The 116,871-nt window shown below is 34.3% G+C and overlaps 9 protein-coding genes and 1 pseudogene across 12 annotated transcripts in view; 6 read left to right on the forward strand and 4 right to left on the reverse strand.

Moving 5' to 3' along the window:
- Window positions 1-626, forward strand: part of LOC147405592 (polygalacturonase At1g48100-like) — a 5,075-nt gene extending 4,449 nt beyond the window's left edge. The window contains exon 7 of the mRNA XM_086433385.1: window positions 1-626. This exon is cut by the window's left edge and continues 113 nt beyond it. Coding sequence (XP_086289511.1) covers window positions 1-280 — 280 coding nt within the window. The 3' untranslated portion in view covers window positions 281-626.
- A 2,319-nt stretch (window positions 627-2,945) lies between these two features.
- PDF1B (peptide deformylase 1B) lies at window positions 2,946-12,273 on the reverse strand. The gene is made up of 7 exons (XM_086433386.1): window positions 11,973-12,273; window positions 11,211-11,349; window positions 9,996-10,188; window positions 7,103-7,213; window positions 6,103-6,165; window positions 3,375-3,504; window positions 2,946-3,274 (listed from the first exon to the last, which is right to left on the reverse strand). Exons 1-6 carry the CDS (start codon window positions 12,187-12,189, stop codon window positions 3,406-3,408), a joined length of 822 nt encoding a protein of 273 aa, XP_086289512.1. The 5' UTR covers window positions 12,190-12,273; the 3' UTR covers window positions 2,946-3,274; window positions 3,375-3,405.
- Window positions 12,274-16,157: 3,884 nt separating this feature from the next.
- Window positions 16,158-22,968, forward strand: LOC147405594 (ADP-ribosylation factor 2-like). The gene is made up of 7 exons (XM_086433387.1): window positions 16,158-16,313; window positions 18,019-18,178; window positions 19,259-19,329; window positions 19,615-19,734; window positions 21,650-21,768; window positions 21,910-21,991; window positions 22,699-22,968. Exons 2-7 carry the CDS (start codon window positions 18,031-18,033, stop codon window positions 22,702-22,704), a joined length of 546 nt encoding a protein of 181 aa, XP_086289513.1. The 5' UTR covers window positions 16,158-16,313; window positions 18,019-18,030; the 3' UTR covers window positions 22,705-22,968.
- A 9,796-nt stretch (window positions 22,969-32,764) lies between these two features.
- Window positions 32,765-36,747, forward strand: LOC147405595 (galactinol synthase 1-like). The gene is made up of 4 exons (XM_086433388.1): window positions 32,765-33,201; window positions 35,158-35,478; window positions 36,195-36,329; window positions 36,458-36,747. Exons 1-4 carry the CDS (start codon window positions 32,866-32,868, stop codon window positions 36,677-36,679), a joined length of 1,014 nt encoding a protein of 337 aa, XP_086289514.1. The 5' UTR covers window positions 32,765-32,865; the 3' UTR covers window positions 36,680-36,747.
- A 141-nt stretch (window positions 36,748-36,888) lies between these two features.
- On the forward strand, window positions 36,889-41,183 carry LOC147405596 (galactinol synthase 1-like; annotated as a pseudogene).
- Window positions 41,184-46,390: 5,207 nt separating this feature from the next.
- Window positions 46,391-50,403, forward strand: LOC147405597 (PWWP domain-containing protein 6-like). The gene is made up of 2 exons (XM_086433390.1): window positions 46,391-46,538; window positions 46,688-50,403. Exon 2 carries the CDS (start codon window positions 47,197-47,199, stop codon window positions 49,543-49,545), a length of 2,349 nt encoding a protein of 782 aa, XP_086289516.1. The 5' UTR covers window positions 46,391-46,538; window positions 46,688-47,196; the 3' UTR covers window positions 49,546-50,403.
- Window positions 50,404-52,749: 2,346 nt separating this feature from the next.
- Window positions 52,750-54,626, reverse strand: LOC147405598 (uncharacterized). Its single transcript, XM_086433391.1, has 2 exons — window positions 54,390-54,626; window positions 52,750-53,399 (listed from the first exon to the last, which is right to left on the reverse strand). The coding sequence occupies exon 2, from the start codon at window positions 53,375-53,377 to the stop codon at window positions 52,847-52,849; it is 531 nt and encodes a 176-aa protein (XP_086289517.1). The 5' UTR covers window positions 53,378-53,399; window positions 54,390-54,626; the 3' UTR covers window positions 52,750-52,846.
- Window positions 54,627-66,444: 11,818 nt separating this feature from the next.
- On the reverse strand, window positions 66,445-72,640 carry LOC147405599 (NAD(P)-binding Rossmann-fold superfamily protein). Of its 2 annotated transcripts, none has more exons than XM_086433393.1 (5): window positions 72,286-72,640; window positions 71,928-72,145; window positions 68,384-68,578; window positions 68,146-68,299; window positions 66,445-66,872 (listed from the first exon to the last, which is right to left on the reverse strand). In XM_086433393.1, exons 1-5 carry the CDS (start codon window positions 72,542-72,544, stop codon window positions 66,568-66,570), a joined length of 1,131 nt encoding a protein of 376 aa, XP_086289519.1. In that variant the 5' UTR covers window positions 72,545-72,640; the 3' UTR covers window positions 66,445-66,567. The 2 variants fall into 2 exon arrangements, with proteins under 2 accessions (XP_086289519.1, XP_086289518.1); XM_086433392.1 differs by having other exon boundaries at window positions 71,928-72,148; window positions 72,286-72,634.
- A 10,029-nt stretch (window positions 72,641-82,669) lies between these two features.
- On the reverse strand, window positions 82,670-91,510 carry LOC147405600 (proline-rich receptor-like protein kinase PERK12). The gene is made up of 8 exons (XM_086433394.1): window positions 89,712-91,510; window positions 88,831-89,307; window positions 88,666-88,752; window positions 87,528-87,598; window positions 87,327-87,403; window positions 86,873-87,020; window positions 84,358-84,519; window positions 82,670-83,268 (listed from the first exon to the last, which is right to left on the reverse strand). The coding sequence occupies exons 1-8, from the start codon at window positions 90,607-90,609 to the stop codon at window positions 83,023-83,025; spliced, it is 2,166 nt and encodes a 721-aa protein (XP_086289520.1). The 5' UTR covers window positions 90,610-91,510; the 3' UTR covers window positions 82,670-83,022.
- Window positions 91,511-95,031: 3,521 nt separating this feature from the next.
- On the forward strand, window positions 95,032-108,639 carry LOC147405601 (putative phospholipid-transporting ATPase 8). Of its 3 annotated transcripts, XM_086433397.1 has the most exons (13): window positions 95,032-95,206; window positions 96,187-96,792; window positions 101,038-101,547; window positions 101,797-102,398; window positions 102,479-102,589; window positions 102,692-102,968; window positions 103,114-103,202; window positions 103,668-103,776; window positions 104,376-104,585; window positions 104,712-104,837; window positions 106,246-106,344; window positions 106,650-106,841; window positions 107,864-108,639. In XM_086433397.1, the coding sequence occupies exons 2-13, from the start codon at window positions 96,400-96,402 to the stop codon at window positions 108,461-108,463; spliced, it is 3,318 nt and encodes a 1,105-aa protein (XP_086289523.1). In that variant the 5' UTR covers window positions 95,032-95,206; window positions 96,187-96,399; the 3' UTR covers window positions 108,464-108,639. The 3 variants fall into 3 exon arrangements, with proteins under 3 accessions (XP_086289523.1, XP_086289522.1, XP_086289521.1); XM_086433396.1 differs by having other exon boundaries at window positions 95,033-95,236; window positions 101,038-102,398; XM_086433395.1 differs by having other exon boundaries at window positions 95,033-95,206; window positions 101,038-102,398.
- The last annotated feature ends 8,232 nt before the right edge of the window (window positions 108,640-116,871 follow it).

The raw sequence follows: 116,871 nt of genomic DNA on the forward strand, positions 1-116,871 counted from the left end.
GACATCGGCAGTGTCTCTATCAGGGATCACCTATGAGAAAATAAAAGGGACGTACACAGTAAAACCAGTACACCTAGCGTGTAGTGACAGCTTACCATGTCTTGATGTCACTCTGACAAACATAGAACTAAAACCTCTGCAAGAACGCTACCACTTGTATGATCCCTTCTGTTGGCAGACCTTTGGAGAGTTGATCACTCCCACCGTCCCTCCTATTGAATGTTTGCAGATTGGCAAACCATTAAGGAACCGGATTCAATCTGATCATGATTCTTGTTGAACCTAGTCTAGTAAGTTCTGGTGTGTGTGTATATATATATATATACATATATGTGTGGTTGTGTTTTCCGACCCCTTCACACCATTGACTATTAGCTGTGAGTATATATGTGCTATGTAGGTGGTAGTACTGGTATAAAGGACCTAGTTTACTAGGATTACATCGATTCTCATTTTGAGAGTATATTGTCATTGTTATTTCTTGTTATTCCATACTATAGTTTGATCTAGTTTGCTAGAGTGGATTTTCCCACTTATCAGGGAATTCAAGTGTTCTTGTTTGCTAGACGTGTAATAGTTCATGGATCCCTATACATATATTGTTTGCATCTCCAGAGTTTTCACAAGCTTCCTTGTCTATAATGGGTGTAAATATATGTCACAATTGTTTCTCTCTGATAAGCAAATGGGCCAAAAAACAAATGCAGACAAATTTCATAAAACAAGTACCAGCTGAATGATCTCTTGACCATCTGCTAAAGATCTAAAACTGGAAATTTCAGAGAAGAAAGGTCAGCAATCAGGAAAAAAATTCCATAAAAAAAATGTCAGAACATTGGACTGTTAGAATGTAGACTACTATGAAGTCTGGGTAAGGCCATCTAAGAGGTAGCACACAAATTGAACAATCTGGATAAATTGGTTAGTGAAAGGGCATGTAAAGCAGGGCTCCTTTGTGACCAAATGCTCAGGGAACATTTTCCCCTCTATATACAATAGCTCAGATTTCCATAAACATGAAATCAAGTAATTCAACAACCAATTGACAGTCCAAGTCATGTAGTCAACATTCCCTCTATATTAATAGATATCTAAAACTGAAATAGAATTATTGATTTAGAAAATAGTATAATTGATTTAGAAACTCCAAAGATAAGAATGAGTAGGATTTACAATAAATCAATCAAAACTCTGAGACTTGCAAAGGTAAAATGCTTCAACAGTGTAACTACTACAGTCATCGCTATTGCCATATGATGCTTGACCAAGCTTTAAGGTTTAGCCATTCTCGCTAACCAACATAGTTTAAAAATTCAGCCAGGGCCGAGTGTAAGGGTCATGTGCGTAAGCTACTTGACCAAGTCATAACAAGCTACACTACTTCATGGCAATGTAACATGGACTAGGATGAGTTTTAATAGCCAGTCAAGTCATATCTATTTAAACTGATTAAGTGCCATCCAGGTTCCACACTTACAGAGTTTTTTAAACCTCACACATCACCTCTCTGGTGGTCTTTAAAAAATGATAAAGTTGGTTGATAGAATTTTAATCTTTAGAGGGAGGATAGAGTTGGAAAGAATCTCTTATAGTAGATGTATCACACTTGACGCTTAGTGAATCTCTCTTGTATTTTGTTTCATTAAAGTGTTCTTTTAAGGGTTCCACAAATAAGATCTTATGTAGTATGTGTTTGCACATGCAACTGTTGTTAGGTGTTAGTGTTTGTCTATGGGTGTGGGCTTAGCAGTTTTGGTGTTTGTAGTGTATGAGGGTATACTTGTAAATTCTCCAAATCTGTAATCTTCTCTCTTTCTTAATATAAAAACTAGTATGGAAATGCCCTAACTAAGCAAGAATTTCAAGTGCAACAACAAGAACTAAAATTATATAAGCTGCAAAAAGGAGCACAACACATGCAAGCTAATGTGGGCAGGGTTTAATACCAGAACAAGTATGAACTCGGGCAGGGTTTATCCTCACCGGCGAGAGCTTGCTGATTTGTTACTCTTCGGCCTGACTCCATAGCTTGAGAATAACTCGAAATTCACAAGTATGAACTCGGAAAATCATATTACTTTTTATTTATAGGTTAAAAAGGGAGGGGTTTTTAAAAAAACTAAAATTCATAAAGTGATTTTTTTAATGAAAATTAGAAAAGGAATTACAAGGACTCCAGAAAGAGTTAGTGAGAGAGATGCTCATCAAAATTGAAGGTAGGTATTATACAAATAAGACAAATACATTAGGGATGCCTGTTAACAAGTTCTTCCCAATTGAGAATGAAGTGCTCAAACAGGATACCTTTGAAGTCACTCAAAATTATTGTTTATGTACCACTAATGAACCAGGAAATTTCGCAGCAGCAATGTATGCTCATATCCAAGAATTTTTTTATTAAAAAAAAGAAGAAAAATGGATATAATAAGATGAAATTGGAAAAAAGAAAAGACGGAAGAATAGTAAAACATAATAACATTAGAAAAAAAAAACAAAACAAATCAAAGGAAAACACATCTACTGCCTTCAAAGTCTACAACAATTAGGACAAAATAAGAAAACAAGTACTTGACAGGAAAAAAAAATTAAAAAGAAAGAAAAGAAAAGGAAGGAATATAAACATTTAAGCTTGTTTTTGCAAAAAAAAAAAAATATAAAAAAAATGATTGAAGTAATTATGATGTTTCACGTTGAAAAACAGAATATTTCTCTCATGTCACATCAATGATTGACTTTCTTTATAAGTCCATACATGCCAAGGTGTATGGAAGGGAAGCAGTTGAATCTTTTTTAAAATAGATGCAAGCTCTTAACTCCAACCCTACAATAGTTATCAGGATAACAAGATCTCAAAAAGTAAGTGAATGACAGAATTTGAGAATCCTTTTAAGGGATGTATTCATGTCCAAGTCTGATAGGAGGAATATAACGCATCTTTCATGATGTCAAAGAGAAAAATCCAATCAACATACCTTTATTTTCATGATCAGTTCCCCATACAAAGGCATATTATAATATATTAATGGACATAATGCAAATATTTCTATCTTCAATGTCAACTTTTGCACCTTTTTCCCTTTTCAGTTAATTGGGATAAGTTACTTTTGCACAAAAAAATATGACGACCATCAATCAAAGCCCTGCTTTGGTAAGAAGACATTATAAACCAACCATCTATGGTTTGAGAAACATTCCATAGTTGCTGCAATGTGCTCTGTGCTTCTCCGGCTCGGCAATTTCCCAAATGTAATTCTTAGGGCATCGGGCTTCATAACTATCGTACAGAATAAAATGGTGTAATTATTAAAAACTAAACCAGAGTTAATCTGAGTGAAAATAAATAATAAAATGAAACATAAATGTTTCTGTATTACATAATGAGGCCGTGAAATCCTGTATCCAGATTCATGGTCTTCCAAAACCAGTAACCAATCTCTTTCTGCGGCTATCAATCTTCTCTGGGCTTGATAATCCAGTCTTATCTTCATACTTTTTTTCTAAGGCCTGTAAACAATATAACCAGCATGATAAGCAAACCTGACATATTTTCCACAGCAGTGCCAAGATAAACCAAAAGAAAATTATACTGAAACAGAAATTTCCAATTTTGAAGGGCTTTATGGCATTAATTAAGGAAATTAATACGCATCATTCCCTGATCATAAACTGAACAGTATTTATGAGGAGAAGACCTTTTGAGTTGCTATAGACTTCGTTTAAAAAGTATGATAAAAACTCTTCTTCTCAATCTCCTTTTTATTTTAATAAAAAACAAAGTTATAAAAAATGATAAAAACTACAAACTTATTTTCCCCAGAACATCGTTGTAAGTTATCATTTTGCAAAATAATCGATTGACAACTTGTTTCCATGGACTAGAGAAAGGAATAGAACATCAGGGACAAACCTAATTCTTTTGTTTCTCCAGAACATCACATCAGGAAATAATCATCAAGAATCGCAGAAATGGCTAGATTAATGTTCTTCTGATAAGAAATCCATATTCCTTGGAATTATTAAATGTCCAAGCAACATTACAGAAAAGTAGTTACCGTGAGAACAGCTATATTTCACAAAGGAAGGGACAAGAAGCTTTAGGGGAGAACGACACGTCTGTTTGATCCATGGTTTCAGATTCTTCCTATGCACGCTTTTGATAGATCCCACTTCCTATGCCTACAAGACCATATGGTTCGATGGTATGGAATCCAACAATTAAGAGATGCTTATTTGAAAGAGAGATTTAAGAGTGCACTGTTCATTCAGTTGCCTTGATGAGGCTTTCATTCTCATAACATCTGAACATTGATCCATAAGATGACTTTTCGATTTCTTATTTAAAAAAAAAAACAGCTGGTTCTTGATTCCTTTTACTTTGAAGGAGCAGTGACCAATCAACAACATTTTGTTCTAAGTTGGAGCATTTTGCATGAATAGTTTTATTCAATAAATTTTAACCTCTTGACCATCTAATCAAAAAAGAAAATCTTCACACCCTAAGCGGTGCATGATGCAAAAGGAGCGCAAAGAGAACATTAGTTCGGGTATTTCCTCAGACCATAGGGGATGTGTTTTCTAGTTGGTCAAGCAGCTCTTTTGGGCCCATATGACAATTCTTATGAAGGATTCCTCCTTATGCTCTTTGTTGTAGCCTTTGGGAAGAGGAAAATAGAAACATATTTGACCAAAGAAGTCCGTCAATAGTAGAGATTGATTGAAAGGTTGATAGATTGAAGAAAATTACAAACTTTGAATTTAGGTCTCCATAAGAATTGTAAAATTACCAAGCTTGATTACCTTGAAAACTAAGAGATAGCAGATGGATCAAGTTCAACTTTGATGGTCTTGCCTACCACATTTTTTGTATTTCCAACTGGCCAGCATTGGGAGGATGTTCAAAGATGATTGAGATGAAGCCATTAAGGGTTTATTTTAATCAGTAAGTCAGGGGAGGTTTTTCAATCCTTGTAAGTAGTTCAAGACTAATGAAGCGGAAAGTATAGAATTACTCCATAGTTTAATTTTTATTTTTCAGTCCTCTCGAAGAGGAGAGCAGCAAACTGATCCTATGTTATTGTGAGCGAGGAGATTTATCCACATTATCAACCTACTTATGGAATCGACTAAAGGATGGGTTGTTATTCTTTTTCATATAGTAAGTGGGGAATACTATTTTATCCTGAGCTAAAAGTATACATAACACCCTCTCTGTATATCGATAATGATCTGTGGCCGCGTTTATTTTCACATGCATATGTCCAACCATAGGGTCTTACAATCTACCCCTTCTAAAAAGTGTTTAGTCTCGTGAATTTTGAATAGAACAGATAAAGGTGAGTCATGAGTGAGGTTGCAAACAATTTTGAAAACACCATTTCGTCTTGAAATGTTTCGGCCATGATGTTTAAGAAGGGAGATCGAGGCACACGAAGTACTGAAACCCAGACAGCTCAACTCTGGCCTCCTGTAGTGCGCAGCGTTACGTTTGTTTCCATTTCTCAAATCATCTATAGGTCATAATATAGGATTTAGATTATATACATCAGAGTTGAGAAGCTATACAACTCCATTGATCAATCAAGACAGCAGTTCAGTAAGAACCATTGTCCCAAGAATGTAGGGCCAATCCTTTGGTGGACCTATGAACCACATGTCATCCTGATTTCTGTTTTTTTATGCACCAAAATCTTTACTCATACAAGTAGAGCGTATTGATAAGCCTTCTAGATCGTTACATTGTGCAGGATTACATGATTAAGATGTTCAAAATTATACTTATTTGTGGACTGAAAAAAGTGTTCTGTTCTAAAGTTGGGTTACTTATTTTGCATGTGGCACACAAATAACAGATAGTACAACAATGACAAAATGTTAGACAAACAGCACCCAGACCAACCTGGTTCAGGGTTTACCACCACTTTTAATGTGGCCAAACGGGGCCTAACTTGTGTATGAATGTATACTTTCCCATACTCAAATGCAATAATCCATTATTGCTTTTAAAAAAAAAAATAATAATTCAATAAGTAGCCATAAAATACAACTGCAGGACATACACGATATCAGTGGAATACTAAGGTATTGTGGCACGCTTCCACTCACCTTTAGCTCTGAACGAATATTGTCAACCACTTCTTCAGTCATTCTATCAAAGAAAAGAGTTCCCTGCGAATTCAGCATTAAATGTTGAGAAAATTTAAATTCTTTGACTGTAAAAAGGCATAAACTTGAACTTTAACCCTACAAACAATGACTTCAAGGAAGCATCTTTTTCAGCCAAGTTCAGTTGATACATTGGAACTTATGCTAAGTCCTACACTTTTCCCCCACAAACCCCATGATCTGACATGTCCAAACAGTTTATTCCATATGTTGAGAATAAAATTAGTTTTCACATGCATTATACAAATAACATAAAGCTGATAAAAGTAAATGCAGGAAACAGAAGTACGGAAAAAATACTAAACAACCCCAAAGGTAGACAATTACATATAACATCCATTGGTGATTGTCATCCGGAGGACCTGGACACTGAAATCTCAGCCCCAGATGATCAAACTTTCTCTTAAACTAACAGACTTTAGAATCAATGGGATTACAACAACAAAAAAGAGAGAAGAGAGAGGCCATGCAACTGGACACAAACCATTTGCATTCCTATTCAAACGAATGAAGTACAAGTCCAAAAATTGCAAACCCATTCAGATTAGCAAGCTGCAATTTCCCAGTCATGAATATAAAGCCAAAGAGACATTCAGCTTACAATGAAGAAGCTCCCCACTAAAATATTTTAAAGAAAGGGAAAATAGCATTTAAAGAGAAAAAAATTAAAGAAGTCATTCTTTATAAAGCTATTAAGAAAAGTAGAAAACCTTGTACTTCAACTACAATGGTTATGTATCCCCCATCATCCAAACTTATGTATATGAGTTAATTATCAGTTACACAGGAAAAAAGTCCTTAGGGAAAATGATGATGAAAAAACAAATTAAGTTTGTGAGCCTGCTATCTTCATAATCCATCCATCGAAGAACAATTGGGATTAGGATTTCATTTTTGATCTGGCAATTATAAAAAAGACTGAGCAGTTGAAGAAGACAACCTGCAAATGATCAAATTCATGCTGAAAAACACGTGCGGGAAGGCCTGACAAGGCAACCGTAAATTTTGCGCCAGTAACATCCCGAGCATCAACCTTTACAGATTCAGGCCTCTACAAAGATGAGAAAAGCGGGCAGTCTAAATCTTCATGAAAAAATATGGATTGCATTACGAACAAAAACATTGTGCTCCATTAAAAATAAACTGCCTGGAGTAGTGCTGCAAAGCTGAACTTTGGTTACAGCATGTTAAGGTTATTTATTTTACAGAACAAAATAAAGAATCTTCCAATACCCTCACTTAACCTGGTATCAAAGTAAAAAAAAATATATAATAGACAAAAGTTGCATGTGCAAGCTTAACAGTTCCACCCACACCGTCTTAGCAACACAATTTGACCATGTAAACAGGGGTATTTTATTCATTTTCAAGTAATACGTGACTTGTTCTCAATATTAACCAGTTGATTGATGTATGCTGGAATTGTAACTAGTGTAAAGCATTCGTTGTTTACCATTATAAGCATCAGAGGTTCTTTGACGAATACCCCACCAATGCCCAGAGACAGAGAAGGCAACTTAGGTTGGATGTGCAGTGTTGGGTTGACAGAAAATCCTCTACAGTTGTAATAAGTAGGGGAAAAGTATGATGAATTGTATAGTATAGGCATGATGTGTCTACAAGACACGAGTGCTATCTACGTCGCCGATCCAAATTTCTATCTATCATACTTCAATTGAATTTAAAACTAAAAGAGAAAAAAGAAAACAATGGCTAGATTAAGTTAAGGAAAAGTACAGTGAATGAGCTATGGAATAGGCATGGTGTGGACTATAGTCACCAAATTCTCCGAATTACTGAAAAAGTCGCAATTTAATCATGAATTTTACATTCAACGATTTAATCAAGACTTTTTCAATAAACACAACTTTTGCAAACTTCAAGATTAAATCACCATCTTTGTGATTAAATTGGGAAAAATGAAAGACGACTTTGATGCGCTAGGAAGAGAATATGACCTTGATGAAGATGATGGTGACCATTTTACTAAAAAAAATCCAATATAATGACGATGCAAATAAGGATAACATTGATTTGATGATTTAGACCGGTATAATACAAACCTTGAATATGTTGTAGAACTGTGGTTATTTGATGTGGATGATATCAATATGGGGTTCAGTGATTTATTATTATAGTTTAATATGGGATTTGATGATATAATATGATAACATCACTTATTAGGATAAGAACGGTAACAAGAAGTATCATTTGGTTAGATGGAAGACGATTTGCATGCCCAAGAAGAACGGGGGTCTGGGCATTAGGGGTCTTAGATTAACCAATAAAGCGCTTCTAGGGAAGTGGCTTTGGAGGTTTGGTGAGGAGAGGGGTAGTTTGTGGAGGAAGGTGATTAAAGCTAAATACGGGGATAGGAGTCTAGGTTGGTAACGGCCTCGTATGGGTGTAGTGTTTGGAAAGGGATTTTGAGAGTTAGCAAGGATTTCGAGCAAGGATTAGATTCAAAGCAGACATGGGGGACAGAATCAGATTTTGGGAAGATAGTTGGTGCGGCTCTTCGTCTCTGGCGACTCAATTCCCATCCTTATACACTTGTTCTATTAAGAAGAACCGTTCAATTCAGCAGTGCGTGGTTCGCAACGAGTCCGGTCTTACTTGGGATTTGGGGTTCAAGAGAAATTTTAATGATTGGGAGCTAACTGAGGTTACATCTTTCCTTGATCTCTTGCATACATGTCACCTCAATGAAAGCGAACATGATAGGTGGGAATGGACTAGAGCGAAGGATTCGAGATTCTCTGTAAGGTCATTCTATAAGTGGCTCACTCATCTTGTAGAGCGAGCCATCCCAGGTTCTATCATTTGGTCAAGGTCAGTGCCCTCAAAAATCTCCTTCTTTGTTTGGTTGGCGTCCCTTGGTAGGACTCTTACGATGGATAACTTAATTGTTCGGGGTTGGATCACTCCCAACTGTTGCCCCCTTTGCTTATTGGAAGGGGAATCGGTTGATCATATTTTAATTCATTGTCCATTTTCTTATCAAATTTGGTCAAATTTCCTTGATTTATTTCGTATTAATTGGGTTCTTCCTCGTAAGTTTTCTTCATTGTTGGATGAATGGACTAGTAATGTCTTCCACACCAGAAAACGTTACCTGTGGACTATGCTTCCTTCGGCTATTGCTTGGGGGATCTAGATTGAAAGAAATAATAGGGTGTTTAACGACAAGAACAGAAGCTCTCATGCAAGTTTTTTAGAGATCTTGGGTTTATTATACCTATGGTCTAAGCAAAACATAGAGTTTGCAGGGATTTCTTTTGATGATTTTATTTTTAGATGGGACTCTTTATGTAATTAGTGTTTTTGTTTGTTTTTTTCCTTGTTGTTCTCTTGAGGCCTTCTCGGCCTCCTTGTGTTCAGTTCTCCTCTTTGCAATATATTATACTTATCAAAAAAAAAAACATCACTTATTAGGAATATTACACAACCCTAACCATAATACGATTTTTTCCCGATTTTACTGAATATTTTGAATTTTACCCTTGCCGACTTATTCCCGAATCCCAACTTGGTGACTAACTGTGGACAACAGGCCATTCACATGGCATATCCAAAGGATCATCTATCAATGGGACAATTAGACTGGTCATGTCAATTGTACACATGGCAAGAAAAACATACAGCTACAGTGAAGAGGTTAGGAGTGGAGTTCTATAATCAATTTCGGAAACTCAAACTAGAACATCTCAAGATTCACATAAAAGATTAAATTCATGGCCAATGCATGAAAAAAAAAATCTCCAAAAATCAGACAATGAAAGAACCGGAGAAAAAAATATATTAAAAACAAAACTAGGTAGCCAATATAATACCTCTACATCTGCATAAATCCCTGGAAAGGATAAGCAACCTTCATTGAAAAGAACCATCCTTTTCGAATACTTGAAAACTCTTGGGTTAATGAGAACAATTTCCTCTCCTACGCCACGTTCACCAGCAGGGTTAAACACCATAAGTCGAACATTGATTCCCACCTGGGGTGCTGAGAGTCCAATGCCATCAGTTCTGTGCAAAAGGAAGCCAATGAGTATAGATCACACTCCTGTAAATATAATAGGAATAACTTTCAAATAAACAAACCTAAAACTTCATTGTTCAAGGGTGTTGGAGTATATTTAATTACAAAAAGGAACTCGCACTCTCTTTAAGTTCATTACAGAAGAGTGATGTAATTCATCACTCAATCTGTTCTACACTCAGATAGGTTCTGAACTGCATATCTAGAAGCAATCTGGTCTTGTCATTCATTTTAAGTTCATTATATACTGCTGGCACAATAAAATTAGGCTTAACCTAGACTGGACATATGGAACATTGATATACATGTCAAAACTGAGAGTACAGAATTCCAACCGATTGTAACATCTAGAAAACTTGAGCCAACTTAAAATAATCATCTATATTTGTATGATGGACACCCAAAGTTCATAAAAAAAAATTATCTGGTCCTGAGTCCCCAAGTCCAAAGACTACTCAATCACGATCCTCTGACCAAGAGCCGTGGGACATCCTAAATAAATTGTGACTCCCAATTAAGGTGTGACACAACTAGAAAAATAAAAACCCATCAGTCGAGGCATGAAGCATGATTTGAGTCGATCAAGACATCCATTACCCTAAGCATGAAATCTCTAATTTAATCACTCATTTACAACACTTAATACCTCATTCCTTATGTTGATTTGATATTCCACCTACTCTCTTGTATTATAAAAAGGGGGAGAGTTCCTAAACAAGGAGGGAGACCGGAGAAATTGAATATGTAATTAGTAACGAAAAATCATTCTCCAATGAATTGGCCCCTTTAAACCAGGGGACGCAGCCGATAATTTGAGCGGTGAACCCATAAAAAAAAATTATAGTGTATTCTGACACATTGCAAAGCAACTTTGAGGTCGTGGATTCAAGTACAGCTTACCCATCAATATATATAGTGTATTCTCTCTCTATTTTGTTCTTGATATTCATCTGATTGTGAGTGACTAAATCGTGATGGACTAATTTGAGTGGTAAGAGTTAGAACTTACTTGTACATTATGTCGAACATCTCATGAACTAATTTCATTAGGTTCTCATCGAAGGTATCGATCCGTTTGTTTGTAGCTCTCAGAATTGGATCTGGGTACTCCACAATCTTGAGCGGTGGCTCAAAAGAAATATCAGCAGCTACAATAATAATAAAATTAACCTAAATTCAAAACTTCAAAAACCCTAAAACAACAGAGATAGAGTTCAGAGGGAGAAAAACACTAATAGATGATCTCAAATGCTTCAATTGGTTGGAAAAAACAACGGTCAGAACTCACAGCATTGATCAAAAGCTGAAGCGGAAAGCTATAACAAAATCAACATAAATTCAAAACTTCGAAAACCTAAAAAAAATAGAGATAGAGTTCTGAAAGAGAAAATCAGTAATAGATGATCTCAAATGCTTCAATTGGTTGGAAAGACAATGATTGGAACTCGCAACATTGATCAAAAGAAATATCAGCGGCTACAACAATAACAAAATTAACCTAAATTCAAAACTTTGAAAACCTAAAACAATAAAGATAAGTGTTCGAAGGGAGAAAATCACTAAAAGATGATCTCAAATGCTTCAATTGGTTGTTTAAAAAATGATTGAAAACTTTGAAAACCTAAAACAATATATATAAGAGTTCAAAGGGAGAAAATCACTAATAGATGATCTCAATTGCTTCAATTGGTTGTTTAAAAAATGATTGAAACACGAAATATTGATCGAAAGCTGAAGCAGAAAGATCAAATAAAATGTAAATCTTACTTACGAGAAGCTACTTGGTCTTCTTTGGAGGAAAAACGCCGCCTCGCATGCACAGAGACCTCCATTAATGGAGGTTTAATCTTGTTTTGGGAGGAGAAGAGTCGGTTGTTGGATAAATGGTGGAATTGGCGCAAATTAGCAGGGAGGCTCGCCTGTCGAGAGAAGAGAGGAAGGAGTGCGTAGGATAAGGAAGATGACTGAAGCCAAGTAGCACGAGCCATCACACAGCTGTGAGAATAACTACCAAGGTCGACTGGTAGAGAGAGAGAGAGAGAGAGAGGGAAGAGAGAGCTCAAACTGGCGGTTTAATTGTGGTCGAGATTAACGAACCGTTGTAACCTAAATGCGTGTTTGGGTTGTTGTCAATGGGCCGGGTTTTGATCCAGCCTGGTTCGGCATGTACCGGGTTTGTTAGTGTAACCACGACCCTTTAATAATTGGGCCTGTTAGGTCCAAATTATATGGGGCTGAGCTCGTGATCTAGGCCTGTTGGATTACCAAACCCCAAATCCTCAACAATTACATTATTTACAAATTAATTTGCAGATTGGCTCTGCCCGTAGAGAAGCCCAAATACATGTGGGATGGACAGGATGGACCAATAAATTTTGTTATTTTGACCTGGTCCAACTCCACCATTATAGTGGTTGGATTCGGACTCTGATTTTGGGGCTCCATTAAGAATTCATTTAAGGCCCAGCCCATATACAAACCCTAAGTAGGGATGACAATGGGCAGGGACAAATTCTCCACGAGTCCTTTTAATTGAACCTCGAAAAATCTTGTTGCAAGTGATAATTTATTAAACGGTCGATTCGTTAAAAAATAGTAAGTACAAGTTGCTTTAACGCTGTATTTAAAATAAATAAAAATGAATTTTTGCTACTTTTATGCCCAAAATAAAAAAAATAGAAAAAGGGAGGAAGCACTTAACTAAACAAAACAAACAATAATATGTTGTCACCTTTTTGTCTCACCTTAAGATTGTAACATGCACTCCAAAATATGAAATTATCCTCATAAAAAATGGTAGAGCTCGAGCTTATTTAAATCAATGTGTAAAAGTAGTAGAGCCTGAGTTTATTTAAATCAATGTGTAAAAGTAATTCATATCTAATTGATATCACGTAGGGACCTAATCTCCAGTTGCTATTTGATCCCTAGTTCTTACATGTCATAAGTCCGAGCTCGTATATGATTTCTATCTCATTTCTGATTTAATCCTTAACTCGTATCTAACTTAATCCCGAACTCATGTCTAATCCCTAACTCGTGTCTAATCCTTGGAAAGTACCTAAATTCATGCATATCTTTTCACATTAAATGAAATGTATACAAGATCTTAATAGATTGATAGGACATCACATGTCAAAAATCTTCATTTTTCTACTTTTGCATTAATGATTTGCAATAATTATATATCATACTCAAGTGTTTGCTTACAAGTAATGGATCTATCTTTCAAAGCACACACGTGCATCTCAATACCCAGCTCATCATACACCTAGACCAGTAATGTAGTGATACTTATCTCTAAGCCTTACCTATAAGTATACACTCTCAAACTAAAGAAAGGGGTTGGCTTGGCTTAGTTGAATTTTGATTGCATATTTGAACATAATTCATCTTTTTCTATTTAAGTACTAACTTAACCATCGGCGCATCCTTGATAAACACCAAATAGGGGCCTCATCCTTCTCTCCTTATCTTCTATCGACCAAAAAGTGAAGAAAAGAGCGGAGATCAACCATCGTCAACAACGGAAAAAGATCATTAGATTAAGTCAACCATCATAAGAGGTCACCCAAGTCAACACCAACAAAAGAGGAAACTTTTTAAATCAAATTTACAATCAGAAAGCAATTCTCATCTCGAGGAGTGGAAGCTTAAAAAAAGCTCTATGTAGTATAAATTCATTTTCATTTTAGAGCTACTTAGAATCAATTGGCAAGATGTTAACGCAAATTGCTCAAACAATTCCATCAGCCTATCTCGCGGTGGGAGAATGTATAATATAAGATTTTTATGTCAACTTTACTTTTTAGATCACCAATGCTTTACTTCTAAACTAGTCATCTTTTTTTAATTCAAATACTTGCCGATAGGGATGTCAATGGATTGAGTCCGAATTAGATCAGGGTCAATTTGACATCGATCCAATAAGGGTCAGATTGGTTGCGAGATTGATTCATTAAGTATTAGATCGAATCCTTATCAGACCAGGTCCCGATATTAAGATCCAGCTCTGATCTACAAAATCTAAATAAATTGTACATATTCAACAAATATATAATATAATTATATGCTTTCTCACGTATTATCGAATTGGGTCCTTGTTGGATCAAGACATGATTGATCAAAATCTGATCTAATAAGATATCGAATTGGATCCGTATCGGAATCCAAAACATTGATCCACGCTCGAAGTTATCAGATTGTATTTCTGGTCTAATATGATCCATTAACAACCCTATTTGCCAAAGTCTCTATGATGTTCAAGTTAGTTTAAAGATAATCAATCTAACATCTGTATTTGTCGTATCCAATTTGATCCTAAGTTTTTGGATCAAAATAATTGTATTTGACATATGATATTGATCCATTGATAACCCTACTTCTTATGGATCCATTGATATTGATCTATTTTTAGCTTGATAATTGCAAATAAGAAAAATTTGCCAACATTATCGTAAAATATTTTCCATTCCAACAAAGTTTACAACGTTGTTAGAAATCCTAATTCTAGGCCTTTTTAGGGGTCTACGACATTGGACATAGAGGGTCCATCGAATGATTTTGATGGAAAGAAATACAAATTCCATGGCATTGCTTTCTTAAGGAAATTCTTATTGATATTCCTAATTTGGATAGTGAAGCTTTGCTCTAATTTGGCAATCCACTAGACGAAAGTGAAGCCATATCCTCAAACCAAACAAGGGTATTTAGTACGACTACAACCTGAGACGGATTGGCCCGAACTCAACTCAGGCTCAACTTGATTGATGGGCGAGCTTGGGTCGAATTATGTAGAAGATGAGTTGAGTCTGGTTTAGAATATCTCAACCTGACTCAATGTGAACCTGGTGCTATATACTTATATATTAATATTTTTATATTAATTATAGTTCTTCTTTTTTATTTAACTTTTTTATTCCATCTTATTATTTTGACTTGTAGACAATTGGACATTATTAATGTGAACTTTGGTTTAGTATGATTTGTCTAAATATTATTTCAATGATGGATTTGAAGATTGTATGAGATTTTATTTACTTGTTGTTTTATTTTTTATATTGTGATTTTTTTTTTAAATATAAAATTTGTTTGTTAGTCAAAATGAAATTAGGGTTATTCAACTAGTCCAACTTGACCAAATTGCCCAAAATTACCTAATTCAGACTAATCCGAACTCAACTCGATTTTATAAGATCAAGCTTGGGTTAGTGAGCTTAGGCCTAATGATTGGTTGAGTTGAGGTCAGGTTGAGGGTTACGCTACTTGGGTTGAGCTTGAGTTCACCGTTCAACCTGCCTAGGTTACATCTCTAGTATTTAGAGCATAAAATGGGTCAGACTTGGTATGAAATACGACTCAATGTCTCGACCTGACTCGAATTTGGGTCGGATAAAGATCCATCCCTAAACACGCATGGATTCAAATATACATAACTTTAAAAATTATATTTTTATTTACATGGATTCTTATAAAAGTAGGGGAAAATAACCCAACAACGTGGAATTACCCCACCCGACTCGTGTATAGTCTTATTTGGATCCAAATCCGAGTAAGTATACAAATTTCCAAAATGAATATGGATATATTTAGATCCGATCCAGATTCGACCCAGTTAGGGATCAGTTTGGGATCGATTTCTTTCGGAATTCCCTAGAGAACATCATCCCATCTCAACCGTTCACTCGATAGAAAGATCCAACTCTCATTTTCTTTTTTTTTGGCGACAGCAGGTGATGTACCGTGTATGGGCCTGCAGGCCCATTTAAAGGGTAGTTTAGTCATTTTAAATAATGGGATACTTTTGTTCCTCGATCTAATTTCTTAGGAAAATACTGAAATGACAAAAAGAATTTACTGCGATTCTCACAAGTCTGACGTGGGATGTGCATATAACCATAGATGTGTTTCTCGCGATACGAGAAAAAACCATCTACGGTTATGTATGCATGTCCACGTCAGAATTGTGAGAATCACAGTAAATGCTGTGTCACCCCAGCACGACTTATTCTCTCTCGGTGTAGTTATATATAGCTGCATTGTGCGCCTGCGTTTCTCTCTCTGTCCACTCCTCTCTATCTCTTCGTTCGATCACTTGCCTTGCTTTCGAAAGGTATAAATTCTCTTACCTTCGGAGCACTAGTTTTTAATTTTAATTTTTTCTTCGATCTTTGATATTCTCTTGATCTTGAGGTAGATCTGTTGATATAACTATGATTCTTTATAATCATTTAACACCTGTTTAAAATTCATAAAAAAAATGATATTTTTTGAATGATTTCTGGTTTGATTTGATGATTTTTATATAGATTTATGATCGTTTCGATGCATTTGGTGATCTGGAGTTTCAGATTTGGTTTTATTTGGTTGATTAGAGGAATTGTTTTATTTTTCCGCTCTTTGATGATCTTTTGGATCTATTTGACGCGTTCGTGTTTATTTGAAATTTCTGATCAAATAAAATTTCTGTTTGAATTGGACTCGTTAATTGATCTTACTGAGGTGATTTTTCGGATTGATTAGTATATCTCAAGTGTGCTAATTTTTAGGGTTTTGTATCTCTCGTGGATCTTGCCTTTTATCTTCAGATCTGTTTGAACAAATAGTTTATTTTTTGTTGTTGAAAATTTCTGTTTTAATTGATCATATTCAAGAGCAGGTCTACTAGTCTATGTTATTCTCAAATGATGTAGTGTTAGACGAGACCATACTCACAAAATTCTTCAATATATATATATATATATATATTATATATATATATATTAAATTGGAAAGGAAGTAGCTGATTAAATCGACAAATCAATGAGTTAATTGATGATTTATCAATTAATTGAGGAACATGGTAACTTTTTTACCCTTTACTCTCAAATTTTTTTCTTCAACATTTAAATATCAAGAACAAGATGGGGTTTTATGGAGTTGGAAGATGATGGGTTTTGACAAGAAACCTAGAAATATCATTTGTACATTCTCTATATTTTTTTGATTTTTTTATGAAACTATTCCAAATTTATTTGAATTGAAGCCCAACCACGAATTCAAACTTTGTTACTATGGACGAGACTCGAGAGGGAGTGAATACAAAATTAGAACTCCGGATTGGAATCTAAGGGATTTAGAATAAGTCGGATCAAATATGATATATTTTTCTCTTTTTTTTTTTTTTTCTTTGATAGGCAAAGATCAATATGTTATTACTAAAAGCGAAGGAAAGAGAGGGCCAAGTGGGCCTCCCAAATAAATAAAAACGACAAACAAAACTACAATACACTCAAGCATCACTTAGAACATCCCATCTAAACATGAAATCCTCAAAGAATTAACCCTTGAATTTCTTAAAATCCTACTCCAAGAGAAAATCAACCCCATTATTGAAAAGGTGATTTCTTGCAAGGGGCTCTTTCCCTTCAAAGATCCTGCAATTCCACCCTGTCCAGATTCCCCAACATATGGAAAATGGGGTTAGGGGAAAAGGATTCTTTTTTGAGAGGGTTTACCTTTAGTTGCCAAGTTTGAAAAAGGGCTAAGATAGAAGACAGAAAACACCAAGACATTTGGAAAAGTGATGGGAAATGAGCCCAAACGTTTGAAAACATTGGCTTGTTCCTTGAGGTGACTTGTGTCCTCGTTATTCAAGGACTTTTCTCTAACTGTTTGGTGTGGATATATATATTAATTTGCTTGTGAAATCATGTGAACTGCAAAAGTTGATCTGGTTTGGTCTCTCATTGTTGTGGTGGGTGTGAAAACTTTTGTGTTTTGGAGATTTCGATTTTTTTATTTAGTTTTTCTACTGCTCATTTTTGGATTTTTCACAGAGAAACAAAGACATGGGGCTGACTTTCACAAAGCTTTTCAGCCGGCTTTTTGCCAAGAAAGAGATGCGTATTCTGATGGTTGGTCTTGATGCCGCTGGTAAGACTACTATCTTGTACAAGCTCAAGCTTGGAGAGATTGTCACGACAATTCCTACCATAGGTAAGTCTTGACTACTACATTACATAACTTTTCTGTTTAATTTAATTTTCTTCTTATATTGCTAGTTGTTACAATGCGATGCTGTTCATAGAGTAGAAATGGTTTTGGTTGTAGTTGGTTATCAAATTGTATCATCTTTAATAATATTGAATTATTCTATGCTAAAGTTTTATTTCCCTTCTATTGGTTTAAGAGCAGATCTTTGACATGAGATATGGATGTAGGTAATTAAGATTTCCTTGGAAACTTCAAATGTGCCGAAATGGTGTAAATCTCTAAAATGGAATATAAAAATCAATGAAAATTAAATGAGGCATAGTATCCTTTTAAGCACTCATTTACTGTTTATAATGCAACATGAATTTGATGAGTTATGCATGAAAGGAATTCTAATACGATGTAAGTAAAACTCTGCATGTGTGCGTGTTTTAGCTTAAAGGATCCACACCCATTGGACTGTTGTTAGTGTTTCTTGTGTTGGAAGATATTTTAAGGCTTCATTTTTGGTATCTGGTTGAGACTCCATGATTTTATGTATTTTTGTCACTATTTGAATTTTAGTTTTTGCTAGTCTGTCATTATTTGAAATGTAGGCATAGAAAAACAACTAACTCAGGGTATATGGGTTACACTGTCACCACATTGTCCTGATGTGTGTCCTAACCACCGAAATGTTTGTATGGGTCATGTCAAACTAATTGCAACCTGAATCTGTAATCCACTGTGATAAGGAAATCCCTATTAAATGCAACTTTGCATCTAAATCATGTCGCATAGAAAATGAGTTAGTTATATATATAAACTTTTATTTTTTTATTTTTAAGTATTTTTTATTGTCTTTGAACGGGTGGAACATTGGCTGCATGTGGATACATTGAAATACTTGGAGGCAATTCTAGGTATTCTTTGTTCTTGATGGTAGGTGGAATTAAATATAGTTCCAGCATTTTAATTGGGGGACCATAATTCCCCTCATAAACACATTTTATGTTTTTTTTTCTCAACGATTCCATTTCATGATCTTTTGTAACTCCGTTTAACCAAATGCCATTTTGGATCTCCTTAATCATGCACTTGCAGGATTTAATGTGGAGACTGTGGAATACAAGAACATCAGCTTTACCGTTTGGGATGTTGGGGGTCAAGACAAGGTATAGTTTTTCTCATTTCTTTTAGTTTTATAGACCATATGCAACCAATGACCATATATCTGATATCATGATCATCTTTACATTACAAGTTCCAACATTTTCTTGTGTTTTCCTTTCCTTTTCTTTTATACTTTTGCTTTTTCACTTCTTTTCTTATTAGGTTCTATCAACTTGTATTCAGTCAAAATCATTCTTTAACTTTAACAAGCATCTTTTATCCTCTACATGGTCATTTAATTGTTAAAGTTTTATATCCATGTGATAGCTATTTTGTTAATTTTACAGATCCGTCCATTATGGAGGCACTACTTCCAAAACACACAAGGTCTGATCTTTGTGGTGGATAGCAATGACAGAGATCGAGTTGTTGAGGCTAGGGATGAGTTGCATAGGATGTTGAATGAGGTATGCCACCATTGAACCAAATTAATGTCTATGTATAATGGTAATTGCTTATGCATGTTAGGTAGATTCATCATTCATGTATGTTGCAGCCTTATTGGTACCTGTAGCTGAACCGAGATATGTGTTGTATGTATGTCTGGATATTCAAATTGTTTGTCACCAGATTGCTTATTCAACTATAATTGAATTAGGATTTAAGGTCTACATGGGTTTGATTAAGGGTTTTAAGGTGTTGGATTCAGGATTATATTATATGTATTGTAAACATGGATTAGTGTTGGGGTTTATGATCAGTGTTTTAAAGTACCTAAGGCGTGCTTGAGGCATTTTGGATTCTTGAGGCGAGACTTAAGCCTTAAGGCGTAAGCTTCAATTAATTTTATAAAAAAACTCTTAAAAATATAGAAAAATTATAATAAATTCAGAAAAACTATAAAAACAAGTAAACAACCTTCAAGCATTAAATAAAAATTAAACATTAAAAATGTTGGAATGTTGGGAAGTAGCAATGTAATATAGAATCAAACACAAAAACAAGAGAGAAATATGAGTTTTTGAAAAAAAAAAAGAAAAAAGGTAAAAAGTTCAAGAATGTACATAGAAAAATCACATACCTCAAAACCTTAGAAAATCCTTGATTTCTTGGTTCTATTTGATCACAATTTTTGTAAGAAAATTGTAGGAACCGATGGATTCGTATTGCAGCCTCTAGGAAGAAATCTTGTTATAGGGAGATTTTAGGGTTTCAAAGATAGATTTTGAGAGATATCTTGATAATCCTAGTTTAGAAGACAAAAAATACTTCTATTTAGTAGGGTTATGTAAATAAGAGATTTTTTTTTTTTTTTTTTTGGGGGGGGGGGGGGGGGGTATTTATGTAAAATAAAGCAAGAAAATAAAATAAAATTTGATTTTTTTGACCCACGATATTGGTTCTGCCGAACATATTGAGATGTGAGGCATGAGGCGTACGCCTCATACACCTCTAAGGCGTTAGCCTTACTAATGTTTGATGAGGCTTAAGCCTTAAGGCATGAAGCCTACGCCTCGCCTTGAGGCATATGCTTTTTAAAACACTGTTTATGATGGGCTGGTTTGTAAAGCAAGGTAAGGATTATAAAGTTGACTGTCTAGGGCAATTTCTATGGGCTTAAAGAATGTGGTTGGAAATAGTGAAAGCACATATGTTTGCACTTTCAATAACTGAAGACTAGAACAGGATTGTTGTTGTTGTTGTGTTTAATGGCTGAGATTTTGTAAAGAAAGTAGGTGGAAATCTTCAAGTTGAGAATCTCACCACCTTTGCCCTGAATGAAAGCTTAGAAGAAAAAAAATTTGAAGAACTTTTTTATAATAAATTTTTTCTTAAAACAAAGTTATGCTGTTTTGAAAATTCCAAAACAATACAAATTTCTTTTTTAAGATTGTTTTTTTCTAAGCTTCCATTCATTCCCCTAATTTTTTTATGGCTTGGAAAAACTACAGTTAATTTAAGAAGTAATCAACTGACGGACATGACCATTCAATGTCAGAAGAGCCTCCTGTAAATCCTTGTTTTACATCTTGGAAAGGTTGGACAGTTGGGATTCTTGTTAATTGTTTTCCTTCATTAAGGCTCAGACCATAGGTAAGTTGCATCCCACCCAAGGATGGATCTTTTCTAAATCTATATGGCATATTACATTGGTGCAATTAGCTGAAAGCAAACAGTATTGTTGCTCCATTGTGTCAACTCCGGAATTTCTTAATTTTCTACACGTTGTCACCAAGACCAACTAGTGCAAAGTGAACAATTGTTTCTGATATTACCTCTTTGGTTTTTATGTGGATTTTACCAAGATTATCCTGATTAATTTGCTTGGAGTCATTTTGTTTCTGTGTTCATGTTGTTGAATGTCTTATTTTCTGTTTTCAGGACGAGTTGCGAGAGGCTGTTTTGCTTGTATTTGCTAACAAACAAGATCTTCCTAATGCAATGAACGCTGCGGAGATAACTGATAAGCTTGGCCTTCATTCTCTCCGCCAACGCCATTGGTAAAAAAAAAACCTTCATCATGACTTGCTCTGTGAAAATTGATTCCTATATTATCTAAATACTATTGTGATATTTCTTCCATATATTTTTTTTTAATTTTGATTCTTGTTTAGTCTAATATTCTTTGGTGATCTTTTCAGGTACATCCAGAGCACATGTGCAACCTCTGGTGAGGGCCTCTATGAGGGTTTGGATTGGCTCTCCAACAATATTGCTAACAAGGCAAGTGCTTCAAATACCACTACTAGCACTAAATAAAGGAGTAAGACTCGTGGTTTTAGATCTCGTCGGAGACCGAGACAACTTGTCCGAGTTGTCTTGGTATCGCCCACCAACGAGACGAGTTGACAAGTTGTCTCAAAGACATGGTTTGTCCTAATTCGAAGGCATTTTTTTAAATCTCATCCTACACAACTCAAATAATTCAGATATCTTGTCCAAGATGACTCAGTCTCGTTCATGGACGAGACGAGATGTCAAAACGAGTTTTAAAACCATGGTAAGACTAGCCTTACTAACTTAGACAAAATCCTATGAACTTAAAAAAAATAGAAGTTATTTTTCACCGTTGAATTTTAATTTTAAATTTGGAAGTTCGATACTGTCCATTTTCAAAACCTTGGATAAAGCCCAAAAAAAATTGTTTTATTTATTTATTTGGGTTTTTACATGTCCATTCCAGTAGGAAAAAAATCAATAGACAAAGAAGTATTGTTAATTTATTCATTCATGATCTAAGCTCAAGCTTCCATTTGTACTAATAAGAATCCCCTTCTGTACATGATTTCTTCTTCATATATAGATAGATATAGGATATCTTTGAAAATGCTCATTAACCAGATTGGAAAAAATTTGCAGGGCTTTTTTTTTTTTTTCCTTTTTGTAATTTGTTTCTTTGTCTGATTGCCAAATTTTCTTCTTTTTTGCAGGCTTGAGGTGGTCAAGAAGAACTGTGTGCTATTATGGTGAATTTCCTGGATGCAAGGGTCTTAGGAGAATGTGGACTCATGGTTGCAGAGAGGACTTCAAATATTTTTTCGTCAGGACTTTTGGTAACAGAACTGTAATGGGAGAATGTGGTGTTTGATTTTGGTTTTTAACAAATGTTGTGGATTGAAATTACTGCTATTTTTGTCATTTTATATTACTTTTTAATATATTTTTTTTTGTGGATGAATGAAATTATTCCTTCAGATGTATTTTCGTGGCGTCCGATCATCTCATTCATAAAGGTGCACATTATTTCATCGAATCACAGGTTGGGTCGTACAAATTCGTCAATCCTAGCCACGATATGTATTGACCATCTTATGAGAGTTAAACCCACACGATTTTCCATCATGTACATCAAGATTGTGACCTCTATACGAGATTCGGACTCTTTCGTTAACTGGTCAGAAATAGAGATAACTACTGATAGTTCACAGATTCGAGGCCACCTGTGTGTGTGTGTGTGTGTGTGTGAGAGAGATGTTTTTGTTCACCTACTCACAAGTGGGGGAAAGAATCCAAATTTAAATTCATGAGAAGGCGATACTTCTCTAGTCGTCTCTCTTCTTTCACCTACTCACAAGTGGAGGAAAGAATCCAGACGTCAAATTCATGAGAAGATGACGATTCTTTCACCATTCCCCTGATATCTCGGAGCGGGCTCCCTCCCTCAAATGATGAAACCAGAGTCACTCGGCCTTTTTCAGTTTTACTCCAACTATGGTAGAAGGCCAAATTTTGTTTCTAATTTTCAAAGAATCACTTTTATAATTCAGACCAGAGGTAACATTAGCTTTTTGGAATAAGATTATAGATATAAAAAAAAATTGGATTCTGATTCTAGAATCCAAACTAAAATATCTTTATGAGGGCATGGTCCCACAACTCAAAGGTTTGTATCTTTACTTTGTTTGGATTAAGAGAAGAGAAGAGAAACACTCAATTTCTCTCCACCATGTTTAGATTGATAAGAGAGAAATTTGGACAATTTTAAAATTTTAAAATATCTTAAAAGAAATCTAGGGTAGAATTAGAATTATAAAATATTTTAAAAGGATTTCTCTTCATTTTTGGAGAGAGAAAATTCACATTTTTTACTCTTCTCTATTTTTCCCACTTAACAATCCAAACAAGAGAAATGGAGAGAAAATCATTTATTTTCTCTTCTTTTCATTCCATTTCTCTCAATAAAAAATAGGAGAGTCAAACCCTATCAGAATCATGATTTTTAAACTCGTCCAAGATCGAGACGTATCGTCCGAGTTAACTCGATATCAGAGCTAAACGAGATAAACTCACAAAGTCATTTATTTAACCGAGTTTTATGATTCACGTGCAATTTTTTTATTTGTCTCACGAGACGTCTCAAACGTATCGGAAAACTCATCCGAGACAACTCGGTATCGGAACTGAGCGAGACGAGATGAGATGAGATACCGAGTTTAAAAACCATGATCATAATAACGATAGTTCTTTTTTACATTCTTACATTTAAGAGTAGTGTTGAATACAATGTGATCTTTCCCTTTCTCTCTTGAGAGATATTAACTTTGGGTTATTTATTAATTCATTTTTGTGTGGTCCAATTGAAAGATGTCCCTCAATGACCAATTGACAAGCACCACTACTATTAGCGAAAGAGAGATGTTGTCGTCCTCACCAGTTGCATTGCCAAGGACCTTAGGACTTCGATGTAAATATTCTTAAGCATGCTTAAGATACTTGTGAGAGGGGAGAGGCGTTATTGAGAGAAAGAAAAGTACATGGAGGAAGGAAAAATTGGAAAATTACTTAAAAGGATCTTAGTAGAGGGATTTATTTCTAAATAATCCTTAAATTTTGGACGGTACCTTGATAGTCCATTTAATAAAATTTTCATTTCTTAATGGTCCTTTATTATTAGTGAACTCACCGCTCTTTATTTAATGATTTAATGTCGAACTCATCACTTTTTATTTATTGTCAAGTTCAAAATTTTTATTTTCGAACTCACCACTTTTTATTGTCGAGTTCACAACTTTTTATTTATTGTCGAACTCGACAGTAAAAAGTGATGAACTCATATACTAGTAAAACCCACTCATTTTTTATTAAAAGACATGAAAAGATCAACTAATTGAGATAACGACTTGTTTAGATGATTTCAAACCAAAATAACCATTGTTGATCGATTTTCATCCAAAAATGAAGAAAAAAAGTAAAAAAAATAGGATTTTTTTTACATTTGTCTTTAAAATATTCTCTTGAAAATTGCTTCTTCTTTTTCTTAAATCCTTTACGACAGAATGGAGTCTCCGAAACTTGATTGAGATGCCAAAAATCTAAATTTTTTTTAGATATCGGTGAGTTCAAACGATTAGGGCATTCAATTATGAGAAATGTGGGAAATGAGGATTAGGGACTAATTAGAAATAATATATTTACTAAATGGACTATTAAGAGTGACCCTAAAACTTAAGGATTAATTAGAAAGAACTTCATCCTATAGGGTCCTTTAAGTATTCCCCCCACCCCCACAAAATAATAATAATAATAATAATAATAAAATAAAAATAAATAAATAAAGTAATAAATAAATAAGTAAAATTTCATCTAATAATAAAATTTTGGTAAGGACAAAATTGTTGTGTTATGGGAAAATGTTCAAAAGGAGAAGTTTTACCTAGGGATGGCAATCTCAACACGACTTGAAAACGATACGAAGTTGGTGGGTTTGGGTCAAAATAGTTTCAATCCGTCTAACACGTTTATTAAATGGGTTGGGTTCTAGGTGTCAACCCGCCTAACCTATTTATACAAGTTTAATCATTCTATCATTAATGTATAATTTTAAATATATAAATAATTATTTAAGAATTTTTAAATTACTCATTTTTCTAGAATTTCTTAGAATTTTTCATAATACATTTTTTTTATATTAAATTCTATAAAACTTAAAGGGTGTTTTAAGATATTTTTAAATTAATAAATTGTTAAGTTTAAGTTTTAAAAATTTTAATATTGTATTAAATCATATATATATGTGTTTGATTCTTAATATTGGCAAAAGAGTCGTGATAAATGCATGCGGTTGGTACGTGGCTGACGTGGCAAGGGCACAGAACCATAAATCTTTTTATTCGGGGAACACAAGAAAAAGATATGCGTTCTATGCCCTTGCCATGTCAGTTGCGTACCAAAAACCGCACGCATTCATCATTATTCTTGGTAAATTATATTAAATAAGGTTTTTATGTCTCATGTGATAATGAAATATACTTTACTCAGTCAGTAAATAATAATAATATTATTATTATTATTAAAAAACACTTTCCTTACTAAGTTATTAAGAAAAGTTTTTTGAACAGATCACCTTATGGTATTCAAAAACATGATCTGAGGTCATATGATTGTAAATGACAAAATATTTAAGAGTAATTTGAACAATTTTAATTTGATGGGAGAGAAATTTGGACAATTTTGAAAATTTAAAAGAGATTTAGAGGTAGAGTTGAAATTATAAAATATTTTAAAAGGATTTATTTCCACTTTTTAAGAGAGAAAATTCACATTTTTTACTCTTCTCTACTTTCTCCACTTAACAATCCAAACAAGAGAAATGGAGTGATTTTCTCTTCTCTTCATTCCATTTCTCTCAATAAAAAACAGGAGAGCAGAATAAAGATAGTTCTTTTTAACATTCTCACATTAAAGAGTAGTGTTGAATATAATGTGTTCTTTCACTTTCTCTCTGGAGAGATATTAACTTTGGGTTATTTATTAATTAATTATTGTGTGGTCCAATTGAAAGATGTCCCTCAATGACCAATTGACAAGCACCACTACTATTAGCGAAAGAGAGATGTTGTCGTCCTCACCAGTTGCATTGCCAAGGACCTTGGACTTCGATGTAAATATTCTTAAGCAAGAATGCATAAGATACTTGTGAGAGGGGAGAGGCGTTATTGAGAGAAAGAAAAGTACATGGAGGAAGGAAAAATTGGAAAATTACTTAAAGGATCTTGATGGAGGGATTTATTTCTAAATAATCCTTAAATTTTGGACGGTACCTTGATGGTCCATTTAATAAAATTTTCATTTCTTAACACCGCTCTTTATTTAATGTTGAACTCATCGCTTTTTATTTATTGTCGAGTTCAAAATTTTTATTATCGAACTCAATAATAAAAAGTGGTGAACTTGACACTAATAAAATCCACTCATTTTCGATTAAAATACATGGAAAGATCAACTAATTGAGATAACAACTTGTTTAGATGATTTAAAACCAAAAGAACTATTCTTGATCGATTTTCATCCAAAAACGAAGAAAAGAAAAGTGAAAAAACCCTTTTTTTTTTTACATTCATCTTCAAAAAATTCTCTTGAAAATTGCTTCTTCTTTTTTCTTAAATCCTTTCCGATAGAATGGAGTCTCCGAAATTTAATTGAGATGCCAAAAATTCAATTTTTTTTAGATGATATCGATGAATTCGAAAGGTCAGGACATTCAATCATGAGAAAGGTGGGAAATGAGAATTAGGGACTAATTAGAAATAAAATATTTATTAAATAGACTATTAAGAATGACCCTAAAACTTAAGGATTAATTAGAAAGAACTCCCTCTGCCAGGGTCCTTTAAGTAATCCCCCACCCCCCCCCCACCCCCCACCCACACCCCCACCCCCACCCCCAAAAAATATATAAATAAATAAATAAATAATAATAATAAAAAATAAATAAGTAAGTAAAATTTTATTCAATAACAAAATTTTGGTAAGGACAAAATTGTTGTGTTATGAGAAAATGTTCAAAAGGAGGAGTTTTACCTAGAGGTGGCAATTTCAACACAGCTTGAAAATGATACGAAGTTAGTGGGTTTGATTAAGGTCTAATTGGGTTTGGCTTGTAATAGTGTCAATCCGTCTAACACGATTATTAAATGAGTTGGGTTCTACGTGTCAACCCGCCTAACCTATTTATACACGTTAGTTATTCTATCATTAAAGTATAATTTTAAATCTATAAATAATTATTTAAGAATTTTTAAATTACTCATTTTTTTAGAATTTTTCATAATATATTTTTTTATATTAAATTCTATAAAATTTAAAGGGTGTTTTAAGATATTTTTAAATTAATAAATGGTTAAAATTTAGTTTGAGAAAGAAAAAAAAATATTTTTCTTAATAAGTTATTTATAATTTTTTACTCTATTTTTTCATTAAAATCTAGAGGTATATATGTGGTGTTTGATTCCTAATATTGGCAAAAGAATCGTGATGAATACATGGGGTTGGTACGTGGTTGACGTGACAAGGGCACAGAACCATAAATCTTTTTCTTTGGGGAACACAAGAAAAAGATATGCAGTTCTGTGCCCTTATCATGTTAGTTGCATACCAAAAATCACACTCATTCATCATTATTCTTGATAAATCTTACTAAATAAAGTTATTATGTCTTATGTGATAAAGAAATATACTTTACTTAGTCAATAATAATAATAATAATATATTAAAAATACTTTTCTTACTAAGTTATTAAGAAAAGTTTTCTGACTACATCACCTTATGGTATTCAAAAACATGATTTGATACCACATGATTGTAAATGATAAAATTCTACGATTTTGAGTTTTTTTTTTTTCAAATGAAAGTTATTTTTCACTATTGAACTTAATTTACAGTTGTGTGACTTTACTTTTGATAATAACATTTATTTTTAGTGGTGAAAATGAAATTTATTTTTTTCAATAAAAATTAGAATTTTATTAAATATATTATATATGGGTTGAGTAAGGTATCCCATATATAAATGGATTGGATTTGATAAATTTTCCTAGTACCCTCATTTTAACCCCCAAGTGACAGGTACATTTGCAAGTAGTTGTGACCACTTTTCACTCTCTCTCTCTCTCTCTCTCCTCTTCTCTTCTCTGTACTTAGTAGGACGTTTCCTAAGTTGGCATGAAAATTGTCAGATTTTTCAAAGATTCTAGAATCTCTACATACTTCCATATTCATGGAACACGTATAAGACCGAAATATGCACGTGGTACTTGTAATTAAATTTATATTTATATATTTGATATTTTTTAGAATTTAGATCATGCATGACACATTATGTCTTTGTGGTATGAATAATATGGTCATGTGGGGCTGATATTGGTTTGATGTCTCGCCTCGTTCATGGACAAGTCCACAAGTCATCTCATCTCGACTAAAATTATTTTCATTGTCACAAGATATATGTTTTTGTCCTTAAAATATCTGAATTTTTTTTAATAAATATGGTATCGATCATTATTTATATATTTGATTGAAATAGATATTTTAATAGACTTATAAAACTACCATAACTGTAGAGGAAGAGGTTTTCCTTTGCTTTTTGTTTTTTTGTTTTTAAAGAAAAAAAACCATTCTCTTTATAAACTTAATAAGATTTTAAGTCTTACTAAAGGTCATTTTGCTACAATGGATTATCACATTCAAAATTCAGCACCACAACCCTCTAGATTTCATGAAAAACTCTGATTAAAATATGAAAACACAGAAGTAACATTGAAATTGACATTGTTGACGTGGATGCGATTCACAACTGGTGGTGAATCAAGAACAAGGTGGCTATGACAACCTATCTCTCCATGATAGCAGGGGCGAAGCAAGGATTTTCTTGTAGTGGGGGCAAACCATGGTTAGTTGTATAGTGAAAATAAATGATTTTAGGGAGAAATTAAGAGGTTTTTAGTTAGTAGTTGAAGAAAATGATATTTAGGTCATTTCCAATAAATATTTGAGACGTCCCCGGTCAAGAGGTAATGTCATAGACAAAAAATTAAAGAGGTGAGGGAGTGGGGACAAATGGGCATGTAATTAGTTGAAAATATAAGGGTGTCTCAAAGTTCTGTGGGGGCAAAAATTGGAGGAAGGTGAGGGGGTGTGGGGGGAGGGGAGGGAATGTGGACAAATGGGGCATGCAATTAGTTGAAAATATAAGGGTGTCTCAAACTTTTGTGAGGGCAAAAATTGGAGGGAAGTGAGGGTGTGGGGGCAAATGGGGAGAGAGATGAAAGAGTGGGGACAAATGAGGCATGTAGTTAATTGAAAATAAAGGGGTTTGTCAAAGTTTTATGGGGGTAATTGCCCCCACCAGCTCCTTACTAGCTCCGCCCTTGCATAATAGAGTCTTAGATGAGCAAATTCGTTCCGTGCTAAGGTGCATCAGTTGCCAAAAAGTCTCACGCTTACTCTCTAACATACATTGGTTCCAAGCTTTTGGGGCACGAAAGATCATAGCATCCCTATGGAGTTTAGGGCTTGACATAGAATCATAGATTTTTTTCATCGAAATATAAGTGAGAAGCATCTATGGTTCTGTGCACACCAATGTCCCAAATGAGATATACATATATGTTATTTCCTCTAAGGTTTTGAAAGTGAACAACGATCGAATTTTCATAGAGCTCCTAAATTTAAAATTTAAATTTAACAATGAAAATTAATATATATATATATTTTAAAGTTCATATAATTTTTTCCTCAACGATTCTATAGTATTTGATGCCAACAGGTGAGGTCAATGACCCTTAGTAAGAATTGAGATTTTACTGAGTAAGGTTTATAAGACTCTTTTAAAAATCAAATCAAAAGAAAAGAGGGAAAAAATATCTCCATTTTTTCTGAACTTTTAACACATATGATGGAATCACGTTTATCCCGCTTATCTCATATGACATTTGTGAAATCTCGAACAACACATCACGTTGGGCAAACGAGACAATGTGATTCTTATCTCACTCTCAATTTCCGTTTTGTCCACCAACAAAATTGAGATGATTTGCTGAGTCTTCTTAATCTCAGATGAGATTTAAAATCATGTTCCTGGTTCTTTGCCCACCTCTTTTAGTGAACATTTTGATGACGACGTCAAGAAATCAAATGGTTAGATTTTTAACTTTTGAAAGCTAAGATTTCATAACTATTTTCAATGTGAGTCTTATTTTTCGGCTCGTGCAAATAACGATAATGAATGATTAGTGCCATGAAGGAGGAAATAATCCATTGACATAACTCATTTATTTTTGACATATTTGCTCCACGATTTTTCGACTTATTTCCTAATCAAATTCACTCACAATCTTTTGATTTTTGGGATTCAAACTTATCTTGCAATTGAACTTGTTGTGATAGTTGAGTTGGGTTCAATGTCTCGTGATTCGCCTTTTAATATATCCCTTAAACTTCTTCTTATACTCTGGAGGATAGTTCGAATTCAGGAAGAATTTGACAATCGTCTTGAGATATTGTATTTTCAAAAATAAAAATTAGTACCTCTTGAAAGAACCTTAGACACAATCGAACCTATGATTTTAAAACTTGTTTTGATGTCTCGTCTATTTCATGATAAAGGATGGCGAGTTTTCCAATATGTTTGGATTATTTCGCCCAACAAAGAAAAATATAAACTATGATTTTAAATTTCATTCTATATGTTTGACTTATCTATCGGTCTCGTTGGTGGACGCTACCAACACGTATCGGACAAATCGTCACGTGATCCAACCTCCCCCTAACTGTAAGTGGAAACTGTCTAAAAGGTACACATACTAAGAGAACACACAAAGTTTCTAAAGATTAGTGAAAGGTGACAAAATGATGTGGTGTCGTGCATAGGACTGTAGATGCTTTTCTATAAGATACGAGAAAAAAGAATCTACGGTTATGTGAGCTCCACCACATCATTTTTATCACCTTTGTGTCATTCCAGCATTTTTCTTCTTGAAATGCGGATTCTAGGTAGTTGTGCGCGTTTTCTGGGTGATAGGTGCATTGATATCTCACTTGGACGCTGGAGTACTCTCTAATCCGGAAGGAATCTGCCAATTGCACTTCCTTCTGACACGTCAGCGGCTGATTTCCAGTCCATGAATGCACGTGACATCTTCCAATAAAGAAAAAGTCATTTAGATAGGCCCTTCATATTTTAATAAATATTTAAAATGCCCCTGTATTTTCAAATTGAAGATCTTCCGCTTTACATTGATTTTTATAGTAAAAGACAAAAATACTCTCGGATTTCAATCTCACTTGGCAAAGCTCTTGATTTTTATCCCTAAAGCTAGACATCTTCAAACTCATTATTCAATCCCTTATCTTTAATCTTTAATAGAAAACATCTTAATTTTCCAGCAAAATATTCATCATTTTGATTTTTTTTTTTTAAATTCCTATTTTATTCTTGAGTTTTGAAGGTGGAAGGAAATGGAATATTGAGATTGAAAACGAGTGCAAAGATGAATTTTCGATCGAATTTTGACTCGATCGAACTTATTAGGGATGGGCTAATGTTACTAAGTCTATTTAGTTATCATGCTAAGTTAGACTAAGTTCAATCCATATTTTTTGATTGGACTTGGAGTGAGACTTGCTCAACAACCCAATCCGATATTAAGAAAATGTGTAGGTCGGCCTGGCCTAACCTGTGATAACCTCAATTACTAAAGATCGATCGGATTTGGATTTAGCTAGTCTTAGATTTTATTTTTGTACACTAGACCATTTACAAGATATTCCAATGACAACCCTAGGTATAGATGACGGATTTCGAGAAAAAACTCAACGGGCTTTTTGGTTATAAGTTGACAACTAGGGCATTTAGATCATTTTCCTCTCTTAGAGAAAAAGGTCAAGGGGTATGTCATCAATTTGAAATACAAATGGATGTATCAAATATTAATCAAAACTATGAGGGGTTATCTCTAAATCACCCCAAAGAAAATGAAGCCCACTTGACACCAATTATCACCCTATCGATCACGACCTCATCAAATCTCGGCCGCCATTCGATGATATAATCTAAATGAACGGTTGATTGCACCACAGTCATTCATTTTTTTAATTTATTATTAACCAATAATGAAAATGACCTTAATGAAACTAAATTTGAGTTTCATTTGATCACATTTGCCATGCATTTAACCCTCATTTGAGGCTTATTTAAGGACCCCATTGTCCTCAACTACATCTCAGGAACAAAGGCTAGTAGGTAAGCAAGCAAGCAAATAAGGTGATCGACATCCCTTATTCTTGCTTATTTACTTTCCAATCCCTCCTCAAAACTACTAATGGCACCAGAAGTCCCTGTTGACGTGTTTACCGGAACAGGGAAGATCGCCACACTAAACTCTGGCTACTCAAAGAGGGCATATGTGACCTTCTTAGCCGGTAATGGGGATTATGTTAAAGGTGTTGTGGGATTAGTGAAGGGTCTTCGAAAGGTGAAGAGTGCGTATCCTTTAGTGGTGGCTATGCTGCCCGATGTGCCCGAAGAGCATCGCGAGATATTGAGATCTCAAGGTTGTATTATTCGTGAGATCGAACCTATTTATCCGCCTGAGAATCAAATACAATTTGCTATGGCGTATTACGTGATCAACTACTCCAAGTTACGCATATGGGATGTAAGTCAATTGAATCCTTTATTTTTATCTCCCTTGATAATTAAAAAATTATAATGACCTCCCTTGACTTATGACTTGAGTTTGAAGAATATGAAAATGATTGTGTTGGAAAAAAAATAGAACGAAAATAATTCTTGAAAAAATGAGATTTGATAAAGTTAGATTCTGCACTTTTATGTCTAAATCAATTTCCTAGAAAAAAGAAAATATATTTTCTTGCATTTGTAGAAGACCTCCATCAACTCCCAAGAAAATGATCTCTCACTACCTCCAATTCCAAAATTTAAAACCATCTTTCTTTTAATGTTTGTCTATTTGAAAGAGATTTATTTTTTTTCGATTTTTATCAATTATTTTTTCTTAAGAAGATCTATTTTGTGAGTCGAATTTGTCAAAATTCCAATTTCAACTAACGGTTTAAAGTGACAAACTCATTAGTTCCCTCTCATATAGTGACAATCTCGCTAAAAAGTAATAAAATTTGTGAGATAGTCACTTGATACCTAGGAAATTGTCACTTTAAAACCTTTAATATCGTTATCGTTCACGTTTTGATAATTACAATGAACAATGAGTCATAATCATAATTTCATCAAAAATTGGTCAAGTTTTCGTAAATATTTCAAATAAATTTCATTATTTCTCAGTCAAGGATGAAGGATGTCAAGGGATGAGCATCCTTTTTTTTCTTTTTTTTTTTTTTATTTTTGAAGGGACGGAGGCATGTCTAATATGCCCAATTAATGAGGGAGGTTAATAAAAGTCCACTATTGGTTATGTCTGAAACATATATTGTTTAAAAGTCGAAAACATAATTCAATATCCATAACTTAGGAGTTGACTTGGTCAAGTAAAAAATATCTTAAATTTAAAAATAATTTTTAATATTTCAAAAAAAAAATTATTTTACTTTCCACAAAATATCATCAATGAGTTTTTCTTTTAAAAAATATATTTTTTCTCTCCACAAATTATTATCAATAGTTTTAAAACAAATTGGTAGGGATGTCAATGGAATATTTTACTTTCCACACAATAAGTTAGTCTTTTAAAATATTTATATTTGAATAATACTGAAGTGATCTCAAGATAGGACCTCACACCGTGATGTGATAGTGTATGGGAGCCATAGATGTTTTTCCTTGAGATACCAGTGTAAAAGAATCTATGATTCCTATCCACTTTTACATCAAGATGTGCGATATAAGGTCCAATCACTGCAATACGACTCTTTATTTTCTTCTCTCTATAAAATATTATCAATACTTTAATTTGAAACTAGCACTGGTAGGGCTGTCAATGGATCGGGTGTAATTTGGTACTGGTCAAACTTAGATTAGATCAGATTCGGGCCTGATCCGATAAATATCAAATTTATTTCTTATTTGATCAAATTTTTATAGGATCTCAAAATTAAAATCTAAATCCAACCCTTTAACCATCAGCCAGAATCCAATTTTATATACAAAATCTAAGTAAATTTCATATATCTCAACAAATATATAATATAATTAATATACTTTTTAACATATTATGGACAAGTCCTTATCAAATGGGTAAATGGTTAATCTAAATCCAATCCAATAAACTATCAAATCAAAACCTTATCGAATAGGATCTTTGTTGGAATCCAAAACATGAATCCAAACCCAAAGTTCTAGGATCGAAATGGATTGAATTTTGGGTCTGATCTGATCCATTGAACACCCTAAGTGTTGTATTTTCTAGCTAATTAACTTGGGCGAGTAGATGAGTTGACTTGAGGTCAGTTCAGTTGATTGAATGAATAGGCACACCAGAGTTTCGAGGTTGAGTCGACTCAGCCAAGTTTCTAGCTAAGTTGAGTTTTAAACTATGATTTGAAATTATATGAAGCTTTTGAGACTGCAAATAGTTGCTTTGTGGAGTGATGTATTTAATTAAATGGGTTTGATTTATTTATTTATTTATATGTAGTTTGAGGAGTACAGCAAGATGGTTTATCTGGACGCGGACATTCAAGTGTACGACAACATAGACCATCTGTTTGATGCGCCAGATGGATACTTCTACGCTGTGATGGACTGCTTTTGCGAGAAGACATGGAGTCACTCACCTCAGTACTCTATTGGGTACTGCCAACAGTGTCCAAATAAGGTGACGTGGCCTACTGAGATGGGTCCACCTCCTCCTTTGTACTTCAATGCAGGCATGTTTGTGTTCGAGCCAAGCCGTTTAACTTACCAAAGTCTTCTCGACACTCTTATAATTACTCCTCCCACACCCTTCGCAGAGCAGGTGAGCTGTACTATAATTTAATCCATTTTTTTTGAGAATTTATATTTTCATACCAATTTTTATTTATTTATTATTAGATTATAATATAGAGCTTGGACTCTCCATGATCACTAGGCATAATCTCTAAGAATTTCATTATAGAAAGTCATTAAATGGGTAAGCACTCCAACCGTGCTATCCAAAATAACTCTCTATAAGCGTACAATCAACACTCATCTTCAATGAATCTCACTCTCTTATTTTGCCTATCAAAAAAGTTTTTCTTTAAAATATTAAGAAATAGAGAGTCAGATGCAAAGCGCTTTGGGTCCCTTCAAAACCCTCAAATTTTCCAAAATGGCAGTGAGTTGGCATGGAGGTATGCACTCTACCATAGATGCTTTTCTTTGAGGTACAAGTGAAAAACATTTATGGTGGAGTGCACACCTCCACGTGAATCCTTCTTATAGTTTTTTTTCTTCTTTTTCCCTATAGTATCATGTAGTGTTGTTCACCTGAGAGAACACCACATTGACAAGACAAACAAAATCACTAAATTTAAAATAATAAAAAAAAAAACCTTGAGAAAAGAATGAATTATTTGTGGAGTGGTGTATAATTAATTATAATATATTGAAGTGGTAATATAACTGTTCTATTATTATTATTAGAAATAAAGATAACAAGAAAATAATGAGATAATTAAACTATATCATTAATTCCTATCTTTGTACCAGGATTTCTTAAACAACTTCTTCAACAAAATATACAAACCTATCCCTCCAATATACAACCTGGTCCTAGCCATGCTTTGGCAACACCCAGAGAACGTCGAGCTCGACAAGGTCAAGGTGGTCCACTACTGTGCTGCTGTAAGCTCCTCTCTCTTCATTTTCATTATATATATATCTATATATATATATATCAATCTCCAAATTAAAATAAAATAAAAATCCATTTTTAATTAATTATTTATTAATCATCATCTTTTACTATATAGGGATCAAAGCCATGGAGGTACACAGGCAAAGAAGTTAACATGGAGAGAGAGGATATTAAGATGTTAGTAGAGAAATGGTGGGATGTATATAACGATGAGTCACTCGATTTCAAGCCATTGGATTATGTACCAGAGGAAGAGACCTTCGCGAGACCATCGAACAAGGCTACGATGATGCCCGAGCCTGAAATTGCTTACATTTCTGCACCCTCTGCAGCTTAAAATGTCTTTAAGAGTGGATAATACTGGTGTAATCTTATCTCTTTAATAAGTTCTCAACTTCTCATCAACTCAAGCTTCTCTTTTTTATTTATTTATGTTTCATGTGTAGTTTTAAAACTGGTCGAGTTGACTCAAAATTGAATCAACTAGACATAGGCAGGGGCGGAGCTAGTAGGGAATTGTCCCCACTCAACTTTTTTGGGCATTTTAGATACCTTTGAATTTATGCTTAAATTTGAGATACACCTACATTTTGAACCATTGACATGCCCCACTTGACCTTGTTGCCCTCACTCCCTCATCTTCCTCCAATTCCAATTAACTATAAGTTTACTCCCACTAAAAGAAAATCTTGGCTCCGCCCCAGGATATAAGGGTGTCAATGGGTTGGTGCTGGCTCAGTTCCACGTATATTAAGAATCGAAACCTAATTAAAATCTCAGTTACGATTCTTACGATTTCAATTCTTGGTATAAGATCCTCAGAATGATATCTGATCGACCCTATAATTACACGATACCCATTAAGATAGATAACTTTTTTTTTCAAGGAGAAAAAAATTAAAATTATCCAATAAAAAAAATATATAATAATTTAACTTGGAACGATATCTGATCGACCCTATAATTACATGATATCTCTTTGTTAGTATTTAATTAGACTACTAATTTTATTATAAATAAAATAAATTTACTAGTCAAGAATCTATCGGATACCCATCGAGAGTCGGGTACCCGAACGAGACCCGATTCTTATCGATTCCTTAAAATATCTACCTAAAACCAGACTTGAAAAATGAACAGGTTCATAATGGTAAATTTAAAATTGACTAATCGGCTTCGGGCACATTGGGTAATTGGGTACTTATTTGAGACCATGATTTTTAAACTCGTTCGAGATCGAGATGTATCGCCCGAGTTAACTCGATATCAAAGCTGAACGAGACCAACTCACAAGTCATTTTTTGATCAAGATTTACGAGTTACAATTCAATTTATTGATTTGTCTCACGAGACGTCTTAAACGTATCGGAAAACTAGTCCGAGACGACTCGGTATCGAAGTTGGACGAAACGAGACGAAATATCGAGTTTAAAAATCATGTTTGAGACTTATTTAAGGAACAAAGGCTTGTGAGTAAGTAAACAAGCAAATAAGTTGATCGACATCCCTTATTCTTGCTTATTTACTTTCCAACCTCCTCCTCAAAACCACTAATGGCATCAGAAGTCCCTGTTGACGTGTTTACCGGAACAGGGAAGATCGCTTCACTAAACTGTGATTACTCAAAGAGGGCATATGTGACCTTCTTAGCCGGTAATGGGGATTATGTTATAGTTGTTGTGGAATTAGTGAAAGAGTCTTCGAATGGTGAAGAGTGCGTACCCTTTAGTGGCGGCTATGCTGCTCGATGTGCCCGAAGAGCATCGCGAGATATTGAGATCTCTGAAGGTTGTATTATTCGTGAGATCGAACCTATATACCCGCCTGAGAATCAAATTCAATTTGCTATGGCGTATTATGTGATCACCTACTACAAGTTACGTATATAGGATGTAAGTCAATTAAATCCTTTACTTTTATCTCCCTTGACAATTAAGAAATTATAATGGCCTCCTTTGACTTATGACTTGAGTGAGGAGAACATGATTGGAGTATCATAAGAAGTGGGTTTAAATTGGAAAAAAAAATTTAAAAAAAAATGATGTTGAAGAAAATAGATAAAAAATGATTCTTGGGAAAATGAGATTTGATACAGTTTGATTGTGCACTTTTATGTATGGAAAATGGTGAAGTAACATTAAATTAAATTGACATCATTTCGAATATTATTGACTTGGATGTGTCTATAGAATCATAGATGCTTTTCATTGAGATACAAGTCCAAAGCATCTATGGTTTTGTGCACACCAATGTCCCAAACGATTTCAATTTCAATGTTACTCCAACACAACACGACTCGTTTTGTATAAATCAATTTCCTCGAAAAAAGAAAATACTTAAATATTTTGAAGAGAAATTTATTTTCTTAGTTTTCATCAAAAAAAAATTCTAAGAAGATTTAAGAAAATAAATTGGGTAAATTATGATTTCGAACTGAATTTGACGAAATTACAATTTTGACTTATTATTCATTTTAATACCCAAAATGTGAATCTACAGAATCGCAGGCTTTTCAAGTGACAAGATCGCAGGTTTAAAGTGCCAAACTCGCTGGTATTTTCTCCCCAAGGTGACAATATGGTTAGCTTGTATAATGACGATCTCGCTAAAAGTAATGAAACCTACGAGATAGTCACATGATACATGCGAAATTGTCATTTTAAAACCTTCAATATCATTACAATGAACAGTGAGTCAAAATCGTAATTTCGTCGAAAGTTGGTTTGAAAATATATTAGATAGTTGATTTTGCAATCCAACTTGACAGAGTAACTTAAAAACTCATTGGCATTGTAGGTGTAAGAATTACAGATTTTTTTCTCTCGAGATACACAACTTCACATGTTTTATGGGATGTGCAATTGTGTATTCTGAGAGAAAACATCTACAGTTCTTGACAGGGTGACTCAAAAACTCAACTACCTTATATCTTGTAAGAACCGTAGATTTTTTTTCTAGGGATGCACATTTGCACATCCCCCTAAAAATGTAAGAACTGTATATCTTGTTAGAAAAAAAATCTACGGCCACGTCAGTGAGTTTTTGAGTTTACTGTTAGGTTGAATTACAAAATCAGCACTCTGTATTAAGCTTTTGAGATTGCAAGTAGGCGTTTGGATAGGACTCCTTGGCTACTTCTGACTCTTGCGGGGAGTTAGAAGTCGTTTGGATGCGTTTGTATGAACTACTCTTTCGAAGAGTTACTCCGCGCAAGAGCAAGAAATTACTCTTTATGAAGAAGTCAAGAAAACCTATTTCTCAAAACTCTTCTTGCGGGGAGTCAAAATCTAACGGTTCGTTTTACCAAAATACCCCTAACTTTATTAATTTTCTATGAAAATATTTCTAATTCATTTGCCCTTAAATCAAACAAAAGAAACATTTATTAATATTAATTTTTTTTTTTAATTTTGAGTATAATGGATTTAAACACATTATATTAATATTTAATATTTAAAATATTATTTAATATTTATTATATTATATTATATTAATATTTATAGTTAAAATGTCAAAAACAATATAGTTTGAAGGCATATTATGACACTAAAAGACAGTCTGTCAATTTTTTTTTTAAATTTTGAGTATAATGGATTTAAACACATTATATTAATATTTAATATTTAAAATATTATATTATATTATATTAATATTTATTATATTATATTATATTAATATTTATAGTTAAAATGTAAAAAACAATATAGTTTGAAGGCATCTTATAACACTAAAAGATAGTCTGTCAATTTTTTTTTTTAATATTATGTCATATTATGTCAAAAACAGTCAGTCAATTTTTTTTTTTAAATTTTAAGTATAATGGATTTAACATATTATATTAATATTTAATATTTAAAATATTATATTATATTATATTATATTTATTATATTATATTATATTAATATTTATAGTTAAAATGTAAAAAACAATATAGTTTGAAGGCATCTTATAACACTAAAAGATAGTCTGTCAATTTTTTTTTTTTAATATTATGTCATATTATGTCAAAAACAGTCAGTCAATTTTTTTTTTTAAATTTTAAGTATAATGGATTTAAACATATTATATTAATATTTAATATTTAAAATATTATATTATATTATATTAATATTTATTATATTATATTATATTAATATTTATAGTTAAAATGTCAAAAATAATATAGTTTGAAGGCATATTATGACACTAAAAGATAAAAAACAGTAACTGGTATAATATAAGGGTATTCTAGTCTTTTTTCTAGAAGTCATGAGAAGTCAGTATGGTTCCCAAACAAACTTCCAGCACAAAAGTACTTCTGCCAGTACTTCATAGAGTTGATTGCCAAACGTCATTTCTGCACATAATTACTTTTCCAACTCCTCTATAGAGTACTTCAGCTCCTGTTCTTTGGAAGAGTAGTTCTGCTCCTGGTATCCAAACAGTCCCCAAATATTTGCTCTGTGGAGTCATTTATTTAATTAAATGGGTTTTATTTATTTATTTATTGTTTGAGGAGTACAGCAAGATGGTTTATTTGGACGCGGACATTCAAGTGTACGACAACATTGATCATCTGTTCGATGCGACAGATGGACACTTCTACGCTGGTGATGGACTGCTTTTGCGAGAAGTACTCCATTGGGTAGTGCCGACAGTGTCCAAATAACGTGACGTGGCCTATTGTACTTCAATGCAGGCACGTTTGTGTTCGAGCCAAGCCGCTTAACTTACCAAAGTGTTCTCGACACTCTCATAATTACTCCTCCCACACCCTTTGGAGAGCAGGTGAGTTGTACCGTCATCGATTTTTTTTTTTGAGAATTTATATATGGAAAATCCTGGGGGGTCTTTGTTTTTCACTCACATATTGTTTTCTCGAGATCCGAGTCAAAACATCTATGGTTTTGTATGCATCTCCGCGTCAGAAATGAGAGAATCGCAATAAATCCTAATGTCACTCCAGCATTACTCTTTATATATTTTCCACACCTATTTGTTTTAGAGAGATGGTATCTGTTGCAATTTTATTGCAAAAATTCCTTTCTTTCATAAGTTTGTTACTGAACAAACCTTTACTTTTATCAATCAAGCTAGCATGACTAGCTTAGTAAGATTTCAAATCTTACTAATGGACATTGGGCCCACATGAATTATCAAAATGGCAATCCAACACCACATATTTCTAAATTTCATGGAAAAATTAGATTAAATAGGAAAAAATTGAAAAAACTCGTTTTTGAGTTTGATCCAAAGTGGTGAAATGGATGACTACCGAACTCTTAAATTTAAAAATTAAATTCAACAACGAAAAATTAACTTTTTATTTTATTTTAAAGTTCTTATAATTTTTCCCTTTAAAACTCTGTGGTATCTGATCATTCGTTTTTTATGATAAAATTGATGCGGTTAGGATCCACTTGGACCACTCCAACATACATTGGGTAACAAATTATCGCGCCAATTTGAATTTTATGACGTGGATCTCCACTTCAAGGTTTTATGGGTAATAAACTTGATGAAGTAAGGTTTGGTGGGTAACAAACTTTGGAGTAAATCTCTCTGGCTTTTGCTATTAAATCATAATATAGAATTTCTATTAACACACCATCTTTTACTTATGAGAGCAACTCTAACGAGACTCTCCATAATCACTAAGAATTTCATTATAGAGAACTATTAAATGGGTAGGCACTCCAATAGTGTTATCCAAAATAGCTCTCCATAAATGTACAGTCAAAGGCCATCTTCAAGTACCGCTAAAAAATGGACAGAGAGAATCTCACTCTCTTCTTTTTCCTATCAAAAAAATTTTCTCTCCAAAATATTGAGAAATAGTGAGCTAGATGCAGAGTGCATTAGAGTTGCTCTAACACGCCAATCAATGTATAAATTCAAAAAAATTAGTGCGTTATAAGTAAAAGTTGGTGTGCCAATAGAATCAGGGGCAGAGCTAGTAAGGAGCTGGTGGGGGCAATTGCCCCCCACAGAACTTTGAAACAGCCCTATATTTTCAACTAATTACTTGCCCCATTTGTCCCCAGTCCTTCACCTCTCTCCCCATTTGCCCCCACACCCTCATCTCCCTCTAATTTTTGGCCCCCACACCCTCTCCTCCCTCCATTGAAGTTCTTCAACTATACAACTATACAACTAATCATAATTTGCCCCCACACCCTCTCCTCCCTCCATTGAAGTTCTTCAACTATACAACTATACAACTAATCATAATTTGCCCCCACTATAAGAAAATCCTGGCTCCGGCCCTGAATAGAATCTCTCTAAATCATATCACCGGTAACCCTTCTTGTGAAAAAGGTATACCCCTTTGCTTTCAAACATCGAGTTTTGTTCACTAAATGCATATAGACCCATTATACCAATTGACTTTGGCTTTATAGGAAAGGCTAACATAAAATGATTGAAATACCCTCATTTTCAACTTTGGCAAAAAGAATCCTTTGTTTTTTTCCCCCAAAACTCATTGTCTTTAATTTGTAAAATAAAATTTCTCAGTCTTACCTTCAATTGAAAGATTCTATCTCTTTCAGTAATCAAACCTCAAGATCAAAATAGGATTTGGAGGAAGGTTGAAGATGATAGGTTTTGGGAAGAAAAATAAGAGGTTGAAGTCAAGCTTGAAGAAGTTCAATAGGTTAAAAAAGAAAGAAAAAGCAAGAGTGTTTTTGCCATGACTTTTGCAATGAGGGTGTTTTGGTCATTTTATGTTAACTCTCATGCAAGACTTAAGTTGAAAAACGTACAGTGGTATCTTTGATTTTTCACCAAGATCAGAGAGGTATTTAATATTATTCTTTAAGGTTCGAAAAATCCTAGAGTGACTTCCTACACTACTGTGTTTGACATTGAGCTGACGTGGAGGTGTGCACTCCACCATAGATGCTTTTCTTCAAGATACATGTGAAAAGCATGTGGAGTGCACACCTCCACGTTAACTCAATGTTGAACGTAGTGACATAGGAAGTCACTCGAACATTACTCTCAAAGTTCTCGATCTAATTAAGGGTACTTTTTTTTAGGGGAACAAATCCATTGTATATTTTTTCTTCTTATTCTTCGTTTTTTCCTTATGAGACACCTTGTATCATTATACACTTGAGAGAGCACCATGTCGACAAGACAACAAAATCACTAAATTTAAATTTAGAATCCTCCCATGGATGTCCATTTTAAAAGTCTTTGATCAGGCAAAAAAATTATTATTAATTTTTTTTTTAATTTTTAAATTTGATCTTCACCATGAATCCTAGAGGGTTGAGGTGTCAATTTTGTAGTACTCTCTTGACAATGGAAAAAATGGCAAGGGAAAATTTTGCTACATGGGATCCACTCCTTTTTGTTTTTAGTGCTATATTTCTAATTTATAGGGGAACAAATCTTTGGTAGGTTTTTTTTTCCCCCTTTTGTTCTTGTAGCATTTTTTTTTACTTCACGATTGAGAGAGCATGCATAAAATAAATAAATAAAATAAAATAAAACAAAGTCACTATGTTTAAATTTAGGACCGTTTAGTGGTTGTTTATTTTCAAAGTTTTTTTATGAAAGAAAAAAAAATCATCTTTTTAATCTTGCAAGATTGACTTATTTCATACTTTCCTAATGTGGAGATGTGCACAAAACCATAGATATTTTCACTCGTACCCAGAGGGGTTGAGGTATTTTTACTTTTCAATGTGGTGTTCTCTCACGTGTATTGAATGGCATTCCTAATTTACAAAAGTACTCTTGTTAGTTACAAAACTATCATTGTATACTTAATGTGGTAAATACTGAGGAGTCTGTTAGCACTGTGAGCAAAAATTCTGTAAGTAAAAAAATTCACATGTACATCCCCATAAATATGTGTAGGGTGTATCCCAAGGAAAGGAATCTATGATTCTAACACATGCCACATCAAGAACGTATGGGGGCATGTCAGAGGGGGCATCAGAAAATCACTATTCATATAATATCAATCTCCAAATTAACCGAAAAAAAAAAAGATAATAATAATTATATATTTACTAATCATACTCTTTTATTATATAGGGGTCAAAGCCACGAAGGTATACAGGCAAAAAAAAATTAACATGGAGAGAGGATATTAAGATATTAGTAGAGAAATGGTGGTTATGTATATAACGATGAATCGCTCAATTTCAAGCCATTGGATTCGGTACCAAAGCAAGAGACCTTCGCAAGGCCATCCATCATTGCTAAAACAATGCCCAAGCCAGCAATTGCTTACATTCCTGCACCCTCTACAGCTTAAATTATCTTAAGTGTGTGGATAATATTGGTGTAATCTTATTTCTTTTACAAGTTCTCAACTTCTCTTCAACTCAAAACTCAATCAACTAGACATATGGGTATCATGGTTTTTAAACTCGTCCGAGACCGAGATGTAACACCCAAGTTAACTCGGTATCAGAGCTGAACGAGACCAACTCACAAAGTCATTTTTTGACTGAGATTTAGGACTCACGTTCAATTTTTTGATTTGTCTCACGAGACGTCTCAAATGTATTGAAAAACTCATCCGAGACAACTCAGTATCGGGCCTGGAAGAGACAAGACGCGAAACCGAATTTAAAAACCATGATGGGTATCAATGGGTTGGTGTTGAGTCAGTTAATAATTCAATTTTCAATTCTATAAAACATAATTAGTCGAATTGTCGTCTTAATAATTCAACATTCTATAGGCAACACACCTTTCTCATTGGTTTCATCATTGTTAAGATATTTTAATCTCTAAGAGGGATTACATATACTTGTTTTGTATTACAAGTAGTGATAGGGTTTTTTTTTTTTTTTTGACTTTGTACTATCGTTCGATCCGATCGTTATCAAAGCTAATTTTGTCATTGTTCAATATATAATGACTAAAATTAACTTTGGATTTTTAATCTAATTAATTCATCGATGGTCGACAAGTATGATGGTCCTAATAAATATTAGAATTGACGACATATAATTTAATATAAAAAAATTGATTTATTATTTTAAAGATATTGATAATTTTTAGATAATACGAAAGTTTTCTATAGAGATGGAATACAAAGTCAAAGACTAATAAAATTTGGGCCTACAAGTTCATCGTCAAGATATCCATATCATGGTTTTAAATCTCGTTGAAGATTGAGATGACTCATTCGAGTTATCTTGGTCTCCTTAGCAACGATATAGATTTACACTTTATCTCAACATTCACTTCATCTCACGAGATAAACAAGATGTCTCAAATAATATTTTGAAAATCTCGTTCGAGTCATTAGAGCTCGACTGAGTCAATAGGAATTTTGTAAATTTTGATTAAAATAATTAATCTTTTATTTTTAATTTTAAATATTTGTTATATAAATAAATACACGATTTTATGACTAAGAGTCGTGCTGGGGTGACATAGGACTTACTGTGATTCTCACAATTCTGACGTGGACATGCATAGATAATCGTAGATGGTTTTACTTGTATCACGAGGAAACACATCTATGGTTATGTGCACATCCCACGTTAGACTTGTGAGAATCGCAGTAAATACTTTTTTTCATTTCAGGATTTTTCTATGACTAAACATTTCCTGCTCTATCTTATTTTATTATAAAATTATAATTATTATAATTTAAATATATGTAAATTAATTAATATAAACTGAGTTTAATGGATTGTGTTCATGAAACCATAATCCATATCCACGTGAATGGAAGTGAGTGAAAAAAAACAGAGAAACCCTTTCCTTGCTTTGATGTAAGGAAAAAGTGTTACTAACTCTCATTCACCACCGTAAAAAAGACCTCGAGATGCATAAACAAAACATCGAGTTTTGCTCCAAATATTAAGGATTTATTTTACGCATCTCGAGATTTTTTTTTATTTTATGGTGGATGAGGTTTATTAAGGTTTTTTTTTTCCTCACTATCGTAGTAAGGCTAATCAGACTAAAAATAATCTCACTACCTGCCACGTGTACATCATTTTACCAACGCCGATAACAAAAATAAGCACCGACAGTAGTCACTGTACTTTAAAAATCATCGATATCATCATTTTCTCTTCGAGATTTACACGATAATTTCATTTTTCTCCCGTTATTACCGATCCGATAAATTAAAAGTTAAACACTGCAATCTCTCTCCAACTCGTCTAACTGTACATCTTCTATCCTCGATTCTACATCTCTCTCTCTCTACCAAAACTTCGCGTTTCATCTTCAGGTATCAATCTATTTATGTTTTTGATTTTGATTTTGATTTTGATTTTAATTTTATTTCCCTCTCTTTCATCTCCTAATTTGTTGATGTTTTTCTTTAATTTTTTTTTTTTCATGAAAACAAAACCCTAAGAAATAATTTTTGTATTTCAGCGGTGAAATCATCTTAAGGGATACAATAGAGAAATCAAAATGGAAACCCTAAAACCGATTACTCAAGCCCTAGAAGAAGGTGAAACCATTCTAAAAGTGGAAATTTTTTAGGGTTTCTGGTTTGACAATTCGAGTTACAGGAGTTTGAAGAAATTTAAGATAGGGTTTCTGTTAGGAACAACGAAAGTAATCTTGTGGTGGTGAAAATTCGAGTGTTTGAAATAGAGATTTCGCTTAAAAAGTGTTGATTAAGGATTTGGAGGGATATTTCAGTTGCAGAGATAGCTTGGTTGCTCAATTGGGGCAAAAATGGTGGAATAGGTGGTGATGTGGTGGAGGGTTCTTGGTGGATGAACGTTTTCTTGATCAAATTCAAACAAAGTTATTGAATTTGGGTGATTTAGGTAGGCAAATAGAGTATTTGGTTTCTGGGCATTTGGTTGGTCTACTTCAAGATAACATTTATGAAGTTTTAGAAACTAAAGAACTTCCTTTAATCCAAGTTCAAGATGCCAAAAATCGAATTTGTCGAAGACGAAGAAGAAATAGAAGTTAACGATCAAGAACATGAATTCTTGGTGGGTGATTTTGTTTGGGGCAAAATCAAAAGTCACCCATGGTGGCCTGGAAAAATTTACGATCCCTCTGATGCATCAAAGAATGCTGTGAAGTACCAACGAAGGGATCGCCACTTAGTGGCGTACTTTGGAGATGGAACTTTTGCTTGGTGCTACCCATCCCAATTAAAGCCTTTTCAGGAGAATTTCGACGAGATGGTGAAGCAAAGTGGCTCTAAAAGCTTTCTCAAAGCTGTAGAGGAGGCCGTAGATGATTTTGGTAGATGTTTAGAATTGGAGATGACTTGTTCATGTGTGGCAGAAGAACCCCGAACTAGACCATTGGCTGTGAATGCTGGAATAAAGGAAGGAGTCTTTGTTCCTGATGGTGGGATGGGTGAACTTTCTATCACTCAATATGAACCCATGGAATTTCTTTCTCGTCTTCGATATATTGCGCAAGTTGTTTCTGTAACCAATTTGGTTGAGCTCATAGTGTTTAAGAGTCGGTTGTCGGCTTTTTATCATGCAAAGGGTTATAGCCAATTGCCAACGTACCATGAACCCATTGGAATTACTGACCCGATAAAGAATGCTGGAAATGTGATAGAAAGCAATGGTGGTCTCGAAGTTCAAACAACGGACCTAACGGTAAGCCCAGCCGAAGAAGATTGGATTTCTTCTCCAGTAGGCCCTTGGAGTGGTAGAACCGGCTTAAGCTTTTCCCGAAATTTTTCTGGGATTTCAGAGGAAAAGTTATATCAGAGGAAGAAACAGAGAAGTATGGCTGAACTTTTGGCGAAGGACACGGATGTCAAGCTTGAAGAGAATGGTGTTAGTGATGTGGCAGAAGAAGAAACTGTCTCGGGCAAACAGAAATCAGAATCTAAGAAGAGAAAGAAGAATAAGGGTTGGAAAATTGGAAATGACAGTGAGGTAGTTGAAGAAGATTCGGGTGGAAGTAAAAGGGCTAATCCTAAGAAGCTGAAGAAGACGAAAATTTCAGAAAATGACGGTGGTGTCATTGAAGAAGGAAGTAAATTGGGTTCTTTGTTGAGGGAACGGAAGAAGAGCAAATACTTGTCGCCTCCCTATACAAATCCTACCCGAGGGAATACAAGCTTGATTCCTGCGAAAGATTCTGAAATGGACTCCCCTAATACTCCAAAAGTTTCTCGTCTAGGGGACTGTATTGGCAGGGCCGAAAACCAGGATACCGCCTCCCCACCAATCGTGAAAGATAGTGGCAAGACATTTCAGAAGAAAGTGTCGAAGGAGTCCAATATTGAGCGTAAAACATATGGTAGTTTAAGTCCACGAACACCGACAGAAAACCAAAACAAGATTGCTCTTGAGGAAGGCAATGTGAAGAAAGTGTTGGAGGAGTCCCATGTTGAGCGTAAAACATTTGGTAGCTTAAGACCACGAACACCAAAACCAAACCAAAACAAGATTGTTCTCGAGGAAGGCAATGTATCTGCACATGAGATGCTCATGGAGTTCCGTTCTGCGGCTGTGGATCCTCTACGCTTGAAGGAAAAGCAAACTTTGAACACATTCAAGGGTTTCTTTATCAGATTGAGAAGCTCATTATATCACGAAGGGTCCGATTTCGTTACGTATAACAAATCCCTGTCTGGTCGAGGCAGAAGAAAGAAAATTTCAATTGACGTTAAACCCAACTCACATGAGAAAGTCCAAACAGCGTCCAAAGGTAAACTCGAACGGAAAAAAAGAAAAGGCAAGGATGAACCAACGTTGCAGAGTCCTAAGAAGCAGCTGAAATCTGCTATTGGCACACCAGATGTGAAGAACCGTAGAAGGGTAACCAAGGGAGAAGCTTCGGCTGCGGCTCTTCTCTTGACATTTTCCCCGGGAGTATCTTTGCCATCGAAAGGTGATCTGATCACGATATTTGGAAAATTTGGGTCTTTGAACGAATCAGAGACAGAGATTTTAAAAGATTCGGGTTGTGCTCGGGTTGTCTATGTAAGGAGCTCTGATGCCGAAGAAGCCTATAAATGTTCGGATAAGATTAGCTATTTTGTACCTTCAGTGGTTAGTTACCGTCTCAGGTATCTTTCCTCCTTTGCTAAGGCTTCAGAACATGTTGGGAACTCACTCAAAAAGCAATCTGCTTTGCCGTCACTTCGCTCTATAAGGAAGAATCTTAAGACGGCGGGGTCTTTGCTTGGGAAGTCTTGGAATAAGCTGTCACCAGAGGTAAAAGCCAACTTAGATGATCAGGTTAAGGGTCTCCTAAAGCAGGTAACTACAATGGGTGAGTCATCTTCCTCTTAATTTAGATGAATTTGGAACATTTAAGTCATCTTATCTCTTTTTGCTGTTGTTCCTTTTAGTTGATTTGTTAAGTAGGATCCTTCTTGTTTCTGACTCTTCAGGGTGTTTGTATGTTAAATGTAGGAGTAATAATGTGGGTTGTTTAGCCTATTAGTGTCTGTTGTATTCCTTGGTTCTAGCATATGAATGCAGGTTCATCCCAACCATACACATATTACCTCGGGATTTGTGTTGAAAAGCATGAGCTGGGGCGGATGAATTGTTTAAGATCTCGAGATGAACAAGTATGGCATGGGTTAAGAGTCTATAGCCATTACGGCCAATAAAGCATGGACTCGGGATATCGCCCACTTGGAAATATGTAATCGTGTGAATGAAAGCATGAATCACTGAGGCAGATAAGCATGATCTCCAAACTTCACCATTATGGGTCCACCTTCGCAACAATGGCAGTTAGAACATATTTGGTATAAAGTGAGTGTGCTCACGTTGTTGACTTAGGAACGAATTCTCCAAGTGCACCCTCTGTATTTCTTACCAGTCTTGTTGAGACCGTGGAAATAAGAGGACTCGTTACCGGTAAGCACCCTCAAGGGATGAGATGGCCGAATGGGTGAGAGCCCAGTTGGTCCCACCACCAAATGGGCACTTGTTCAAACAAGTGTGTACCAGCGCGAGCATTGCTAAAAATTTTAAAGAGCAAGAGGAGAAATATATGTTTTGAATATAAAGGGTGATTTATTAGGCATACCCTTCTATGTTTTGGCAAATATTTGGGATAATTTTCAAAAAGAGAGCTTATTACCATACCAACTTTTACTAAGAGTACCCCACCCCCGGTTCAAAAAAAAAGAAGAAGGATGTAGGTTAGTTCTTCAATGATTTCATATGAATTGGGGTGCTCTTAACAAAATTTGGTGGGACAATAGAATTTCTTTTCAAAATGATTACATCTCTCCCTTCTAATAGAAAATGCCTTGAATTCATTCAACTAGGGGTGCCAATGGGAAAGAAACCAGAATTAGAATGATGCGAACTCTTTGGGTAAAACTCATCGCAACTCATCCTTGAAAATCAGCTTGCAAGTAGGGTTGCAACTTGGGTGGGTCCGTTGGGTTGGACCATGGTTAGCTTGAGTTCAGTCTTGGGGTTCGGGCAAAAAAAAATGCCCGACTCAAAACAGGTTAAGTTCTGGCATAGGTATCGGCCAAACCCCGATTTGCCCAAATCCGAATTTAATATTATTATAATTTAAAAGTATTTCAATATGTATGTTTTGTTTATTTATATATAAAAAGTAATGTGTGATTATTTTTATTAAATAAATAATTGCTCAGTTATTATTGTTTTTGTTTAAGTGTAATTCCATATTGTAATAAAATGATTATAAGAATTCTTTAAATGCTTCTTTTTAAAAACAATTGCTATTAACAATAAAATGATTATTTTAGTTAATTTTCTTATTCTTCTTTCCTCTTCTTGAAATTTGCTTATAATTTTATGCAAATAAAATTTAGAAACACATTTATAGGATAAACAATTGTAAATTTTAAGTTCTTTTACATGCCACTTATCTCTATATAAACTGTTATAAATACTGAATTACTTGAATTACTTAGTATTAGTGACGAATGAATTAACCCGAATAACCCAACTTGGGTTGGGATTGGGTTGGGCATTGGTGCAGAATGGTGTTTATCAAGTTAGGGTTGGTCAAGTTGATCCCCAATCCGGCCGAACCCGCCTGAGTTGCAACCCTACTTGCAAGGGGAGGGTGCCCAGGAGTTTATATATACGCATACCCAATCTCATACTTGGGCGGTGTGGCTCAAATAGATTGTCACACACCTCCATACTTCGTGACGGCTGCATCATTAGGTAGCAATTTCCGTGATGGTGACCATGGAGCCGCAGCCCATTACTGAGTTCAAGCCTATATGCGATGTTGTGCCACCTATAACACCATTGAATATGAACTCTTCGGGTAGAACTCACCATTGAAAACTAGCTTGCAAGGGGAGGGAGGGCACCCGGGAGCTCATATACACATACCCAAGCCAACTCTTGGGCATTGTAGACAAGTAAATCGTAACGTAAAATCTTTAAATTTTTTTGGTTGCGATTCTCAAAATTGATGAACCCGAAACGTCAAAAGTTCTGTTTAAAAAGATTTTGGTTCTTTGTTCCCATTTGTTCTTATCGATTCCCGAGTCTCAATCTGATCGGTTTCAATAAAAAGGATTCTAGACTTTCCTAACCCATTGATACCCGTCTTCGACCTCAGATCAATGCTTTAATTGGATAAACCTTTCCTTTTAAATACCATGCCCTGCTCTTTCGGCTCCACTGGTTTATGAAGGTTTGGCCCAGCTTATTGGTGTGCTCTAATAAATTTTTTTAAGTATTTGGTTCACCACATGGACTCACCCAAAAAAAAAAAAGCCAGCTTGATAAGTTATTTGCAGCTATTAGATTTTAGCATTCTTTTGGATTTGATTTTTAGCTTTTATTTGAGCATTATTTTCATTGTTGGAAACTTGAAGCTTAAGATTTTGAACTACCGATCAAACTGATTTTATGCCTAGATCCACCAAAAATCACTTATGGTGTGAATTCGTAATAAGGGTGCATTCAACGTTCATATAAGAAATTAAAAATAATGTGAGATCATCCTCACAAAAAAATCATCCCATTCTGAAACTTCTAACCCCAGTTTACAAGTTGAAGAATTGTGGACTGTCAATTATTTGTAAACTACTTTTAATGTGGTTAGAAGTTTTACAATAGTCAATTTGTGTGCTGATGATTGTCTAATCATAGAGATTATCCTCATAAAAAAATCAACCCATTCTAAAACTTTTAACTTATATATTGAAAAATGTTTGGCACAATGTTTGATTTCTTATATGACCCTTGAACACCCCCCTTCATAATATAGTCATGATTTTAATACTCGTTTTGACGTCTCATCCATGAACGAGACCGAGTTGTCTCAGACGAGTCTTCCGTTCTGATACGTTTGAACTGTCTAAAGTTTTAAATCTTGTTTGATACGTTTGACTTATCTATTCATCTTATTGATGGTGTAAGAGATTTAAAACCATAAATATTATGGTGGGGGTAATACAAAAAAAAAAAATAAGGAAAACCTTACAGATCATGGAGGGTATTTTTGACATTTTACAATCTTGCAAAGAGTCACAATTAAAGATTCCTAAAGTCTGTCAAATTTGATAAATAACGTCTTCATCATGGACATGTTCAATTATTAATCATAGTTTTTTTTTTCCTCCATCTTTCCCTAATTACCCTTCACAGGCATTCCTGTGAAGGAAACTCTACCAAAACCCAAATGACCAACTTGATACAACTCCAACCAAACCCTCTCAGCCTCAATTCTTGCACAGTAGTTCTCACCATCCAAGACCCCATTTAAATTTTCTACTTTTCCCTCCTCTGCCCTTTTCTTTCTCAAATTTCCATCTCTATCCATCACATTCACAACTTCATTCTTCTTCTCCTTTCTGTTCCCTCTCTCCTTTCTTTCCAACAAACGACACTTCTTTCCCAATAATCCCCAACATCTCCTTCCCATCACCAAAGGTATCTTAACGAAAGCCAAAGAGAGAACATTAACTATGGCACAAGGGCAACAACAGACAGCAACGCAGTCCGCAACGAAGGTTGCGGTGCATGAAGAGCAGTACTCCCCAGAACACTCTATCAGATCTCCCGCATCTTCAACTGGATACCGACTCCTCTTCTTTGCTACGGTGTTTGAGGCTTCTGTGGTCGGGTCCACACGATTTTGATGAGATGGGTTTTCAACCATCTGATTAGACGACTAGTCAAACCTACAAAATCAAACTTCCAACACAGTTAGAACATGTGAGAATCAAGACCATGGTTTTAAAACTAGTCAGATATCTTTAAAATATTGATTGAGTTTTAGGCCCAATCAATTGTATTTTGATTTTCTGGCTCAGCACTACTTAGTGCACCTTATATAATAAGAAAAAATATATATAATAATTTATACATAAAATATAATATTAAATATATTTAAAATGATTTAAATGATTTGACTTGTTCAAGACATGGTTTTAAAACTCGTTTTGACGTCTCGTCTTGTCCATGAACGAGACCAAGTTGTCTCAAACGAGTTTTCTGATACGTTTTGAGACATCTTGTTCAAAAATGAAAAAAATAAACTGTGATTTTAAATCTTGTTCGATATGTTTGACTTGTCCATCTTTCTCGTTGGTGAACAATACCGAGACTTATTGGATGAATTGTCTTAATCTCAGATGGGATTTAAAACCATGGCTCAAGATGAGATTAGTTGGATCTTGGAAAAATCATGATTAAGATGGATTGTTCAAGATAGGGAGAAAAATATAGAGTTCTTACCTATCAGTTTCTAGGGAACATTCAACACAATAATTTTACAATTGAAATAATGTTACTTGGGGTACGTATAGGTTTAGAAGTGAAGAAAGTGGTACGTTGAGTTGGTATATCTAAAGCAGCCCTTGATCCTAACCCTCAGAAGCTATAAAGCTCAATCAACCAACCCTTAATCCTAAACTTTGGGACACCAATAAGTGGGATCGACTAGAAAGAGAGGGAAGCACGAATGCCGATGATGACTAAGAGTGAAAGTCGGCTTCTTACCATTTAACAACCCTAGAAACCTAACGAAGAGGTATACATTAAAACTAAATTATATTATTAATGAGAAAGTTTAAAAGCAAAGTAACATGCCAACCAGTGGCAAGACCCCTTACTATATTTGCCCAAAAGAGATGAATTACCAAGCAAGCAAGGATATGAGAGAACTATACCTTCCAAGATTATCTTCAAGCGTTGCAACATTCATAGATGTTTGGATTGGCCTTGAAGTGAGTTTTTTTCTCTGACATGGAGTTAGAAACTCTCTTCAAAGCGTTTGGATACGGGCTTCCAACTCTATCAGAGCTGGAAACTCGTATTTAACAAACTATTTCAAGCTTCTGACTCCGACAAGGAGACGTTTCATATCGGAGTCAATAGCCCTTGTTTGTCAAAACATGCTTTAATCTCCTTTCTTACCACGTAAGATAAAAATAGTATTTTTTCTCTCCCAATTTACAAGACAAAACAAATGATACCACAAATCCACCCAATACCAACATGAATTAATAAAAGAAAAATCCTGGGGAGACTTTCTTTTTCACTGTATTGATGTGATGGCCATAAATGCGTTTCCTCAAGATACAAGAAAAAAAATACATCTAAACTTATGTGTGCACCTACACATAAGAAATGTGAGAATCATAGTAAATCCGAATGTCAACCCAACATTACTCTTACTAAAATGTTTTCTTCAATAGTCCTGTTGGGGTGACACAGGATTTACTGTGAATCTCACAATTTTGACATGGAGATGCATATATAACCATAGATGGTTGTTACTCGTATCGTGAGGAAACACATCTATGGTTATATGTACATCCCACGTCAGACTTGCGAGAATCGCAATAAATACCCAGTGTCATTCCAGCATTTTCCTTTCTTCAATAATGAGTTGATGCTTGGAAATGACCTTTATTTGGCAAATTGAAAACAAATAATAAATGAAATACCCTTTTTCCAAAATGTTTGTGGTACCCCAAACCATATCTTTCCAAATTTACCCTCACCCACTTCCCAACCTTCATCTTTCTTTTGAGGTGTAAATGACTGTGACCACCCACCAAAAATTTCTAAATCAGACTTGAGAGGCCGCAGCCCAATTTCATCAAACTATATTTAGGGTAATTTTGTAAGTCACTCTATCCTTCTAAATCAGACTTTTAAGAAAAAAAAAAAAAAAAAGTCAGAGGCCAGCCATCCCAATTTCATCAAACATCATTTAGGGTAATTTTGTAATTTATTCTATCCTTCATGTTTTTATCAATCTCCAATCGGCGTCATTTTTTAATTTGCCAAAATTAACCTCAATAATTATATATATATATATATATATATATTTTGGCAAAACTGAAAATATTGTAAGCATACTGGCGTCATTTTTTAATTTGCCAAAATTAACCTCAATAATTATATATATATATATATATATTTGGCAAAACTGAAAATATTGTGAGCATACTGATTTCCTAACTTAGAAAGTCTTCACTGGGCTGACGTTTTATGGATACGGAATCATAGATTTATTTCTTTGGGATACACAAATGCACATTTTTTATAAGGATTTGCATTTTTTTATCTCGAGGAAACAGATCTACAATTTCATATCCGTAATATATCAGACGAGTATTGACCGAGTGAAAAGTTTCTAATTAGAATATCAACACTCGTATTGAAAGTAAGACATAAGTAAGCATAAGACCAATACTAGTATGTAACCTGGCCTATTTAAAAACCAGATACTTTCAAATCTAGTATAATAGGTTAGGTTTAAATAAGAATATATTCCAATAATAAGGGTAGTTTGGTCATTTGGTCATACTTCTACAATAACTAAAATCTCCCTCAAAGTTATTCACATTATTGATTTCGACATAACCCTTAATATTTTGGAGAATATTTGAGAAACCCTCTTATATTTTTAAATTGATAATAGACCCCTAGATCTTCTTTAACAAAACTAGTGTACTGTAAAGTGACCTCATCTTCAACCCAATACCCAATAAAAACTTAATTTTCTCCTCAATCTTTTGGGTAAAATTTTTTTTACCCTCATTTTCAACCATAAGATATTACAAGATTTTTGGAGAAATAAGAGATGATATAATTTAGATAGAAAATCTTTACAAGGACAACTAAGAGAGAGATGAAAATAATGGATTGAATATGGGGAATTTAAGTCATTTTCTCATGATCTATAAGAAGAGAGTGAAGTCATGGGTCTCTCAAACAGTCACCTAAAGCGTGTGTAGGGGTATTTTCGTGAATTAAAAAAAATTACGAGCTATCACTTTCACCGTTGACATCTGTACTTTTAGTCGGAAAATAATCAAAATATGAATAAAACAAAAACACGAAGACAGACAAATACCCCCTATTTCTCAAGAGCTGATGAACAGTCGAATCTGCAATTAAGCAAATCCACGGTAGTTTGTCGTTCTTCCTACTAAAGTTACAATGGCACGCGAAGTACACTATCATCAGAATGCGAATCAAAATGGTGTTTGAAGTTTGAAGTTCGAAGTATGAGAATCGAGAGAAAAGAGTATAGTAAGTTAAGTTCGTGGAATACCTCAAATTCTTAGTGACGAAGATTTCGATCTTCACTCCAATCCAACCGTTGATCTGAAAGGCACTAAAGAAATAGAGAAGAAACACTTGATCACAGCCGCTGATGCTAAGGGAGATTAAGACTCTCTCTCTCTCTCTCTCTCTCTCCTCTCTCTCCTCTCTCTCTCTCTCTCTCTCTCCTCTCCCTCTCGATTTGTTCGTTTTATTTTCAGAACTTTGTTTAGGCTCTTGGTTGTACGAGAGATTTACAGATCATTAAACTAAAGAGAGAGGATCCTGTACTTCCGGGTGTTGGGTAACAATCCAACTTCTGTTTTGAATTTCCACGTGAGATGAATCTTGATCCTACTCATATGCCTCGATAGACGTAGTTGGCTAAATTGGGGTTGTTGGTCCTTGGAAAATGCTAGAATGACACACACGGAGACACAAATGTGACAAAAATGATGTGGTGGCACGCACATAATCGTAGATACTTTTTTACTTGTGTCTCGTGGAGAAGCATCAATGGTAATGTGCGTGACACCACATCATTTTGTCACTTTTGTTTCTCGATTTGTGTCACCCTAGCACTATTCTTGGTCCTTATATCAGCAAATTCATGTTCCTTTCTAATTGTGTTGCTTGAATTTTTCATACTATATTTTATTTTATAATTATTTCAACAATCAAGTCAGTTATAAATTTGATTGAGTTTCTCTTTTTAATCATATAGATTGTACATGTATTTTTTTTCTTCAAAATCTATCATAAAGATGTTGACACGTGTCATCATGGGAGTTGCTTTTTGTGAAATTCACAAAATGTCGAGTCATGACACAATTTTGATGAACATATGATTAAGTCAACTAATAAAGTGTGAGATTACATGAACGCGTATAAAAAGTTTTGTATTTTCGAAAAATTTTCTACCTACTTTGTAGTTGGGATTCTCTATCTTACATATGTTAAAGAAGGAAATTGTTTGTCTTAAACTCATCCTACTCAAGGGTGGAGTTAGTAAAGAGCTTGTAGGGGTAATTGTCCTTGTAGAACTTTGAGATAGTCCAGTATTTTTAATTAAATACATGGTTTATTTGCCCCCACTCACTTATCTCCCTCTAATTTTTTTCCCTCACCCCTTATAGTTTTTGAAGATGACATTGTCTCTTGATTGGACCTTCTCTCTTGAATTAATTGGAAAAAGACCCAAATAGTATTTTATTCAACTTCCAACCAAAAATCTTTGAATTTCTCCTCAAAATGATTCATATTCAAACTTTTCAATTATACCATTAATTATAATTTGTCCCCGCTACAATACAATTTTGACTCCACCTTTTATTCTTGAGAATTTATTTTGTAAGGGAAAAGTTTGCAATTCGAGATGATCTTCTCTTGCTCTAGCAATATGCTTATCACTAATGATTCTTGAAAATTTTCACTTGGTTGATATGGAAATGACTCGAAACCGTAGATCTTTTTCCTTGTGTATCCAGAAGAAAAAAATCTATAATTCTATGTCGTTGCCACGACGATCGAGTGAAAACTTTCGAGTCAGAAAATTACGACTCTATGTTTATTGCTGATTTTCAACCATTGCAATCTTATATATATTTCTTTCGGAGTATAGATGTTTATAAAAAAATTTGTTATTCGATGTGATTTTCTCTAGCTTTGACATAGCTGATTGGTGATCTTCATGATGATTTAGCCTGGTGAAGGTGAATCTCAAATCCAGGGTGAAATGTTTTCCCATCTAACAGTCGGAAATTAGTATTTAATGGGTCCCATAATTGTGGCTCGTGGGAGGTCGGTGGTAAGGTGGCAAAACAACTCCCGGTAGTACCTCGGATAACCTTGATTTCATGTTTGGCTGGTCCTTTTAACTTCTACCGTTTTATTCTTTCTGAAGGGTCGTGACTCGTGAACGTGAAACTGTTGAATATCCACGACAAGATAGACACGTGTCACCAATTCACTTATTTTTATTTTTTGAAGGATAATTTAGACATGCCCCTACGTTTTATTGAATATCAGAGATACCCTATGTTTTCAGATTAATGACATGTATCTCTTGACCTTAGTCTTTTAAATAGACTAAGGGAAAAAGACTTAAATACCATCATCTTCAATCTCTAATAAAAAATTCAAAATTTTCTTCTCATAACTAGTCATCTTCAAACTCTGTGATATATCTACTCAAATTAATTTTTAATTCATCGTTTTCAACCTTAAAACTATTAGTTTACATAAAACCTTAGATTTTTCTACCCAAAATCTTACTATTTTTAATTTTCTCAAAAATCTTATTTATTTTTTTCTTCAAGATCTTCAATCTCTAGGATAAGTTTAATCTATTTAACCTTATTTTAATCCATTATTTTTGCCCAATCTTTTTTTTAAAGAAAATCCTAGATTTTTCAATTCAAAATTTTATTATTTTATATTTTCTCAAAAATTCCATTTTATCTTGAGATTTGACAATTTAAGACTTGAAGTAATAAATCTTATGATAGATAATGAGGGTTAAAGTTTTTATCCAAACAAATTGATGATGAAGGCATTTGAGCCTTTTCCTCTTAGACTAGGGAGAAGACTTAGGTAAAAGGATGCATGTCATCATTTTCAAAATATAAAGGGGTATATCTAATATTTAACAAAATATAGGGGGGTATGTCTAAATCACCCAAAAAAAATTAGGTGGACCCATGTTAAAACTGAAAGAGATTCCAAACGTGTGGGGTCCAACATCTTTTGATGGATCCCACCTTATGGATCTCATAACCCAAAATTTAATAATCAAAATAAACAAATAAGTACCAAACGATTGACCTTGGCTGGACCGACCAACGGGCCTAACTCCCAGGACCCAGCCCAACCATAAACAAATAATCAAAGTCGAGCCGTCTGATTACTTAACGAACCAAGTAACTAGGGTTGTAAATGGATCGGATCATACTCGAAATCTGATCTGATAATTTTGGGTCTGGATTGATGGTTTGGATTCTGATAATATATCGATTCGATATCATATTGGATCTAGATCTGGATCAACCATGTCCCGATTCGGTAAGGACCGGATCCGATTATATGTTAGAAAATATATAAATTATATTGTATTTTTGTTGAGATGTATGAAGTTTATTTAGATTGAATTCCGATATATAAAATCCGATCCGATAGATATCAGATCAGCCTCGGATCTGATCCTAATTGGATCGGTGCCAAATCAATCCCAATCCGATCCAGACCCGATCCATTGACAGCCCTACAAGTAACACTATCCAAACACAATCCCAGATATGTCGGGTCAAAACCTGACCCATTGAGAACACCATCTTGAAATATATTTATTACAAAATAAAAACTTAGGCTTGTTTTGAAGGGACCTCACTTATCCTTTAATTATAGTTCATCTCTATACAAAATTAAACAACCAGATTCCCATAATAGCCCTTTTTATTGATCATAATGGCAATTATGTTCTTATGTTCTTTAAGTTTGTAGGTCATGTGCAAAAGCATGTGGCACTCAATAGTATTTAACTAAAATATGTGAAGGCATATTTTTTTGTAATCTTTTTTTAATTTATTTTTTTTACCTTATTGCCCTTTTAAATAATTTCAATTTGCTTCAAAGATTTGTTTCTTCTTTAGTTAATGAGAGTTAACTTCAAAAGTTTTTATTACATTAAAGTGGTCTATAAAACTCAAAGAAGACCATAATTTAAAAATGGTTACAAATCTCTTCACATGGCTGTGGTGTTTGTGAGGTGATTCTCTAAAGATTACTTTAACATTAACCAATATAATCCCATACCTCCATTTTATTTTATTTTAAAGCCAAAGATTCTCAATTGATTTGAATTGATCGAAGTAGATTAGGAATCAATTTGAAAAAGATGGAGAGAGAGAGAGAGAGAAAAGATGGTTGAAGATGGTGATAACGACAAGATTAGTGTAATGGTAGCTATGGTGGTAGTGATGGTGATTGGGAGGAAGAAAATATGAGTGGGGAAGAAGAAGATGGTATTTTGGTGGACTTTTTAATTGGGGTGGAAAATCAATTTCCATGGAAAAATACAATCAAACATATGAAAAATGTCATTTTCCATGAAAATTGATTTTCCATGTGCAATCAAACATACACTAAACTAGGGGTGCAACTCGGTTCGGGTTGGATCGGGTTAGAGCAAAATTAGAACCGAACCGATCAAGATCGATTCCACTATATAAGAACCAGAACCGAACTGAAGTCTTCTAAAACCAAACCAATCCAAACCGATCTTAATTCGGTTTGGTTCGGTTCCGTTCAATGAGATTTACAGTTTGGTCGTAAATTACAGCAGCGGAGAGAGAGAGAGAGAGAAAAGGGGGGGAGGAACTTGTCGCAGCTGGTGGTCACAGTCGCAGATCGCGCCTCAGGTCACCGATCAAGACCCAGTCGCAGAGAGAGAGAAAGAGCGGTTGCAGCAGGTCGCAGAGAGAGAGAGAGAGACACGAGAGGTTGGCACTGGCGGCGGATCACAGAGAAGAGAAAGAGAGCGCAGAGACGAGAGAGAGAGAGATGAGAGAGACGAGAGACGAGAGACAGAGCAGCCGCTGACGGTGGATCGTAGAGATGAGAGAGAGATAAGAGAAACGAGAGAGAGAAACAGCAGCCGGTGCCAGCGGATCACAGAGACGAGAGAAAACGCAGAGACGAGAGAGAGAGAGAGCGCAGGGAGTGAGAGAGATGAACGAATGAGATTTTTTATAAAAATAAAATAAAAAAACAAATATATATATATATATATATATATATATATATATATAGGGTCCGTTCGCCACCCTTAGTTTTACCACACACTTTAACAAACGCGTTTTGTTTTACATGGGTTAGAAGTTTCGGAATGAGCTGATTTTTGGTGAGGATGATCTCTATGGTGAGGAGATCATCCTCACCAAAAATCAGCTCATTCCAAAACTTCTAACCCATCAAAATTGATTTACAAAAAATGGACGGTCCATGATTTTTCAACGTGTAAACATGGGGCTAAACATTTCAGAATGGGCTGATTTTTGGGGAGGATGATCTTCTAATCATAGAGATCATCATCACCAAAAATCAGCTCATTCCAAAACTTCTAACCCATGTAGGACAAAAAACGTTTGTTAAAGTGTGTGGTAAAACTTAGGGTGCTGAACATTTCCCATATATATATATTATATATATATATATATATATAATATTTTATTTTAAATTAATTAATTCGATTTTCGGTTTGGTTTGGTTTTTTAAATTACCTGAACCGAGAACCGAACCGAATTCATCGGTTTTTATTTTTTAAATCCGAAACCGAACCAAACCAATCCAAATCTCACGGTTTGGTTCGGTTCTCGGTTTGAACCGAATTAAGTTGCACCCCTACACTAAACTTTTGAGTCTTATACATCTTCCAATAATACATAAGAATGATAATATTTTTCCCTATAATAAATCTTAATAATTGGATTTCTTGTTACAATGGTCGGGATTATATTTTTTCTTCACGAGTCATCTAATCCGTGTGTGTGTGTGTGTGTAGGGTCATGTTCAAACGACATCAACAAGTGACAACTATTCTTACATCTCTCGGATGCCATCCATTTTACAATATCCAATGACAGATGTCCGTGTTGTAGAAAATATTGAAAAAATGGACAGCATTCGAGTGATTGTGTAAAAATAGTTGTTAATTTTATATGTCCTCCCGAACACGTCCTATATATATACTAGAGTTCGCTCATGCCTACAACACAAACATCCTCTCTGGGAATTAAATGGTTAAAATAAGAAAAATAATAAATTAGAAGGGTATTATTATAATAATAAAAACTTTGGAGTTGAAGGGATAAAAGAGGAAAGATGGTAAAATTAAATGGATATTATTGAAAATGAAAAACGGATGGAGGAGGACGAGAGTAAAGACAACAAAGTTGAAAGGAGTGAGAAAAACAATAGTGGAACGATATTACTAAAATAAAGTTGAGGTTAAGTGGTAAAAATGGAAAGAAAGAAAAAATTAGAAGAATATTATTAAAAATTAAGGTTAAGAGGCAAAATAATAATAATAAAATGGGTTAAAGGAGATAGCTAGTAAAGTTTAGTGGAATAAAGAGGAAAGACAAAAAATGTGTAGCTGGATGGTATATTAGTTCAACCACAAAATTATAAGTAAGGAGACATTTATCCCTAACTCAAAAAATATAAAACTGCAGCAATTCAATTGTGTTTTATCATATAAATATGGAGAACGTTTCATGGGGAAAAAAAGTTAATTTGACAACGTGTTTTGACAATATGGATTAGAAGTTTCAAAATATGCTGATTTTTTCATTTTAAGATGATCTCTATGATGAGGCGATCATCCTCACAAAAATCAGCCCATTCTGAAACTTCTAACCCCATCAAAAGTGATTTACAAGCAATTAACAATTCACGGTTCTTTAACTTATAAAATTGGGGTCAAAAGTCTCGAAATGGACTGATGTTTTATGGATATTTATTAATCTATGGAGGCTTGTACTTCAGAAATTTAGGTAGGATGTCTTAATAAAAAATGAGGAAAATACAGGTCGTTCAGGCTCACATGTCTTGGATTCTATTTATAATAAGTATTTTGATTTGGAAATTAGTTTGTTAATATTATGGCATTTGTCTCTGTCGTCCCCTCTTGTTGGAACACTGTTTAATTATTATAGAAAAAGTTAGGATTGGAAGGTTGGCTTCCACGCATACTTAGAAGTTGACATGTGAAAGGCACATGAAGAGATAACATATATATATATATATATATATATATATATGGGAAATGTTCAGCAACCTAAGTTTTACCACACATTTTAACAAACGTTTTTTGTCCTACATGGGTTAGAAGTTTTGGAATGGGCTGATTTTTGGTGAGGATGATCTCTATGATTAGAAGATCATCCTCCCCAAAAATCAGCCCATTCCGAAATGTTTAGCCCCATGTTTACAAGTTGAAAAATCGTGGACCGTCCATTTTTTGTAAATCATTTTTGATGGGGTTAGAAGTTTTGGAATGAGCTGATTTTTGGTGAGGATGATCTCCTCACCATAGAGATCATCCTCACCAAAAATCAGCCCATTCTGAAACTTCTAACCCATGTAGGACAAAACGCGTTTGTTAAAGTGTGTGGTAAAACTTAGGGTGCCGAACGGGACCATATATATATATATATATATATGGGAAATGTTCAGCATCCTAAGTTTTACCACACACTTTAACAAACGTTTTTTGTCCTACATGGGTTAGAAGTTTTGGAATGAGCTGATTTTTGGTGAGGATGATCTCTATGATTAGAAGATCATCCTCCCCAAAAATCAGCCCATTTCGAAATGTTTAGACCCATGTTTACACGTTGAAAAATTGTGGACCGTCCATTTTTTGTAAATCAATTTTGATGGGGTTAGAAGTTTTGGAATGAGCTGATTTTTGGTGAGGATGATCTCCTCATCATAGAGATCATCCTCACCAAAAATCAGCTCATTCCGAAACTTCTAACCCATGTAAGACAAAACGCGTTTGTTAAAGTGTGTGGTAAAACTTAGGTTGCTGAACGGGATATATATATATATATTATGCTTTGTTAAATTTTCCGGGTTCATATGGGCCTACTGAGGCCCAATTGTTGTTCGGCTATGTGACCCACATTGTGAAAGATCTCTCTTTGTTAAATTTTCTGGGTTGGCAGTGTTTATATGGGCTTACTGAGGCCCAATTTTTGTTGGGCTACGTGACCCACATTGTGAAAGATCTCTTTTGGCCCACACTCCCACTGGTCCATCCGATCTTGAAGATCATGTATGAAGTGGTAGGATAAAATTTAGGTGGCACGTGCGAGTGCACATGTATCAAAAGGATTTATTTTTAATTTAAAATATTTATTAAAATGTTTTTTAAGATAAGATAATTTTTTAATTTTAAAAACTAACCAACACGATTATAAAGGAGTGGGTTACAATGTTATTGGTTTTTTTTACCAAATGACCATGATTGTATTTAATTTAATTGTAAAGGAGGGGGTGTTTGTGAGAACCAAATTTTGGTGTGTCATTTTAGAGTGACTTTGGACGATATTGCATTTGACGTGTGGACGTGTGCAGAACCATAGATTTTTTCTCTTGTATCTCAAGGAAAGGCATCTATAATTCCATGCATATCTCCACCTCACCTCATTGTCAAACACATGTTCCGCACTATCATTTTGAACCACTTGTGCTCTTTCTTCTCTCATTATAATAGTAAAGAAAAGAGAGTTTATGAGATTCTTAAATGCCAACCTCACTGGTATTGAGTAAAGTTGTGGTACACCAAAATATTATGATGTAGAGGGATAAAATCCTCTCCCATCTTTGGTCAGTGGGAATCTCGAGGTAGGCATGTGACATCTTTTAAGAAGATTTTATCTAATTATGAAAGAATCTCAATTTAAGAAGATTATTCTTATTTAAATAATTCTTAATTTGGATTATGGTAAAAAGAGTAATTATAATTTAATGAAGATTATGATTATTTTTCTAGGTTTTCTGATTTTTTTTTTCTATATAAAAGGTTAAAGATTATTGTAAAAGGGGGGAGGGGGGAAGGAAAGAGAGAAGATCATGTAACAGAAATATGTTATAGTGAAAAGCTCTCCGAACCAGTAAATGTAGACATGTTTGTTGAACCATGTAAAAAACCCTTATATTATTATTTTTTTGTCATATTTTTCAATTATTTTATAAATTTAATGTTGTGATTTTGATTTGACTTATGATCTCGAGGTGTATCATAAAAGACACCTCTACAACAATCATTTCCACAATGGGAGGTCCCTAAAGATTTCCAAATGAGACTAATCCCTATGAACCATCTATCGATCCTCCCATCTCAACCCTACACTTGATGCGTTTGAGGTTAGAAAAGTGTTACAAGTGTCATTTAGCTCGATAGATACCCGATAGTATAAAGCAGGGGCAGAACTAGTTAAGGAACTGGTGGGGGCAATTGCCCCCACAGAACTTTGAGACACCCCTATATTTTTAACTAATTACATGCCCCATTTGTCCTCACACCCTCACCTCTCTCCCCATTTGCCCCTACACCCTCATCTCCCTCTAATTTTTGCCCCCACACCCTCATCTCCCTTCAATCGAATTTTCCAGCACAAATAATTTTCCAACTATTCAAGTTCTTCAACTATACAACGAACCATAGTTTGCCCCCACTACAAGAAAGTCCTCGCTCCGCCCTTGGTATGAAGGGTGAATTACTATTTTGTGAGCTGGAAATGTGTTATTTACGATTCCAACTCACCAGCTCACCGTTCATTTTAATTACTAAAATGTGAACAATCACATTTTTGTTATAATAAAAAAAAAAATCAGAAGTGACTTTTTCGCCGGTTTAAAGTGAAATTGCCACGAGTAATACTCACTTTAAAAAATAAAAACCTCTGAATTCGTCATGGTTCACGTTTTGGTAATTAAAATGAACATTGAGCCAGAATCGTAAATTCATCAAAAGTAGATCACTCTTTCGTAAATATCTCTAGTATAAAAGATTTAAATGACGATCTATAATGGGAATGGAGTTGTTTCGTTACAAAGAGGACTATGGGCTGAAATTATTAACTCCATTCAACTCTATCATAGAAAAGAAGATTGACATTCCAAATAATATAAAACTGATCTTCCGCTTACATGGGTGATGCCACTATGGGCTCACAAGTGAAGTTTGAACTCTCATCTCTGACCAAAACATGGTAAGAAGAACTAAGAACAATGTAATCTCCTTGACATTAGTGTTGAAAGCTTCCTATTACATAACTTGAACCGTGGACATGGCACTGAATCACTTGGGGTATTAACGTTGCTTGACCCTATTATGTTAACGGGCAACATCCCAACATTCCTCGCAAGCTCCTCTACCTCTTCTGCTCTCCCCATCACATGGTCGAAGCATATGTACCTTCCGCTCGCTCTTCTTCTCATGGCCTGATAAATACGTACGTGTGCGTCTGCCACTCTATTAATATCTGTGGTTGCTAGTAACCCCTCTGCATACATATCTTGTGCTCCTGCATTTCAGCACATTTCATACACTTTAATTAATAATTCAAAAATGTCACAAACTAAGCCAAATATTTTTTATTTTTAAAGGAAAAAATCATCGTGTAAAAAAAAATGATGACAAATCAGATAAATTGGCAATTCTTTGTTGGCTAGTTGCCAATTTTTTAAAAAATCAAAGAACTAAGAGATTGAAAAAAGAGGGTATTTCGATCAATTTTTTATTAGTTTCTCATAAAAGATTACAATCAAGGAAGGTCATCAATTTGAAAATACATAGAGCATCTCAAATATTCACCAAAACTAGAATGGGTGTGTCTAAATAACCCAAATGGAACTAAATCGATCATCAAAGCCTTATCCCATAAATATTGTTCCTCAACTCAATAAGTCATGCATTTGTGCTAACTACTTGGAAAGATGCATGGACCTAGTATCATGGTTTTAAATCTGATCCGAGAATGAGACAACTCATCCAATACGTTTGGGCATCTTCCACCAATGAGACGGATAGACAAGTCAAATGTATTGGACGAGATTTAAAACCATGGTTCATTTGTCTCATTGTTGAACAAGATGACTCAAACATATCAGAAAACTCGCCTAAGGCTAAGGGTGTCAATGGGTCGGTTCCTAAAAAATTTTGAACCATAACCATTATATTAGTTTGGTTCTAGTTCTTGTCGGTTCCACAAGTCACGGGTACCCATCGATTCCGGTTCTCAAGAATCGAATGAGAAAAAAAGTAATTCAAATCATTATAAAACAAATTCCTTTAAAAAAATTAACATATTATTAACAAAACTGTTAACTTAGTTATAATTTGTTATACTTAAGATACAAATTAAAATTTTTTTTTTCAAAAATAAAAATTTATCTTTGTTAAAAGTAATAATTTTTTAGAAGAGTAACTCATTTTAAGTTTCAATCGATAATTTATATGAAAATTGAATAATTTTATATAACATGCATTTATTTTTAAAATAAAAAATATCTTAAATCATTCATAATATGGAAAGAAATGACAAAATGAATTGGTTCCGGGTACCCGAGTATCCATTGGATAGAACCTAACAGTTTCGGTTCCTATCGGTTCGTTCCATTTTAGACTCGGTTGTAATCGATTCGGATAAAAAGGGATCCAGAACCGGGGTATTCGGTTCCAGTTAAATGGGTACCCATTGACACCCCTATTCGAGACAACTAGGTCTCATTCATGGACGAGACAAGACATCAAAACGAGTTTTAAAACCATGCCTAGTATAGAACAAGAAATAATACCTTTAAGATAGGCCACAGACGCTGTTGGATTTCTATGACAAAATTCAGGCCCAGTGACAAGAGCCGGGCAGATTGTTACCAGCTTCACCTCACTTTCCTCGGCCACTCTCCATGCAGCTTTCTCTGCCATTGTCTTGCCCAACGCATACCATAGCTATTGTTGTTGAACTTAGTATTAGTACGATTTCTACCAAATGTTAAAAATGCATCGAATCCACCAGAAATGAGGAAACTTTACCTTCTTATCTCTACAAATTGATTCTTCACTCCAACAATTATGGTCAAGAATATGAGGGAGATCATGGATTGATGTGTCGCGCCAAATGCAAGCTAAGAGAGATGACGTGAACACACATTTTCGAACAGATTCTGTTCTCCGGCACGCTTCCATCACATTCTCACTTGCCTTCATTTCTAATTCTGCCATGTATTTCTAATAGAAGACCAAGAATATGTTAGAAAGAAAATGGTCCATTGGCCTGCACACTCCACTTTGCATACATATAGATTTAGAGTTTGTTTCGATGTACCCATATGTCCATAACCATAGAAATAAAGTTGGATTCCACAATTATTTAACAATTGATTTAATTCAGGAAATTTTCAGGGACTCTACATGTTTTTTGGAATTTTTCCCTAAGACCCATCAACTCAAGCACATTTCTTTTACAAAGAAAAGAAAAAGAAAATAGAAAAGAAAGGCAATTGTTATGCAATTGAACAGAGAGGGTTCAATTAAAATCATATCTCCTTGTGAGTTTCGCCACATTTATTTAATTTAATAAAAAAAGAATTAGAGCACTTAACTATTTTAAATTTGAAAATTGGAACGACATTCAACAGAAATACTAATACTTGGACTCATACTGGTACGATTATTTATTTATTTTGGACGATTATAACCTCCGTATTTTGGTGAATGTTTGAGTTATTACGTGTGTTTTCAAACTTTTGCCATGTCCTCTTAACCTCATAGAGTAATTGACTTAAATACTGTTGTCTTCAACATGTAATAAAATAAAATAAAAAACTGTTGATTTTTCTTCCCATCATCTTTAATAATTAAAGTTTCTACTTATTTTCCTCTTTGACTTTAAGATTCTACTTTAACTCTCAAACCTCAACAACAAGATATGATCTCAAAACGAGTCGTGATAATCTGACAACTCCGCGTGGCATACTCAATCGACTCCCCTGATGTGGGGTGTGCCAAAACCATATATTTCCTTTCATCCATCAGGATACACAACTGTACAAATTTATGGGGATGTGCAGTTGTGTATCCCGATGCATAAAAGTCTATGGTTTTGGCACACCCCACATCAATGGAGTCAATTGAGTATGCCACATGAGGGAGTCATATTATCACCACTCTTTCAAAAAAAAAATAGAAAATAATGAAATTTTAGATAAAAAAAAATTAAGGATTTATTAAAGGGATTAAGATGAGAAAGTTGAAAATAAAAAAATTGAAGATAAAGTTCCATTGATAAAAAATAATTTATCAGAGAGATTGAAGAATTTAAAGATGACTGATTTTAGAAAGATAAATCAAGTTTTTTTTTTTTATTAGCGATCGAAGACCGAAACATTTACATCATTTTCCATCAATCTATAAGAGAAGACAAAGGTCAAGGGGGTAAGTCATCAGTCTGAAAATATATTGTATCTCAAAAATTCACCAAAACATGGATTGGTAGATTTTTTTAGAAAATGACCTTTCCCTTGACTTCAAATGTGAAAATTATATTCAACCTCTTCTTCAAAAATTCGTCGGAGATGAAAAGAAAAGTAAAAGGTCTCCTAAGAACATAGCACGAGTAGAGATAATCTCAACCTTTCATTTGATAAGGAGACTAATATTTTTCTAACTAAAAAATAAACAGGGTCCCATATCATTAATATCTTTTTTTCCTGGAAGATTTGTCATGTAAATTCGACCAGTTGTAGCCATCTTTGATTTTTAATAAAAGGTGGGTCCTTGATCCCCAACTTCCCGGATTATAAAATAGAATTAAAAGTTAAAAATAATAATAGTAAGAATAAGTGTAATGATTTTCTAATGCTTCTCCTAACACACACCATCATACATCCCATCAAAGAATTATAATTTATTTGCATTAAGATACGCAAAATCATAAATCTTTTTCTTGTGTATCCCAAGGTAAATGGTTCATAATTCTAAGATGGGGGCGTGTGTCAGAGGTGGACGTCATATTATCACAACCCTACTAATAATGATTTTCTGAAGCCCCTCTAACATATGCTCCTATACCTCCTTTGATGTACCATGAGTTAGAATCATATATCTTTTTTCTTAGAATATACAATTGCACATATTTATGTGGATTAGAATTATGTATCCCAATGAAAAAAACTTGTGATTCTGGTCAATGTAATGTCAAGGAGCGGATTGGGGGTGTATGTCAGAGGGGTCGATATCACGACTCAAAATAAAAATAAAAATAAAAATAAAAATAAAAATCATATCGTGATGTTTAAAGCTTCTAGAAGGTATGACTCTTGGAAGGACAGGCGGCTTAGAATCTATCTCAATAATTTTATGTTGAGTTGGCATTAAACTTCTTTTATGTTGCGTGGTGAGGCGGCTAAAGTTGCACCGTCTTGCATGCCCATCTAACCTTCTTTAGATTCGATAAGTTCGTACCAAACACATGGCCACGTGGCAAAACAGTCTCTTTGCTTTAATTAAAAAAATAAACCACTTTTAGAGAATAAATTTAGAACGCCACTCCAGAAAAGACAACTTCTGTCGACAATCGCTGTTACTTTTACCAGGAAATTTTGTTTTTCACACATAGCTTTTCAGAATAACATGAGTTTCCGGAACAGGAGAGCTAAACGACAAAATTGAGAGCATAAAAAATTCTCAATTATTAGATTATAATTTTATTTTTTCAAAATAGTAAAAAGTTAAGCGCATGTTAGCCACTCGTGGGAATGTAAAAATATATAAATATTAATAAAAGAGAGATTCTATTGGCACACCAACTTTTACTAACAGCTCACCAATCATTTTCAAATTAAATAGTTAAAGCTCTATAATAAAAATACTAGCTTAAAACAACTTTTCTGTCTGACTTTTCAATCTCTCCGTCCAGAGATGTACATTTTACCTGAAACCCAATCGAAAATTGAATTGAACCCGTTCGAGTTAAGATCGAATCGTAATCGAAAATTTTCAATTTGACTTTTCAATCTCTCCATCTAGGGATGTACATTTTACTTGGAATCCAAAATCCCGGTCGAAAATCAGATTGAACCCATTCGAGTTGAGACCAAATTGAAATAAAAAAAATTTCAGTCCAAATAAGGATAAAAAATCGAATTAAAACCTGATCTATTATAATATCTTTATTTTAACAGGATTTGCCAAAATCCTGTTATTCGACTCCCTAGAATCTATTTTATATAAAAATATTCCAATCAAATATTTGAAATTTTAGTTCAACCTAGAACGAACCCGAATCTTAAAATTACCCAAAAATTTCGGTTTGGTCTGGATTCGTTTTAGACCTTTGGAACTTGAACCCGGACTGAATCCGAATCCAAGATTTTCGGATTGGTCTCGGTTTTAACCATTCCCAGACCGACCTGAGAATTCAGTTCAATCCGATTCGGGTTTACTCTAATGTAGATCACTATCTTCATGAAACGAACGGGTGAGATGGATAGATATATGCATCTCAGCCGTACGTTTTATGTTCAACGTTTTATGACATTTACCACAAAAAATAAATAAATAAATAAATTACACTTACCGAGTAGCCGGAAACACCAGCTGGATCAGCGAAAGCAGAAGTGTGAAATACACCACGGCAACCACGAAACGCTTCACACAAGCTTCCTAAATCCGTCATCTTCGCTGTTACAGCCGTAACTCTGTTACCGTTACCGTTACTGTTGTTGTTGTTGTTGTTGTTGTTGCTTCCACCTCTAACCTCCACAAACATCTCCATCTCTCTCAACTTCTCTAAATCTTCTGTACCATGTAATTTTCAAAATAAATTAAATAATTTCTTCCAAAATATCTCTTTTGCCCTTTCGATCACCCATCCAAAAAAGAGTTTTTGGAGAATTATAAATATGAAAAAAAAACAAATTAAAAAATTTGCGAACCTTCGTTATCAACGGCGATTCGAACAGAGTAACCTCGATCCAAGAGACGGTTCACGATAGCAAGACCCAAGAACGAAATACCACTCGTGACACACACCAATTTCTCCTCTTCTTCTTCGATTTTGGTCTCCATACGAAGTTCTTCGTCGTCATCTTCTTCCCCTTTTGGTATCCTGTACACACCGGCGCACTCAATTAACATACGCCGAAACTCTTCTAACTCGGCCATCCTCGTCTCCCTCGTCCGTACGATCCCCATCTCGTTATAACTTAAAACCTTCTTCTTCTTCTTGTTTTTAAGAAGAACGAATAATTTATAGGAAAAGAAGACTATGGAAGATAAGTTCTTCTTCTCTTTGAAAGTGACAGCATACACCCTACGTTTGACGTCGTCCCAATTCTTAGACTGTTGGATGATTATGGAAGTTTTTGAAAATCTCTAGGAATATATATATATATATATTTTTTGAGAGTATCATTGTCGTTAAAATGGGGGATCTTATAGATTATTACTTGGTAATCAAGAAGCCTCGTATTCTAGGCTCAGCTTGGCTCGTTGGTTTGGGAATTTTCTGTGTACTGGCTCTGCTGAAAACTTTGGTGCACGGTATGCCGGATCATTCGACCATTCAATGGCCCCATATCTGAAGATGCCACGTGGCATAATGCTTCGAGTACATTGAACCTAAGAAAAAAGCTTCTAAGAAATTAAGAGACCCCTCCTTTATATGACACATCGCTGCAAGTATTCAATAGTTACATATCTAAACATGCCAAGTGGCATAATGATTCAAGTTGAGAGACCCAGGTCTCCTTTATGTGAGACGTGGTTCATTTTTTATTTTTTATTTTTGTTAAGTTGGTGAATATTTGTTATTCATCTTTAAGTTTTCAAACAAAGACTTGTCTCCCGAAGTTGGTATTGGTGAATATTTGATGTGCCCCTATATTTTCAAATAGAGACTTGTCTCTCAAGCTTGATCTTCTTTTATGGATGAATGAAAAATAAAATAAAAAACCTTAATTTTTTTTCTAAAATTAGTCATTTTCATCTCTTGATAAGAAAATGATTATTATAAAAATTACAAAGATGATGGTGTTATTGATAGTATGGAGGTTATTTTTCATTAGCCTATAACAAAAAATCGAGAGGACGCACCCTCACTTACCTGGTGTGTGTGATGTATGGGCCCGGGGATGCTTTGGCTCTTGCGCCCCCCTAGTCGAATGTAAATTCAGACACCTCCATCATCAAAAAAGAAAAACTAAAAATCGAGATTAGAGAACAATATCAATTATTTTATAGATGCGGGTAGTATCTTAAACATTCATCAAAGTAAGGATTACCTTTGGAAATATAAAGGGCCATGTGTTATCTGAAGGAGAAGCATGATTGTAGAAGTAGGGTTATGATTGGGTTTGGTTGAAGCATATCCCAGTCCTGAACAGACGTGATATTATTAGACTAGCCTTTTACTCTTATCGGGTCTGAATTGGCTATATGACCATTTCCAAACCCAATCCTAATGGGTCTAGGTTGGGTACTCAAGTTGATTTTTGAGTATTATAAAATAAATAAATTTATACATTTTTTGAAATCATGTACAAGCGTTTGATATTGATTTTACTAAAATTAGGGGTCCACTCTCTAACTTAATTGGACAAATGGCTACTTATGAAAGTAGGTTTATTATTTACAACAAGTTTTAGTTATTTTTCAATTATAAAATCACACATTTATTTATCAATCTAAATAACAAATACAACTGTAGAGTCTACTTTTTATGGGAAACAAACTTTTATCCACTTAGGATAAACATCTCATCCAACAACAGTTTTTGTGGATCCCACTTCATTAGTTTTTCTCTTCACTCTCTCTAATTTTACTATATTTCTTCTTTACTCTACTTTATTCATTTTCATATTTTGCCCTTTAACCTCAAAAAATTTAACAATACCCTCAACTTTATTTTATTTTATTTTTTCACTTTTGCCCCCCTTAACTCCAAAGAGGATGCTCGTGTTGTAGGCACGGACAACACAAGCGAACTTTAGTATACATATAAAACACACTAACGAGTTGGGTTGAACTTGGTTGGGCATTGTAAGGCCTTAGCCTAGTCTGGATTTTACAAATCGAAATAAATTCAGTCCAACCCAACCTTTGTCGGCTCAAGATCGAGGTCTTAACCCTTCTTTATTGGGGTGGACAGGCCAGGGTGGCAGGTCTCAATTGACACCTGTATGTATGAGATCCAGCCAATTTTTAGTTGTATCCCTTGGACACTTAATCTTTCTTCCAATTTCCAACTTTATGTGAAATAAAACGGATAATTTTGAGTTACTCCTTTGATTTTAGTGAATATTTTAGATACCCTTGACCTAGGTATTTCTTGAGAGACTAATTGAAAATGACTTAAATACTGTTATCTTCAACCTCTTATTTAATTACTTGGATTGCTTTTCTAGAAATTTTAATTTATTTTCCTATTATTAATTGAGTACTTAATCAAATTTTGTGGAGAACTAGTCGTGATCTATTCCCAAATACCCATGGAGAAAGAAATTTTTAGAAAATAAATAAATAGTTGAAGGGAGTCTTTTTGTCTCTCATTTAAGACCAAAGTCAAGAGGTGTGTCTTCAATTAGAAAATTCTGAGGGTGTGCGCTTCATTGTTATGAGATTATCCAAGTGTTGAATATGGTGATTTCTCTGTACAAGCAATTGGAAGTCCACCCCTAAAAATGACTTGTGGTACACTCAATTGGCCCCCCTTAGTCCTATGGGGACTATCTATACAAAAATATTCAACTTTATTGGTGACTTTTTGTTATAAAATTTGACAATTCTTCATAATTGATTCTTGTCCATTAATTGAATCATTTTTCAACATGTTTATATATCACAAATAAAACTAACTTTTTTTTATAGGTACTTCAACACAAATGTATCATAATACATTTTAGAATAATGATTTTCTGAAACCCCCTCCCCTGACATACTCTCCCAATGGGGCATGCGACAGAACCATAAATTTCATTCCTTGAGATATACAATTGCACATGTTTACGAGGATGTGCAGTTGTGCATCTTGAGGAAAATCTACGATTTTGTCACATGCCACATAGGGAGAGTAGAGGAGGGAGTCAAAAAATCACGACTCTACCTTTTAAGGGGGAGTATGTCAAAAATATATATATATATATGTTAAAAAAATAATAGATTACTTTCTAAATTAAAAATTTTCTTTGGAGGCGCAACTATACTAATGTATCCATCTTTCATTACTTCACATAATTTTTTTCTAGAGAAGAGCTCACATCAAGTAATTCTTGAATTAGAGCTATCATTTATAGCTCACAACTTAAAAGAAGAGTTTTTGTCATCTCCTTCAATCCACTTAATATTTATATATTTTTATAATTTCAAAATCGTTGTCAATATTAGTCGCAAACATATTTTCTTAATGTCTCAAAACTTCAACTGATTAATAATGGATACTGGCGACACTTCACTTAATCCTTATCTACTCTTATTTTCTCAACATCGTGGTCAATGATAGTCGTAATAAGTCAATGGCAATCGTAAGCACATTTTCTTGATTTGTTAAGATTTTAACTAATCAATGGGGTGGTGACATCTTGAAAGATACTTATGTTTAAGGTCGATTCTTACTTGTTTTTTAAATATATATTAACTCTAGTCAATAAAATAGAATAAAGATTCAATGGATTAGGTCAATTTTTTTTTATCCTAAAACTTTTGACTTTCTTTTTATAAATTATAAACTGAAGTTATTATTATTATTAGAAAAAAGCTGAAGTAATATTGAAATTGACATTGCTTGTGACATTGCTGGTGTGGATGTGTCTATAGAACCATAGATGTTTTTCATGGAGATGAGAGTGAGAAGCATCTATGGTTTTATGCACACCAATGTCCCAAACGATGTCAATTTCAGTGTTACCCCAGCATGACTCTTATTATTATTATTATTATTATTATTATGGGTGCAATTGGTACCATGTGTACAAATATATCACATGTTTGATGAAGAAAAAAAAATACAAACTATAAAATATAAACTGTTTTTATTTATGTATTTAGTGCAATTGATACCATGTGAAGTGTGGACAAACCATTTCTAGTAGGGAGTCTGATAGCTATCCTACTCTCCGTAGTACATAAATCCTCTTTTGATAACATTGTCAACTTTTACTGTCAGATTTTATGACTAAAAATAACTGTAAAAAGTTGAAACACTAAAAAGTTTGTTTGATAGAGTCTTGTAAAAGTGTTGTGCTATTTACCAAAATTTTGTAATTATTATTTGATTCAGTTGTTGGATTATATTGAATTCTGGTAAAATGACCAGATAATACACCTAGAATGCCAAAAAAAAAAAAACCAGAATACCCTAATAAATATATAATTATTTAAATTAAAATAATATATATATAATTATTTTAATTTAAATAAATTTATAAATTTTATAATTCTATCGAAAATTCGACAACATCTCCTCTTAAAAATAGGCATATGAAATTTTCCTAATAAAGAAAATACCTGCATAATATACAATCCAACATTTATATAACATCCTATATATACATAACCTCTTATTTATGTTCTGACATCATTTAAATATAAAGACACCAAATTCTTAACAAAAAAACTAACATTATATACTTCTAACCACCCATCCCACCATTCAATTGCATCTAACGTGCTGGTGTTGGGATCATAAGCCAACATCCTCAAATGCATTTTTATCTATCCCACTTGTTCTTAATTTTCCCTCTATCATAGTAAATACCGATTTTTTAAAGTCCTTCATTAGCAATCTTACGAAGAACTTTATGTGATCTCCTTCTTTTCTTAACTAATTCGTAGTATATTTCAACCCAAATTTCAAGTTGTTTGGGCGTCCAATCTGCTTTCACACCCTTTGAATTGTTATACTTCATTTTATTTAACAATCAATTACATGAAAAGACCCATTAAATCTTATTTAATAATCAATTACATGAAAATAAATTAAGAGCATTTATATTTAAGGAAATTAACTGACAAATTTCAGATTTTTTCATTGATCAAACCAAAATAAATCACCAAATTTCATTTGTGTTTGCAAACCGAATAAATCATCAAATTTCAAATTTTTTCATCAATCGAACGAAGATTAATACACATTAAACCAAATATTGGTGGTTCATTTCGATTTTTTATAAATGGGTAAATAAATTTTAGATTCTTTCATCAATCAAACCAAGATAAATACACATTAAGCCAAATATTGGTAGCTCATTTCAATTTTTGATAAGTGTGCCAACAAATTTCAGATTGTTTTCATCACTCAAACTAAAATAAACCATCAAATTTCATATTTTTTGTCAATTAAATTAAAAAAATTATATTTTTTTGTCAATTAAATTATAATCAACCACCAAATTTCTGAAATTTCATATTTTTTCATCAATTAAACTAAAATAAACTAATAAATTTCAAATTTCATATATAAGAAACCATTGAAGAAGAACATAACTAAAATAAACCAACAAATTTTAGATTTCAGATTTCATACACAAGAAACTACCACTAGATTTCAGATTTCATAGACAAGAAACCATTGAAAATAACATACTTATAGTTCAACAATTGATCAAAGTTGACGATGGTTGTTGTAGTCGATCCAAGGTATGAATCTAATGGGAAATGCAATCTATCAATTTTTGAAGAAAAACATATAGTCAGGGTGCTTAAATCAACATACCTGGTGCTTCAAATCGAAAAATATATTAGGGTTCTTCAAATACAATTAAAATGCATCTTACCTATAGTTCAACACTTGATCAGAGTTGATGACGATGGTTGTTACCATCGATCTAAGGTATAAATCGAATGAGAATAGATCTAGTAGTGTTTCGACGAAAATAGATGAGGATTGAGTTTGATCAAGGAGAGGGATATAATATATGGGATACCCAGCATATTTTCATTATTTGTTTAAGGTTATTTTTGTCAATTTACATGAACAGTTTTTACTATCTGCTTCTCCTGCAAACGTATATTTTGAAAGCGCCTAATACCCGCTTGACCAAACCGTATTTGAAAAATTCGAAATTTTATACGTTTTTTCCGGAACAAATGGTAATCACGGCGAAGAAGTGTGTTCAAGTAGAAGTGCGTTTTGAACCCACCAAAAGCGCAAAAGCGCGGTTTGAAAGTCGAATCAAACACCACCTAAGCTTGGCTAAACCAGCGGCTCATCCAGCTAGAGTCGAGTCTAAGTTTAAGGACAAAACGAGGAGTTCTGAGTGTCACGTGCCTGGTAGATGTGGACGAACAGGTACGGAGAAGGCAGCGTATCTTAGGTCAACGTGGCTCTTTACTGATTTATAATTAACTTTCATGGCCATTGCTCCTCTTACGTGGCACCTTTTCCATCTTTACGTAAAGAGTTCAAAAAATTTGTTAGAGGTGTTCCCTATGTCTCTGCAATACACGTGGAATTTATTTTCGTGGGTAGTTGGATTTAACGGTGACGATGGAAGTGCGTCGTCTTTATGTAGTTGCATGTGGACCTACTGAATCATGTCAATCACAGTTTGACTCAACTCAATATCCGGACGAGTTAAGCCTCAATGAAATCAACTCGAACGAGTCAGATAAAAAAACACCGATCAGGGTCAGAAACTCGATTGCCTTATTAGTTTAAAATAAGATTTTAGTGGATAACAAAAAAAATAATAGTTTTATTTAATTTTAAAATATTAAAAAAAATATATTTGAATTATCTAAATCTTCAAAGTAATTGGGACCTACTAATTTACATGCATGTTTCCTGTATTAAAAATCTAATTAAATTTAATTAAATAATACTAATGCTTTAATGCATGTATAATAATATATAAAATTCCAAAAATATTTATATTAAATATAATTAAAAATAACTAGTCGGTGGCATGTGCATACATACACACATGTAGGACAAAAATTAGGATTTAATTAAGATTAAATTTTTTCCGATTAAGTTAAATAAATAATCTAATTTAATATCGTAATATATAATTTAATATATTGCAAATGACATGTTTATAATTTACATTATTAGATAAGTTTATTTTGAATTTGCATTAGATCCTTATGTCATCACAATATCAAAGATAAAAAGGTAATTTAATAATTTAACAAATTAATTAATGTAGTTATTGAGGTTGATTCAAATAGTTGAGATCAACGAGAATCCAAATATTTGAATGATTAATCTCAATGATTTGAATCGTCGATCTTATTTATTTGAGTTTCACATTTGATAAGGGTGGGGGCATTAAGAAGGAATGATTTTATTAGAAAAGGTCGTTAAACTACCATCCAAAAGTCAGAGTGCATTTAGAAATAAGTCCCTATTGGAGGGTCCATTGACATCATTAATGTCGATGGACATCATTATCTATGATCAAAGCTTTATCTTAAAAATTAGGGTGATTTAGACATGCCCCTCTACGTTTTGGCCAATATTTGAGATACCCCCATGCCCTTGACCTAGGTTTTACCCTGAAAACTAATAGAAAATGACCTAAATGCCATTGTCTTCAACCTCTAGATAAATTTTCTCCTCAAAATTTATCATCTGTAGTTTATATTTTTTCTTCAAAACCAATCATCTTCAACAAATGAAGGTTTTTTTTTTTGTTTTTGCAAAGCTTAAGATCATATCTTCTTCAACCTTCAAGCCGCAAGAATAAGACATGATTTTTCAAAGATCGATGAAATTTTGGTTGGAAAAATCAAGGGTTTCAATGGTCATTGAAAATGAAATTGAATATGCAAGAACTAGTGATTATAGGAATTTTGGATTTCTACATGACAATGAAGAAGAGATTGAATAGGTAAGAAATAATAAACCCTAGAGGTTGATAGCTTGAAGATGGATGGTTTCTTACTTCTTTCTTGACCCTAACATTCTATCTCCTCCTACCTTCAAACCTTAAGAATAAGTGGACTTTCGAAGAAGGATCGACTTTCAGGTAAAAAAATTAAATTTTTTCTATATTTCACTAAAGAAATCAAACGAAGATGAGGTTCAATAAGTAGAGAACACAAAATTTTCTAGAACATGAGGTTGAGGGTGATTCAATAAGTTGAAAACCACAGATTATCTCTAAGAAAAATTAAGGATTTTTCACTTAAGGTTGAGACAATGGCATTTAGGCCATTTTCTATTATTCTCCAAGACAAAACCTAGGTCAAGGGAGGCACGCCATCAGTTTGAAAACATTGGGGGCTATCTCTAATATTAACTGAAACATGGGGGCATGTTTAAATCACAACTATTGTGATTTAAATGTACTCCTCCATGTTTCTTTGAATATTTGAGATACCCCTGTGTTTTTATATTGATAACATACTCCTTGACCTTTGTCTACTCTTATAGATTAATAAAAATGACTTAATTGCCATTGTCTTCAACATATAGTCATTTTTTCTTCCCCCATAACAGTCATCTTTGATCTGTATTTAAAAAAAAAACAAATTACCTTCATCTTCAACAAGAAGATTCTATCTTTGTCAACCATAAAATCTCAAGAACAAGACAGGAGTTTTGAATTAATCAAGTAGAAGATAATGGAATTTGGGTATAAAAATCAATGGTTTTCTACAAAGGATTACGATGAGATTGAATAAATTATCAATCTAGTCAAAGAACTTGAATATGACACATTTTTTAGAGAAAAGTCAAAGGATTTGACTAGAGAGTGAAGATGAGGGCATTTAAGTCATTTTAACTAGTCTAAATAAAGACCTAAGTCAAGGGATATATCATCAGAATCAAAGATCTATGAATTGCCTAAAATAAAGAGCCCAAAGTATACATGAGTCAGATTATAAAAATTAATTTTCAAAATTCAAAATTTTGCTTAGTAGTACTTTTATTAAGGTACTTAACTGATTTATTTAAGGTCAAAAATCAAATTCTACAATCCGAATCAAACCCCTCACGGGATTCGAGTTCATGGTAGAAGGTGACAGTTTTTACATCAGACATCGATCCAACATAATCCTACTTTATCCAAGACCAATGTAAAATACACATTACCATCCGTGATTGGCTTGATTGGTGATCTCTAGCCATGTAATTTAGATCACAAATAGTTTCATGGGTGGCCCCCAAAGTTGGAGAAGTACCTACAATCATAAATTGGAACTCATCTTTTGGTCTATTAAAAAAGTTCAGCAATCAAGCTCGATAGAATATATATAGAAATCATCAATCAAGTTGTTTTTGTCCCATTGTAGAAATAATACAATACTTTTAAATATATATATATATATTATTTTATTTTATTTAAGTAGTATAAGTTAGATTGTGTTAAGTCCATATCTATTCTTTAATTAATCTACTAGTGGAGATTAAACTTTTCTCCTTTTTTTTTTTTAATTTATTTATTATTGAGTTTTATAACAGAAAATGTCAAATTCAAGTCCACCATCCCAGAAAATAGCAATTTCCTATAAAATGTCAAATTAGTGAAACTCCAATTTTCAACCAATGTTAGTGGTGTAGGTTTTTTTTGTGATTGATGTGGCATTCTGATAATCGTCAGCGCTATAGGAAAAATTACTAGAGAGGACCGCTTCCCAGTGTTGCAATTTCAAGCCCAATAGACATTTGACTATGACAACTGATCTTTTAAAGTATCATATCTCGCCCAAATCCTCTGGGTACATGCAATACTACACATATTAGGTAAGTAAGAATAAATTCTTCGGGTGGCCAATGAGGGGGCTTGAATTCAAGCGTCTCCCTTTTTGGAGGGATGCTTTGGCCATTGTGTGTTTGTAAGGTATTTAAGTCGTAAAATTTCTTTTGTGCAATTAAAAAATGTATAAGATATGGGTTCTTTTATGCTAAGGTTTGCCTTAATGGGAAAGTTCAACATCACCCAATGCTAGATTTCAAAATCTTGGGATCAGCCAAACAAATCTTCTATCCAATTCTATCTAAAAACCAGACTTCTTGTTTAATAGTTTGCTAATATGCTCTCACAATCTAAAGTAACGTTACTTTTCATCATCCTCACACTCTTTTAGAATATTTAACTTGCACGTTACTTTCAACTTCAAAGTTAAATTCAAAATAAAGAGTAGAGTCGTGATTTTTTGACAAGCCCTCTGACATACTCCCCATCTACTCTCCTGACGTGGCATGTGCATAGAACCATAGATTTTTTCCCCGGGATATGCAATTGACATATTAAGGGGGATGTTTAGTTGTGTATCCCGAGGAAATCTATGATTCCATACATATAGGGGGAGTCACTTACCATTATTCTAAAGGGTAACCATTTCTCTCATCATTAAAAAATTGTCAAAAAAAAATTAATCGACAAAGATTGTCTTGTTTTACTATAATTGAAACAATAATACAAGGACCGAACATAATTTACAAGCTCATCCACAAAAAAAAAAAAGAATTTGAACAGAATACCACTTAAAAGTTACAAAGATTTGAACAAAATAATGTTTATACACTTCCCGATCAAGCCGATGGATTAGTCTTTTTCAATTGTTCTCGCCATTGAAGCATCCATATGCCCATCAAGGGATCGGAACAATTAAAATAGGTTTACTTTGCAATTGGACAGCTCTAATGTACATTTCCTTTTCGATGTGGTGTCTTCGATGCACTGTAGGAAAGCTTTTCCCGAAGAAGAATCTACCATGAAAAAAAGTCAGAATCTACCACCTCGTGGGTTCATGGCACGAGTTTCTGACTCTCCATTTATGGGTACCTCTTTAGATCTGTATTCACCACTATTTAAGTCATATTCAGAGCTGTCCTCGCTACAAAATGCCATCATTCGAAATTTCTCCATTTCTGCATTGGATTGCCGAGCCTCAAAGATGGTGCTTTGGCCGACTTTGATTCCATTGCTGAGATCTGGCATGTCGCCCTCCGTGTCCAATGCTCTTAATACCTGAAAATGAAGCAAAGACTGCAATGTTGATCACAAAGTCCACAACTAAACCAGTTTCTAAGGTACTAAAAAAACTTGAAGGGCACGAAATATTCCTATCTATTGTTTAAATATAAGCTTATAGGGCTTAAAATGGATCGGTTTCGTCTCGGATCTCAGTACATCCATATTCAGATTCAATTTTTTTATTCGGATCCTGATTTGACCCAACTGAGTTACTTGATTCGAGTCGACTGGGTCAGATAATTCTGGGTCATTCTACATTTTTTGCTATATTTCTTTCCTAATTGCTATACTATTCTACTTTAACATTCTATTTCTTTTATTTTAGGGTAAATTACACTTCGACCTCCTGTAGTTTGGCATAATTCCATGTCGATCCCATAAAGTATTGATAATTGCACTTACCTCCCTTACAATCCCCCCCCCCCCCCCCCTCTTCCATCTACTTGCCGTCAACTAAACATTTTAAAAATGATTTTTATTTTGAAAAAGACAATTTTACCTTTTTTTAAATATTATTTTTCTTGATAAACAAAAATATCCCTGTCAAAAAATGGGTTCATGCTTAAGAATGTGAATGCTTAGACGGGGGGCATTTTTAATTATCATTTTAAAAGTTATATTTTGTAATAATAAAAATAAAATAAAAGAGTAAAATAGTAAAATAACATCTGAATTTTAACATTGTTAGTGAAAGGGGAGGTAAGTGCAATTATCAAAACATTAGGGGTCAACATGGAATTATGCCAAATTATAGGGGGTCAAAGTGTAATTTACTAATTTACCCTTTATTTTAATAGAATTCATGTTATATTAAAGTAGTAGAAAAAAGATATTTTGAAAACATAAAAGTATAATTTTCAAAGCAATTTATAACTCGGATCTAGGCAGATATAGGGATGGATCCGTATCCAACCTGGATCTGTCTTAGATCAAGGGGCATCAACCCATATTCAACACATTTTTTTTAAAATATGGATTCACTCCAAGGGTCCAAACCCACTAAATTCAGATTCAGATCACTTGCTAAAGACTAATAGAAAAAAAAAAAAAAAAAAAAAATTGAAAATCATTTATTTTTATTACCTGAACCATGCGGGGTCGCTTTGGAGCAGAATGACGAACGCAAGCAGCGGCTGCCTCAATCATTCTAAACACCTCGCTCTCCACGTATCTTTTTTCAAGCCTTGAATCTACTACATCTGTTAAATCTCTAGTTTCAAGAGCACGGTTCAAGAGTGGTCGAGCCTACAAAAAACATCAAGGCAATAGTTGAGACTTCAGAGTGGACCCAATTAGGTTCCAGCAGCAGATTGGCGCAAGCTTCTCCCTAGGTCTGAATGATCACGATGTCTAATTGTGATTCATCCGACTTTCACCCTCAAAAATAAAATAGCATCAAACAACAAAATCATTTCATTGTTCTGGTCGGAACTTTAGGGGCTTCTTGAAAACAAGATAGTGAAAAATATAATTCCTAGAGTCAAGACTAAGAGAAATGTATAAACCAATGCTTCCATAGATTCAATTATGGTTTACAATTATAGCTTCCACACCTGTTTTTTTTTGGATCATCTCCCAGATAAAGGAAGGGAAAGAGTCAAAGAAAGGGGCAGTGATTCAACTCAAGATCTCTCAGGTACCCAATGTTGTATCAGAATACTTGTCTCCTTGTAGTTGGATCCATAATCACCAAGTCGGGGTTCGGGAAAAAGTCGAAAAAAAGGAAAAAATGGAAATAGTGTTAGGATAATGTATTTTTTTCTACTAAGTGGTGTTATCATTTTTATCATCAAATCCTACTTTAAACTATAAGAATAAATGGTCAGCAAAAAACCCTTTAAAAAATGACGATGAAATCAGGTTTTTTTGTTTAGATTGTGACTTTTTCAAAAAGTCGTGATTTAATCACTAGTCATTAAAATCACGATTCAATCACGGCTTTTTGAAAAAGTCGGCAACTTTGGTGACTATTTGGATCTCCAAGTTTTTAAGGGATCTAATGTAAAAATATTGGTTTTTTTAACAAACCAAATGGATAATTCAAGTTCCACCAATATATTCATACAGCTCTATGATAAGAAAAGTTATACTACCAGTTAATATGAAAAAAAAAAATGTAAACACATGATATACATATTACAAGTTTACAATAATATAATTTATATACATATTAGAATCATCATCTATGCCTTATCCCCATGGTCACCAAATCGGGGTTCGGGAGTAAGTCGGCAAGGGAAAAACTCGAAAAAAAAACCGAAAAAATCGGAAAAAAATCGAGAGAAAATTGGAACAAATCGAAATAGTGTTAAGACAATATATATATTTTTTCGACTAAGTGATGTTATCATTTATATCATCAAATCCTATTTTAAACTTCAGAATAAATGGTCTTTGAAAAAACCCTTTCAAAATAGCTTGCTCAGCAAAAATAAAACAAAAATCACATTTGTTTGTGTTTAAATCGCGACTTTTTCAAAATATCGTGATTTAATCGCCAAATCTTTAAAGTCACGATTTAAACACGATTTTTTGAAAAAGTCTGCGCCTTTGGTGACTATGCTTATCCCAAGACCAAAATATCCTATTTTGCTACTCAACCCTATCTAAAGGTATATCTTCTGTCAAAAAATTCAGATCTATTTTTAGTAGCTCAATCCAAGTCATTTCATCCCTCCTCATAACTTACTAGCCTTCATCTCACACAAAGCACACCTTTTCATTCATGCCATCATTGATCTTTGTTCTACATGCCCAAGCCATCTCAATTGACTTCCTTACTTTTATATCATAGTAGGGCTGTTCCTAGATTCCCTCAAACTTACCAATTTCTGACTTTGTCTTTCCTAATCTTACCACTAATCCATCTCCTCATCCTCATCATATGTAGACATTTCTGACCTGACCAATATTCAGTTTATCAAAATAAATTAATAAATTAGAGTTTTCTTTAAAATTCTCGTCCTGTATTTAACATCAAAATGAAAATGTGTGTATATTTACTTTGGGGTGTGGGTTGGGGCAGCAGATAATTGGTCTTATACAAGAGATTTATCCAGTTTACAATTAGTCACCCAAATATATGTTTGGAAGATCTTATTCTACATACCATCAAGTAATTCGGAAGAATCTTAATTCCTTCGAAGTACTTTAACTATCTCGAGAAACAAAAATATAAGATGCCCTAAAAATTAAAGAGGAATACTTTCTTTTCCCTAGATAATTGACAATAAACTAAAATATTCTTTAAGAAAAATGAAAAAAAAGATATCCATGGTTTCAGCCTTACCCATTCAACTAAATTCTCATCTCCCAATGGTTGACTTGGATCAACAGGTTTACGACCAGTAACAAGCTCTAGATCAACAGGTTTACAATTAGCCCCCCAAATATATGTTGGAAGATCTTATTCTACATACCATCAAGAAATTAGGAAGAATCTTAATTCCTTCAAGGTACTTTAACCATCTCGAGAAACAAAAATATAATATGCCCTAAAAATTAAAGAGGAATAATTTATTTTCCCTAGATAATTGATAATAAACTAAAATATTCTTCAAGACAAATGAAAAAAAGATATCCATGGTTTCAGCCTTACCCATTCAACTAAACTCTCATCTCCCAATGGTTGAGTTGGATCAACGGGTTTACGACCAGTAACAAGCTCTAGAAGCACGACTCCAAATGAAAACACATCAGACCTATCGGTCAATTTGCCACTTGATGCATACTCTGGTGCCATATACCTGAAATCCAAATTGAATATCAGAGAAGTGTTCAACTGCTCCATGTGTGCAAATGTTTTGGTGATTTACATATGAATTGGGGTGGCTTAGAAAAAGTTGGTGTGGCATAGAATCTCCCGAAAAAAGGGGTAAATCAGTGCTCTTTGCATTATGAACAGTAGTATAATGTCTTAATATTGTGTTTATTAATGGTAATTACTGTTAATAATAGTTATGCTATAGTTCTAGTGTGAATAAAAACCACAAAAGGTCCAATTGCAATGGAGCCCGGCTCAGGCACCTATCCACCAAGAAGTTGTAACCTACCCAAATGTCCCCATGACACGAGTTGACACATGGGTGTGAGTGTCATTTGATAGTTTGGCAAGCCCAAAGTCTGCAACCTGTGAGTAGAATGGGTTTCAGGTTAAGATATAGGTCTTGGTGTTTGAAACATATAAGCATGTTAAGAAGTACCATATGATGAAATCAACTCAAAAAGTGAGAAGGTTGAAAATATGTGCATGCCTGTGCTTCAAAAACATCATCCAACAGGATATTTGCTGACTTAATATCTCTATGGATAATCTTTGGATGACCTGAAAACAAATAGGAAACCAAGTAGAACATGTAATTAGAGGGTTTTAATATTTATGTGCAACTACTTTGGACATGGTCACACATATTAGTGTCATATGTGGATAGGAAGTACCAAATATGGAAGAAAACTCAATTCACATACACATATAGCTTATGATCACATTGAAAGATATATTGGTATATAGACATTATGTCACAACCCCAAACTTCTAACATGAATCCCCGTGACTTTGGGTTAGTTTTCGAGGCATGAGACACACATCCCAATATAAAAAGTCTGAAATTATACATTAGTTCCCTATTAGGAGAGAGATACTGAGTTATGTTGTCCATAAAATGTGAGGTGGACGGCTAAAATGGGGATTTTCTTCTGGAGTGCTATGTTACACATGCATACTGATCAAACTAAAAGGATCTATGCTTTATGGAGCAGACTGTTGAGCTGTCAAGAATCATCATTTTCATACTCAAGGGTTGACATGAGGATGTTAAGATCGATGAGTAGAAAAACTAGCAAAGAACAAATCAATAATCAACACCAAGGTTTAAAATTTCGTTTTCGAAAAATCTGAAAAATTAACCAAAATGGAACAAATATTCCGAAACATTCCCAAAAACTTCATAAAAACAGCATATTAGTGATAAAATGCCACTTAAAACTATTTTTTGTCAAATACATCGCACTGTTTCACACCGATACGAATCTATACACCTGTCCTGTTTCTCCCAATTTAAGCTGATCCATAGATAGATACACCTTAAGAAGGCAATGCAATTGCTATATAGAAACTTCCAAGGAGGAAAAAAAAGATGGAGATTCTTTCCTAATACCACGATATTAGGAGGACACTTATGGTTCTGTTTGTTGACCTATATACCTTAAGAAGGCTATGCAATTTCTATATACATACTTCCAAGGAAAAATAAACAAATGAAGATTTCTTCCTAATGCCATAGTGGAAACTGTCCAACATGCATGTATGACATGGAAATTTTTGAGGAAGAATAGAGTTTTTTTTGTTGTTGTTGTTGTTAAATAGATAGTGAGGATGTATGCAGGACATACAGTCATCATGTAGATATGCCAACCCACGAGCAGCACCTATAGCAATTTTGACCCGTTTCGACCATTCCATCACAGACACACCTTTCCCTGAACAGTATAATCGGTTTCAAATTAGTAAGCATGACATCAAAATCTAATATGCAAATAAGGCTTCAATCAACCCACCATGCAAATGATGTTCAAGATTATTATTTGGAACGAATTCGTAGACAAGTAACCTATGATGTTCAGCAATGCAATAGCCCACCAAAGAGACCAAATGGCGATGGTGAACACGGCTAATGATTTCAACTTCAGCTCTGAATTCCCTCTCCCCTTGCCCACTACCAGCCTTCAACTGTTTCACTGCTACAACTCTCCCATCTGAAAGCCAACCCTTGTAGACAGATCCAAACCCGCCCTCTCCAATAACATTTTGCTGAGAAAACCCATTTGTTATTTCCATCATTTCTTCATAGCTGAAGCATGACTTAGAACCCCCCAATGTACCCGAATCTGTTACACCAGAATTGAACACATTTCCTCTGCAACTTCCATAATTACTTCCCATTGAAGAAGGAAGTGGCATCCCACTGTAATATTCGTGTGAATGGCCAGCAACCCCCATTGTGTGTTGTTGTTGCTGCCCATGGTAATAACCATCTAAAAAAAAACTCAAATATTAAGGAATCAAAATCTGTTAACCAACCAACTACTCTAAAAGACCGATCTGTTGGAGAGGGGTAGAACTATGAATATAAGAAGGTCACGGGCTTAATTGGGGTATGACACACCCAAGAGTGGAGGAAGATATACACTCAACACTCCTCATCCTTAAGGATGGAAAGAATCGAGCCCATGATCTATACAAACTTAGCGCTCTGATACCATGTTAACCAACCAACTACTCCAAAAGACCAATCTGTTGGAGAGGGGAACTATGTATATAAGAGGGTCACGGGGCTTGATTGAGGTGTGTCACACCCAAGAGTGGAGGAAAATATACACAAAAAAACAAAAGCATCAGAATGAATCTTTTTTTTTTTCCGTGTGTTTAGCAATCTTACCTGTTTTAATAGAGAAGCTATCAGGGGGAGGTATGTAATGGGTGGCATAAGCCCGTTCACGTCTTTTCCTCCTTCTCAAGACTACAAAAAGGAAGGCCACAAAAGCAATGATTATTACTCCTGCAACCGTTACACCAGCGACACTCCCAGCGCTAGAACTGCTACTTGAGTTCGATGGTGGACTGGATTGCGCTGAGATGGAAAACCCGTTATCCGATTCTTTGGAAGGAGGGGCAATCTTCGGGTGGCTAGTTGTTCGAGAAGATGGAGGGTTTGACGTAGATGGTGACGAAGGTGCAAAGTCCTCAGGGGGAGCGGGATTACGGGATGTAGGTGATGGTGGCGAGTCAGGCAACTGAGGCGATGGGTTGGAAACGTGTGGAGTTTCAGGGGGCGAATCCATTTGTTTAGGAGGTGATGGGTCTGAGTTTCTAGAAGGTGGTGGAGAAGGTGAATCATTAGAAGCAGTCGGAGGTGGTAAGGATTCGGATGGTGGAGGAGATGATTGTTCTTGGGCAGGTGGAGGAGGAGAATTTGGCGGTGAAGAATCGGGCGAATCCGAATCTGAATCTGAATCCGAAGGTGGTGAAGAATCCGAATCTGAATCCGAATCCGAAGGTGGTGAAGGACTAGGTGGGGAAGGTTTGGAATCAGGAGGTTGCGGATTGTTCGAATCTGAGGGTGGAGAAGGTGGCGAAGAATCGGGTGGTGAAGAATTTGAATCTGAAGGAGGTGAAGGAGAGTCATCTGATGGTGATGATTTCGGTGGGGAAGAATCTTGGCCTGTAGGGGGAGTTGGTGAAGAATCAGGAGGTGGAGATTCAGAATCTGATGGAGGCGAATTTTGATCAGGAGGAGATTCATCAGAGGAAATCGGGGAATCTGCTGAGTCAGACATTCTATAATTTTCTTCTTCTTCTTTTGAATCTGTTAATGTTCTTGTTATTCTCTTTACAAATCTTCAAAAACGCTAATCAACAACATGATTAAAAAAAATCCTCGATTTTTTTTTATAAGGTGTTGTCTTTGAACTAATTTTACAAATAGAATTGAAGCAAGAACATGAACCCTAACTCTAGAAATCGAATCAAATTATATCTATGAGAAGGGAAACCTGATCACTCTCTGTAGATGAAGCTACATTGCCCAGATGATCTAATAGAGATCGTCCTCCATTAACAAAATTCAACAGAGGAGAGAAAATTTGTGATTATTTTTCTCTAAAAATTCAAATTCGGTCTAACTTTCTCCAAATTTAGCAGAATCTCACCAACAAAACCCCAACAACATGATTTAAAAAAAAAATCCTAGATTTTTTATAAGGTTGTCTTTGAAGTAATTTTACGAATAGAATTGAAGCAAGAACATGAAACCCTAAACCTAGATATCAAATCAAATTATATCTATGAGAAGGGAAACCTGTTCTCTCCTTCTCTCTCTGTGGATGAAGCTACATTGACTGGATCTTACTGAGATCATCCTCCATTAACGAAATTCAAGAGAGAGAAGAGAGAAAATTTGTGATTATTTTTCTCTAAAAATTCAAATTAGGTCTAACAAATCTTATCCAAATTTAGCGAAACCTCACCAACAAAACCCCAAGAACTCTCTCTCTCTCTCTGTTATTCTTCATTTCTAAATCTATCTAGGCTTGGTGGAAAGCCTCCATCCCTCCATTGTCGTTTTACCGCGCAAAATACGTTAGCTTTAAATCCTTAACTTGTTAGTCGTTGCAGGGTGCGTAATGCGCACTCTGTTAAAGGTTTCCACGTAAGCACAAAAACCCGTTCTCTATCTAGTCTCGGTTTACCCACCCACTAATACCGAGTTGACTTGTTCGAGTCATTTGCTCTTAGACTGATGAAACGGTATGTAAATCATTTCAATTAACGATTATAAGCGCTGAAATATACTCCAATTTGTTCGAAAAGCCTTCAAAATGACACGTGGCAGATTATAATGCGACCCACGTATTTTCAAAAAAGTGGTGACGCTCCACGTCCATGCACCGCTTTTGTTGAGGTTTCGCGCGTTTACTTTGGTTGGGTGGTATGGAAACCAACGACATTTTGAAATTTTAAATGAGTGTACCGTTACGGACAGCTGGTACGGGCGCGAAGGATAGGGTATTTTAGAAACAACGCCCGTGTAAAATTGGTGATATTAGATTTACCCCTTGCAAAATACAAGATTAAGCTTATCAACCTTGACCTAAGTCAAGATTGTTTTTTTCTTGATGATATAAAGGTGAAATTTTGATTTTTTTTTTCTTAGTAATTTAAGTATTTAATCAACCTTTTTTTAAAAAAAATTCACTATTAAATCATCCAGAAAAATACCCTTATTTTTAACATTATGGGCTATAAAATTGTCCTTATTAAAGAGTCCCAAATAAGTCGTCGATGGATCAGATCGTACCCACAGGTGATCCAGTTCAATAAATTGGGGTCTGATATGAAGGTTTCAATAAGGATCCAATTTCATAGATACTTAGATTAGTTATGGACCATGTCTCAAACTTATACGATCTCAAATATTTATATAATAAAACACAATTAAGTCAAAACAATTATCAATGATACAAATGTTGAATTAACTAGAGTGTTGTGGGAAACAAATCTAACTAGGACAAGCCTCCTATCATTTACAGTTTTACGGGTAAAATATAATATTATGGGAGCTATTTTATTTTATTTTTCTTCACCTATTCTAATTTTACTATATTTTATCTTCTATTCATTTAATCCACTTTATTATTTTTTCATATTTTACCTCTTTAATCTCAGTTTTTTTAATAATACCTCTCTAATTCTATTTTTTTTTCATTTTTACCCCGTTAACCCGAAAAATGATGTCCCTCTCTAACTTTATTATATTTTCTCTTGTATCCATTTAATCCACTTTATTGTTTTTTTATCTTTTACCCCTTTAATCTCAATTTTTTTTTTTTAATAATACCCCTTTTATCAAGTTATATTTTCTTAGGACCTATGTTATTTCATTTATTCTTTACATCGCCTAACTTTATTACAGTTCCTCTTTTACCCCTTTAATTCATTTTATTATTTTTATTTTTATTCCTTTAATCTTAATTTTTTTTTATAATACCCCTTCAACTTTTTTTATTTTTATTTTTACCCTCTTAACCTAAGAGAGAAAGTCTGTGTTGTAGGCACGAGTGAACTCTAGTATATGATAAAACATGAGAAAGTACATAAGTTTATATATATATATATATAGAACAGCGTTCCTAAGACTCATATTGGGACTCACATTGCGACACACCGTTTTGTCTTATATGGGAAAAATGTTTGGAATGGGCTGATTTTTTGTGAGGATGATCTCTATGGTGAGGAGATCATCCTTGCCAAAAATCAGCTCATTATGAAACTTCTAGACCGTCTAATTTTTGTTGAAAAATTATAGACCGTCCAATTTTTGTAAATCAATTTTGATGGGGTTAGAAGTTTTGGAATGGGATGATTTTTTGCCAGGATGATCCCCTCATCACAGAGATCATCCTCACAAAAAATCAGCTCATTCCAAACATTTTTGCCCATATAAGACAAAACGGTGTGTCGCAATGTGAGTCTCAATATGAGTCTTAGGAACGTGACCCTATATATATATATATAGGATGGGGTTCCTACAACCCCCATTACGACTCACTGTTTGTCTTATATGGGAAAAATGTTTGGAATGGGCTGATTTTTTGTGAGGATGATCTCTGTGATGAGGGGATCATCCTGGTAAAAAATCATCACATTCCAAAACTTCTAACCCCATTAAAATTGATTTACAAAAATTGGACGGTCTAAAATTTTTCAACTTGTAAACATGGGGCTAAAAGTTTCATAATGAGCTGATTTTTGACAAGGATGATTTCCTCACCATAGAAATCATCCTCACAAAAAATCAGCCCATTTCAAACATTTTTGCCCATATAAAACAAAACGGTGTGTCGTAATGGGGGTCTACGGAACCCGACCCATATATATATTGTAAATAAAATTGAATAAATCCAATCAAGATCGATTCGATTGTTATCAAATGGGGTATGGATCCAAATATTGAGATCTTATTAAAAACCAATCAATAAGGGTCCGATTCAATTTTTTTCTAATTAGTTATGGGTTCAATCCAATCTTATCGATTGCTCCTAGATCAACCCCATTCTAATCTAGGCTGAATTCATTGACAATCACAGTCTCTGACCTCAGCATGAAGATTTGGAGTGAAAGATTGATCAATTATTTATCAGACTAATAAAATGGCATGACTACCTATTTTCTTAGTCTCTAGCCAAATCCACCCCCTCCCCTTTCCCCCTCCCACTTTTTTTTATACAAAAATTCATTAATTTCAATCGTTACTATCAATTCCTTTAAAATAATTTCAATATTATCTTCAATATGTTATTGAAAATACTTGATTTTTACAAAAAATGAGCATTTTTAAGTTTTTCAAAAATATTCATTTTTTAATACTCGAAGATTTATGAAGATGGAATCTTGAGGTTAGTGATGAGGGTAAATTTTTTTACCTTACAATTGGAAGATAACATGTTTTGGAAATAAAACCAAGGATTTTAACAATATATCAAAATGAGGGCATTTAGTCGTTTCTATCATTTTATATATTAGTTTTTGAGAGAAGGGCCTAGGGATATATCTAAAGAGTATTGATTTTGTAACTCAAGTTGATAGGGTAACTCAAAAGGTCACTGACGTGGTAGGTGTAAGAATCGTAAAAAAAATTTCCCTTCAAATACACAGCTACATATATTTCATGGGGATGTGAAGTTGTTTATCCCAAGGGAAAATTCTATGATTCTTGTAGGATACATGTCCAATTGAGTTTTTGAGTTATCCTGTTAGGTTGACTTACAAAATCATTACACATATCTAAATTATTTAAATAATAATTCAGATTTAATTACAATTATGGGGGGGTTCAGAAAATCACGATTCTTATTTTTAAATTAAAATTGAAACCTTATTAACAAATGTTACAATCACATAATCTAAGTTTTCTAACAATTTAAAAAGACAAGAAAATAAAATAAATCAAAACCGATTGGCTCTTTGGCAATTCAATCCATGTAGAGCAGTAGGACCCAGTTTTGGATTTGAATTCACTCGGACCCGTTCATGCAGTTTGCCTCGACCGAGTCAAAGCGGTACCAGTCGAGTCTTGAAACCATGCTTACGTGGGCACAAAAGACAAAACTGCCAACTTTTTGTGCACGTGGCACTATTTTAAAAGAAAGCGATGAGAAGCCAATAGTGGCTTCTGGAAGTTGAAGTGCTTGACAACAAGATCTTGTTTCGCTTCTTTACTTATAAAAGCGGCAAAGCAGCTAGTGCAACCACAGACACAAATCGAATCCCACTCTCTCCAGTCTTGTCCAAAGAAAGAAATCTCTCGAACTTCGATTGGAAGTATGGAATCATCGAGATCGTTTTTCTAGGTTTCCTGTCTTGTCATCCTATCTGGTAATCTTCAGAGTTCAGAGCTCAATTTAGGTTAATTTCTTTGAAAAAGTCACAATGTTAGACTTTTTAGTTGATTTTCTTGAACTTTTTCCAAATTCTTGATCAATCAGATCATACTGAGCTTGATTTTATATTTGTTCAGATCGATTTCTCTGTCTAACATAGTTATCAAAACCTCATTTGTTGTTCTTTATCTATCTTGTTTATCCAAGATCTCAAATCTTCAGAGCTCTACTTAGCAAAATTTCTTTGAGGAATTCACAATGTTGATTTTCTCGAATTTTTTCATAATTATTGCATAATCAGATCAAACTGAACTTGATTTTGTTAGAAAATAACCCTATGATCCGAAGTATAAATCAGCAAGAACACAAGAATCTCACAAGACACAAGATATACGTGGTTCGGTCAAAGCATCGACCTACTCCACTGGCGAAAACGGCGATTTCACTACATTAACCAAAGAAGAACTAGGTTACAATGTCTCTCTGTCTCGTATATCTCACACCCCCTTTTGGGTTTGATCTCTTACCCTTTATATACGTAGGGTTACAAAGAGGTTAAACAGGTCGGATCCAAAGCCAAACCAAATGGGCCCCACACATTACCAATTAAATGGGTCATGCGGCCATTAACGGATCATCAAAAGATCCAGTTTGAATCCACGACAATCTCCATATACAAGAATAGAAGACATAACCTTACAGATTTTATATTTGTTCATCTTGATTTCTTTGTCCTAAGTCCTAACGTAGTTACCAATCTCTTATTTGTTACCGTTTTTTTATTTATTTAAAAAAACTATCCTTTTTAGCTTTAATTTCTTTGAAGAAGTCACAATGTTATACTTTAGTTGGTTTGCTCGAACTTTTTTTTTTAATTCTCTGCTGATCGGATCAGATTTAGCTTGAATTTATATTTTTTGTGCTCGATTTGTCTGCTCTAACATAGTTATAAAACATTTGTTTGTTGTTCCTTAGTGAATTTCGATCGAAGATATCAAATATCTGTTCGTGAAAGTGAATTATCCGAAATTTCATCTTGAAATCGAATGGAAAGATTAGAAGATGTGTTAAAAGTAGTTCATGATCAGTGCCTTTCTCTCAGAGAAGGAGAGAGAATCATAGAAATGGAGAAAGAAGTCCGGAAGAATCCAAGTTCTTGATTTCTTGTACATTTTAGAGGAAAAAAAGATGAAAAACGGACAGAGGAGAGGGATACACTTTAGCAAGCTCTACTCATTCTCATGCATCCGATCATTGTTAAAGGATGATCATTCTCAGATTGGGCAGAGAGGTTACTCGAGAGTGGTGTACTGTAATGACCCTGAAAATCCCGAAGCGATTAAGCTCAAGTACAATGGAAACTATGTTTCCACTACTAAATACACAGCATATAATTTCATTCCAAAATCTTTGTTTGAGCAATTTAGGAGGGTTGCAAATATTTACTTTCTTGTGGTGGCTTGTGTTTCATTTAGTCCATTGGCGCCCTTTTCGTCTCTTAGTATTCTTTTACCTCTTATGGTGGTGATTGGAGCGACTATGGCCAAAGAGGCTGTGGAAGACTGGAGGCGTAGAAAGCAGGTAATAATCAAAATAATTGTAAATATTTGCTTCTCCTTGCAAATTTTCTCATTTAAAGTTGATTATGTAATGTTAGAATTTTTTATACCATGACAGAGAAATATGGATGATCCATTAAATATCACACTTGGGGGAGAACTTTGAATCTGATTCTTTGGTCACCTTAGTATTATTAGTGGAGAATGATTCTATAAAGCAAATATGTGGATATGGGATCTTATAGCCATATACGTTTTGTCTCACAATTATTTGGTTTACTTATTACAAGGACCATTATTATAGATATTGAAATGGAATCACAGGACAGATTGAAGACATCTTTATATCAAGGGAAAGGTTCGTGACGATACACAAACATATCATGGTCATCGTCATTAAACCTTTATCCTAAGAATCTTGGGTTAGCTGAATGAATCATGTGCCTCCATTCATTTTATTTAAAGCTATTTCTTCTGTAATTTATTACTCGAATGTTTTTATTTCCTCTTTCACTGCCTCAATCAATGTTCTTTTTTGCTCTTCCTTCTAATTGGGATTGTAATTGGTCTTTGTTGTGTTTGCCAAATCATGTTTATTGACTTTCCCTTAGTTTATCGCCTATTGGGATTATACTACATTTTCTTTAATGCATTGGTTTCTTCTTTCTAAATTGTCCAATCATCGATCTCTACCATGGTTTAAAAAACCGTTTCGTATTGTAATGTTTTGTACAATACGTTTCGGATTTTGATCTTGTCGAGACGAAACAACATTGAAATCGAAACAGTCCAAGTTTTGATTATTTTCTTTTCAGATTTTTTTATCTATATATCTCCAAGAGAGATCTTTAGGCGAAAATAGATTTGGAGAGAGATGAATATCTACGAGAGATCTGAGAGAGAGTTGGGAGACAATAGATTTGGAGAGAGATCTAGGGGAGAAAGACCTGAGAACTAGAGAAAGATCTGAGAGAGATTTGTGAGAGAGAGAAGGGTACCTGTGCGGCTGTGTTGCATCGTCTTTCTCTCTAGAATACATTACAAGTTTTAATGAGATGCCCTTGACCTTGGTCTTCTTTAGAAGGTTTGATCATTTAGACCAATCCCTCATGTTTTGGTAAATATTTGATATACCCATGTAAATTGATAACATACCCCTTTGACCATGGTCTTCTGATAAAAACTTTTTAGAAAAAAGTTATTATTGTTTTGAATGTTTCGGGAATGTTTCGGTATCGTTTCAATTTTTGAAAAATCCGAAATATTGGAATGAAACGAATTTTTAAACCATGATCTCTACTACTATCAATTTATCAAAATATTTCTTAATTACTTAGCATTCATCTCCATAAAGCATAGGCATATCTTGGCTTTTAGAATTTTTCTTTTTAATATCATTGACTTGTTCACATGGTACTCTAGAAACACAACTCCACTTAAACCATTCGGTTATAATTCCAAGTTTTCATTCCAAATTCCTTCCCCTCATTTCAAACCGCAAGTTGGTTATATCATTCAAATATTTGAACCATTTCTTATGCATGGCCGAGCATTTAAATTTAGTATCAGCTCAACCCTATATGAGATTACCTATATAGATGACAACAAATTGTGACTTGAGAGAAATTTATGCACATGGTGGAACTCATCCTCGTATTCAAAGATTGTTATGTGATTTTGCTCTTTACGAATAATTGACGCATAAATGTCTAGACTTTGCATTGATGGAAGTAAAGGATTTGGAAACTAGACCATTTCATTCAATGTGCAATGTGCAAAATACTGGTGGATTGAGTTACACATTGTTGAAGGTGTAGAATGAGCAGTGCCTGGTAATCTATCTGCCATCTTCCAAATTCCAAATTAATACATGATCAAACGACTAATAAAACAAAGAAGTCAATATGATATGTAGTATATGATTTGCAAGGATCCAATAAAATCAAATTACGATGAAGCATACATGAGACAAAATCATACTACGAAAATAAAAATAGGAAAATTTTATTTAGATAGCTGGTATTATCAAAAATCAATCTCCTAGCTGATGTAGCCATAGCCAAGGGAAACTATCCAGATTCGTAAGTCTTTTTCGCCCTTCCTCAGTCTTTCTAGTATTATCAAAAGTAGTAGCCTGCCTAATATATCCCTAGCTGAGGAAAACCGTCCCAATTTATGGTCTTCTTTACCCTTCACTAGCCTTTATGTAGAAATTTCTCTCTCTCTCACTCTCTCTCTCTATTCTGGCATGCACCAACCATGATTTAGTAGATAGCCTTTCTTTGGCATTTTCTCACACTATTTTATAAAGCATAGTGTCATGTGACTCTTTTGTATAATCTATAACTCTAATTGGAGGGAAAGCCTAGTCCAATAATGACGTAGCGGAAGTGTGTGAATCAATAAATTTGATTGATAAACAAGTAATAGCTGAGAAGAAAATAAAACAAAGAGCTAGAAAGTAATTTAGAGAGAAAAGAGAATTGAATTGATCTGTTTTGAATTAATTGAATTTCGTTGTTTGAAGCTCCTTCTATAGATAACTTCATCATAACAGCTTAAAAACATTTTAAAATACTAAAAAGTAACTTTGTAATATATCTATAACGTATTACTAACTTTCTAATCCTATTATAACTCAATTTGAACACTTCTAAGCACTTCTAATCATAGTCAAAATAATAAAAACGAATTTAAAAAAAATTAGAAACTTAAAAGCAAATTAGAAATTAACAAGGAATAGTACTCCTAAGGTAACTATGAAATAGAAATCCTTTTAGAACTAGAAAATAGAAACAAATACTACTAAAATTATGAAATTGCTAAGACTCTCTAGCTAGAATTGTAGATTTCCTACATTTGCTACAACTAGAAAACAGAAACAGATCCTACTAAAATTAGGAAACTACTTAAGACTCTCTAACTAGAATTGTAGAGTTCCTACATCAGGTAGATGTCCTACATCAAATAACCTTTCATTTTTACTAGTCTATGGTCAATCTAAAGTTATTAATTTGAGCCTTTTACTCTAGAGCCTCCATCTGAGACCCTTATTCAACCTCTATCAGAGAATCTTCTATTGAAGTTCTCATTGGATAACCACTCTTTGAGACCTTCACTAGATTACTACGTTAGGGTCTTATGAGTAAATGGATCCCTTCTTGACCTCTAAAATGAATCAGCCGTCTCCCCCTATCCCCTCTCCCCTCTCCCTCTCCCTCTCAATGTTGTGTATGTAAATAAGAATATTTTGGGTATGAATAATTTGATGAATGAAGTAGCCTTGTTGCTGATCTTTCTAGGGTTTATCTTAGCTGAGCATGAAGGTCAATCAAGACTCGAGCTCTGGTCATATTTCCAGAACCCATTCAACCTATTGGTTGATGACTCTGGCAAATTGAAGCCTAAGCATCTACTATAGTTTCCAATGTTGCAATTTTTTAATAATATAATCGATCCCTTAGGACTCAATCTTGTTAAATTATTGAAGTTTTCTATTTCGGCTGATGTGGTGTTTGTGTTCACTTGGGTGATTTGATCTAATTGTTTTTGGAGCTGATTACGTTAACTTGGTATTAGACTAAGTTCATTCTGTGGAGATGGCTATTGGATCCAATTATAGCCCTTGAACTTTGTTTAGAGATCGAGGGGATCATTGTGGCTGACATTTTGCATTGTTGTTGGACATCATTACACGTCATCACATCCATGTCTTGTTACATAGATTACAACTTATTGTGATGGGATCCAATCTCAATCTAGATCACTAGGCAAAGGGCATTTCATTCTTTTGTGTATGCATAGGAGAAGTAAAGCAACCTGGGCAATCACTTTTCTCTTGAACAATCACATACATCGCTTCTCACATCTATTGCCTTTATCGCCCACCTAATAATATCCTGTTTCCTTGATCTCTAGGAGATTCCACTAAATTTAGGACCAGGTTTTGTGTCTAATTTCCAAGAAGTTCAACATTTTCTTAAAGCAATGCATGCATCTTGTGTCATGATATATTTTTTTTCTAAAATTGTCCATGTTCTACCAGAACTATTTAGTCCAATTATTTTCTTATCTAGAGTCATAGATATGAAATTGTTAATAAACTAATGCATGAAAGTAATAATGATCACTTAACGGCTGCACCTATTTCCTTTATGAGTTTTCAACCTTGTGCATTTTTCTCCCTTACTGCTGCATTTTCACTTGTTCCAGTTAATTTATGCCCTGGAATTTAAATAATGTACGGAAATGTAAAAAATGGTTTCAGGATATAAAGGCCAATAACAGAAAGGTCAAAGTGTATGGCAAGGATCACACTTTCCACAAAACCAAATGGAAGAAACTAAGAGTTGGAGATCTTGTTAAAGTGGAGAAGGACGAATTCTTTCCTGCTGATCTGGTTCTCCTTTCATCAAGTTACGATGATGGGATTTGTTATGTTGAAACATCAAACCTTGATGGTGAGACAAACTTAAAAGTTAAGCAGGCTTTAGAGGTGACATCTGGTCTGCGTGATGAGAACTCCTTCAAGAATTTTAAGGCAGTGATAAAGTGTGAGGACCCAAATGAAAATCTGTATTCCTTTATTGGAAGTATGTACTATGATGGCGAACAATATCCCCTTTCACCACAACAGTTGCTTCTGAGAGATTCAAAGCTCCGAAACACGGATTATATCTATGGTGTGGTAGTTTTTACTGGGCATGACACAAAGGTGATGCAGAATGCTACAGACCCTCCTTCCAAGCGGAGTAAGATCGAGAAGAGAATGGATAAGGTGATCTATATCCTTTTCAGTACCCTTGTTTTGATTTCTTCTATTGGATCTGTTTTCTTTGGAATCGAAACTAGTAAGGACATTAGTGGTGGAAAGCTTAGAAGGTGGTATCTTAGACCAGATGCTTCAAATGTATATTTTGATCCAAGAAGAGCATCTTTAGCAGCGTTTTTTCATTTCTTGACTGGATTGATGCTTTATGGTTATTTAATACCAATATCCTTATATGTTTCAATAGAAATTGTAAAGGTTTTACAGAGTATATTTATAAACCAAGACCCGGATATGTATTATGAGGAAACGGACCAGCCAGCACGTGCCCGCACATCGAATTTGAATGAAGAACTTGGTCAGGTTGATACTATATTATCGGATAAAACGGGTACATTGACATGCAACTCGATGGAGTTTGTTAAATGTTCCATTTCGGGTACTGCATATGGTCGTGGTGTGACAGAAGTAGAAAGGGCCATGGCAAGAAGAAAAAAAGATGGACCACCTGAAATTAATGATCCATCCTCTGATTTCGGGGAGCATAGCACTGACATTATGGACTCGGGAAAGTCAATTAAAGGCTTCAACTTCAGAGATGAACGCATCATGAATGGTAGGTGGGTGGAGGAATCACATTCGGATGTCATACAGATGTTCTTTCGTGTCTTGGCAATCTGCCATACAGCGATTCCTGTTGTAGACAATGAGTTGGGTGAAATTTCTTATGAAGCTGAGTCCCCAGATGAAGCAGCTTTTGTCATTGCTGCACGGGAAATTGGCTTTGAATTCTACGAAAGGACTCAAACAAGCATCTCGTTGCGTGAGTTAGACCCGAAGACTGGAAGAAAGATTGAAAGGTGTGTTTCCTTCCAAACTTATACATAAGATATCAGTTTCTTTATTAGTTGTTAATTGTGAGTTGGTTTCTGAATTCCAGACACTACAAGCTTCTTCATGTTCTAGAGTTTAGTAGTTCACGTAAGAGAATGTCGGTGATAGTGAGGAATGAAGAGGGTCAGTTGTTGCTCCTTTGCAAGGGTGCAGACAGGTCTGGTGCACATGTTTACATATCCTTCAAGTTAGGTTAAATGAAATAACCTTTGATATGATGTCTATTGATTCCAAATTTTGTATATCGATATTCTTTCAGTACAATGTTTGAAAGGCTTTCGAAGGATGGACGAATGTTTGAAGCTGAAACCAGGGATCACATTGACAAATATGCTAAGGCAGGTTTACGAACCTTGGTAGTTGCATACCGTGAGCTTGGTGAAGAAGAGTATGAAACATGGAAAGAGGAATTTTTAAGGGCCAATACTGCTGTCACCGCAGATCGGGATGCTCTGGTGGATGCTGCAGCTGATAAGATTGAGAGAGATTTGATTCTTCTCGGTGCTACAGCTGTTGAGGACAAACTGCAAAAGGGGGTAAATATTGAAGTAACTTCTACCTATTAATGATTGTACAAGTTCATCGGAACTTGAAATTAGTACCAATCTCAGATATTTAGGAAGACACGCGTGTACACTTGGATGATATACTATTGAACTGATTTCCTTCCCTTGTGTATAGGTTTCTGAGTGCATTGACACGCTTGCCCAGGCTGGAATTAAGTTATGGATCTTAACTGGTGATAAGTTGGAAACTGCAGTCAATATCGGGTCTGCTTTATTTTTCTAGTTTTAATTTTTTTTTTTTAAATTTTTACTAAGCATTTAATGAGTTCATTATCAGTATAGTGTTATAATACTAGGTTGGAAAACACTTGAGCGCAAATGGAATGGATTACCACATTAGTAATCCAACACCACAGCGCTCTAGAATTCATGAAAAAACTTGGATAAAATAATAATAATAATAATAATTCAGAAAACATTTTTTTGGGGCTTGATCCAAGGTTCTAAAAATGAGCGGTTACCGAACTCCAAAATTTGTAACTTGTTGTTTTCAAAGCTCATAGAATTTTGTCCTCTGCAACCTGTGGCATTGGATCATGTTTTTGGATGCCCACAAGGTGAGGTTACCGACCCTTGGGAAGATTTCAGTTAGTAAGATTAATCTTACTTATACTAGGTTTGAGTGTCCTCTTTGGAAGATAAATGTTGTAACTCAAGGAGATCGTACAGGTATGCGTGCAACTTGCTGAGAGAAGGGATGAATCAAATTGTGATCACACTTGATAAACCAGATATCAGTGCCTTGGAGAAACAAGGGGACAAGGATATCACGGCAAAGGTATGCAAAAAAATTTGGATCTCAAGAAAGTGATAATACATTTTTGGACCGACTAGTTGCACACCACTTGTAGCTGGTAGCACACCAACCTTAAAAATAACCTCTTTTTTGAAACCTCTATTTTAACTTACTACTGGCACTTCATTATCGGTAATGTTTAGATTTAGGGTAATTCACCTTCTCGTGACTTCATCTTCTCTGTTCTTGTAAATTGTAAGCATGTTTGTTATGTAAAATTCTGAATTTTTTGATAATTCTTGGATGAATATTACATGAATCCTGATAGGATATTTATAGGGATTACATCAACCAAGATAAGGAAACTAGCCTAACATAAATATTTTAATATATATATATACAAGCAAGTATTTTGTATAGAAATTATTGAACCAACAATAACTCATGTGAGCATGGTTGAAGAAGAACAACAAAAAATCAAAGGAGTGCAATATTTTTATTTTTATTTTGAGTGCAATCATCCAAATGGAGTGTAGAAGGAAATTTTAAGTGATGGAGTGCAATTGGTAGTGGGTGGTGTGCAACTAGTTGGTCCCAAAATTTTTTTTTCTTATGTTTCTGACTAATTTGATCTTTGTCAGGTTTCTCGCGAGAGTGTGACAAAACAAATAAGAGAAGGAAAATCACAAGTTGGTCCAGCAAAAGAAAACTCTGTTTCATCTGCGTTGATCATTGATGGTAAATCTTTGACTTTTGCTCTTGAGCGAAATCTGGAGAACTTGTTCCTGGAGCTTGCAATTGATTGTGCATCTGTTATTTGCTGTCGTTCTTCACCAAAACAGAAGGCACTTGTAAGTGCTATCGTGTCAATCTTAATGCTCATTAAGAGATTCTTGGGAAATTTATTTGTTTTAGTTTTTGGGTAGCAGTCAGTATGCGACTGACCTTCACAATAATCTGATAGAAGTGTAGTGCAGGTAACAAGATTGGTGAAAGCGGGAACAGGTAAGACAACACTAGCAATTGGCGACGGGGCTAATGATGTCGGCATGCTTCAAGAAGCTGACCTTGGAGTTGGAATTAGTGGTGTTGAGGGTATGCAGGTATTAAACTCGTCTATTTTCTTGGGATATATGGAATATATTGTTTTCATAAAGAGAGCTTCTATTGGCACCCTAACTTTTACTTATTACACCCCAATAAAAGATTAAAACACTCTTCCAACGTTAGAAAGGTTTGGCTCAAATTATAATCTCATTGTTACAAAACAATATAACATTCTATCAAACAATTTCAGTAGCTATTTACAATTATGATTAGGCTTGTATAAAATCCTAAACCCAATAAATAGAAATGTACCCCCCACCCAAAAAAAAAAAAAAAAAAACGAGGGGGCTTCTATTGGCACCTCAACTTTTTTCTTATTCTCAACCATTCGCTTATTTTTAATTGAGGTGTAGTAAGTAAAAGTTGGGGTGCCAATAGCAGCTCTCTTCATAAATAGTAAATTACATCTTTATCTTTTGGGAGCAAAGAAATTATCCATTATTCATCTCATATGGAGTCATTTTTGGTTCTTTCATTGTGCATATGTCTACTGGTATCTGTATTTTAATTTTTCATGTAATTGTATATTTTTTGTGTAATCTCTCGCACAGAAGTATCGGACAAGATCAATGGGTTATGTCATCTTAAATCTGTTTTGGACCTCTGCTCCTATTATAATCTTTTAAAAACCGAGAGTAAAATGGGATTATTTGCATAGCTGGCTCTCTTTGAATTTGAACCATTTAACCTGACACTGTTTAGATGCTTCTTTTCCTTGGTGGTATTCTATTGAATTACTTTTAGGCTCTGTTTGGCTCACAGCATGTAATTTTCTGGAAAATATTTTTGTTACATTTCTCGAAAATGACATTAACCTAAAGTTTTTTTTTCTTTTTAGTAAGTAGAGATGATTTTATTAGAAAAAAGGGAGGTCGAGGTGACCGGCCTAAAATACAACTCCTCAATAGACAATCCCGCAACCACAACTATGCACCAAAAACCCCTAAAAAAAGGATGACCTCCCACAAAAAGATTACAAACCCCCCTGCCCCATATAACTAGGAAGTCTTCAAAAAAGGGGGAAAAAAAAGCCCTTGGATTTGACAAAAAATTTACTCCAGAAAAACAGCATTGCCAATATTGACACAACAATGTCCTGAATGGAAAGCTCCTTTCTTTCAAAAGTGCAACTGTTCCTTTCTTTTCAAAGGTCCCAACAAATCGCAAACGGCAACAGACCCCACAAAAGTATTTACTGAAAACTACATGATGTGAACCAAACAGAGCCTAAAGTTAAAAAGCACTTCTGATTTTTTGTGGTTATCCTATCCTGATGCAACCATTGCCCTTCCAATTATGGAAATGTGTTCAAGCAATGCTTAGTTAGTATCCTTGCATCAACTTAATAATTTTGAGTGGCAATCAGTAAGTTTGATCTTTGTTACAATTGATCTACGGATGCAGGCTGTCATGGCTAGTGATTTTGCAATTGCTCAATTCCGTTTTTTGGAGCGTCTGCTTCTCGTGCACGGCCATTGGTGTTACAGGCGAATATCAATGATGGTAAAACCTTGCCTCCATCTTCTCACCAACACCTGAATTAAAAAATCCATAAACCTCCATGTTTTTCATCCCAACATGTCGAAATGTTACTGAATAAAAGTATGTAGTGGTGAAAGAGCTCTTAATTGCTAATAAGCCGATTTTTTAAAGAGCTATTATACTTTTTCTACGTGAAATTGATGCAGGAGTGAAAATACGCAGACAGTAATCTGCCAAGTTGTTGAAAGAAAAAAAAAAAAAGATTTCGTTGATTTATCAGTAACCTTTTTCATGTCAGGCTAAAGTTTGATTTTTTATGTGTGCAGATATGCTACTTTTTCTACAAGAACATAGCATTCGGATTTACCCTATTTTGGTTTGAGGCTTATACTTCTTTCTCTGGTCAGCCTGCTTATAATGATTGGTACCTGTCCTTGTACAATGTTGTCTTCACTTCACTTCCTGTGATTGCTCTCGGTGTTTTCGATCAGGATGTTTCTGCGCGCCTTTGTCTCAAGGTACACGTCTCGCAAATTGGTCATTATCCTTAGTTCATAGATTGATGCATTTCAAAGCTAATATACATGCACACTGCAGCTCCCATTCTTCGTAAAAGCTGTTAATTTTCGGAAGAAAATAAGATATCATGGTATAACCATCAAAGCTATTGTAACAACGTTTACTGTTTTTTTTTTGGAAACATAATTGATTTAGCTGATGGTCTGTATGATTGTGATAGCAAATCAAAGGAAAAATGATCTTCCCAGAGAAAAAGGCAGGAAAATATTGCCTGACTTGCCTCCGGGGAAATTGGATTTCTTGTCAGGATGAAAAAATGCTAACATTTGCAAAGATTAGTCCCAACCCCCAAAAACTAAGGACCATGATCTAGAACGGTGCCTATGTGGCACATTTTGGTTGGACTTTAAAACATTTTGGGCTCCTAAACAAACCGTTTTGTACTTGGCACACACAGCCCAATGTGTTTAATTTAAAACCAAAAAGTGCCATATAGACACCGTTTGTTGCTGTAGGAATTGGACACCGTTCTGGATCACGACTCAAAAACTAAACCCAACTCTCATCTGACATTTTCCTATGGAACACTGCTGGTAGAGTGGCTCCACAGGACACTGGGCTGATGTGGAGCTGCACCCAGAATCATAGATATCTTTTTTTACTTGTATCTCGAGGAATTCATTTATGGTTCTGAGCACAATTCCATGTCAGCTCCATGTCTAACACAATGTCCTGCGAAGTCGCTCTATGATTTTCAAACCCTATGTGCAAATGTACAATCAAACACCAGCAAACATTATATCAGATCCACTTTCTCAAGAGATTGGTTTCCACACAAAAACATTTTCCTCAGTAATCATAAACATCCCAAGTAAATTCTATTGAAGATTTTGAAATATATTTAGTGAATCATGAAGCACCATTTCTTGCAAACAGCATCATACATGACATTACTATATCACGGTTTTAGGCAAAAAGAGCAATATTATTCATGTCCATTTCTCTCTTATGTTTTCTACAGTTCCCTAAGTTGCATCAAGAAGGTGTACAAAACATCCTCTTCAGCTGGCACCGAATATTTGGCTGGATGTTTAACGGGGTTTTGAGTTCCATTATCATATTCTTCTTCACGACGAAATCCATCTTTCCACAGGCCTTCAGGAGAGATGGACGTGTTGCCGGGTACGAAGTCCTCGGCGTTGCAATGTACACATCTGTCGTGTGGACCGTAAACTGCCAGATGGCTCTCTCCATAAACTACTTCACTTGGATCCAGCATTTGTTCATCTGGGGTAGCATTGTCTTATGGTACATCTTCTTAGTGGTTTATGGGTTGTTTCCACCAACTATATCCACAACAGCATACAAAGTTCTCGTGGAAGCTTGTGCTCCTAGCCCTCTCTACTGGCTGACAACACTCCTTGTAGTCATCTCTGCTCTGCTACCATATTTTTCATACAAGTCGTTTCAGATTAGATTCTGTCCTATGTATCATAATGTAATTCAGATGACACGATTGGAAACCTTGGCGACTCCAACTCCGACTTCTGTTAGGTTGCCAACACAAGTTGAGGATGGAATTGGACATCTGAAGGAGAGATTATGTCAGAGAGAGTCGTGAAACATGGCCGATGTTCCAGGTTTGGGTAGGATTGTGCAATATGTATGTGTTTATAAGTGAAAGATAAATGGTGGTTAGTTTGTATAGTAGTCAGTTCGTAAAGCTTTGGTTGCAAGTCTGCTCACATAAGTACATTTCGGGCAAAAATGTATAGCTTTATGTATTAGTTTTGATCATTGAGGGCTAAAAGGGTAGGAAGTTCAAAATACAAGTTTAGGCGGGGAGTTTCCAAAAGAACACTTTTAAAGGGTAGGAAGTGTTTCCAAACAAACACTGTAAAAGGGTATTGTGCTTCCAAAAGTCCTAAACTTTAAAAAAAAAAAAAAAATCACATAACATTGCTGTTTTACCTTTCTAGGGGTGTTTTAACAAAGAGAGCTGCTATTTCCACTCTAACTTTTACTAATGCCACACCAATTCTTATCCAAGTCACCAAAGAATTGCACACATTTGGTTTGGTGTTAGTAAAAGTTGGTGAGTCAATAACAACCTCTTTTATGAAATAGGACTTCCAGAATAGATTTAAAAACTGAGACGTAACATTGTTGCCTTGTTGGTCTCTTTTTGGTCATATTTTAGATAAAATAAAAAATAAAGATTAAAAAAACGAAGAGAAATAGAATTTACTATGGATTTTAGGGATTACAATATATAAACGACTGTACTGCGCACATTGAAGATGAGGGTATTTTTATCTTTTAGAGTAACTGATGTTGGAAGGATGCCGGACACTATCATTATTATTTTATAATTTTTCCATCTTTGCAAATGGAGGGCAATTTTGTCTTTTAAAAAGTACGTAATTGATTGGGTGAAGGGAGAGCTTGCAAAGAAGCTAAAAAGGTTAGCCATGGAGAGAGCTGTTTCAACTTTCAACTTCAAGGGAATATATAAATAGTGCTTGAATTAGGGGTCTGTCCAATAAAAGACCTTTTTTTGCAAAAATTACTTAAAGGATCCCTGGTGGGACTTTTTTCTAAAGAGTCCCTAAGTTTTGGGCTGTCTCTTAATAGTCCACTTAGTAAAGTTTTCTTTTCTTTACAGTCTCTGGACCTCATCCTCCACATTTCTCACAATTGAATATCCTAATTGTTCGAATTCATTGTTTTCATCCAAACAAATTTGATTTTTGACATCTCAATTAAGTTTTGGAGATTTCATTTCGTCGGAAAATTTTTAAGAAGAAGTCATTTTCAAGAATTTTTTCAAATATACATATAGATGGGGCGGTTCATGGGACATATGTAAAAACAATGGTTTTTCAAAATATAGGTTAGAGATTTTGGATTGAATTGATTTTTTGCGAGGATGGTCACTATGATGAGAAGATCATCCTCACAAAAATCAGCTCAATCTAAAACTTCTAAATCTATCAAAAGTGATTTACAAATTATTGGCAAAATTTGGCAAAAAAATCGATGGTTCACATTTTAAATCACTTTTAATGGGGTTAGAAGTTTCATATTGGACTAATATTTTTTTTTTCCTGGATGATATCATAGAGATCATCCTCACAAAAAATCAGTTCAATCCGAAATTTCGGACCCATATTTTGAAAATTTATTAATGTTACATTGTTTTTTCCTTGATCCGTTCCCATATATATATATATATATGGGAGCGGTTCGGCAGCCCTAAAGTTTGCCAAATATTTTTTGTAAATTACTTTTGATGGGCTTAGAAGTTTTGGAATAGGCTGATTTTTTGTGAGGATGGTCTCTACGGTGAAGAGATCATCCTCACCAAAAATCAGTTCATTTTGAAATTTCTAACCCTAGTTTACAAGTTGAAGAATCGTGGATCGTCCAATTTTTGTAAATCACTTTTGATGGGGTTAGAAGTTTTAGAATAGGCTGATTTTTGGTGAGGATGATCTCCTCATCATAGAGATCACTCTCACAAAAAATCAGCTCATTCCAAAGCTTCTAACCCATGTGTTTGAAAAATGTTTGGCACAATATTTGGCAAATTTTAGGGCTGCTGAACCTCCTTGCCAAAATGTTTGTTGCTGAACATTTCCCATATATATATATATATGGGAAATGTTCAGCACCCTAAGTTTTACTACACACTTTAACAAACGTTTTTTGTCCTACATGGGTTAGAAGTTTTGGAATGAGCTGATTTTTGGTGAGGATGATCTCTATGATTAGAAGATCATCCTCCCCAAAAATCAGCCCATTCCGAAATGTTTAGCCCCATGTTTACATGTTGAAAAATCGTGGACCGTCCATTTTTTGTAAATCAATTTTGATGGGGTTAGAAGTTTTGGAATGAGCTGATTTTTGGTGAGGATGATATCCTCACCATAGAGATCATCCTCACTAAAAATCAGCCCATTCCAAAACTTCTAACCCATGTAAGACAAAACGCGTTTGTTAAAGTGTGTGGTAAAACTAAGGGTGGCGAACGGGACCCTATATATATATATATATATATATATATATATATATAGGGCCTCATTCAGCAACAAACATTTTGGTAAAACATGGGTTAGAGGTTTTGGAATGGGCTGGTTTTTGGTGAGGATGATCTCTATGGTGAGGAGATCATCCTCACCCAAAATCAACCCATTCCAAAACTTCTAGCCCTAGTTTACAAGTTGAAAAATCGTGGACCGTCCATTTCTTGTAAATCATTTTTGATGGCATTAGAGATCATCCTCACCAAAAATCAGCCTATTCCAAAACTTCTAACCCCGTCAAAAGTGATTTACAAAAATTGGATGGTCCACAATTCTTCAACTTGTAAACTTGGGTTAGAAGTTTCAAAATGAGTTGATTTTTTGTGAGGATGATCTCTTCACCGTAGAGATCATCCTCACAAAAAATCAGCCTATTCCAAAACTTGTAACCCCAACAAAAGTAATTTACAAAAAATGCATGGCACCATAAGGGGCTGTTGAACCGTTCCCTATATATATAGGGAAATGTTTGGCACCAAACATTTTGGCAAAACATTTTTTAAAACATGGGTTAGAAGTTTTTGAATGGGCTGATTTTTAGTGATGATGATCTCTACGGTGAGGAGATCATTATCACTAAAAATCAGCCCATTCCAAAACTTCTAACCCTATCAAAAATGATTTACAAAAAATGGACGGTCCATGATTTTTCAACTTGTAAACATGGGGCTATAAGTTTTGGAATGGGCTGATTTTTGGTGAGGATGATCTCATTTCCGTAGAGATCATCCTCACTAAAAATCAGCCCATTCCAAAACTTCTAACCCATGTAAGACAAAAATGATTGGCTAAAATGTTGGCCAAAATGTTTGGTGCTGAATTTTTTTTTTTTTTTTTTTTTCACTTTTTTCTTCATTTTAAAATGAAAATTGATGAAAAATAATTATTTTGAGCTGAAATCATCCAAACAAATCGCTATCTCAAAAATTCTACAAGGTGGAACCCCCAAGATATCAATAAAAAAAAGTGGACCCTCTTATCCGAAGCCTACTTGGCAAGCAGAGGACAATGGATCACGATGATATGTAATAAGAATGACTCCAAGAAAAAAAAAACACATGATCCCAATCCCTGAAGAACAAAATCCAATGGTTGAGATTTATGACTATCTTGATGACACAAGTCTCGAAAATATTTATTTTAAAAATAAATCTTAATCATTGAATTTTACATTTAAAGGTTTGGGATCATGTATTTTTTTAATGAGTAATTTTTAAAAGTCAAAGGATTCTGGACCATGTACAAATCACTGATGGACAATGGTCTTTGCATTGACTTTCTTTATTACTTTGACTTACTATGACCAACCTATTTTGGGAACATCTGTTACTAGACGACAAGGTTTGCCTATTTATGTGGATTATTTGTCAGAGAAGTCATTATGCTTGCGTTGCCTTTGCAAATAATCCAAGAAAAATCAAAAAACAAACTCATGATCCTAATAAATTGCATTACGTGGTTTATTCCTATAGTTTCATTTAGAAGATAGGTGTAATTGAGCTAAGAAAATAAATTTAAATAAATACAAAATAAAACGCAATCACGCAAAGATTTTACCTGCTTCCCTCAAGATTGAGATTTTATCTATGGATTACATTGATTCCACTATAAAGAGAAAATTCACAGTTATAGATTTTACTTTTTTACTCAAAAATAAGAAATATAAATATCTTAAAAAATCTAACCTAGTTCGACCGACATGGGTACGTGGCTTAATTAATAATACCTCCTTGTTGCTAGGACTATCAGGCTCCAAAAACCACAACACATTCCTCATATGTTTTGATATATATCTTGAAAATAAATTCCAAATGTTGGATTTCGTACTTACATGACCGGGATCATGTGCATCTTCTTAGTCATTTTTTGTGACTTAAGAAGACATTAGCATCCTCTAATACATTTTTTTTCTTCAATAATATCATTAGTTTGATGGATTTAAATATTTGTCTTTTATTTAGAAAGGTAACGATACCTTGATATTTGAATGTTAAATAATAAATATTATCCATAAAAAATGTTAATGAGATTTTTGATATCTACAAAAATAGAGTATTGATAATCTAACTTAGCCACGTAGCAACCCAATCGACTTACCTATTGTGACAGGCTCAAGAATCGTAGATGTGTTCTCCTTGGGGTACATAACTACTTTTCCTCATAAAAAAAATAGAGTTTTGTATCTTGAGGAGAGCATGTCATGTCTTCAATATGCTTCGTGCCTAAGCCAGATAATCATGACTCACAAAAATACCATTCAACCCGTAACAAAATATATTTTCTTCCATTAAAATAGAAAACAACTAAGGATATTTTTAAAAGAAAAAAAAAATATAGGAGGATTCTAATGGCTTAATGACCCAAGACATTCTTTTACTTTTGATTGATGTATTCTATGATCGAGGTGTTGTACACCATTTGGAGTCACGTTGGAGTGACCTCAAGCTGGAACCTCATATTGCACTTTTTGACATGAAAGTGGATAGGAACCATAGATACTTTTTCAGCCTTGTCTCGATGAAAAACATTTATGATTCCCATACACTCTCTCATGTCAAGAAGTGCCATATGAGGTTCCAACCTGAGGTCACTTTAGCATTATTCTTTAATAATCCCCTTTCAAACTTATCACCATTTCTATGCTTCGACCTCTTCTTTGACTGTAATTATTTGCAAAAGAAAAAAAAAAAAATACTTGGTGAAACAAAACACTTTACTTGCCCTCAAAGACTGTTATGTTGTCTACCCATTAATATTTGTAATTATATTTTCCAATTATAGCTTGCTCTATCTCAAACATGCTTACCCCATGCTCATAATAACAAGAATAATTGTTGTAACAAAATTATGTGGATTTTTGTAAATAATTAATATAATATCAATTCGATACGTACTTGCCATCCGAACGTAGGAAAGAAAAAAAGATTGTACGCCTGAGTTTTAAAACTCGTCAATTAATCAGGTGAGTCATCTCAGCCTCGGACGCAATCTAGTAGTTTTGATACTCAGACCAAGATGACTCAGGTGAGTCATCATAGTCTCAGATGTAATTTTAATCAGGAAAGTCAATGTGAATCACTCACCATATTAACTTTCCAAGTCAATCAATTTTCATGTATTTTTATATAAAATAATTAATTTTTAATAATTTAGATATTTATAATTTATTTGAAGTAATATTTTAGAATCATGATAATCTGACTACCCCATGTGGCATACTCAATCAACTCTCTTGACGTGGCAAGTTCTCGAATCATAGATTTGTAAGCCTTGTGTGTAGATCTATGCTTCCGAAGTTGTCACGTCGAGAGAGTCGATTGAGTGTGCCACATGGGTAGTCAGATTATCATGATTCAATATTTTATGGGTATTAGGACAAAGATGACTTGAATGAGTCAACTCGGCTGGTGTCGAAACCTGATTTGTAAACCATGATGTTGTATAAATTTTTTTTGGTGCAATAATACTGTAAGCCCCAACAATGAGCACTGTAGCCGCCTAGCATGCAAAGTCCATTACTTTTTTTTTTTGAGAAATTATTATATTTCGATTAACTTTGCTCCCTTTATTTCCAACTATATGTACTTAGATCAATATCAAACATTAAGAGAGAGTATTGTTTAGAGGGACAAAACAAATTTAGGTTAATTTTTTTAATATAATAATCTTTACTTACCCACTAAGAAAATATATGATTTATTTAATAATTTTATTTTGTACTATTCGGCATGTCTAGTATTATCCTACGAAGCATGTGTAATTGTTGTATGGGGACTACTTCTTAGGGTTTGCTTGGAAGGTGGAATTGTTGGATTTGGTTTATTGAGAGTCGTTGACGATAAATCTCAAAATGTCTGCACATGTTTCGTATTTAGAGTTATTGTTAGATTATCAGACACCCAACATAGGATGACGGTAAAATCAATTATGTTTCATGAAACTGAATTCTAGATAGTCAAGAAACACGATGTCAATCTTGAACACAACATTGGATGGTCCACAATTCTTCAACTTGTAAACTAGGGTTAGAAGTTTCGGAATGAGTTGATTTTTGGTGAGGATGATCTCTTCACAAAAAATCAGCCCATTCTGAAACCTCTAACCCTTATTTTCAAAAATGTTAGGTACAATTTTTTCCTCTCTTTAGGGCGTCCGAACGCTTCCTTGTACATATATTTTCTAGAAGCTTTATTGTCATTGAAATTATCTTCTAGGTTTGTGGTAAGCCGTATTCTATCATAGATTAATTTTTTTTTTTTTTTTTTATAGGAAAAAAAAAGTCTTAATAGTTGAAAGGTTAAGCAAATATAATTAGTTTTTATTTATCATAATCATCATCATTGTAAAATTTGACTCAAAGGTTAGAAATGGGATGAATAAATCCTCTCTTTTGTTTAATTATTATGTTTAATGACATATTTTCTGTTAATAACTACTTCAATTCAAGTTAAATTTTTATCATTTTTTTTAGAACCTTCAACTTTTATAGTTGAACAAATCATCAACACTAATTTCTGCTTTATTTATTTATTTATTTTTCATTTTTCTATCTACTTGATCTAGTATGCATCCTCATCGTTACTATGCTCAATCTATAAACATGTTTTTTTAATTTTGTAACATTTAATTCAATAAAGAAAAGTTGGTATTATTGTCATAATTTCGTTGAGATGCATAATACACATGTTGTCTCGAGATGATTAATTATAAATGGTACACTGAGTTCTTGAGATGAACGTCGAGACATGTGTAGCGCAAAATCATCACAAAAGTTGGAATAACTGTTGAGAGATCATTGATGGCTAGGTTAGACGATTTAAAGCAACAAATACGTTAAAATATAGAAAGAGATCAAGTCAAGTCATGAAAACAGTAGACATTGTGCTTGATCGATTGGCAATTATGATTTTTTTTTTTTTAAAATGTTTAGTTCCCCCTTAAAGGTAGTAGGAATTTGTAGTTAAGTTAATAAACCAATGGCATGATGCCATGTGTATTACAAAAGTACCAAAAATCCGAACTCCTAAGTCCTAATTACTAGAAATTTTCTCCCTAATTTTTTTCTCCACCAACCAATCACGCTTGTTTTTTCAATACATGTGATGTCATGCAATGATTCATCAACCTAGCACAGAAATTTCTTAATAACAAATTCGTACTCCCCTAGAGGCCTCAACTTTGTATAAACATAGAGTGAATCCAAATTTTCAATCGAAACCCTAATTTGATGGATTTTAATAATACTAATAATAATCTAACTCGAAAATTTTCAGTCGGTCTGGACTCGATTAACGTGACAAGTGCACAAAATTGTAGATTTTTTCCTTGTGTGTCACGAAAAAAAACATCTCTGGTTCTGTGCACTTGCCACATCGACCGAGTGAAAATATCTCGAATTTTTTAATAATGGTTATAGATCAAAATTAGGCTTAATCCACTTTTAGTGATTTTATTGAGAATCTATTACGCTATCTGGCCTAGATAACTTGGACTTGTACGTACTCTATCGATTTTATGGTTAGGCCAAGCTTAGGCACTTAGAGGTCAATTCAGAACCATGGAACCCAAGAACCATGGAACCCAATTTGCATTTGTGGAACACATTTTTGCCTTTAGAGATTTTTAATTTAGGTGAGATTTAGACAATTTATGGATGTTTTACTTTGAATGTGAGGCAAAATATAAATTTGTGTTGATGTAACTTTAAGCTTAAACATGCTTTAGATTGAATTATGTGGGGATAGTGCACCATCATCCCATGTCATCTATTTGACAAACTACCTATTTTGATGGGCAATACTAGTCGGCACTTGCACCCACGTTTATTTCTTGTTCTTGATGGTCTTATAAGAACAAAAAATATATAAATTTTAATTTAAAATTCTAAAACTATAAAGAGGATTTGGAAATTCAATTCTTTGTCAAATATTATTCATTTCTACGA

This window comes from Akebia trifoliata, chromosome 3 (genome assembly GCF_017979445.1).
Source record: "Akebia trifoliata isolate Shusen 1 chromosome 3, ASM1797944v1, whole genome shotgun sequence".
Classification (NCBI taxonomy): Eukaryota; Viridiplantae; Streptophyta; class Magnoliopsida; order Ranunculales; family Lardizabalaceae; genus Akebia; species Akebia trifoliata.

Bases quoted from the DNA above. Each gene is read 5' to 3' on its own strand.
- PDF1B (XM_086433386.1), bottom strand. From the start codon at position 12,189: ATGGCTCGTGCTACTTGGCTTCAGTCATCTTCCTTATCCTACGCACTC. The intron at 10,189-11,210 runs GTAAGTTCTAAC...CCTTTTGCACAG, and splicing joins ATGTTCGACATAATGTACAA to AACTGATGGCATTGGACTCT. The intron at 3,505-6,102 runs GTGAGTGGAAGC...TATTGTTTACAG, and splicing joins ATATTCGTTCAGAGCTAAAG to GCCTTAGAAAAAAAGTATGA.
- LOC147405594 (XM_086433387.1), top strand. From the start codon at position 18,031: ATGGGGCTGACTTTCACAAAGCTTTTCAGCCGGCTTTTTGCCAAGAAA. The intron at 19,330-19,614 runs GTATAGTTTTTC...TTAATTTTACAG, and splicing joins ATGTTGGGGGTCAAGACAAG to ATCCGTCCATTATGGAGGCA. The intron at 21,769-21,909 runs GTAAAAAAAAAA...TGATCTTTTCAG, and splicing joins TCTCTCCGCCAACGCCATTG to GTACATCCAGAGCACATGTG.
- LOC147405595 (XM_086433388.1), top strand. From the start codon at position 32,866: ATGGCACCAGAAGTCCCTGTTGACGTGTTTACCGGAACAGGGAAGATC. The intron at 33,202-35,157 runs GTAAGTCAATTG...ATTTATATGTAG, and splicing joins CCAAGTTACGCATATGGGAT to TTTGAGGAGTACAGCAAGAT. The intron at 35,479-36,194 runs GTGAGCTGTACT...TCTTTGTACCAG, and splicing joins CCACACCCTTCGCAGAGCAG to GATTTCTTAAACAACTTCTT.
- LOC147405597 (XM_086433390.1), top strand. From the start codon at position 47,197: ATGCCAAAAATCGAATTTGTCGAAGACGAAGAAGAAATAGAAGTTAAC.
- LOC147405598 (XM_086433391.1), bottom strand. From the start codon at position 53,377: ATGGTTGAAAACCCATCTCATCAAAATCGTGTGGACCCGACCACAGAA.
- LOC147405599 (XM_086433392.1), bottom strand. From the start codon at position 72,544: ATGGGGATCGTACGGACGAGGGAGACGAGGATGGCCGAGTTAGAAGAG. The intron at 68,579-71,927 runs GTAAGTGTAATT...GTCTTCTATTAG, and splicing joins CTGGTGTTTCCGGCTACTCG to AAATACATGGCAGAATTAGA. The intron at 66,873-68,145 runs GTATTATTTCTT...GCTGAAATGCAG, and splicing joins GTCTGTGGCCTATCTTAAAG to GAGCACAAGATATGTATGCA.
- LOC147405600 (XM_086433394.1), bottom strand. From the start codon at position 90,609: ATGTCTGACTCAGCAGATTCCCCGATTTCCTCTGATGAATCTCCTCCT. The intron at 89,308-89,711 runs GTAAGATTGCTA...GTTTTTTTTTAG, and splicing joins TAGCTTCTCTATTAAAACAG to ATGGTTATTACCATGGGCAG. The intron at 83,269-84,357 runs GTAATAAAAATA...CTTCATTTTCAG, and splicing joins AGCGACCCCGCATGGTTCAG to GTATTAAGAGCATTGGACAC.
- LOC147405601 (XM_086433396.1), top strand. From the start codon at position 96,400: ATGAAAAACGGACAGAGGAGAGGGATACACTTTAGCAAGCTCTACTCA. The intron at 103,777-104,375 runs GTATGCAAAAAA...GATCTTTGTCAG, and splicing joins ACAAGGATATCACGGCAAAG to GTTTCTCGCGAGAGTGTGAC. The intron at 106,345-106,649 runs GTAAAACCTTGC...TTATGTGTGCAG, and splicing joins ACAGGCGAATATCAATGATG to ATATGCTACTTTTTCTACAA.